Source organism: Acipenser ruthenus, chromosome 1, assembly GCF_902713425.1.
Source record: "Acipenser ruthenus chromosome 1, fAciRut3.2 maternal haplotype, whole genome shotgun sequence".
NCBI lineage: Eukaryota > Metazoa > Chordata > Actinopteri > Acipenseriformes > Acipenseridae > Acipenser > Acipenser ruthenus.
Genome location: NC_081189.1, coordinates 44012276 through 44134171, shown reverse-complemented (window position 1 = coordinate 44134171; position 121896 = coordinate 44012276). Strand labels below are relative to the sequence as shown.

Sequence of the window (121896 nt, the reverse complement as noted above, 5' to 3'; positions counted from 1 at the left end):
AGATCGCCGCGTAGTCTTCTTTGTTCAAGACTGAATAGATTCAATTATTTTAGCCTGTCTGCATACGACATGCCTTTTAAACCTGGGATAATTCTGGTTGCTCTTCTTTGCACTCTTTTTAGAGCAGCAATATCCTTTTTGTAACGAGGTGACCAGAACTAAACACAATATTCTAGGTGAGGTTGTACTAATGCATTGTAAAGTTTTAACATTACTTCCCTTGATTTAAATTCAACACTTCTCACAATATATCCATCCGAGCATTTTGTTGGCCTTTTTTATAGCTTCCCCACATTGTCTAGATGAAGACATTTCTGAGTCAACATAAACTCCTAGGTCTTTTTCATAGTTCCCTTCTTCAATTTCAGTATCTCCCATATGATATTTATAATGCACATTTTTTATTGCCTGCAATACTTTACACTTTTCTCTATTAATTGTCATTTGCCATGTGTCTGCCCAGTTCTGAATGCTGTCTAGATCATTTTGAATGACCTTTGCTGCTGCAACAGTGTTTGCCACTCCTCCTATTTTTGTGTTGTCTGCAAATTTAACAAGTTTGCTTACTATACCAGAATCTATGTCATTAATGTAGATTAGGAAGAGCAGAGGACCTAATACTGATCCCTGTGGTACACCACTGGTTACCTCACTCCATTTTGAGGTTTCTCCTCTAATTAGTACTTTCTGTTTTCTACATGTTAACCACTCCCTAATCCATGTGCATGCATTTCCTTGAATCCCTACTGCGTTCAGTTTGAGAATTAATCTTATATGCAGGACTTTGTCAAAAGCTTTCTGGAAATCTAAATAAACCATGCTTAAATGCTACATTTTTTGTAAGTGCTACATTTACAAAAAACAAACAAAAAAGTATAAATGGTCTTTATCACAGTTAATTAGAGACGTAATTTAACACTGTTATAAGGATAGTGTTGCAGTTTATTTTTTTAAATACTGACTACTGACTTTTAGTGGAGTTGGGTTGGGAAATGGCGATAGAACTGTGAAACAGCTATTGTTACTTAAAGATATATTCGAAAAGTTAAAGAAAGAAGAAAAAAAGACTAAGAGACTTTAAAGCTATCTGTTTAGCCATCTCCAATTACAAGGACTATCTGGTAATTATAAATCAAAGTCTCAATTACAGATATGTGTAGTTTAATAGCATATTAGAACTATATATCAGATGGATACAGTCACATCTCTTTCTTGTTAACTCTTTCAGTTAAACAGTACAACATATCTGGGATGGATTGTGTTCAAGTTTATACTCAAATATATTATTTTAATATATTTCAATATTTTGGAGGAGACACAAAATTCCTCAGAGTAAGGGCTTCCATGGGCAAATTGTCCACATTATACATTTCCTGTGGAGTGAGTAATGTGTCTGCATTTTGCCCACAATACTAAAAATATGCTTGCATATATTCAAATACCACATTATTACAGTGTTTGTTTTTTACAGCGTTCAGTTTAATCAATGTCACCTATTGAATTTGAAGTGGTAATGCACCAGGTCTGTCTTGAATTCCTCATTTCAAAAGAGCATGTGACACTGTGACATTTCACCCCTTCTTGTTTCTACCAGCTTTATAACTTGAGCATTTGATAAGGGGAATTTAGCTGGAGCTACCAAAACGCAGATACATGTATTGCAAACAGCATAAATAGATACAAACAGGTAAATACTAATTAATCTTAATAAAATAATGATAATAATAAAAGAAAACATTAAAATACAATCTATTTAATTTAACATAACCCTTATAAAAGTTACCCACACTACAAAACACAGCAAAGTGTAATAAAGTGTAGCAAAAGCATGGCAAAGCATAGGTAAGCATCACCTAAACTTTAAAAGGGAAGTAACAAGTCACAGAGGCTATTCTGCTTCCCCTATAAGGGTTTACAATGTGCCCCTGAGTGTTCTGTGCATATGTTCTACAATCACAGTCTGGTGCTGATTTCAGATGAAATGTCTTCAAAGGCAGGGTTAATTCTTCCAGGTGTATAATCATTTCTTCTCAAGTCTGCAATCAAAATAATAAACTGTGATACACTTGAATGAGAAACAAATTCAGTAACAAAAAATACTTAGAAGCTGGCTGTCTACTATATACATTAGAAATAATGCATGTCTTCACTTAAAACATATGTATTATACTACAAGATGCAAAAAGAGATCCCTTTGAAAAATTGAAATACGTTGTCTGAACTTTTATCTATGAAAGCATCTAAGGAAATGTAGATAGAAATCTAAGCCCATAAATGATCTTGTTTACTGTGACAATGGAATTAAAGAATAATCAAAGGAGCTAATTTTTTATTTTTATTTTTACAGGGGCATGGCAACAAACAATACCAGCCCTCACAGCTGCTATCCTGCCATCTCTCACACATATTAACCTTCACTTTTACAATGAGGTGAGGAATGGATTCTATTTTCATTTTGTGTCAGGAAAACAGTCTGGCAGTCATCTCAAACAGGTGCAACAGAATTTGACTAAACATAGGTCACTTGTTTAATTTAACAGGTACAGAACTGTTTTTAAATAACTCTTAATTCCTTCATGGTAGCTGGAGGTGACAATTGGAAGCAACGTATCATTTAGAATGACATGCTTCATTACAGCACTGACACCAGACTTGCCTGGCTATTGAAGGCTATCTATCTTGGGATACACTTGCCCAGCTTGATGAAAGTACATTCGTTATCAGATGTTATTCTGAATACAATGAATTAAGTTTACTGTGAACTACTGTTTCACTGCATTGACACCTAAATGGCTCATCTCTTACAGGTTACAGGAAACCAATTGTCTAGTTTTGTTTAAACTATACAGGCCATTTGCTATTTTATACTATTATACATGTGACTTAGTGACCTCCCAAGCATCATCTATAACTTGGAAAATAAATTGCATGCTGAATTGCTTCAGAATTCGATTTTTTTTTTTAATAATGACCTGAAGACCAAACTAACTACTTTGTAGTAGTGGACACATTGAAAATAAGGGATACACTGTCTTATATGCAAATAATATAACTTACTATTTAACATCCAAATTGTCAAAAGCAGAAACAACCTCTAGCTGGAGTTAAGTGAGTAAATATAAGAAAAGCAAGTGATTTACATGGGTTTGTGCCTGTGAAGTCATGGAAATAAGTGGGTTCACCAACATACCTGAAAGTTTAAGCTTTTTACAACAGGAGTTGCACTGATGTTTTTCAGTGAAATTTTTAATGGCATCTTCTCCTAGGTTAGCAGGTCCAAACGGCACATCTCGGGACCTGGTGAGATACACACTTTAATCGAATAGAGGATTTGAAATATATTATACAGATTTACAGAAGATAAGTCAATTTGTCAACCTGCCAGCAAATATTTAATTAAAAGAAAAGACATGTTCAGTATAATTTGTATAATAAAATTAAGCTAACACTCAACAACTTGCATCTCAATGAAATAGTGGCATTTCTACCTTTTATGTACTTCTGGGTTCACTAACTATCTACTATCTACTTTAAAATCAATTCCTAGGCAATTTAGATTTTTTTGTTATGCATTAATAATGCAGAGGCATTGTCATATATTAGACCGAATTTACTGTGGCTGTGTTTTTAACTTGCAAGAGAAAAGCCATTCACTATTTTAACCCTTCCAGTTTTACACTGGCTATGTAAACGTACTCTTTGTCTTCTGGTTTGATGACCGAAGGATCTGTAAGATTTTCACCAACACCTGAATAAAAGAAAGTAAACCTGAATTAAATAATTTCACACAGTTAAGTTTTAAGTAGGTGAAATCATCACCCAGTGTCTTCAGATTTCTGAAGTGAAGTGTTGACAGCCCTTTAAGAGTTTACCATAGTAAAGTCATAGCAAAGGACAATAAAGCATAATGAAGACATAATGAAAGCATTGTACAGCCCATAGAGCTATGGTAAAAAGTATTTTGTATAATAGACCTAAAGTTACGATATATGACGGTTGAGATATTCAGCAACAGGCTTTTATAGTAACAGTTATAACGTCAATAAATGAACCATGCAAATAGTATTGTGGTGAATTTTCCAACAGGGATGCAAAATTCAGTATATCAGAACGCCCCTCTCTGTGCTTGCTTAGGATAGCATGAGACAGTGCAACTGCGTATGGCTTCGCTTACTTAAAAACACCAGTAGAAGGGAAGTCTGACTTAGTAATTTCGCTTGGGGGGTCTATTGGGGGGGCTAAAATATGTTTTGTGGGCGCTCCACACCCCCTTGCCGCCGCCCCTGCCTGCCGCGGAAGGGACACAGTCACTGCTGGGTAGTTGCAGCCCTCAGAGCACTTAGCATAGGTGAATGTAAACAGCAATGGTTACTGGACTAAAAAATGTTTTATAAATCTTAACACAAGTTGCAGGACAACTATTGGACTGAAGACAAGAGGTAACTCTCTCCTAGCTCTCATTCATATATATATGGCATAGTTAAAATTAAACACTTTTGTATTTAATTAAACATGACCGGAAGCTTGTCTGTGCTCTGCCAACCAAGTAGAAGTAGGGGGAAAATATTTTTGTAACGCTGTGTCACAAAATAATTAACAGTTTGCTTACATTTATAGATATGGTATCATCACAAAATATAGAAGGCAGAGGTTACTTCATTCCCCAAACACTTTTCATTTGAGCTTAAATCCTCTAGCACCTGTTTTCACCATAAAACTGGAAAGCTGAAACATTAAGGTTTCTTTTTTTTTACCTACCGTAGAATTGCTTGCAGGCTCGATTCGCTATGGCATAATATTTTCTAAAATGTTATTTTATTACAAATAAACACCAAACAAAATATACATTAATAATACTTAATTAGTTTCATTACTTGTAAGTAACTTCAGATTTATTCATGTGAAGGGCTTTGCTGCAATTTTTATTGTGAAAGATGTTATATTAAAACTAAACATTATTATTATTATTATTATTATTATTATTATTATTATTATTATTATTATTATTATTATTATTATTATTATAAGATATTGAAAAAAGATTAATGGGGGCTTATTAACCTTTGGCCAGTAAAACCGGGTGCTAATATGAATAAGGGCGGACAGTCGAAACTGGGCACTATATCGACCATATACAGTATTATAGGCCCCAATTTAAACAATTTCCCAAACAGGGAAAATATGTATTTTTGAAATTATAATATGGTTTTATACAGTACAACACTGTTTATGTGAGAACCAGCTTATTGATGGGAGCATGTGATTGAAAGCAAGCACTGGAGGTATCTCTAGTGTAACACAAGAGATGTTAGTATTCATATGCATTTAACCACATAGATATAAGAACCTTGTAGATCAAGAACCAAAAGTTCTCCTCTAGTATATTCGTATGTCCAGTGGGAGAAAGCCAGCATTGTTTCTTCTAGCAAATGAATGGGGGTGATCTCTTCTCCGTTGTTGTTGTTGTATTTTCTAAACTCCCCATTCATGTTCTTTTCTATGGTCAGCCACTCATCAGCAGAGTGGCAGTAGAGCAGGTACACTTCCAGAAATCTGCAAGACAAACAGGACTAAAAATACTGTATAGCTCTGCTTTTCGACACATGTTGTATTCTTGTTCAATATAATATCCAGATGCAGGAGGACACATCTGAAACACACAGCTGATGTAAAAAAAAATGCCAAACTCTTGTATATAGTGAAGTTTTAATTGAATGTCACCCTGGAAAAGGGAAATAATAATTAAAACCACCCCTATGAAAATAAATAGTAAGTTGACAAAATACTTTAATTTTTTTTTTTGTATTTTAATACAGATGTACATGCTTAAAGGGTACATAAGGACCTTTTTATTTTATTGTGTTACATGCTCCACTAGCTGGCTGTTTCTAATATCAGAACTACATTTCCCATCATCCTCCTTCTCACTGGTAAATCCATCTCAGTTTCAGAGGCAGTGGAATGCAATTTAAAAGAAAAATTAAAACAATACACACACCTTAAACAGTTATAGCAACACATGGGGAAATGTAACACAATAAAATAAAAAAAGGTCCTTATGTACCCTATAATGAATTGTTTTGGGTTACAGAAACTCGTGAGGTTAAATGTATCATTTAAAATCACTGAGCACACACTCTTCGGCTTAAAGAATAAAAGGAGAGCCACTTGACAAGTCTTGAAAATATCTAATTCTTCACAAATCGCAACCTGAATACGAGTATGAGTAACAACTAAGATGTTTGAGAACAGATTACCTGGGAGTGTAAGAGATGGTATGGGGTTTCACTTGGTTGAATGTGTAGATGAGTTTTTGAGCAGCACGTTGCTGCTGGATTTCCTATAAAAATAAAGGTTACAAGGATAAACACACCCTACAGTATATATTACACAAAATGTAAAAATGCATTACACCTGTACTACCATCACAAAGTAGGAGCTTTCTGCAGATATTAGTTTTGCTCATTTCTGTTTCCTCTTTTTCATAAATTCAGGAAATGCCATTTATTTAGGTTTTAGATACCATTTCCATTATGTCTGGTAAAGACAAGTTTTACATAATGATATTATTATTATTATTATTATTATTATTATTATTATTATTATTATTATTATTATTATTATATTGGTCCCTAGTTTCTCATTGCCTCCATTTTATAATGGCATTTAAAATGTTTAAATGTACAGAAAAATGATACAGTAATCTTTCCCCAATCTATTGTTAGTATTGTAAATAATAATTAGATTCATAATCTCTTGTAAGAATAGAAAAGAGCTTTCTTACTCTCTCATCATTTATTATTATTCTAGTTGTTCTTTTTGATGGAATACAGTTTCTACAGTAGTTGTGCATGTTGCAGGAACGATTAACCCTGTTTTAGTGATGTTTGGCAGGACAGGTTCTTACCCTCAGGCATAGGTGAAGCACAGTCCCTTCCTTGAATATCTTCTGCCACGTCTTGACCACCTCTGGCAGAAAAGATTTGATGATGTAAACTTCCCCTGGCTTGAGCACATCTCCCTCAGACCAGGTGCAGGCCGCCTTCATGGCCTTCCGAAGACCGCCGCCCATTTCCTCGCGAGACAGGGGCTGGATCATAGCAGCAAGGCCATGCTGGGACCAGGAGGACACGCTCTTGTCCAGACTGGTGGGTGAGCTCTCCTCTAATCTGTAAATAGTCACCTCCTCTCCAGCTATAAAACAGTGGGAAGAAAATTAGAACAACCAAATCAATATCTATACTGATAACATTTTAACACTGTGCAGTGCTTTCTTGTTGTCATTTGTAATGCAAGTGTGGCTTCACTTTTACTCATTTGATGACACCTGAAACAAATGACTGTATATTATTAAGGAATGATGGGTTAGGGTGTTTCAGATAGTATACATTATTTACTGTTGATAAAATTAAATGAAGGAATCCGGGCAAAATATGGTAACCCAAATTTCATTTAAAATTGAGATTTTAAAAATAATAACAATATCAGTAACATGCTATCCCACAGTACTTTTGTAAGTCTTGTAGCAACAAAATGCTATCCCACACAAAGATGACTGATTTATGTTTTATCACTATGGGTTAGCATATTATTGTGTTGCACCCTTAAAAGAAACACTCACAAGTCAGTTTTCTACTCTTTGTTGCAACTTTATTTTGGTTTGATAAAACAAGGCATATCATTTCTTTACATCCAAACAGCATTTTTTTTCTATTCATGAGAGCTTTCTATGGAGCAGTGTCCCTTTCCGTGATGGTAAAGCTTTTGCTTTTTACCTATATTTTCTTTTCTTTCTTTCTTTTGCAATCTCTGTTAACACTTGCGTATGCTCTTTTGTACTCGACTTAATTAATTTATTAAAGGCACAGTGCTCCATTACAATGCATCTTTATATGTCGAACTCTAGTATAGCAAGTGCAACCAAACTAGCATAATATAAAGAATGCATGGAAGCTATTTTTGAACAATTTTAAGCATATTAACTTTTTTTTTTAACAAGAACAAACAAACAGAAAAAAACAGTATCTGAGTCTTTGGTCTATTCTACCATGAAGAAGCTACCAGTCATGTGTGGTGTCCCTGGGGAGCCCAAAACAGGTGTATCGCAGTTCCCACATTCACACTGTGCACTCTCTGGTTAGCAGGTCGGTAGGTAGGTTCCCCTTGGTGATCGTAGGTGTACAGCCACCGTGGTTGTCACGCTTGTGTGGACTGTCTGTTCCTCATGGGTTCGACTTTCTGCTCTTCTTCATTACTATCAGATTCTTCTGACTGATTGTAGTGATTCACATTTTATTCCTCTTCCTCAGGCTGAACATCTTCAGAGTGCTCCACCACCTGTTGTCTGAATGGCTGAAAAGTATTTTCCTCCATTCCAGGTTGGAATTCCTCTGCTTCGGGATCCAAATTGGTTCATTCTCTTGTAACAGTTCTAGGTGCTGTTATGAAGAAACCACAAGGTTCCTCATCAGAACTTTCAGAATTTTCATGGTCACTAGCACATGATTTGGTTCCAGAACTGAACTCCAAATTCGCTGATTTTAATACTTGTGTCCTTGTGCTGATGATTTTCTTAAGTTTTTGGACATGACTTTATAGGCTTCCTGTATAGAGGTCTTCCACTTCTATGTATAACTTTCATGGGACTACCTTTCCTTTTGTTCTTTTTTTGGAAAAATCAAGTGAATCAGTAACTTTGATTCTTGGCCAAAGAGCAGAAGAAATGGAGAAAAGCCAGTTGCCACATGGACTGTAGAATTATAGACATGGAGCACTTTATTGAGGAAATCCTTCCAGTTTGGCTTCTGGACTTCTTCCAGTGTCCGCAACATGCTCAGCAGTGTCCGATTGAAACATTCCGCTTGGTTTCCTTGGGGGTGATAGGGGGTTGTCCTTGAGTGAAGTATCCCACTGTATTCTTGTAGTTTTCTGAAGAGTTAATTTTCAAATTCCCTTCCCAGGTCATGATGGATCTCAGAATTAAGTCATCAAATATTTTCTGGGCAGCAGTCTTTCCAGATTTGTTTGGGGTTGCATAGGCCTGAACAAACTTAGTAAAAGGATCTACAATGACTAAGATATACTCATATCCACTATTGCTTCTTTCAAGGTGAAGGTAATCAGTTGAGATCATCTCGAAGGGTGCAGTGGTTACAGTACTCTGTTCTTGTTATTTGGTTTGGCTTCTTCTGTTTTCAACATCTACACACTCTAGTTATGTAGTGCTCAATTACTTCCCTCATTTTTGGCCAATAAAGCAACCATCCTATCAGCTCCCAAGTGTCCCATCTCCTCAATAAGTTGCTTGAAGACTACCATCTTATTCTTCTTAGGCATGACTAATTGAAGTCTTGATGTTGTTTTTCGACGAAGTATTCCACTCTCGTCCACTTGTAAACGAGGCCATTCTCTCAGCAGATGTCTTACTGGTGCAGGTTCTTTTAGCCTTTCTTTATTTCTCAGAGTGTTGTTCTGTAGGTTTAGGGTCAGCACTCTACTGATGACTGGGTCTTCGTTCTGTGCATCTCTGATGTCTTCTGCCATCAGTAGTTGGGCTGTAGTTGCACATCCACATACGGTTTCTACCAGAGTGGCAAAATCACACGACACAGCAGAGATCCAGTCAACCTCACCTCTTTGCTGAGCTTTAAGTGCTTCTCCCATTACAGCAAGGGTATTAGGTTGGCACTCTTGCATACACTCTGTCATCAGCTCTTCAATTTTTGTAGGCCTCCTTGATAAAAAGTCAGCATCTCTATTGACAGTTCCAGGACAGTACTTCAAGGTGGAGCGATAATCTGCTAGCTCTGTCAGCCAGCGATGACCTGTCGTGTTTAGCTTGGCTGGCTTCATTATATACATCAACAGGTTGTTGTTGCTATATGCTTTGAAGTGAGGAGCATAGAAGAGGTAGTCCTGAAAACATTCAGTGGTGGCCCATTTTAAAGCCAAGAATTCAAGCTTCCCTGAATGAAGTCTAGAATTATTTTCTGCCGGAGTCAAGGTTCGGTATCCGTAAGCAACAACTTGCAATACTCCCTCTTGCCTCTGAGACAGGACTGCTCCCAGGCCTTCTTCTGAAGCATCAACATGCAGCACAAATGGTTTTTCAAAATCAGGATACGCCATCACAGGTGGGCTCGTCAGAGCTTCCACTATCCTCTCTAATGTGTCCTGGTGCCTCTGTCCATTCTACTTGTTGGGATGGTAGTGGCTGGGATGATCGCTTGCCTTCTGTTTTCCCTCTTGAGCTCTTCCTCCTTACCCCTCCCCTGCTGGGATTTGATAAAAGCTCATAGAGGCTTAGCAACTCTTGAAATTTCTGGAATGTAACCTCTATAATAGCTCAGGAAGCCACTCAGCTTTCTCACTTCTCTTACAGTTGCAGGTTTTTCAGTTTTCAGTGCTTGGACAGCAGCAATGTCTCTTGGGTTTATGCTATATCCATATTCAGAGAAGACACGTAGCAAACTTCTTGTTTGAAAAAGTCACATTTTGTAGGTCTTAATTTTATTCCATAAAATGAACCCCTGGTGATTAGCCTTGCCTTGCTCTTGCACAGTAAACCAAGAGTTACCCACTAGATTTTCCAGGATTTATTGGATTCTAGGGATGGGATGACAATCAAGAAGTGTTTTCTGATTGAGCTGCCTGCAGTCTACACATAGACAAAGTCCACCATCCTTTTTTTCTGACACAAATGACTGGTGATGAATATGAGGAGTATGATATCTGAATCCACCCTCAATTGAGCAGGTCCTGGATATAGTTCTTAAGTTCCTGGTATAAAGGTCTCAAAATGGCATTGTATGTCTTTTTTGACGAGGATGCTGTCTTTAAGTTGAATCCCCAGGAATGCACCCGGTGTCCCAATCATCTTTAGCAAAGGCTTTGCACTCTTTTCTAAACATTTGGCAAATGATCTGCTGCTGCGCTGTTGAAAGATGACTGAGGTCTACTGGCGTGTCCGACAGCAGTGCTTCCTACTGCAGGGCTTCCCCTCAGTTTGTGTGAATGTAGTTGGCTCTGACTGGTGTGAGGTTTGCTTTTAAAGTGCTGGTATGATTTCTACAGGATGGGCAACAGCAATAGCTTATAACTGGCCTAACACTGTTCTATTCTGGAGCGTGTTGTCATTGTCTGTTGTATTTTCTGCTGTCAGTATAGCACACAAGTTGCTTTCTGGCAGAAGTTGGATAAGTTGTTCTTTAACTTCTAACCCTTGTGGACAAGCTTCTTCATTGGGTTCAAGCACCATCTAAATGCTCAACTGAAATGTTTACATTTAGGAATTATGACGTCACATCAACCCAGTCTCACTAGGAGTGCTCACACTTGCCATCAGGATTTCTTTGCTCACAATAAAAACAGCACCTTGTTCTAGCTGGTCTGCCAGTCCGCCTCCGGTTCTGCAATGGCTGGTTTGTGTCATTTAACCCTTTGCGGTCCTATGTCGGACCTGGTCCGACATTGCAATTTTTCCTTTCCGCTCCGTCATCAAAAAGACGTAAAAAACAGGTCTCTAGCCGAGAAAACGATTCAATGGCCGAGTGAGACCGATAGGAGCCGAGAGAAGCTGAAAAAAGGGGCGTATCTCATGAATACAGATAGCCCCGACACCACATAGATAACACGGACATAAACAAACAAGATAGCTGCTTCTGCATCCAGCGCTCAAAGAACATCACAGACATTTGCAGAGCTTTTTTTAGATGTTATAGTAATAAAATAATGACTTGGATCGCATTATTGAGGAGTTTGGTGATAAAACGAGTGATCAGGAGATGAATTTTGCAAAGTTACCGGGAAGTAGCACAACATTGACTTGATCAACTTTGTAGACTTCACCTTCAGTGACCCAAAATAAAGCAGCAATGTTGGTACCAGTACTCACCAAAAAGATGAATTGGAGTAAATGGTATAGTTTGTGAAAGTCTCATCAAGTTGTTTCTTTCAACAGCTGCAACAAAGACAGGTCAATTTTACTAAGTTGTAGATGTATAACTTTATTTCACCCTGGTAGAATACTTCTTGTCATATATTCCAAATAAATAATGTATCCGCTTTATGCTTGTCCAATGCTGATTATTTATTTGGAAAACTAGGAATTACTAAGACTGTATTTTACCATGGAAGCATTAGCCTATCCCTACTGGAAATGTACATGTTTTAATTGTGACATATTTTCAATAATTGCTATAATAATATATTTAAATGTGTTTTAATGTGTTTTAATCCATTTATGTATTTGAAATAAACCTTAAGAACTGTGCTTAAAATACATACTCAAGAACAGTCACATTAAAAACATATTAAAACATGATGAAGCATGTTAAAAAATGTATTAAACTCACGTTATGTTAAATCAATTATGAAAGTATATTTGAATTTCATTCAGGAGCTTACCTGTATTTTCATTAACATATTACATTGCAGTAGGCTACACAAATACTGAATACATTGAAACATCCAAACAAACACAAAACCTACTTAACAGGTATAATATATGATTTGTTTTTCACAGATACATGCAATAAGTGCATCAGACTATATTATGCTGCATTGTACATCTGATATAGACAATTTTGATTGACAGTTCCCACGTACTGTAGACATTGATGATACCCACATTTCTGCATTTCTAACTCTCAATATACATCTTCCAGTGAAAGTCCACAATTAATAAAACCTTACACAAAAAAATTTAAATAAATAACAAAACTGAAGTAGAGAAAGTAGCTTAGTAGTTTACACAATACCATTACCGTAAAACGAGTATACATGTAATAAGAAAAACACTTATCGAAGCTGACGAAGATAGCAGCCTATTAAAAATGGGATTTGCCCTAATAAAACACGACGAAAAGTCTTAAAGCGCTATTAGGTATAAAAATAGTCAAAAGACTTTTAAGACCATGCAAAGCATACCATACAAATAAATGAATAAAATAACACCTACAAGTGTTATTCTGTAACACCCGTGCAAGTTAATGAAAGACCCGGCTGCCACATAAACAAATGAGTAAGGTACTTTGAATGTGCAACTGTGTTTGTATATTAAAATTACTTTATGTCTGTGCAGCTGTGCAATAAATAGATATTGATGAACTTATGAATTCTTCTGCCATCTTATCGTATATATTACAAAATCCTCAAACAAATCTGCAAACCCATAACCCTCAAACAATATAACTAAAATCACTCCTAAAAAAAAACGTAGGTCACAACTATGCAATTGCATTTAAATTTGATTTAATTACCTTAAAAACACAGACAGCTGCATTCGTTACTCTATCAGAGCACTATAAAAAGAAGTGCGGTCTTTCTTGGAATTTTCGAATGAGCAAGCCATAAAACAAAGGACAAACAAGCCAAAATACAAAATAATGTGGGTGCTGTGTGAGTTCTATATAGAAAAAAGAATAGCTCTAAAATGCTGAATATAGTTACTTATTTCTAATTCATTCAGCAGTCCTCTCTGGAAAATCCTCACCATTCTTTCGACCAAAACCGGGTACTGCTTGAAGAGAACAAGTCTTTGAAAAAGGATATCTCACACCTTCAGCAGTTACTTCAATCTGTAAAAGCTAAATTGATTTTATAGATATTGTATGTTGTGGTCAATTTGTTTCGCTAATGCAAATATTTACGTGTGTCATTCCAGATCTTCCAATATGTATCTTAAGATTTGAGAAGGCTATTGAAAAACTCCAGGGTTTACTGTAAGTAAGGCCTATAATTGGGATATTACAAAACTACTTTAGAAATGTCACACTCCATGTCACACTCCCTATCCGAAGATGTGGTATGTGAACTGCTAAACTTTTCTATCATTTCTATACTGTCCTCTCAAATGTGCTTGCATATTTTTTGGATTTTTAATGTTCACTGTGTGGCTGCATTTGTTAATGATGAAGTTAGTTGTTATTTATTTTATTGCTTGATAAGCCTCGTAAGTTGCCGTCTGCTAAATGTCTGTAATGGTAATACCTGGGAAGTAGTTGGGAAAACTTAGAGTAACCCACTAACACTATCTGCATTACTGTGCGTGATGCTGGATACAGACTCTCAAATCTCAATTTTAAAAAAAAACGACTGAGACTGTGCACCCACACCGATTACAGGAAGCTAAAGAATGATTTAAGGGATGCCTTCTTTACAAAGGAGCAGCAAGCATCCCATTCGATGATCTTGGGCAGGAATGAGGAAAATGCCTAAACCTGCACTAAATCAGGATATCCTCAAAGCCATTACTTGTAGGTGTATAGCTTTTCAGATTTGTTTCTAGTGCTGTATATGTGTATTTACTACAACATTTTTTTTTTTTTGGACAGGTTATGTTTGTCAAAAGTTTCCAATGATCCCGGTGGCTGATATTCGTGGGATAATGCGAAATAAACTGAATAATGCAGCACATTCTAGAAGATAGTGTTTTTTTATTATTGTTAATTTAGAAAGTATTCCACAGAACTAGCAGCAGACACATGCTGGATTCTATAAGAATGTGAAAACAGTTGAATGTTTCGATCTTGCCGATCGGAATGTTGAACTGTCTGCATCGTGTTTTAATATTTTTTGAGCTAATGGATAGTGTGCGGGTAGGCCCATTACATCTTCTGAAGTCATCCTGGACCAATCAAGACTTTGACCCACCTGCTTATTGCAAATTACAAGCCTGGTGTTGATGGCTTTCTTCTGCCCAAGGGGGAATCCGCCATCAATACTGGGTTTATAATTTTAAATGTAGCCGATTGAAAAATGTTTTATGAATGGCAATGAATGAATGCTCAAGTTTTTGGAAATATTGAACGTGTAAATAAAACAATAAACAAAGACTAAGTTAATGTATTCATTCTGCCTTCCCTCAATCAGAATAGCCTTTTAATTTTCATAGTTCAATAAGATTCAGTATTGTTCCTTATCCTTTACCCACCAACCCTTTTTATTGTATTTTTAAACCATTTCCAAACACCCACCCAATACCATTCCTTTCCCATTTACAAACACATTAAGGATTTTTTATATGTGTGTTTGCTGATATAATTATTACAACTGTCAATAACTTAATACTTTGTCCAGGTTATTTTATATAGGCTACTAAAAAATAAATAAGTATGAAGGCATTGACACGTGTTATTATTATTATGGTCAGTCTGTTTATGAATATATGCGCTCTAATAATCAAAATACAGTTTTAAAATATCAATATTTATACTCCCCTGCTTTTCTCGGGACTGATCTGATCAGATGGATATATAGGAAGGTGGGAAGGGAGGCTCCTCTACTCCAGTCCACAGTTTTATTTTTCTACACAAACACAAGGAGTGCAGCAGTACTGTATGTCTGCTGCTAAATTGAAATATTTAGAATTTATCGATTGTCATCCGAGTGATCCAGTGTCATAAGTTTTCCCCCTTTGAACATTTTGGTAGTTAATTCACAATTTAAAAAATCCAAAGTCCAGAAGGATTGTATAATAAATTATGACTAATTATTAAAACATTATAAATGTTTAAAAAATTTTTTAAAAAAAAGTATTTTCATTCTTAAGTGATTAAGTAGATTGGACACCACTCCATAAAAATACTGACCCAGAAAGTGTACGATATGCATTTTTTTTTTAAAAAGTAGAAATAATAAAATAACAATCAGCAGTAAAAAAATAAAGGATTATCATCAATGGTAATGATAATAGACATAAGAGTACTGGTTTAAAATATTTAAAAATATTTAAAATGCTAAAAAGTAAAAATGGTAAAATAAGCCGTAGCTATAGTTAAGATCATATATTATTGTATTATTAACTACTACGCAGCGGCTGCCATAGTTACTCTATTATTATTATTATTATTATTATTATTATTTATTTCTTAGCAGACGCCCTTATCCAGGGCGACTTACAATCATAAGCAAAAACATTTCAAGCGTTACAATACAAGTAATACAATAAGAGCAAGAAATACAATAACTTTAGTTCAAGTAAAGTACAAGTTTGACAAACCACAATTCAATAATACAGGAGGTAATAGTGATAGTTACATCAGGATATGTTTAAATAGTGATAGTTACATCAGGATGTGATTAAATACAAAGTACTACAGGTCTATATTACTGTTTCATATTTTTCTGCCATAGTTACTCTATATTACTGTTTGATATTTTTGTTTTTCTTTATGGCTACTCATTGTTGGATTCACTGATATGTAACTTCCAGTAATTACTAATACGTTCCAATGTATATGTCTAACAACAAATATTGCACTCAGCGAATATATCGGGTTGAAAACAACGGGACTGAGTTTAGAGTTAGGAATCTGTCATCCATCTAACATACTTTATATAGCCTAACAAATGTGTCCCTTTTGTTTTTTTAACAATGGTACACAATTCATTGCTACAAGAGTTTGTTGCACTGGTGTCTGGAATGATTGGAATATAGTAATATAATAGACTCCTACGCAAGCCACTCACTGTGTATAATGTTATCATGCAGGCTGCACACAACTTATATTAGAATCAAATGCAAATAATTAATATAGCCACCCCCAGTGGACTTTAAAAGCTAAGTGAAATTAAAAGCTAACATAACAGCAACAGCTGGAGATGCAGTGGTCCGAACCACTATGACGTCACAGCGCTGAGTGGTCCGGACCACAGGCCACAGAATGCTACAATCCCTTCTCCTTTCCCATCTCAACAATGGGTTATACAAGTTATTTGAAATACCAGACCTGTGACGTTGTCCCTAATTAAAGCAGGTGGTCAGCTTCTAATCAATGTCCAAACAAACATTTTCTGATCTCTTGGTTTGTGGTGTAACAGGTAAGACGTTTGCTCATAATTGCTGGAGTTGTAGGTTTGAAAACAGGTAACAACTATAACAACTAAATAAAATATGATTTGACATAATATGTGTGTGCCTATATAGTAATAATGCTGGATAATTTAAAGATAACTTCAATGAAATGTGTTGTGGTTATTAGTGATACACTTTCTTATATACAATGTATATGACTTCTGTGCAATTATTTAAATATATTATAAATACAATTATTGCATCTTTATAATTTATTATCAATGTAATACAAGTATGTGATTACATTCTATTTAAATTGCACTGACATTTAGTTTTGAATATGCTTAAGTGTATATTTATATTGTGATCTCACTGAAATAAAAATACATCGGCATGTTGATACAATAGCAATTTTAATTGCATTACATTATATTTATATTGCATGGACATGCAATCTTATTGAAATCATAATACAATGATAGACTCTTACAATTGCAATTTCAGTGTAATGCAATTGCATTTAAGTTGTATTGACATTTGTTTTTAAATACATGTAGAACTGTATTACTATCGATAGTTTACTTAAATCAAAATACTTTGATAGGTTGATAATATTGTAATATCAATCTCATGCCAATATGTTTATATTGTAGTGATATTCTATTTTAAATATAAGTAGGAATATATTATTATTGTGATTACACTGGCATACATATACAGTTACAGGCTGATATAATACCAATATCAATGTGGTGCTAATATGTTGATCTCGTATTAACATTGTATTTACAATGCCTTTAGAAATGCATTCATATTGTGATGAATTGGCATTTTAATTGTCATAAAGGTATATTTGCAATATGTTATATACATGATTTAACATATTTCAAATGCATTAGCAGGCTAAGAATATTGTATTACAAATGTGGTGCCATTTTGTTTCAATTGTATTACTGAAGTAATTGTATATTACATGAAAATCACATTCAAAATTGCAATTCAAATGTGTACATTTCCAGTAGGAATACTCATAGGCAAGTAATGCAAATACTGTTGTCCACTTCATACTAAAACAGTAACACCTAACCTTCAGAAATCTGGATTTGTATCTTAATACTTCAGCGTTTACCTGAATAGTGATGGTTCAGGTCTTGAGAAGAGGCATTTATTCCTGAAAAGATAAATAACTATAATTTTTATTTTCTGTAATCTTATGAACCAACATAACATAAAAATAAAGTAAAGTAAACATTTTCCATTTATAACAGTTCTGCCACCTCAACGAAACATACTTTCGCATTACTGTCGGTCATTACCTGCTAGATAATTGACCATGGCGAAAGTGGTGCACTTACAAAAGACAAGGCTAGTTATCTACATGCAATGACCGCTGCAGAGTACAGTATATTAAATGTTATGTATGAGGACCTTTTTAAAATGTGTTTTTAAGTTATGTTTCTTGGCCGAGGTTTACAATGTGCAGTACATTGTAGTCAAAAATGTTTGACTACTAAGCATCATAAATTGATTGGTATGCAAAAAAGTGTTTAAAAGAATAAACAGACTCACCTTCAATCCCACTTGTACTTTGTTCCCTATGCACAACATAAATGAATAATAAAAACCAGTCACTAAAAAGACATGTGTTAAACTAAAGACATATTTTACTCTCTGTCATTTAACATTTCAGTGCTGTTTGCCATGCAAGAACATAGATGAGAATAAGCCTGAAAAGGAGGACTTGCTATTAGTGAGCATCTGACCAGTCGTAGTGTTGTTGACCATAACTGTTATACATGCTGGTGACAGAGAGAGGAAGAAGTCAGCTGCATACGAATATGACATCTAAAAGTCATCACTATAAACAGTAAACCAAAATCACACAGTATTGGCATAACATTTACTACTATCAGTATATGGTAAGAGAAAACCTGATGAAAAAGAGAACAGCAATCATAAATTACATGTATACAGTATCCAAATTAAGAAAATATTTAAAAGCAAGTAGTCTATTCATCACTTACGAGGATTTTCTGCTAAGATTGTTTTTCCTGCTGTACCATCCAGTACCATCAGTCTGCTCCTACAATATTTGCAAATAAAGAAATACAAAACATAACATATATATGTATGCAATAAGGTCCGACAGGGTGTCCATATACGTCCAATATATGGACACCTTGGGGTGTTGTACAGCACGGTGTTGTACAGCAAGGTGAAGCTGAGTGCCTGTAACCCCCGAGAAGAACATATATTCGATGTATACAGACACTCTGAAGGGCTTTATTGCATTTATAATCCAGGTCATGCAGTGCATTTGAAAAACAAAAAAAGCAGAAATCATTTTTAGGGCAATAAAATGTAGTTTTTTTTAAATTAAATATCCTTACGCCAATAAAGGGACCAAAAAAGTAGTGCCATTTATAACTTTGAACTACACACTAAATTAAGCTGAGTACATTCATTTAATTGAAACATGCAAAAAATAAGTACATATTTATTTTTCATGTGTTGAATAGTACATTGCCATTGAAAAAATCCACCAGGCAGTGTGAAACAGCAATGAATTATTCAGTAGGGAGATCCGCAATGTGGATGATTTAAATTGCAATTGAACAGACAAATTAATGATGATAATGAATTTGGCTGGACACCTTGTCCGTGGGTGCTGACAGCTATCCACAATATTGACAGACTAGCGAAAACATCATGTAGTGTAGTGCCACGCATAGGAAGTGGCTTGTAGGACCACCTCCCCACAAAGACAAAGCACGCTGCAAGGTGGTGGCAGGGGAGGAGGAGGCCAAACAAAAAGAAGCAACATGAATGCAACACACACAGAGTTTTATGGCGCTTGGATATGATGTGTTGATTAGTGAGCGGAATCTCCTTCCAGAAATACAACCGAGTTTTTTCTCTCAGTGCAAGACACTGTTGTTTCAGCAGAACGGAGGGACGTGAAGAAAAATAATAAATTCAATGCAGTCTTGGATTTTGTTAATTTTTCAAGGTCTGTGTCGGAGAGGGTTAGATACTGTGGAGAAGTGTATTATTTTGTTTTTCTGTAGCGTTTACAAATCACTAATAAGACATTATTTAAAGTGACGAAGTTGGAGTGAGTGTGTATATTGATAGATTCCCCAATTTTGTTTTCATTTAGACAGTGTTCTATTCCAACTCTGAGACTAATGTAGCTTGAAATTGTATATTCTTTTCCTTGGGCATTTATTATATTTCCTTAGAAATCCCTTAGTTTTTCATTAAGATTTTCTTAATATATGCATTTTCCACAGATTTTTTGGTATGTTTTTCCATTTTGCTATTTTCCAGTTGATTTAACTGTTCTTCATACAAATCTCCTTACTAATTTGGGGATTTTTTTGGGGTGGTTCAGTATCTTCTGTAACTGTACACAAAATGGTTAATGGTACCAGTACTGCAAATTATGTGAGGCAACGCAGGGATTTCTATGTGACAAGGCTCCAACTGTACATATCCTTACAATATACGGACAACTGAAACCTTGCTCAACTAACCACATTACTTGTTTCATGTTCCATTGCCAGCCCTGGATCATATATATATATATATATATATATATATATATATATATATATATATATATATATATATATCCATGCGTAGATGGCAATGGGGCAATAGTGCACATTTTCAGCATGATACCTGACATGGCAAACTTACAAATTCACAGGACTGCAGTGAGATCAAATTATTTTCTTGATTCTGAAGCTTCTGGTGTAGTAAACTAATGTGTTCTAAACCTGCAAATCAATGAATAGATTAATGAATGAAAGATACATTTGACAAAATATTAAACAGTTATAAAGAACATAATAATGAACATAACGTGTTGGGTTTAAATTAAATCAAACTTTCTTATTCTGTTTGTGATGGGGTGCAGCCTATTTTGTGGTGGTTTTGTGGTGGTTTTGTGGTTTTTGTATTGTTTAGAGTGAGTTTGGGGTGTGGTTCAGTGAGTTTGTGTGAGGAATGTGCCTGGGCTAATGAGGTGCGAATTGCCCAATTAGCCCAGGCACCTGTATAAAAGGGAGTGGTTGGGTATGTTAGTTGGTGAGTGTTTGTGAGAGTGAGAAGACCTGTATGAGAGAGTGAGTGGTTATTTTTGGTATAGTTTGTTTCGAGCCTGTGTTTGTCTTTTTTGGTTGGCCATTGTGCCTTTTGTTTTGTGTATTTTGTTTAATTAAAAGTCTTTTATTTTCCCTGCAGATCCTGACTCTGAGTCTCCTTACCCCGGTCAGTCTGCCACACTGTTATATGCTGTGAATTGTGTAGTGTCACCTTTAGAACCTCTTGCATAAGGAATATGAGCTAACCTCATATTTAGGCCCTGATTGATGCTCAACATTTATTCCACTAAAACAAATTCAAATGGGCTCTAACACTACATAAAAATGCTTGACAAACCACTTTCTGGAGTCTGAATAACATACATCCCCATTCTGGAAAGCATCATACCAGTCCTGTACAGAAATAGAAATGGAACTTGAACCTACAGCTGGGGGTGGGGTCAAGAGGAAATGGGTTCTGTAGACTTACTTAGTTGTTTGAAGCTGGATACAGTAAACCGGTTCCTATTCAACTCCTCACAGCAACTCTGGCTGGTTGTAGGTGCAGACTCAGAGCTCACATGAGAAGATCCATCAACAGTTGCCATCTGAATAAAAAAGAGGACAGGCAGGTAATGCAACATTTTCTGATACTAGTGTGAAAAAGCCAATTCAAGTATTTTTGTGTATGTAATTAACCCTTTTTTAACTTCATTATAAGGACACTTTTCAAGTATAAGGCATTATTAATTGTGTATGAATTCAAAGTGTAATTCTAAATTCTATAAATAATAGTGAGTAATGCTGTTCTCCAGAAAGCCACAAAAAGGCAGAATATACTTTATTGAAGTCCATGGGTAGGTGACAATAAACATAGAAACAATATACAAGCTATATGTTTTTACAGGTTATCTTTTGTTCAGCAGCCCAGAGCGGTAGTATTGCTTCACTTACTGGTATGTATAGCTCTGCAGTTTTCTTTTGTTGCTTTGTAGACTTTTGGTAACGACTCTGTGGTTTTCTTTTGAACCTCACAGTTTGGTAGAGTTCTGATGATTTTGCAAAATCTATAAAAAAAACCAAATATGTCTAAATTATCAAATGTACAGGTGACAATGGCATAACTGGTCTAATTCCCTATTACCTCTCTTTTGAAAAACTGTTTGAGCCTGTTGAAGGATTTTTGCCAGTTAACTGTTTTCCATGCACAAGACAACACAGTCAAATTAAGATGTACTGTAATTTTCATGAATTGGATACTTGTCTATCTAAAAATTCAACAACTGAGTATACTATATCAATACTTTTTTAACTTTAATATGAAGAGTCATGTCAGAAACCACAGATTGTTTCAGCACTACCCTTATAAGCATGGTAATGTGTAATAAAGCATAGTAAAAGCATGTTAAATCATAGGTAAGCTTTGTAAAAGCACATATAGGTATTGGTTTAAAGCATATTAAAAAACATGGTAAACTATGGTAAATGCATAGTATAACTATGGAAAAAGCATGGGGAAACAGCAAAATTACAGTGGTAAAATTTTATAAGCATAGAGTGCCCTTTTTACCTTTAATTTTGCTTGTTCTACTCAACTTGTCTTCTCTCAGTGACCTGACACTGTTGCTTCTGCAGCATGACCAGCTGTTCCTTCTCAAGGGGTTGATTAAGAACAGGGCAGAGCTTCGCCACCGCTTGGGCCCAGACTCTAAACTCTCAGTGCTGTTTCCAGAGCGGTCACAGTTGTAGGAGAAAGAATCAGACTCCCTGATCTGGACTTTTCTAAATTTGCTGCAGGTGCAGTTACAGTCTGTATTGTACTCTGAATGAATGCACATCCTCCCCTGCCTTCTTTGAACCTGATTGAATATTCCAGGTTCATTGCCCTCACTGAAAGCCAAGTTGACGTACCCACCAGAACTTCCTTCACTGTGAGTGTCTGACAGCAGGGACATATGACTGACCTCGGTGGAAGATTGAGGACTAAGCAGTTGCTTGTCAGCCCCATGGTTATACTTGTCCCGTTGCAGCTGAACCATGGAGTCCCAGCTTTTCCCATGATAGTCTACTGGGTCTTTGACAGAAGTGGATGATTTCTGAAAGATCAGCTGGGTAGGTGTGCTGCAAGTGCTTATCTCGGCCTGGGTACCACATCTAGTAGGTGTGTATGGGAGTGACACATTCATGCAGACTGCTTGGGACGGCACCAGCAGGAATTGACCACACCTCTGAGTAGACTGAGGGTCAGATAACACACTGGAAGTATCCATCTCTTTTTCCATTCCCAGCTGATGGCATTTGAGCTCTATGGCTGTTTGAGACTCCAATACCTCCTCTTCTTTATCTTCTGGATCATAGCACTGTGAAGGCTGCTGACTCTGTGCCAGGTTTCGAAGCAGGGAGGGTGGGCTGCTGTAGTAGTTGTACTTCTTTGTGATTTCTTCATGGAAGTTATCCACCAGCTTTGGGTTGCTCCAGCTGTGAGGCAGCTTTCTACAGGAGCCATGCTTCTTGTGGGCCAACAAGGCTTCTTCCACTTTCAAGTTGTCCACTGCAGACATGACCGTCAGAGTGTCGACAGTCAGGGCAGAGAGGTCCTGAAGATGCCCTAGCTGACTGTCCAGAGACTGCAAGGACTCCTTGATGAAGCAGACTTTCTCGGTGACCTCTTTTAACTGCATGAACATTTCTTCAGCTCTGTAACATTCAGAAAATGGAAACATATATAAAGTAAACAGACAACATGTTTTAAAACGTGTTCAGAGTTTATGAACCATTGAATGGTACTGGTCAGATATAATACTTCCATCCCTTATAAGGTGCAGCTGTCTTTTATACAATGCAAGTATTATAATATATATTTATACTTTATATTTGTAACAGTCTAGAAAACACACTGAGGGTGTGTGTACGCAACACCATTCTTCCAAGAACAAAAGAAGCACCAAGGTCAGAAACATGATCCCATTTTTCAACTCTGCAATATTTTAATTCATAAACACCTCTATGCTCTACATTTCAAAAACAGTTTTCATACTATTAATGGCTGGTCTTTACTGTTTTCATGAATCCTTTAGAAAACAAGAGCTTGGTCGTGAGCACCCGTATTGAAGATATGTTTATCCAAAGTACCTCTACAAAAAACAGTGATTTTGTTAGATATATAGTATGTAAAAGGATGTTATAATAATCAAATAGCTAGCCTAATATAAATGTACCAAAGTATTCATATTTTTAAAAATTGTTAAAAATGTAATAGCCTCATAATAGTAATGTGTTTTATGTATTAGAAGTCTATGTACATGTGTATAATGTATCTAAAATGTGGTCCTACTTGGGAATGTTTGTTTATAATAGTAGATAATTTTTCTTGTACAAAAGTTGCACCACAAATAAAAAATAAACAGCAAACCAAAAACTTCCTTTAAGATATACAGAGAGGACTGCAATCTAAATTGAGAGATCTGCTTTCCATTACATATAAATATCATGTTTTAAAATCAGCCTTCCAGTGAAAAAACAATGGATATTAAACACAAAAAACAATGTTTTACTTGACGGTAAGAGCTGACAATTCCTAAAAAGACGGGAAATTGTCAGGTAAGGCTGCCACTGCGCCCTTACCTGACCCATGTTTTGACAAGGCTTTCCAGCACACACTGCTTAACTGGTACAGTAGTTGGGTTCACGTCAGACAACGTGTAGTCATCAGTGGGTTGCTGGGGATTCAAAAGTTCTCTAAAACAGCCTAATACATATCCTTCAGAAGTTTAGAAGAGTAATTGTCATGAATGGATAAGAAATATCTATAAAGTTAATGGATTGATTGGTTGGAAAATGCTTGTGTAATTTGTCTCCTTTCAATGATCTCATTACTACTGAAACCCTAAAGGGACATGGTGTAAATTAAAAAGGGAGGTGACTATCTCTTGCACATGACTTACTATCTCGTGAGCACAAGGTATTATAGTAAGTCATGCACACGAGATAGTAGCCTCCCATTTAATTTTTAAGACCTTTAGGGGTTCTGTACATTAGTATACCACACATACATCAAATTTCTTTTCCAGCATATCAAACACCACAGTCCACCAAAAAAAGAAAGAAAAAAGCTGAAATAGTTATGACAGTTGTAAATATCTGTATACTTAGAAAAGTACACAATAAATAACTTGTCTCACTCCAGATGTGTTAATATTCCAACTATTCTAATTAGCTTTTTTAATTCACATATAATTCTATGACAACATGAAAACAACCATGGTTGTTCTGGTTTTAGACCTGAACTGACCTGGCCAGTGGTGACTACACATGTTGTCTAAAGTGAACCCACCTACTGTACCAGTTAAGCAGTGTGTCTTAACGTCAAGTGAAACGTAGTCTTTTGTGTTTAATAATATTGTAGCATCGGGTCAAACGAGAACAAGGACTGGGACTTTGTGTGTTCTGTGTTGAACTTGCGGGGGAATGGGATTATCGTTTCTGTGGGTAGGTCTGTTAATTTTTACTGTTGAAATGCTGTTATTTTATTGTTGTGTGTGTATGAGCTGTTGCTGCCTGTTATTTTTTGTGAATGTCTCTGCCGCCTGTTGTGTGTGTGTGTCGCCCCTGCGTGTGTGCTGTGATGTGTGAATGGTGGGGGGATTATGTAAATTAGTTACTGTAACCTCAGCCAGTGAGCATTAACCATGAGCCTACATAAACACAGCCTGCGCTCTGCAAAGGGTTGTTGTTGCTGGGGAGTGTAAAGGAGCTAAATCCATTTTCTGAAAGAGCAAATGTTAAACAGCACTTTTAAGAGCCAAAAATAATTCCTAGTAGTGTCTTCATTACCGCCGCTAAGAACCCACCACACGCCACCGCCACAATATGTTATTATGCTTCACACCAACATAACTCTGGGATTATGAAAGCAATAAGACTGGCTTATAAGAAACCATTAAAATAGGTCAATTTCATAGCATCACAGTACCCCATAATGGTTATACATAGCATTTACATAAAAAATACATGTTCTTAAATATTGAACATAAAATCGATAATGACTCAAAAATGTATATTTTGTATAAATCTAATATGAAAATATGATTGAGCCCACAAAAAAGCACCACTGCCTGAAACCTAGAAAAGATACATCACAGCAGCAATTCTACCAACTCCAGGGCTGGGAAGCTCAGAATCGCAAACATTACAAACCCTTTAGACAAGTCTCAACAAACTTGTAAGCAGCTTACTTCATTTTTTTTTAAAAAATGTTGTTTGCAACTTGATAAACATTTTTTCAACTTTTGGATAAAAATACTAGCACCAATTTATTAGGTTCCATTAGTTCTTCAACATTTTAATTTACATTTGAAACATCAGAGTACTGTGCCTAATGTGATCTTAAAGTATCTGGACACCCTACCTTTCTGTTGTAACTTTTATTCTTTCAGTATGGCTTGAATGGAGATTTTCATTCTTTTCATAAAAGTACTTTATCACACACTTTTCTTCAAAGTCATGCAGCTTCTTCAGTTCCTCTTTGCTCAAGTAAAGCTCTTTGCAGAAGAAAACAATATTACAGTGTGTTAAGATTAGCACGATAAATATAGTGAACTTATTTGTAGAAAAAATATGATATCAAAAAAGTCCCCAGTCATATTGTCAGAAGAAATATGCTAAACAGTGTATTTACACATCCATTACTGAACAACATACTTTAAGCTATAGTGTTCTGAAGATTGATTTGGGAATATAATTTAAAGAAAAGAATATTAATTTGATCATCTGTAGAAAATGACATTATGAACACCCCATTAGTTTTGATAAAAGAGGTTGTACTGTTCACCTTTACTTCAATACTAAATATAATAAAATCTTAAAGTAGTATTGTAATTAAATCAAAGACACTTTAACTTACTTAAACCAACATCATCTTTTTCTTGGTCGAGCTCGTTATTTGCTTGGTGTCGATACAGGTGGCTGATATATAGCGTTATATGACTTAAGATGATGAAGGGAGGAGGCAGCCAGGGCTTCTCGTGATAGGTCATGATGTAACGGTAGCGGTTATACTTCCACAGTTTGCTGGAGATTAACTTCATATCATTGTACACATTGCTGTCACATTAGAAAAAGGGGTTGTTAGCAAACAAATCACAAACTGCACATCTCAATACTATTTTGTTTTACATTATTTAAAGACTATTATATGTGCATTTTAACATGTTTTATATATTATTATACAACAACAAAAAACACACTAATTCAGAAAGGAGACACCCACCAATGGAATGAAATGAATGATTTATTGAATTAACAACTAAACATTCCCGTAAATGATTTGTTATTTGAATTTGGCCTTGCCCATATGGCCTTGCCCATTGGAGCTCAATAGCGGACCCTACGCTGGCAAAACTATAATCAACTAACTATATGAATTAGATGAAACTAAGCCAGTGGGCAGGACAGGTGGCTTGGACTTGAGGCCACCTTCCCCCTAGACAGGGCACGCTGCAAGGTGGAGGCAGGGGAGGAGTGGGACCAAACAAATGATGAACGATAAGGGCTGTAGATGGAAGTTGGTATATATATATATATATATATATATATATATATATATATATATATATATATATATTAGGGCTGTCAAGCAATTAAAAAACATTAATTGCTATTAATTTTGAGATTAAAAAAGAATCTCAGTTTATCTTGGTTTTAATTGCATATTTAATCGCTAATCATATATATATATATATATATATATATATATATATATATATATATATATATATATACAGACGTGCTCAAATTTGTTGGTACCCTTACAGCTCATTGAAATAATTGGATTATAGTGATATTTCAAACTAATTAGTTTCTTTAATTAGTATCACACATGTCTCCAATCTTGTAATCAGTCATTCAGCCTATTTAAATGGAGAAAAGTAGTCACTGTGCTGTTTGGTATCATTGTGTGCACCACACTGAACATGGACCAGAGAAAGCAAAGGAGAGAGTTGTCTGAGGAGATCAGAAAGAAAATAATAGACAAGCATGGTAAAGGTAAATGCTACAAGACCATCTCCAAGCAGCTTGATGTTCCTGTGACAACAGTTGCAAATATTATTAAGAAGTTTAAGGTCCATGGAACTGTAGCCAACCTCCCTGGGCATGGCCGCAAGAGGAAAATCGACCCCAGACTGAACAGAAGGATAGTGCGAATGGTAGAAAAAGAACCAAGGATAACTGCCAAAGAGATACAAGCTGAACTCCAAGGTGAAGGAACGTCAGTTTCTGATCGCACCATCTGTCGCTTTTTTGAGCGAAAGTGGGCTCCATGGAAGAAGACCCAGGAGGATTCCACTTTTGACAGAAAAACATAAAAAAGCCAGACTGGAATTTGCTAAAATGCATATTGACAAGCCACAATCCTTCTGGGAGACAGTCCTTTGGACAGATGAGTCAAAACTGGAGCTTTTTGGCAAGTCACATCAGCTCGATGTTCACAGATGAAAAAATGAAGCTTTCAAAGAAAAGAACACCATACCTACAGTGAAACATGGAGGAGGCTTGGTTATGTTTTGGGGCTGCTTTGCTGCGCCTGGCACAGGGTGCCTTGAATCTGTGCAGGGCACAATGAAATCTCAAGACTATCAAGGCATTCTGGAGTGAAACGTACTGCCCAGTGTCAGAAAGCTCTGTCTCAGTCACAGGTCATGGGTCCTCCAACAGGATAATGACCCAAAACACACAGCTAAAAGCACCCAAGAATGGATAAGAACAAAACACTGGACTATTCTGAAGTGGCCTTCTATGAGTCCTGATCTGAATCCTACCGAACATCTATGGAAAGAGCTGAAACTTGCAGTCTGGAGAAGGCACCCATCAAACCTGATTCAGCTGGAGCAGTTTGCACAGGAAGAGTGGGCCAAACTACCTTTTAACAGGTGCAGAAGTCTCAATGAGAGCTACAGAAAAAGTTTGATTGCAGTGATTGCCTCTAAAGGTTGTGCAACAAAATATTAGGTTAGCGGTCCCATCATTTTTGTCCATGCCATTTTCATTTGTTTTATTATTTACAATATTATGTTGAATAAAAAATCAAAAGCAAAGTCTGATTTCTATTAAATATGGAATAAACAATGGTGGATGCAAATTACTTTTGTCAGTTTCAAGTTATTTCAGAGAAAATTGTGCATTCTTCGTTTTTTGTGGAGGGGTACCAACAAATTTGAGCACGTCTGTATATATATATATTTTTTTTATTACTGAGGATGGTGGTTACCATCTGAAACCCTAATTCTTTACAAGTTTACTGAAGTATTCAGTACCATGGTTAAAGTATAACAAACTGTAGCAAAGAACAGTAACATAAAATCACAGATAAGTATGTCAAAATATTAAAAAAATAAATGTGGTTAACCATATGGAGCATGATAAATTCATGGTATATTACATGGTACCATACAAAAAAGGCTTATGCTGTTTGAAAATATGGTATAACTTACTTGAAGACAGCAATGAGCAGATTGACCAGTATGATGTATTGAACAAAGAGATACACTGCCTGCAGAAATGGGGTCAGAAAAGATCCAGGTGGGCAGTCTGTATCCTCTTCACAGGCTGTTAGAAACAAATTATCTTAGTACATTTTGGTCACCAGCCTCCAGCATAATTTATCTTAGGGTCTCTGAGCAAGAAAATCTATGACAAATTCAGTGAATCAGGGTGCTCAGCCTTAGTGGTCATTTTAATACTGGCCCCTAGAAATTACCCCTTGCTTAGGCTTGCTAAGAGGCAGTCCCAAAGGTAAACTATGGTTGTGACTTTATTAACCATGCCCAATATTCCTGAGTGCAGACACAGTAATAGATTAAGAACATATATAATGGGCTAATAAACAGACAAATGTACCGCATTTCTTCAAATTTAAGATGCACCTTTTTAACCAATTTTTTCTTCGAAAAAATGGCCTGCATCTTAAATTCGATTACAGTATAGTGATGCATGTACTAAAATTGCCAACAAAAGATGTGAGTGCTCGAGTACACAAACAGCAACGTGACTGACTGGCAGCAGAAGGGTTCTGTAGTAGTTATCTTGTGGAGAGGACGCTCTCCTCCTCGATATAAACAAAACAAGCTTTCGCTCAGCACACGCATGTGTAGCCATGACTGTGGTGCAGTAGTCTCCAACTGGAGCTGCTGCGTCAATCAGGTGTAGGCTCCCCAGGCACACCCCCCGGCCAATCAGGACCTCCCAATCAACTCAGCTCTGGGCAAGTCTTCCTGTTTACCACAGCAGCAGCGTTTCATTATTAAGCTCAGTTCTAATAACACGCTGTATTTTTCTACTTGCTAAGCAATACCATAGTTCACAAAAAGGGATAAAAACATGTGTGAGTAATCATAACTGAAAATGAGAAGCAGCACATAACTGTAATGCTCTGTGTGACAGCAGACTGCCTCCATACGTCATTTTTTTATGAGTAAATGCATCTTTGTAAATGCGTCTGTGATGGGGTGCAGCCTATTTTGTGGTGGTTCTGTGTTTTTTGTATTGTTTAGAGTGGATGTGAGTAAGTTTGGGGTGTGGTTCAGTGAATTTATGTGTGAGGAATGTGTGGAATGTGCCTGGGCTAATGAGGTGCGAATTGCCCAATTAGCCCAGGCACCTGTATAAAAGGGAGTGGTTGGGTATGTTAGGAGGAGAGTGTTTGTTAGTAGGGTGAGTGTTTGTAACTGAGAGAAGACGTGTGTTAGAGAGAGAGTGAGTGGGGTATTTTGGGGTTTGTTTAAAGCCTGTTTTGTGTTTGTCTTTTTGGTTGGCCATCGTGCCTTTTTATTTGTGTTTTGTTAATTAAAATATTTTGGTTTCACTGCACTTTCTGTCTCTGAGTCTTCCCTCTGCTGCTATCCTGCCACAGGTTGGTGTCAGAAGTGGGATAGCGCCCCCTGGAGACTCAGAGTGGAAGTGCAGTTTTTTTGTTTTGTTTAAAAGAGAGGATGAGGTGGAGGAAAATGGAGCTGGCCCAGGAGGAGGCAGATGACAGCTGGGAGCTATTTTTAAAAGGGCTCGCGGCAGAGTTGTGCCCCGGCTGTGGGGCATATGGACACACAGTGGCCATCTGCCCCACCCAGTATGAGGAGGAGGAGCTGCCGCTGCAACAGCCAGAGTGGGAGGAGCCCGAACGTCCACAGCCCGAGTGGGAGGAGCCCGAACGTCCACAGCCTGAGTGAGTGGGAGGAGCCCGAACGTCCACAGCCCGAGTGGGAGGAGCCCGAACATCCACAGCCCGAGTGGGAGGAGCCCGAACGTCCACAGCCCGAGAGGGAGGAGCCCGAACGTCCACAGCCCGAGAGGGAGGAGTCGGTGCGTCCACGGCCCGAGAGGGAGGAGTCGGTGCGTCCACGGCCCGAGAGGGAGGAGTCGGTGCGTCCACGGCCCGAGAGGGAGGAGTCGGTGCGTCCACGGCCCGAGAGGGAGGAGTCGGTGCGTCCACGGCCCGAGAGGGAGGAGTCGGTGCGTCCACGGCCCGAGAGGGAGGAGTCGGTGCGTCCACGGTCCGGAGGGGAGGAGCCAGTGCCTCCTGTGTCCGGAGGGGAGGAGCCAGTGCGTCCTGTGTCCGGAGGGGAGAAGCTGAAAGCCCAAACCCCTATTTTTTTTTGGGAGGGACGAGGGTGTGAAGCTCAGGCTCCACAGCAGCCGCTGTTTTTGCTGCTAAAGGGAGCCCAGCGGAGACGCCCGCCACCAGCCCTACCCCCGCTGTCGGAGGAGCCGGCAGCGCCACCAGCCCTACCCCCGCTGTCGGAGGAGCCGGCAGCGCCACCAGCCCTACCCCCGCTGTCGGAGGAGCCGGCAGCGCCACCAGCCCTACCCCCGCTGTCGGAGGAGCCAGCAGCACCACCGGAGGGAGACGAGCTGCTGTTCCCGCCGCCACCACCCGAGGGAGAGGAGCAGGAGCTGCCTCTGCCTCCACCACCACCCGAGGGAGAGGAGCAGGAGCTGCCTCTGCCTCCACCACCACCACCCGAGGGAGAGGAGCAGGAGCTGCCTCTGCCTCCACCACCACCACCCGAGGGAGAGGAGCAGGAGCTGCCTCTGCCTCCACCACCACCACCCGAGGGAGAGGAGCAGGAGCTGCCTCTGCCTCCACCACCACCACCCGAGGGAGAGGAGCAGGAGCTGCCTCTGCCTCCACCACCCGAGGGAGAGGAGCAGGAGCTGCCTCTGCCTCCACCACCACCACCCGAGGGAGAGGAGCAGGAGCTGCCTCTGCCTCCACCACCTGAGGGAGAGGAGCAGGAGCTGCCTCTGCCTCCACCACCACCTCCCGAGGGTCCGCTGCTGCTGCCGTCGCCTCCCGAGGGTCCGCTGCTGCTGCCGTCGCCTCCCGAGGGTCTGCTGCTGCTGCCGTCGCCTCCCGAGGGTCTGCTGCTGCTGCCGTCGCCTCCCGAGGGTCCGCTGCTGCTGCCGTCGCCTCCCGAGGGTCCGCTGCTGCTGCCGTCACCTCCCGAGGGTCCGCTGCTGCTGCCGTCGCCTGGGGTCGCCAGGGATCCTGCTTTGCCTGGGGTCGCCAGGGATCCTGCTTCGCCTGGGGTCGCCAGGGATCCTGCTTCGCCTGGGGTCGTTGAGGGTCCTGCTTCGCCTGGGGTCGCTACACTGTGGCCGGAGCCCCGCGGAGGGGAGCTGCCGGCCATGAAGAAAGGGGGGGAGATCAGGAGACCAGTTCCCCTCGCAGCAGTTTTGCTGCCGGAGATCGTGTGGTCGAAGCCCCACGGAGGGGAAATGTCGGCCATGAAGAAGGGGGGCGAGGTCAGGAGACCAGCTCCCCCAGCCGCACGTTTGCGGCAGGATAGTGTGTGACGGGAGCCCCGGAAGAGGGAGCTGCCGGCCACGAAGAATTGGGGGGTGCCGGACCTCCCACCATGGCCACCCCCATGGACACTGTGCTTCCCCCTCTTCCGGGACTTTGAGACTGAGGGGGGAGGTGGCCATTTAGGCCATGTTGTGCTGCACACAAGGAGGGGAGGTGTGTGATGGGGTGCAGCCTATTTTGTGGTGGTTCTGTGTTTTTTGTATTGTTTAGAGTGGATGTGAGTGAGTTTGGGGTGTGGTTCAGTGAATTTATGTGTGAGGAATGTGTGGAATGTGCCTGGGCTAATGAGGTGTGAATTGCCCAATTAGCCCAGGCACCTGTATAAAAGGGAGTGGTTGGGTATGTTAGGAGGAGAGTGTTTGTTAGTAGGGTGAGTGTTTGTAACTGAGAGAAGACGTGTGTTAGAGAGAGAGAGAGTGAGTGGGGTTTTTTTGGGTTTGTTTAAAGCCTGTTTTGTGTTTGTCTTTTTGGTTGGCCATCGTGCCTTTTTATTTGTGTTTTGTTAATTAAAATATTTTGGTTTCACTGCACTTTCTGTCTCTGAGTCTTCCCTCTGCTGCTATCCTGCCACAGCGTCTTAATTAGATTTTTTATTTTTTCCTCAAGTTGAGGAAAAAATAAAATTTGAGAGTGTCTTAAATTCGAAGGAATACGGTATATACAGTAGATTAAGCACAGAGGGTATGATGTATTCCTTTGAAACACAAAAAAGAAAATGTCATAGTTGTAAAAACAGTAAGCATCCATTAAACCTGACTAAAAGGCAGCTTTCTCATCTGACTTGCTTGTTAATGAATAGCAATATATGAATGTATGGTTTACACATGATTGCAGCGACTACATACCGTCAATTTCACCAGCATAGACTTCACCAAATATCATCCAGTATGGCTGGAATACAATATCTCGAGCCAGCTTCCATGAAGGGGACTCATCTGGTGAAAGAATAGCTTTTCTTGATACCCCAAAGCTAAGCAGTACAATGGCCATCAATATCACTATGTAAAACATGTTTGCAGTCTAAAAAAAAAAAAAAAAAAAAAAGATTATTTTTGGTTTTTGTAATTAAATTAGGTTTTATTTATAAAGCACTGTAACCTAAACGGTTCATAAACATGAATGGGTAGTGAATGCTCATTTATCGAATCCACTATATGTACCGGTATATGTTTGTGGATTAGAATTCAATTACTGTATTATTAATACTGTTAGAAGAATGCTGATAAGTTCAATATCTGTGTATTGACAGTCCACACCTGCTATCAAGAACACATATTTGTGCCTCACATGACAAAGCAAATGGAATCAATCTCTATTATGCACAGTAGTATATAAAAGTTGCAAATTCCAGTGCAAGGTTTTTTTCAGTAACAATGTGCAAAACAGAAAATCTGAGCGATTTGCAGGGTTTATATTAGGTGTTGGGTCTATAGATGCTTCTTGTCTTGATTAGCAATTTCTGGATAACAGACTTTTATGCAAATTTCCAACACAGAAGACAATAGAAATTTAACTAGTACTATTGTAGATTAAAGTCAACTTACACTATGATGGATAGCTGCGCCAATACTCACCATTTTTCCAATCATTGTCAGATATGGGCCTGCATGTTGGTTCACAGCAAACAAGTCCAGAAGTCGCACATACCAGAAAATAATATCCAGGCAGTAAATAATCCTCCCTGCTGTCTGCACAGGCTTATCTGTCCAGCGTAAACCAAACCCAATTGCAAACAGGACAATGGCTAAAGAATCTGTGAAGTTCCAGTACTCATTAAACCAAACTTTGATCTTCAGACTGAATTTTCCTGGCTCGGACATAAAGACCTTTATAAAAAAAGAATTAAGATCCTGATACCTATTGTTCTCAATATTGATGATAAAAAATCAAGAATTAAAAAAGTATGGTTGTTACAACAATAGCAACTTGATTGAGACTGAAAGTTAAATATACAATGCTTCTTTAATGTTAGTATATACAAGTTACAAACTTCAACTGTTGTTTCTAATGATAACAAACTTTATTCGAGTCCATCAGCTTGTAAATGAATTCTGCCATATGTATGTTTGTTCATGTTTTGAAGGGAATTCCGTGAAATGACTGAGGTACTTGTCACTGTTTTGAACTGACAATTCAGTATTATGGAATTACGAGTAGGGCTTCAGGTATTATGGTCATGTTGTCCCTATATTGAGAATAAAGTATGGTAGAAAATCAATGGTACAGTTTATGTGATGAACGGGGTGGAGCTTGTGCTATGCCTTGGCATACAGCACACAAAACTGGTTCTCTGGCTGAAAGCTTCATAGCAATCAATAATACAAATATAATTGTTGTTCTTAGCATATTATATATAGACGTGTGTGTTATATATCGGTTTAGGTAAAAGCTTAAAATGCCTGCCGATCTACCTTTAAACCTCAAATGTGAAATATTTGTCTTTGCTTTTGTTTCAATGTCATGCCACATTTTGAATGTAACAAAAATAATTGCCTTTTATTAAACTCTAGAGTTTATGCTATGTTTTAGGTGTCAATGTAAAGAAGAATTGAAATAAAAATGAAAATTAAAGTGAAAAGGTACTGGTTTCTTTATAGGTCCCCTGTGCATACAATTGTTGCAAGGGTAAGCAAAACGTTTTTAGTAGTAGGGCTTATGAGAATCAAACACGTGGCTTTTACATGTTAAAAGTACCTAATTAGCATAAAATGCACCTTTCACAGATTGTGTCTAACCTGTGACTAACAACTATGTGATACTATCTTTTTCATGGCAATACATAACAAGCTAGTTCTAAGCAGTTTCCAGATTGTACAAGGCACAATGTCCCATATACACCTTTCAGGTATGCTGACAAAAGTAGGCCAGAATGTTCTAGAAGCAACCCCAAGAAACTTGTTATATCAATATGGATATATTAAGATATATTTTTTATAAGAACTAGTAAATATTGGACATACAATTCTGGCCTATCACGGTTATTTTAGACACTGAAGGACATGTCCATAACATACCACTTTCAAGTATCAGAAAAGTGTTTTAATATTTAGACCCTTGATTTAAAACATGATGCTCCTTTAAAAAGGTTTTACATGTCACGAAAGAACACAGAAATAGTGCTCTATATAAATGTTTTCATTGAATAATAAAATGTTAAAGAAAGAGCAATATGCAGTAATCTTTGTGGTAAACGCTGAAAGCTTTGTTTACCTCCCGGACTTTCTCAATTGCTGTGGTAAAAATGTAGATAATGACCACCCACTCCAGGATTGTGGGCTGGGGTTCCATCTTCACAAGCACTGTGTAGGTAAACAACATCAGGAATACCAGATATGCAATCTGCAACAGACAAAACAGACACAGTTGTTGACTTTTCAAATAAATTAAGACATATTTGTCAAACACAAACATTTGTGCTACAGGGTAAATTGCTAGTTATATATTTAATGTAAGTTGCTAAGATAGCATGCCACAAACCATAGCACAAATGTAACAAAGAGCAGAATGAGGTTTATATTCACATCGAATATCTGAAAAGGAAAAAAGTGCTAAAATCACTGAATGAGATAAAATAGTCCATGTTAACAACAAAAATAGAAGTAGCAAGCTATTCCTGAAAAAAAAAAATCCACTTGACCCTGTCCTATTTTATTATGTCATGGGTTTACAACAAACTTATAAGTGCTGCGCCTGTGGGTGTAATTTTATGGTAATTAATGGTCACACACCATTAGGACTGTACCATTAATTAAACTTTCATTGCATTAAAATGGGATGATACTTGATACTTACTTATATAATCAAGGTCATCCAGGTTTACAACATATGAAACTAGAGAGTTCTACTTGTTTCTGATTTTTGGTTACCTCCGAGGATGGTTAAATGTAATTTTTTGTTAAATGTTTCCATCAAGATTCTGTCATACAGCACAGCTTTGTTAATGTGCTGTGTAAAGGTGGTGCCAATAGGCTATCAAAACTACTTCCATTGAAGTTTATTTTTTTAACTAAGTTCTTTCAATGTGTGTTTCAATGTGGCTACCTTTCCTCACTTAGCAATGCGACCATCAAGAGCTTCACTGTAATATGAATTGCAAGTTAAAACAAGTTATGTCTTGTAAAAGATGTACAGTTCTTAACTTAAAATCAATTACATTTTCAAAAAGAGGTTATAAATACTATAATTATAATAAGAAAAGTGCCTTTCTATTAACATATTTTCAAACACCGTGATCCAATGCTATGATCTTAAGGACTGTAAGATAAGGCTTTATTGATTGAGCTACACGGAGAGTTTGGCTTGCTACTGAGATTTCAGTGGTTTATCAGCGATGGACTGGAGGAGTGTTTATCTCGACATATATTGTATTTGTAATTAAAGTGTACACTACTTGGAAACGTGTATTTCCAAAATCTAGAAAAGTATAGTATGCTGACATCAAAATTCTAGAAAATTCTGGGTGCCAAAAGTTTTTGTAAACATAGTCATACTAGATATACAGGGTGTTACTCAAGTATACTCAAGTGACATGCTTTTATGTAAATGGAAATCAACTGTAAACCAATGGCATGCTTTTCTTGTAAAACAAACATGAAAGATTACACACTGTATGGAACCAGAACTTGACAATGGGTGCGTTGTAGAACTCATAGACCTTCCTTGTCCACAGAAGTTCTCTTTGCGTTGTACTGACTGAGAATTCTGGGCTTTCTTCATATTTATCTTGTCCCTTCTCAGCATCATACTCTTTCTTGAGGGCAAAAGACCAGAGCAAATGGTCAGTACATGGAATACTTAAACCGTTTTTTGGTCAACAAAATATTTTGAAAGAAACAATATTCTGTATTAACTTTCATTTACTTTCCAGGCTAATGTACCCATAGATAATAGCTTGCTGCAGTTGCAAGCCCAGTCAAATTAATTAAAAAAAAATATTTCAGTTATGAGTCTAGAAAAGTGTCATGATATCAAACTTTAAAAAACTAGTTAAAGATTTGTGGATATGACCCATCAAAGAAATAAGAAATAACAGGAAACAAGCACAAGCTAATTTATTTAAAAGTATGTGCTGTTTGGTTAATTATTATATTTAGGAATATCTTAAACAATAACGCTCTCTAACAAACCAAGAGTTGGCCTAGTCACTTTGAATAACACTAAATAAGCTGTTACCATAAGATCACAATATTGATAATGGGCTAGGAATGTGACTGCAATTCTGTTACAGCTACAGGGAACTCTTGACCCCCATAAAATATAATCAAAAAGGTCACAGAATGAACAATCTGCTTTGGGGGGGTTATGAAATACATTTTACTTTTATATTATGTAATTAAAAATCCAGACAAATAGAGTTAGTGATGAAAAATTAGTTTTAAGGGGAGCAAAGTGGAAGGGAGATATTTACCATTGGCGGCTTATCTTGGCTATTGTTGGGCCCGTGATCCCCATGATGCCAGGTGAACTGGAGGAACTCCTGGGACTGAGGAATGTGGGACATTTCAGCCTTGCTTTTGAACTCCAACATTAAAATGGTAGGAGGCAACATTATACTCAGGATAACCTAACAAAATACAGCAGAAGCAGGCACAATTGTTAGAATTTTGCCCCAAAAATGATCAGGATTGTTTGAAAGACAGCATTTGCCACCCTTGTCCCAGACCACATACATGTCCTTTATGGTATGTTTTGGAAAAGCATGTTAGTGCTCATACAATACTCCATGGCCAACATCCATAATGTTCTCAGGAGGAATGGTGACAGATACTAGATGCAATGTACATGTTAATATGTATAGTTGAGGTATAAGAGTAACTTCTTGTGAGCACTTTGGGACAGCAAAGTGAAGGACTAACACCTTGCTGAGCACAGTCATAAAGGAGTTTCTATTTTATTGCTGAGATAATAAAAGTTAAACATAATTTTGCTATGTATCCCAAATAAATGATCATGTATGATAATCTTATTTTCTAAAGTAAAAATGTGCAAGTACACCAGCACTAGACAAAACTAGCTAAAATCTTTATTTCTAACAAAATGGCAACATTTCACTGATGGCTTGTCACACCATGTTACCTTAAACCAGGAGTTTTTCCTCATGTTCAAGCGCCCCATCCACATGTCGGTGAGTAACATCTGGGTGCAGGTGTGAGAGACAAAGGGCCGCAGTCCTGAGGATACCGCTAGTTTCAAGCAAGTGGAGTTACTCCAGTTCTTCAGCTCATAGGTCAGAAGCTTCATGGCCATCCGCTCATTCTGTCTGAAGGCATTGTCTAAAAGGTCCACAGCCAGCTGCCCAAATTCTCTAGAAAAAAAAAAAAAAGTTGTTACTTTAACAAAAATATTTCACTACATTGATTACATTGAAAGTGGGCGAGTTCAAAAATACTATAAGTTATTTTAAAAAAAATGTTACTGGTGAGAAAATGTTTTTATACAAACACAATTTTTTTGACCTCATACACATTCACTTCTAAATCCAAATCCAAAGTTAAATAAAACTTTTACTTGCTTTTTCAAAAGTTAGTTAAATCATGGAAACTCATTGTATACTCAGTCGTTATAGTTCTGTGATATATAATGGGGTTAAAATGGAACCTACTTTGAGTAGGTCTTCAGCTCCTCTGAGGTATCATCCATCATGTTGCTCTGCTTTGCTTCATGGGCCATGGCCCTGTATAGCTTGCATGCCACCACAGCCTTTGCCATAGCCTCTTCCCCATGCTGCCAAAGGAACATAGCCATCTTCTGTCGCCTCATAAGCACTGCCCACACAAACAGGTCATTGTAGGGATAAGTGAACTCAGGAGAATCATGCTCCTCAGAAAAGTTCAGCTCCTCCTTGGACTTTTTTCTTGACTTGTGTAGGGAAACCAACTTTTCCTACCAGTACATGAAAACATAACAGCATTTAAATGCAAATTCAAAATACAGCAAAGCTATATAAAGCCGTATCCACACTGGACGCAAGCGACGTCGCTTTGAGAAAATTTTGCACTGCTAAAATAGAACCTGTTTCTTTTTTTTTCGTCGCACGACTGGTATGAAACTGACCAATCAGAAGCAAGGTTAACACCTTTGACACACGTCAAACACAAGCCTCAAAACACATCATGCCTCAAAACACATCACGCCTCAAAACAAGTTAATCATGGACGACGAAATGATTGCAAATTGAACAACTACAAAGACATCCAGAAGAAAGACAATGCCTGGGTGGCTTGCAGGTGGTGTATTTAGCAGCACTGAGACATTTTCTTTCCGATTATGCAAGTTGCATAAAAATAGGTTTATTAATAAGCAAAAATAAACCAGACCATACATGCTGTCTACATATCCAGCATTTAAATGAAAAATGTGCACTTTTGCTGGCTTTTAAAAATGACACAAAAAAGGTCCTGCATTCACACAACTTGAACATGTGATTTAATTTTAAGTTATGGATTTTTATGATAAATAATGTTTTGTTCACTAAATTGCTCTGTGGCACAAATCTGTGACAAGAAGAAAGTCTTTACATACGCCTAAAGTGAAGTTTTGTGGAGATTCACCAAACAAAACAAAAATATTATCGAGGTTCTACGTTGTAAAACAAAGCCAGCAATATGTTTGTATTCTATGTGACACATCCCAACATTATCAAGCTCAAACATAGTTTTGAAGATTATAAGCCATATTTATAAAGCATTTTCTGTCAAGTTCACCAGACTGTTTTAAAAGGAAAAACTAAATAAAAGTAAATAATAACACAAGGTAAGTGGTGATCTGCACATAATAATAATAATAATAATAATAATAATAATAATAATAATAATAATAATAATTTTACACTCTAAGATACTTTTGAAAGTTAATAAACAAAAAGGATCAAAGAAGGAATTTGTAAAGAAACAGAACTGAGATTGCAGTAAGTTGTACATATAAATGTATAACAATAAAATAATTTTGTTGAAAATATCAGTTCAACTACACTACTATTGTCCAGCTGTCTTCTGACAGCAGGAGATGTACCAGGCTTCAAATCAGACTATGACTGGCACCACGAAAAATAAAATAAAAAATACAACTACAACTGTACAATTACTACTACTAATAATAATAACAATAAAACTGTTGGATATATAGGGATGTTCAAAAACTCTGATTTATCGATTTTACAAGTCCAACCTTATTTTACAACGGAGTTCCCGGAGGTCAGGGTGGAAACCATTAATCAAAACAAGACCTGTTTTGTAATGGGACAGTATGTCCAATAGGAATGCACGGGCCGAGTCATGTATTTATTTCCAGTCTTTTGGATCGTTTCCTGTCTGGTGTGGATTGACATTCGACGACTTTGCTCGCGTCGCTCTGTCCAATGTGGATGCAGCTTAACATTGTAATGGATGAATGAACTGGATGGAAAAGGTTGTCCAGAAGCAAGAAAAAACAAGAAAATATTCACAGCCTTCATGTTCAGCCTACATATTTTTTTTTATTCAGCAGCCGAATACTTAAAGCCTCTAGTGTCATTAGCATTGGACCGTCATTAGAAAACCTTCACCATCAGCAGGAGTTGTAGAGATCAAGCTGTGTCAACCTACCACACTACCCTTCAGAGAGACGAAAGACAATATTACATAAGGAACACATATGGAAATGAATGTTAAAACCTTGCGTTTGTATGGTTGAGCCGTTCTGATGAACTGAGAATGTGGAGTGTTTTCTTCATTTTTCAGTTTGCTGTTGAGTTGACTGCTCCGATGAACTGAAAGGTGACTAAAGCTGCTTGTAAAACTTATAACACTGTGATGACCAACTCTCTGTTTACAAAAAGAGAAAAAGTGAACCTCTACTAAATTATTTAAGTTAGAATTCTGTCAATAAGAAAGCAACACAACCTTAAAATGGTACTGAATTACATTAAATCATAATTTTAGATATGGATAAACTGTCACATCAAAACACTGGGCAAAGACAGAGACATACTCATTCGTATGAATTTCTTTTTTCCACACTGTCATATTTAGCCAAAAACGAGTAATAGCTAACAAATTACACAATTCTCGTCGACCTTGATTATCTCATTGTTGATTAATTCAGTTTCTCGCTTTCATCTTTCCATTCTAATTCATTTACCTTTCTCTGTCTGTAGAGGCTGTTGTAGAGAAGTCTGAATTGTTTGCGTGCGTAGCTGCTCCGGTATGCTCCCCCAATCAAATATTCAATCACCAGTCCAACATCAATCAGTGTCACCTTGTAATCGGGAGGGAGGTTGCTCTACAGACACACAGGTTTGCTTTTTACTTTAACTCCACATTTCTTCAACATAAATAAGGCTCTTTCAATTTTTTTCTACTTTTTAAAATATATACAGTGGTTTGCAGAAGTATTCACCCCCCTGCAAAGTTTTCACATTTTGTGGGGCAACTGAGCGTACTCCACAACGCTTTCAAATTAGACTTTACATGTAAAATCTACACAAACTACTCCACATTGATAAAGTTAAAAAATGCATATATAATGAATATAAATAAGATTTACAGAGAAAAACAGATTAATCTCAGTTGCATAAGTATCAACCCCTTTGCTACTGCAGCCCTAAATCAGCTCAGGTGCAAATGATTTGTTTGAAAGGTCACAAAATTAATGAAATGGTTTCAGCCTGTGTGTACTCAAAGTGGTTTAACTTGTAAATAATTTCCCTCAGGTATATAAAGACCTTCAAGCTGCAACTCACATAGTGATCCAACAAAGCAACCATGAAGACCAAGGAGCTTTTGAAACAAGTCAGGGATAAAGTGGTAGAGAGGCACAGAGCAGGAGAAGGGTACAAGTGCTGATTATCCCTCTCAGCACAGTGAAGGCCATCATTAAGAAGTCGAAGATGCATCATACCACCCAGACACTACCCAGATCAGGTCGCCCTCCCAAACTGCGCAGCCAGGCAAGCAGGAAACTGGTTTGGGATGTCACTCTGAAGCCAACTATGACCTTGAGAGATCTGCAAAGTTCTGTGTCTGAGATGGGAGTCAGTGTTCACACATTAACAATAAGCCGGTCCCTACACAAAGCTGACCTGTATGGACGGATGGCAAGAAAGAAGCCATTACTCAAAAAGCCTCATCTTAAAGCACATATGGAGTTTGCAAAAAAAAAAGCATGTAGATGATACTGCAGACATGTGGAAAAAAGTTTTGTGATCAGACGAGACAAAAATTGAACTTTTCGGTCTAAATTCCAAGCATTACGTCTGGCGCAAGCCCAACACTGCACATCACCCAGTCAACACCATCCCAACTGTCTAGCATGGTGGTGGCAGCATCATGCTATGGGGATGCTTCTCTTCAGCAGGGACTGATAAGCTTGTCAGGATAAAGGGGAGAATAGATGGTGCAAAGTACAGGCGAATCCTTGAGGAAAACCTGTTTGAGTCAGCCAAGACTCTGAAACTGGGGAGGAAATTCACATTTCAGCAGGACAATGACCAGAAGCACAAAGCCAAAGCTACACTGGAGTGGTTGAACAAGAAGAGAATTAATGTTCTTGAGTGGCCCAGTCAAAGTCCTGACTTGAATCCAATTGAAAATTTATGGTGAGACTTGAAGATTGCAGTCCATCGACAATCCCCAAAAAACTTATCAGAACCGGAGCAATTTTCCTGTGAAGAATGGGCAAACATTTCATCATCCTACTGTGCAAAGTTAGTAAAGACCCATCCAGAAAGACTCAAAGCAGTAATTGCTGCAAAAGGTGCTTCTACCTTAACGGGCTGAATACTCGTGCAACCAGTAAATTTCATTTTGTGCATTTTCTTTGCAAGTTTTGCTGACATTTAACTTCCTCCTCATATAACAGTGTTCAGTTTAACCACTACAGCTTTGAATAAAAAAAAACTGAAAAACTGTGCATACATTATTGTAATTCAACAAAATGTGACATTATTTGTAGGGGGTGAATACTTCTGCGAACCACTGTGTGTGTGTGTATATATATATATATATATATATATATATACAGTGCCTTGCAAAAGTATTCGGCCCCCTTGAACTTTGCGACCTTTTGCCACATTTCAGGCTTCAAACATAAAGATATGAAACTGTAATTTTTTGTGAAGAATCAACAACAAGTGGGACACAATCATGAAGTGGAACGAAATTTATTGGATATTTCAAACTTTTTTAACAAATAAAAAACTGAAAAATTGGGCATGCAAAATTATTCAGCCCCTTTACTTTCAGTGCAGCAAACTCTCTCCAGAAGTTCAGTGAGGATCTCTGAATGATCCAATGTTGACCTAAATGACTAATGATGACAAATAGAATCCACCTGTATGTAATCAAGTCTCCGTATAAATGCACCTGCACTGTGATAGTCTCAGAGGTCCGTTTAAAGCGCAGAGAGCATCATGAAGAACAAGGAACACACCAGGCAGGTCCGAGATACTGTTGTGGAGAAGTTTAAAGCCGGATTTGGATACAAAAAGATTTCCCAAGCTTTAAACATCCCAAGGAGCACTGTGCAAGCGATAATATTGAAATGGAAGGAGTATCAGACCACTGCAAATCTACCAAGACCTGGCCGTCCCTCTAAACTTTCAGCTCATACAAGGAGAAGACTGATCAGAGATGCAGCCAAGAGGCCCATGATCACTCTGGATGAACTGCAGAGATCTACAGCTGAGGTGGGAGACTCTGTCCATAGGACAACAATCAGTCGTATACTGCACAAATCTGGCCTTTATGGAAGAGTGGCAAGAAGAAAGCCATTTCTTAAAGATATCCATAAAAAGTGTCGTTTACAGTTTGCCACAAGCCACCTGGGAGACACACCAAACATGTGGAAGAAGGTGCTCTGGTCAGATGAAACCAAAATCGAACTTTTTGGCAACAATGCAAAACGTTATGTTTGGCGTAAAAGCAACACAGCTCATCACCCTGAACACACCATCCCCACTGTCAAACATGGTGGTGGCAGCATCATGGTTTGGGCCTGCTTTTCTTCAGCAGGGACAGGGAAGATGGTTAAAATTGATGGGAAGATGGATGGAGCCAAATACAGGACCATTCTGGAAGAAAACCTGATGGAGTCTGCAAAAGACCTGAGACTGGGACGGAGATTTGTCTTCCAACAAGACAATGATCCAAAACATAAAGCAAAATCTACAATGGAATGGTTCACAAATAAACATATCCAGGTGTTAGAATGGCCAAGTCAAAGTCCAGACCTGAATCCAATCGAGAATCTGTGGAAAGAACTGAAAACTGCTGTTCACAAATGCTCTCCATCCAACCTCACTGAGCTCGAGCTGTTTTGCAAGGAGGAATGGGCAAAAATTTCAGTCTCTCGATGTGCAAAACTGATAGAGACATACCCCAAGCGACTTACAGCTGTAATCGCAGCAAAAGGTGGCGCTACAAAGTATTAACTTAAGGGGGCTGAATAATTTTGCACGCCCAATTTTTCAGTTTTTTATTTGTTAAAAAAGTTTGAAATATCCAATAAATTTCGTTCCACTTCATGATTGTGTCCCACTTCTTGTTGCTTCTTCACAAAAAATTACAGTTTCATATCTTTATGTTTGAAGCCTGAAATGTGGCAAAAGGTCACAAAGTTCAAGGGGGCCGAATACTTTCGCAAGGCACTGTATATATATATATATATATATATATATATATATATATATATACACACACAGTCACCTCCAAAATTATTGGCACCCTTGATAAAGATGAGCAAAAAAGACTTTATAAAATAAATAATATCAGTACTGAGCTATATTGTAATTTTCCAACATGTGGAATATATTTGACTTTATTAATGATTCAGTGGAATCAACCAAAATTACACATTTCTCAAATTATAAATTTATTTCCAAAAGAAATGAAGTGTCACAATTATTGGCACCCTTGTTTTCAGTACTTTGTGCCCCCCCCCCCCCCCCCCCCTTGCAAAGGATAAAGTATTTTTCTATAATTAATGAGTTTGGAGAACACATTGGAAGGGATCTTAGACCATTCCTCCTTACAGAATCTTTCCAGATCCTTGATATCCTTCGGTCTGCGCTTATGGACTGCCCTCTTCAATTGAAACCACAGGTTTTCAATGGGGTTCAAGTCCGAGACTGAGATGGCCATTGCAAAATGTTGATTTTGTGGTCAATTAACCATTTCTTTGTGGATTTTGATGTGTGCTTGGGGTCATTGTCTTGCTGGAAGATCCACTTGCGGCCAAGTTTCAGACTCCTGGCCGAGGCAACCAGGTTTTTGGCTAAAATGTCCTGGTACTGGGTAGAGTTCATGATGCCTTTGACCGTAACAAGGGCCCCAGGAGCAGTGGAAGCAAAACAGCCCCATAAAATCAAAAATCCACCACCATATTTTACAGTAGGTATGAGGTTCTTTTCTGCACACCCATCCTTCTTTCGATGCCAAACCCACCGTTGGTGTGTGTGGCCAAAGAGCTCTATTTTCGTCTCATCTGACCATAGCACCCAGTTCCAATCGAAGTGCCAATGTTGTTTAGCAAACTCAGGGCGCTTACGTTTGTTGGTTGCTGTCAATAAAGGCTTTTTTTCTGGCAACCCTTCCAAATAGCCTATTGGCATGGAGGTGATATCTAATTGTAGATTTGGAGACTTGGTGACCCCAAGATGCAACCAAATTCTGTAATTCTCCAACTGTGGCCCTTGGATTTCCCTTTGCCTCCCGAACCATCTGCCTCACTGAGCGTGGGGGCAAGATACACTTGCGTCCTCTACCAGGCAAGTTTACCACTGTTCCAGTGGTTTTGAACTTCTTAATTATTGCCCTAATAGTGGTAAGTGGTATATTTAGTTTTTTAGCTATTGTTTTGTACCCATTGCCTGATTTATGAAGGTCAACAACCATTTGTCTCTTTCCATTTGTGAGTTCTTTGCCTTTCCCCATGGTGATGGATGACAAATGGAGTTCATATGCGTGTTACCTCATTTTTATACCCCAGTGAAACAGGAAGCCGTGGAAGGCCACAATACAGTTCCTTAAAACTGAGATGAACTTAAAGAAGTAGAATGTTAATGCAGATTTAATGTATAAGAATCTTTAGGGGTGCCAATAATTCTGACACCTATCTTTTTCAGAATTTTTTTTTTATTACTTGTTAATAAAAAAAACATTTTCTCTGAGCAATTGTATTAGAATAAAAGAATATGGTTTTCCCATATATTTGAGCATAAAATATAGCTCATTACCTGTGTTGTTTATTTTATACAGTCTTTTTTGCTCATCTTTATCAAGGGTGCCAATAATTTTGGAGGTGACTGTATGTTTTTTTGTCACCATAACTTTTGAACATGTACTGTGTCATTACAGCACTCCAGGTCTCCATGATAACCTTCACCTTTCCCAGGAGGAAGAATATTTCTGCATAAACATTCTTCTTGCCAGTGGTGTAGTCAAGGGTATACACAGGTAAACGGGGTTACCCACTTTTAATTTGGGCAATATCACGTTTACACCCTTCTCATAGAAGGGATACAGAGTTTACTCATTTCTACTTTCCTGTGAGATGCAAGTCCTGGGTTAAAGACAAGATTTTTTTAACGGTGAGCATCTGTGTTGTGTTTCTGCAAGCGAGACTAACAGCTGAGAGCGCTCAGTCAGAACTCTGGCACGAGCAGGTAGGCGTGACCACTGGACTATGTGTTCTGTGATTGGCTGTTTGTGTTCTGTTTATGTTCTGTTAGGCACACTGGACCTGCAGGCCTTCACCCTAGCCCACGAAAGGACGCTCACAAAACTGTTCAGTGAAGTGCACCATCGGGTCTGTGACTGTTCACGTGAAGCGCACCTGAAAGGGGAAAGAACTGTATGGGGGACAGCACTCCAGATAAGGTTTTGGGTCTGGGAGTAACTTACCCTCTAATTTTAACACTGAGAGTAAAATGTGTTTTCAGGGGGTAAAATGTTACCTTGAAGTCATGAGTAATCTCGATAAATAATGTATAGTGCTGGCAAAAAAAGGATCTGCTTGCCTTGCATTAAGTGCTCCATATCGGCGTATTCCATGTAGCTTGGATCATTTGTAGCTCCCTTTCAATTTAAAAGACGACCACCAACAATACTTTTGGGATATGCCTGCCACAGGTAAGGTATTCACTGAGCTGCTGATAGGCCCCTCTGGGGAGTGGCGTCCTTGGTCCCGCCTTCCGAGGGAACAAATAGTCAATCCATTTAGCTCACTTCCTCTTTTGCTTCTCACTGTGGTAAGGTAAGGTACTAACCTGTCCAGCTGCTGTGATTGAGTCTGTATGAAAGAACTCTGCTGGAGTTTCCCTGCTTTTTAAAAAAAAATACTTCTGGAAGTTGAGTTGAAACACCTATGAAGACAGCCTTTTTGTTAGTCATCACTTCCACCAAGCAGGTCAGTGAGCTACAGGCTGTGCACAGATCCTGTATGTGAGTCTGGGACAACGGAAACAGGGTATTGTTACATATGAACCCCGCATTCCTCCATAAGGTGGTTACCACTTTCCACTTCAATCAGTTAATGGATCTAGAGGCTTTCCATCCCCCTCCTTTTTCTTCGGAGGAGTATCAAAGACTAAACTTCCTCTGCCCGGTTCAGGCATTGAGATGTTATGTTGACGGAACTAGAGCTCTGCGTCAGTCTGATTAACTCTTCATCTGTTATGGTGTAAGGACCCTGGGTCAAGCTCTCTCAAAGCAGTGGCTGTCTCACTGGATTATGGACACAGTTTCGACTGCATATACTAATGATGGCCTACCCCTACCTGGGCGGGTGGCCGCGCACTCTACCAGAAGAGTGTCTACATCATGGGCCCTCTTAGAGGAGCCTCATTGTCCGACATATGTATTGCGGCTAGCTAGGCTACCCCGCATACTTTCACCAGGTTCTACCGACTTAACCCTTTGCGGTCAATTTATTCAGCGCCTCTCTGGCACGTCAGGTCCAATTTTTTTCACAGTAAAACAGGTTTAAAAGGCACTGCAAGCCCACCCCTTGTTTGCTGTATTTTTCACATACCTCTTCATAGTTGTGCATACCGATAAATCATCTCTTGATCACTCATTTTATCACCAAACTCCGCAATAATGCGATCCAAGTAATTATTTTATTACTATAACATCTCAAAAAGCTCTGGAAATGTCTGTGATATTCTTTGAGCGCTGGATGCAGAAGCAGCTATCTTGTTTGTTTATGTCCGTGTTATCTCTGTGGTGCCGGGGCTATGTGTATTGCTCAGATCCGCCCCCACCTTTTTTTTTTTTTTTTGGCTTCTCTCGGCACCTATCGGTCATTGAATGGTTTTCTCATCTTTTTCCGGAGAAAAGACGACTAGAGACCTGTGTTTTACGTCTTTTTGATGGCCTACCCCCAGACTGGAAAGGGAAAATTGTAATGTTAGACCTGGTCCGACAAAGGACCGCAAAAGGTTAATGTGGTAGATCCATCTATGCCTTCATTAAGCACAAGGGTCCTTGAGATTGTACGCTTGCACTGCTAACCATGGTTCTGCGTTTTCGAGACGTCCCTCGTCTGCTGTCTCCGCTCACGCTTCCTCGCAACGGCTTTGGTCTACTTTTCCCAAAAGTATTGTTGGTGGTCATCTTCGAATTGAAGGGGAACGTTCGGTTACGGATGTAACCATGGCTCCCTGAAAGAGAAATGACCACCTACCTGTGAGGTCGCTTCGGTCGCGGGTTCGATGCAAAAGAGGAAGCGAGCTCCATCGAGTGACTATTTGTTCCCTCGGAAGGCGAGACCGAGGACGTCACTCCCCCGGAGGGGCCTATCGGCAGCTCTTACATAAAATGCTCAGTGAATACCTGACCTGTGGCAGGCATATCCCAAAAGTATTGTTGGTGGTCATCTTCTCTTTCAGGGAATCAGGGTTACAGCGCAATTTTCTTGTCGAGAAATATTGTTTTGGTAAAATGCGTTGTTGTTTTGGGCTAGTGTATAGTATGATATTGGTGCTCAAATAACATACTTAAATCTGTTCATTATAGCCTTGTTGGCTATATTGTTTCTGGCAGCTCTTTGGATTCTTGCCAAATCCACTCGCTGTGAGTCAACGTGTTCCGTGCCTCCTTCTCTGGTTGTGGTAACGTGTTTAATTAGTATTTGATGATTGTTATTTTTACTGTTTCATTATTTTAGTATTTCTTATTAAAGGTGTTTTTAGATATATTAAAATGATTGTATTGTATATTTGTAACCCGTTTTTCCTTTCTCCATGCAGTTTCAGTCTGGCGTTAAGTCTGTGACCACCACGTCCAATGTTTTTTTTACGTTTAAAGTATTGATTTGCTGATTTGTTTGATTTTATGATTTACTTTGTACCTTTTTTTATTCATTCTTGAGCGTTGTGGTTTTGCTGCTGCCTTATATTCTGTTTTATTCACTGTTTTCTGTTTTTTTATAAATATATATTTTGATGTATTGAGGTTGGCTGTAGATATTGTGGTGACTTAGTGATGTATTAATAAAGCCAGACTGTACTGCATTACTGTGTGTGTTGCATTCATTTTAACTGTACTTTGTAACTGCTGGGGTGTTTACGCTTCAACCTGTGTAGCTTCCAATTTTTCTTATTCTTACTGTGATTTTTTGTGTACAGTTTCCTAGTAACTGAAGCCATTGTATTCTGAGAGATGTAGTTGTTAGTGGAGGTTTTAGCGGAGGCAGACAAGCTGTGCAGCAAAATTGCTATGCGTATTTTTACGCATTACATTTAAATTTCTGCATATTTTTTAATGCGTAAAATCGGCAAGTATGCAACGTATCCGGACTGCTGATGGGGTGCTCTGGTTGGCTGAGGGCCAATAACAATGTATGTGTTCATGTTTATCTGTTCAATCTATCTGTTCAACTCCACCAAACAGCAGAGTTTACTCACTTTTTTATTTACCACTACACCACTGCTTCTTGCTGTGTCTGTGCTGCCATTAAAATCTCTTTAGGCTAAACATCACAGAACCAGACACAGACGCAAAATAATTGTGGAACCGTTTACTACAAAACAGGAGTGTTGCTTGGATGGAGTCCATATACACACAGGTTACTTATGGAGATCATTTAAGCTGAAAGGAAACCCATGATAACACAAAAGTAATACACACGTCTACTTCTGGGAAAAAAATGGTAAGAAATACTATTCTAAAAATGTTATCTATAATGCTAAATGGTATATATTTTATGGATAAAGTAGTGCATATCCAGTATCTGGAACTATACAAAACAATAAAAATGGTAAAAATATCGAAATTACATCCAGTACCAGTATGTCAAAGTTTTTCTTTACCTGTTTTACTTCTCGAACAAGGTGATGCAACAAATGGCTTGTTGGTCCTTGTCGCTGTACAGAAAAAAATAACACATGAAATGTATTTAATATTTTCAAATAAAAAAAAAAAGCATGTTTATCCCTGGCAAGGATGCCCTCGCTGTGTTTACGCCTATTATCTTGTCTACATTTTCATTAAACTAAGAGTATTACTGCATAGTTAAAGAAAACTATTGCAATGCACAATAACCCAAGTATTGTTTAATGTGAAATTTGCTTAATGCTATAAGAGACAGCCTACCATAACGTAATCACTTATAAATCAGAAAAATGAAGATTATACTCAGGAACTAATGGTAGAACCATTGTCTATAGAATCAGAACTGTAAATAAATGCAACCTAAAATTTGTAAAATGAACATGGAGTGTGTCATTATGTATTGTGGTAACGTTGTCAATAGTGTCATTATATATGGTGAAGATCAAGTTTACCGTGTTGTACAGCTCCTCCAGTCTGGAGATGGTGAGGAAGCGATGCATGCTGACCCCGTTCTCTATCAGCAGCTTGACAAAGTCCACCCGGTCCATAACCAGGGCATCCAGCAAGGCCTGCTCCAGAGATCCAACCTGAACCATGACAACCAAATAAACTCTTCAGTTTTACATAAATGGAACTGCTATCACAGTCTGCAACATAGACTATAGTAAATCAATGAAATATTTACATAACATTTTCCAATTTGTTACAGTATATGGTATTGGCAGTTCTTAATGGAGGCTAAAATAAAAATAAAAATGCAATGTTCCGAAAATGTCTTTGTGATCAACAGCAATGATTAAAGACCCAGCACTGAAATATATCAACAGGGCGGGCAGGAAGTGGTTAGGTGCCATGAAACAATATCAACTTTTAATATGTTTTATATGTTGTTTAATATCGGAATATTTCAAATTAATGTACAAAAACGAACGCACTCCAACACAATAAAAGGTAAAAATAAAAATAAAATAAGCTACTGCAACAACTAAAGAAAACTACCAACTACACAACACGTACCTTCAAGTGCTGCCCGTAGACCAATATATGTTTTTTTGCGATGTCCACTCTGTCCCAGGCTAATGTAATGCTTAGCTGATCAGAGGCTGAAGCATTTGTACCTATTAAAAAACATTCAATTATATCCATTATTATTATATTGTGAGACAGCCTTTGTGTCAATATGTCCATGTGTCAGTATATAAGCTGTACTTGTTGACAGAGAGGCTGTGATAATAATCAAGTTAAACAGTTACTTTGTCATGAATGAAGCACATAGCATTTAACCATGCTGCTAGCATATGTGTTCAGCTGTTGTAACAGTGCTTTCTTCACAGCATTAAAAGACTTGACCCGGGTTGAGCGAGACACAATGCATGATGGGCACTTGTAACAAGTAACAAACAGCCGCGCCTCTGTGAAGGCTTTACATCCTGCAAGGAACTTGCAAGCCCTTTTTGTTTATTTACGGTTTGTTGATTGAGAAACACCGTGAGTTAAATAGTGGCAGGGATCGCTGAACAGATAAAAGTGTGTTCATGTGAACATTGTTGCTTCCGTGGCTTTTTGTACACGCAGTGTGTACTTGCTTCTGTTACCCAGGTCGACAAGGTTGTACAAGCAGTGTGAAATCACATGACCCGGTCCAGGGTAGAGCATGTGGGAAGGGGCTTATGAGACGCCACTCGCCATTAACAACATTTCTTAATGCAGTATATTTGAAAGGACCTAAGTACTCCAATGGAGCACCTCATTAAAAAATAATAATATGAATTTAATTGTTTTTTATTTATTTGTCAAATTAAAAACCATTTTTAGTACTGTTTTAATACTAAGAATGTGTATATATATGAAACATTCCAATTGTATTATTTATTTTTTATTTATTTGGAAGACGCCTTTATCCAAGGCCACTTACAGGTGTTACAGTGCAGTACAGGGTTACAATGCAAGATTAATATTTAAATACAGTATGGAATACAGTAATTGCAAATTATACTAATAAAATACAATAAAAAATAGGATGCAACAAGTTATATCTACACTGACATATTAGTACAGTCAGCACTCATATATCCAACCCTATAACATTTCAGTGACGGTTAAACAAGTGTGACGCATATACACAAAAGATACAATGTCAAAAATATATAGCGCAAAGGCAGTGGCGTAGCCAGGATTAACTGGCATAGAGAGATTTGGTCCGGGGAGGTGTGTGTTTGGGGAGGGGGGGGGGGGGGGGGCGGGATGTGCTGGTGGTGATTCACCAAGATTTCATTTCGGAGGAGGTACTGGTGAATGATCGAGATCCATTTAGATGTACTGTTGTTGGTTTTATTGGTACAGTACTATATTTTCAACAGAAGAAGTCTTTTAATTCAGAACAATATGATTCTGAAAATACAATTTGCCAAAAAAGATGACTGTGGACACGTGGAGTGTAATACAGTACATACTTTTAAATCCAGTACATAATGGAACAGTATGTAAAATTCCATATTAATGACCCAACAGCAAAATTAAATCAACAGAACTGTGTACAGCGTAAAATGTAATGCAATTTAGCAACATAAATTAAAAAAAAGGTTTCCAGAATTAAAATAATATCCAAAGTCAGTATTCAAAATTGCAGAATATAGTGCTTGATAAGGCCCTAATATCACAGTTCACTTGCAAATGGAAATGGACAAAACCAACTAAAGAAAAAAAAATGCATCACAGTATCTAAAACTGTTTAATGATTAACTTTTACATTAACGTAGCTTGTCTCGTTCGCTTTGCTTTTGCTGCATTTTCGTCAGACTGATTTGTAACATTGAACAGATGTGCTTTGTTTCAAAAGAGTGGTGTGACGGATATCTGAGTTCTGACTGTAGTGTAATAGTGCAAGGATAGTGTATCAGCTGAGGATCCAGTAACGTGGTGCTTTAGTCAGGCAAGTCCAGGATGGGTAGATCAAGAGATCTACAAGAGCAGTCTAACTTGTGGGTCTTGTATATATATACAGTATATCAAACTTAATTGTATATATATATGAAACATCTATATATATATACAGTGCCTTGCGAAAGTATTCGGCCCCCTTGAACTTTGCGACCTTTTGCCACATTTCAGGCTTCAAACATAAAGATATGAAACTGTAATTTTTTGTGAAGAATCAACAACAAGTGGGACACAATCATGAAGTGGAACGAAATTTATTGGATATTTCAAACTTTTTTAACAAATAAAAAACTGAAAAATTGGGCGTGCAAAATTATTCAGCCCCTTTACTTTCAGTGCAGCAAACTCTCTCCAGAAGTTCAGTGAGGATCTCTGAATGATCCATTGTTGACCTAAATGGCTAATGATGATAAATAGAATCCACCTGTGTGTAATCAAGTCTCCGTATAAATGCACCTGCACTGTGATAGTCTCAGAGGTCCGTTTAAAGCGCAGAGAGCATCATGAAGAACAAGGAACACACCAGGCAGGTCCGAGATACTGTTGTGGAGAAGTTTAAAGCCGGATTTGGATACAAAAAGATTTCCCAAGCTTTAAACATCCCAAGGAGCACTGTGCAAGCGATAATATTGAAATGGAAGGAGTATCAGACCACTGCAAATCTACCAAGACCTGGCCGTCCCTCTAAACTTTCAGCTCATACAAGGAGAAGACTGATCAGAGATGCAGCCAAGAGGCCCATGATCACTCTGGATGAACTGCAGAGATCTACAGCTGAGGTGGGAGACTCTGTCCATAGGACAACAATCAGTCGTATACTGCACAAATCTGGCCTTTATGGAAGAGTGGCAAGAAGAAAGCCATTTCTTAAAGATATCCATAAAAAGTGTCGTTTACAGTTTGCCACAAGCCACCTGGGAGACACACCAAACATGTGGAAGAAGGTGCTCTGGTCAGATGAAACCAAAATCGAACTTTTTGGCAACAATGCAAAACGTTATGTTTGGCGTAAAAGCAACACAGCTCATCACCCTGAACACACCATCCCCACTGTCAAACATGGTGGTGGCAGCATCATGGTTTGGGCCTGCTTTTCTTCAGCAGGGACAGGGAAGATGGTTAAAATTGATGGGAAGATGGATGGAGCCAAATACAGGACCATTCTGGAAGAAAACCTGATGGAGTCTGCAAAAGACCTGAGACTGGGACGGAGATTTGTCTTCCAACAAGACAATGATCCAAAACATAAAGCAAAATCTACAATGGAATGGTTCACAAATAAACATATCCAGGTGTTAGAATGGCCAAGTCAAAGTCCAGACCTGAATCCAATCGAGAATCTGTGGAAAGAACTGAAAACTGCTGTTCACAAATGCTCTCCATCCAACCTCACTGAGCTCGAGCTGTTTTGCAAGGAGGAATGGGCAAAAATTTCAGTCTCTCGATGTGCAAAACTGATAGAGACATACCCCAAGCGACTTACAGCTGTAATCACAGCAAAAGGTGGCGCTACAAAGTATTAACTTAAGGGGGCTGAATAATTTTGCACGCCCAATTTTTCGGTTTTTTATTTGTTAAAAAAGTTTGAAATATCCAATAAATTTCGTTCCACTTCATGATTGTGTCCCACTTGTTGTTGATTCTTCACAAAAAATTACAGTTTCATATCTTTATGTTTGAAGCCTGAAATGTGGCAAAAGGTCGCAAAGTTCAAGGGGGCCGAATACTTTCGCAAGGCACTGTATATATATATATATATATATATATATATATATATATATATATATATATATATATAATGTATATACAGGGTAATTATAAAGTAAGTTTCAGTGGAGGCTCCTTAGAGGAGGCTGGGGAGAAAGTGCCTACTCAATTTCAAAGTGACGTTCAAAATTAAAATTAAATCCATGCAGGCTAGAGTTAGTTAGTGTACTGTGTTACAGTGAAATGTTGAACCTATACTTGATGCTATTGATGCTAGTAAAGCAATAGGATTTCACTTGTACTGTAGTTAAATGCATTACTGGGGAACCATATATATATATATCTCCAAGGAATTAGTGTTTACTCTTACTGTTTTGGTGTGTATGTTGAACTGTTACATCACGATGAGTTTTTATTTTCTGTACCATTAGTATTATTACTTATTAAACTGCTACTATATTTTAAACTACCTTGTTGTGGTTTCGGGTGTTTTGTGTGTTCATCGTAATTCCTCGATCTTATACACGTCATTAAATAAAAATGATTATGATGAGGTCTTAATTAATGTGAATGAATACTCAGATTATTTAATAGATAATTAATAGATTGTCTTTATTTAGTCGGTGATCTAATATGGTAATGGTCATATAGTATTCATTCAGGTTAATTAATACACTGAAACTATTGAATTAGTCAAATTAATGAACTGTTTAAATTAATTATTAAACACACTAACGTGATTAGCCCCACATACCACAAGTATATTTTTTTAAATAAATTGCAACAAAATGTGTACATTTTTTATATGAAATCAATTAATTCAGGTTTATTTTACCTGATGGATCTTTACTTTCATTGTCAACAGACTATGCTTTGACGCAGATTAATTTCGAATCCTGTTTATCGCCTCTTCGCAACCACCTTTAGATAGATTGTGGTCCAAATTAAAACAATAGAAATTATTACAGACATTTCAGTTATTATAAAGCATGTATCAGTGGCAGTATTGTTTGAACTACTGAAGCGCAGCTCCGTCCTGAATTTCAGAAATTCATCACTGGATTGGAATGTAAACAGACACATTCAAAACTAGTCCCGGTAAACTTGTTAATCCACTCATGCTATCCCACTTGAATGAGATAACAAAAAATGTATCCCACTTGATATATACACTACTGTGCAAAACTAGCAGAAAGCACAGTTGTCGTTGTCCATCAAATCAACAGTACAAAGGTCACTCTTGAAATCAGGACTTAAAGGATGTGTTGCAGTAAGAATACCTCTGTTAAGAAAAGGGAACAAGACTAAAAGGCTAAAATATGCACAACACAGAAATTGGGCTATGGAACAATGGTCAAAGGTGCTTTGGACTGTTGATGGATGTACAACGACACTTGTGCCTTATGCCAGTTCTGTTGTCAATTCAACAGTTGTCTTCTTTCTATTCCTTAAGGATATTGTCTTCAAGTATTGCTCATCCTTGTTAGACAGCTTTTTGGGTCTTCCAGACCTGGGTTTGTCAATTACAGATGATGTTTCTCTGTACTTGTTGATTATGCTTTGTATACCACACCTTGATGTGAGCTATGTTTCTCAATGTTTTTCCTTCTTTATGCAAGTCAAGGTTGTTATAATAGTAGAAAACACTAGTGGACGCTTTGAGTAAATTGTTGATGCTCATAATGCATCAGAGTAGAAAAATGCAACATGTCTAAGACTTTTGCACAGCAGTGTATATTTCAACATGTACTTATGAGGGAACAGACTTTTTAGATATGTAGAAAATGTTTTTCAAACTGTAATAGGACACTTCACCTTTAAAAAGATAACAGTACAAACCAGTACCTTTTAGTAGAGCTGTAAGTATTGCCACGTCTATATCTTGCTGATCTTCTGATTCTGCATCAAAAACGGTAATCTGTTTTGGAAAACACGCACTTCATTATGCACTGTGTATTATTTTGCCTTCTATATTATCCTGGTTACCTAATGGCAATATATAAAGTTAACGATTAGAGCACACACTGAAGAATGTATTCATTGTCTATCTCACTTAAATCATAGTGCTTTGGATAAATGTTCGAATTTGAGTATAGTCTTTATAAATGATTCCTACACTTCACAATAGTAATTTTGCTTTACCACACATTTCTATAATTTACCAGACTTTAACCATGCTTGCTAATGTTTTAATGTGATTCAATGTACTGTTATACGTTTCTCCAATGTCATATTACCTTTTATAAGGTGGTACACACTGATGATATTAGTATTTTGTATAACCTTACTGAAGTTTAGGAGGCAGTGCAATATGCCTTACCCTTTTTGTTCCTGCAGCTTTTAATGGTAACTGAATGAAGGGGTTGATTTGATCAACCTATACCTCACCAGAAAAAAGTGGGATTTTCTTTATATCATTATCCATCTGGATTACAGCAACCACTTACTGTATTTTTAACTGATACGTTTTTATTATTATTTTATTATTTTTACTTTCATTTGAATTTCTTGGAATGAGTTTTAATGGGTTCCATTATGACCTTGTCTTATTCTTTTTTTATGGTTTTATTGTAAAATGCCTTTCAGGGTGATCATTCATATTGAAATGAGCTATATTTAAGTTATTATAATTATGTTAGGTAGGTAAGTTGTTTCTTATTGAATTTATAGCACTACTGGTTTTGTAGCAATACTGGTATGGTTTACTTTCACAAAACTACCATCATAAATAGGGGCTTCTGAGGGTTTGGATTCTAATCCAGCAGAAAAGCATTATGCTTCCAATTGTTTGGAAGCACTTAAGTCTTGGGAACAAATTACTGTCCCCAGTTTCATAAATATGTAAATACATTTCACTTTTACTATTCCAATTAATTATTCTGTTAACTGTCTGTTTAGTAATTGAAAAGCTTTTGATTTGAGTCTGACTGAGAACTATAGAATTCTGTTTGATTGAGATCTAAGCCTAATTCAGATCCCAGGCCTCGCAGTGCTACTGAGATGCAAAATCACAGGTCTCCAGTGCAGGGTTTCAACACATTTAATTCACAGTGGAATACAATATGAAACAATACATATTATTTAAACATTGCTGAAGAGGATGCATAATCAGATGAGGCATGTTTTGTTTGCCAGAATACATTTTCTTGTCAAAATAGGGTTGTTATTTGAAATTAAAATTTATTACCAGAAATTATATACTGGGGAATATGCACCTTTAAAACTTTATTGTGGTATACTATGTTTAAAGCATTATACAGCATCATGTGTATGTTAACATATAAAATATTCAAAAGTTAGAAAATATTTTTTCAGTACTTACTGATTCCCTGTGCTCCATACATTCCATTACAGTTTTAAACAGGTGATCTGACTGTTTCTGTCCTAAGTTGAAAGTCTTCTGGATCATAAGCATTATCTCTCCTTCAACATCTGGATGAAGTGGCCTGAAAATGCAATCCACACAAATGGATCAATGAGATACTGTGATTAAATACAACCATATTTATATTATAGAATACTACAGAAATAAGAACAGCAAATATAATCCAACAGGAAAGGTTACCTTGTCTGTAATTACATTTGAATAACTGACACCTATAATGTTTAGTACCATAAATGAAGGTACTGGCAGTAGTAAATGTAAATGTAGTTTTTAAATGTAATTCACTCCACCTGTCTGGCAGATACAGAGCTGTGCGTTTATGATTTTTCCTAAATATATGTATTGATTATCCTGACAAAGAATGAGCCGCAGGGTTGCAAAAATAAAGGAGATATAATACCCTCATACCTAGAACTACCAGACCGGTCAAACTGATCATTTTTATTTTTTTATTTTGCTTATGTAGTACAGTATTCTATTTTATTATTTTTATTTATCAGTCAGGACTGTACCGGCGATGTACTGAACTGTGATTAGATCAGTCTGCAGCCCTTACATGAATGGCTTTTTGTAATCTAAGGTGTCTATTGTAATTCAATCTTTTGTAGTGTCTTATGTGTGTCATGTGAGCAGTTATCACCTTTTGTAACTCAGGTGTTTACTGTCTGTCATGTGAGCTGGTCTCTCCTGTAATCTAATCTATTTTTAGATTCACTGAGGTTACCATATGTCAGAAGTTACCCAAAGGAATTCAGTCTTCCAAGCATTACTGCTAGAAATGTGTTTTGTATTTTTATTACCTGTAACTTTTATTACTTGTATAATGTTATATATTATTTAATTTCTGTAAGTCGCTTTGGATAAAACATCTGATAAATAATAATAATAATAATAATAATAATAATAATAATAATAATAATAATAATAATCTGGAGAAAGTGAAAATGAGTTGCTAAAGACGAAAGACTGCTGAGTAATGCTTAGAGTTTCTACAGAATTTATCTGAAAGTGAATCTGCAGACAAAAAAGTTGTTGCCCAGATGCAAAACACAACATCTCTGATGAGAGCGTATTGAGTACTTTTCATTTATTGATAGATAAGCTATGGTTCACCACATACAATGCTGCACTGAAGCTGAAGCCCACCAACAACTAAATGATGATTCCTGGTCAATGTCCTCAGTCCAAATATTATTTGTTAGTTTAGAGTCCTATTTTTTATAGGCTATTCTCATCCTGATTGGTTGGAAATACAGTAATATAATTTGGTGTAAAGCCTAGTAAAGGTCTTTGTGTTTGTGTAGGGTTTTATTTCCTGGTTGTTTTTGATTAATCAAAAATAACAAGACTCATCAGAAACTTCTTACATTAGAAGGGTATTGATGGAGGGGGTGTTTTCTATAAATGCTCACCTGCCATCAGCTGTGTGTTTGTGTGCAAACGCCAGGAGGTCAGCAGCCCTGCCTGTCCCATCATAGACCACAACAGGCACTGGTGGAGTGTTCCTGACATACTCCCACATCAAAAGGATCACATTGGGGCCACCTTCAACTACCAGGCCAACCACTGGAACACCCTGACCCATTCCTATGCAAGAGAAACACAAACACAGACGTTCATTTTACAACATAAGCAAAGTGTCAGCTGTGGGACATATTCCTTGAATATGATAATAATACATGAACGTGTATTAGAAATGTAACTGGATTCATTAATGAAACTATGTCTTGGGAAACAGGGCAAACTGCTGTGTCTTGAGAAGGGGGCCTCTGGCTTGCAAAGATGCTGAACTATGTGACCTACTGATTAGAGGACCGGAGCCTGGACTGGATTAGACTGAGCAGACAGTTGAATTATGTACAGATAATTCACACGTGCAACAACAATCGTTTTGATGCAAGGAAGACATAAACTAGGGATGTCCCAGTGGAAAAGGACATTAAAACATCAAATGACTGTGAGTTTAAGAAAAGGAAAGATACACAAATGATCTCATGAAAGTGGCTATTTAGTAGAGTGAAAAAGACTATAAATATCCAAGCAAAACTAAACATTTTGCACTCCGCATCAAATGCTAAACAAGGTGCTGTCACTCTGCTAAGCAAAGCTGCAACTCCGGGACTCTGCCTAAAAACTGACCCAAGACGGGACTCTGCCTGAAATTGACCCAAGATGAGGAAGCAAGCTGCAAACGAGTCAATGACCGCAAGCAACGAGACTGAGGCCCAGCTGGCGGACTGCCGTAAAACTTATAGAGACTGTTATCAGACAAACCAGTCTAGGTCTGCTGTACACCTAAAACCACAGTATCCAAAAGAAACTGTGCCCTGCTACCTGCGTACATAAAAGAGTCAGCAAAGAGGACAGAGCAGACGGGTGCTGTTGTGGATCCTATACCGAGGACTGAAGACTTTGTTTCAGCTGTTTGTTGATTCTATCGAGAAATGAAAGTGTTGTTGCCGAGGTTGATCCAACGTGGGATTGAAGACTTTGTTGCTGAGAGGGCAGCCTTTTGTACTGGCACTTCAACTGATTGAGTTTCCAAACCAGCAGACCAAAGGTCTAAGCTTCAAGGAACCTTTGAGTATAATTCCAGTTGCACTTTCCTTTCATGGAACTAAATTAATTAATTGCAACACATTCACATATAATTTAACTGTTCATTATTTAGTTTGCACACTTTGCGTCTGAAATAACTTTTAATGAAACTTGATGAAGTAACTATAAGTAATCTACCTCATATTGTTGTATGAAGAATTTTTTTAAAAGTAAACTTGCCATATCCTTAATCTATATACCATTAATAAGCTTAATGTGATATATTCTAAGATTGTCTGCATCATCTCAGTTGAGGCTGTGCTCATATGTGTGTATGTGAGCAAGCTACTAGCCACGTCACAGCTTGCTTAAGCTGCTGCTTGTGTGTGAGGAGATAGGCAGTGTCATATTTCAATTGCCTGCTAGCCAGCATGAGTGCAGTGAGAGTTAGGATTTGTGTCTTGTGACTAGAGACTAAGAGATTTACTTTCTGACTGTTCTGATTTATGTTTAATATTTGTGTACTTAATAAAATATTACTGTTGATTAAATATTCCTTGTGTCTGCGCTTATATATGTGTTCATAGTAAATCCTCAATCTTTGTAACACGTCAATTAAATATTATTAATAAGAGAGCTAATCAACCCAGGTAAACATTAAATTATAAATTATTGAATTGTTCCTACACAGCCGATCTACCCATTAGCCACATCAACTCTGGAATCTGCATTTTTTGAAATGCTTTAGGCTTACGGTTCTAAAGCACTATGCTTAATGAGACACAGAGTGGAAGCAGATTCATGCATGAAACTGATAATCTACATGTTTTCAGTGATCTGTTGTACAAGGGAAGCACTATCCCACTTTCTACTTCCTTCCTTGAGGGTATTAAAAGAGCTGGTTATAATTACACAGTGACCAGCTTTGGAAAATATGCACTCTGCTTTGATAATTTGGAAAATGCTCAGCAGTTGTTTCCTATTTTGCAAAGTAGACAATGAAAAGTCTTCAATTCATTTCATACAAACTGGAGCTAAACTAGCCATAATGGATGCGTATTAATCAACAAAAGTACTTACTAGAGTGTATTTTATGAAGTCCTATGTACTTTTCCAGTTTCCTCCTCAACTTAATCTCATTCCCATACTTTCCAACTGTTCCATCATCGACCAATATGAAATGGGAGTGCATGCTATTGAGGCAGGTCAGCTTGCTGAGAGGATTGCCCAATGTCTGGTATGGACAGACTACCTGCACAGGATGAACATAACAGGTGCAGGGGCTGATTCAATCATATAGTCAGATACATGCTTTAATGTTAAATTCTGTTTTGTTTGTTTTACAAATATGTTAATTAATCAACCTACCACTTTGTTATTTATTAATAGTTGTATGACATTTATTGTTTGTTTTTATGTTCCTTTCTGACAGAGGAAAAATGAGGCCCATCATTTTTACTAATATGGTATGGCTCCCTACTGTATTCACACAAATGTAACTGCTTTGTTATAATATCTAAAAACACGAGAATACATTCCAGACCACATTTGAAAAAAAGAAAAAGCAACCAAAACTAGAATTTTGTGTATTACTTACATCTTTTCCTTTGAGGTCACTCTGGTTTTCAATCACTCCCCACGGGGTGATTCCTATTGTGCAGATCTTCTGTAAGTGCTGGGACCCGTAGGCCTTCAGTGCATCACCTACATGTCTTGATATACCTGTCAGATAATTATTTATTATAAATGGTAGCAAAACTGTTGTAATTACTGTACTAGTTACAGAGTCCAGGTTTACCTTTGTTAATGCCTTCTGTCACTATCCAGGCTCCGGTGGTTTGAGCAGCTTTAATCAACCCTTTCCCAAAGATCTGCTTTAACTTTGGGGAAAGCTCAAAGTTCTGATTGCCACCATGGACTGAGACCACCAGCTTTGGCAGCTCCATTTGCCATTCTTTTACCATAAGATGTAACAGCTGATCCAACTTGGTATCATAGGAAACTCGGATGTACTAAAAAGGAAAGGACAAAAAAAGGAAAGGACAAAATGTTCACAGTAATAAAAGATATTGTAAGAAAAGGAGTTAAAAAAGTTACCATATATATATAAGTTGTATATTATTTAAAATGTAAGTGATAGGTATAAATAGTGGCTTCACTGTTTATTAAAATTGTGATTTAATTTGTATTTTCAATGACCTTGTAAAGTATCAATCCTAAACATACAGGGCCGTATTCAAAACTGGGCTGGGCAGTATTTAACACATGATTTATAAAACTGCTGCCTGGTTATTTTACTGGACAGTAATTGTTTTAGATGTGATTTAACATCATAGATTGTTACCAGGGGCACCATTTTTGGGGGGGAGGCAATTCAGAAATGTGTCTAGCATTCTGGAAAAGGTGGATTGGGCTATCCCTCCAGACATTCCAACTGTTGTCTGAAACGACCCAGAGACTAAGTAATGCAGAGAACACAGCACTTTCACATGTGCTGGGATAGCAGTCCCTAGATTGACGTTAGGGTCTAGCTCATCCCTCAATTCAGCTATTTGGATGACCTGCGGAGTGAGACGATAACACTTTAGCACCGAATCCTCCGGCATCCCAAACAAAGTGACCCTGGGATTGAATATGCAGGGTCTTCTTCGTCTTGCCCTTCTCCTCCGAACGTGTTCCTGCCTCTCCTCAGCAACAGCCAAGTGTCACCACATCAGGAAGTGAACCACAGCAGCCACCCTGAAGCCAATGACTGGTCTCTGCAGGTGTGTGCTTTTATACAGCTCTTAGTTACTCGCTTCTACAATGGTTTACACCTTGCAAGAAGAGGTGGAAAGTTTTGGAGGGTCAGCAATTACCCTCCAAAAGGCAAAATCCTTACAACACATTATAATGTTTGTGCCCACTTAGTATCCAAATCCCAACCAATTCCATGGTCTTTTCTTCATTTGAATGCATTTCAATATCATTTTAATGGATTAATAATGGCAAAATGAAAATCTGATAGCGAGTGCAGAACGCCAAGTGGACACCATTCTTTACATACACCACATTTTTAGCGGCCGCTAAAATCAGACTGCGTGTATCCTTACATCTACCCCCTAATGTACTACAGTGAAAAATTACTGTTTTTCCATTACAGTATGTTAACTCCACTTGTAGACAATCCATTAAGTATAGAACTAAAGTGTAAAGCTTCCCCTTACTAAGCACTGACTGATATTCAAAGCAACTAAAATATACATAAACTTAAACTGAAGTTTTCTGCGATATTCTCAAATTAACATGCTTTTGCGATATTAATTTGTTCAGTGTGTTCGTAGAATTATGTTTTCGCTTATGAGTTGTAATGAATGCATTTGTACTGCAGGCTAGGTTTTGAGATGCACATGTGTTTTATATATAATGATCCTAGTGGCACTACATCATAAGGAAGTGTTGTGTGCTCTGACATCACCAGCAAGTGCAGAAGGTTGTGTTAAACAGAGTTTTACACAAACAACAGCATCTCCACAACCAGTCCAGCTTAAACTGAATTCATATCCTGTTACAAATGGTCGACGTTTCAACTGTGGTTGGTTTTTATTGTACCTCTTTATTGAATACTCAACTGTAGATGATTCAGTTTTTTTTTTCTCCATGCCGTCACTTTGCTACTCAAAGCACAGTTGGACCAGGAGAACAATTCAACAACAGAACATTCATTTAGCATGGTTTTAAGAAATGGAAAGATTTTAACAGTTTGTTAAAACAACATGCTCTCAATTCCAGGCATAAGACAACATTCATTGCATGGCAAGACTACATGAAATTAGGACCAGTCATTCGGCATGTGCTGCAGACCAACTCATTTCCAGTCGTCAGGCTGCCATAGCTGAAAATCACCAGCATATTGAAACACTCTTAAAGGGATCCATACTCTGTGCAAGAGAGGGTATTGCTTTTCGGGGGCATGATGAAACACATGACTCCAGCAATAAAGGAAATTTCATTGAAATTGTGGAACTGATTATTTAAGAACCACAGCGTTTTGAAGCTTGGTTTTAACTACACCGTTGCGCAGTGCAATAATGGGGCTTCTGTGCTGAGTGTGCATTTAACAGGACTGCACTGTCATGCTCACAGGATTAATATTGCCATTGCAGACAGATGTTTCAAAATCACCCAGTGTCAGGAAGTCTTTACATTTGCTCAGGAACGGTACATCTTCCTCAGCAGTAGTTACAAGCGCCATGAGCTGTTTGTCAAAGCACAGCAGGAGCTAGGCTAGAAGGTACTTGAGCTGGGTAGATTATGTGAAACTTGTTGGCCTTGCCGGTATGACTGCCTCCAAAAACTACAAGCAAGATATGGCACTATAGAGGAAACACTGGAAACCATTTCATTTCAGACAGCTGATGGACCATCAGCTAGTGCTGCAGAGGGCCTCTTGGCAAGGCTAAAGAGCTATTCCGTTCTGTTGAGGCTCTTGGTTTTGGAAGGAATATTCAACATTTTGAACAGTGCTTCAGAAGAACTGCAACTGAATTTATCAAGTGCCCTGGAATTAATAGCAAGCAGTAATCTTCCAGAAATGGGATCATCTGAAAGCAAATGGAAGGAGCTATGTGGTGATGCCGAAATCATGGCCAAGGGCCTTGAAATTACTATTCCTGGTCAGGCAGTGGCAACAGTTTACCTCAGCAATGCAAAAAGAGCAACGGCACGAAGAACTAACAAAACATCCTCCAAGCTGGCACAGTTTTTTGTTTCTGGCACACCGGGTCAGTCGTCTATACATAATGTTCCCAAGAACACTCAAGAATCTATAAAACCTGACTTCTACTATCCTGTTCTGGATAGAATTCTTACTGAGCTTGACAGACGATTCACCTCTAACTCTAGTTTGCTTTCTGCACTAACTGCTTCTAATCGAAACAGTGAGAATTTTCTTGAATATAACAAACTAAAGATAATTGCAGATCACTATGCATCAACAGGTACAATTTTGGCAGTCTTGATGCAGAAGAAGAAGTTGCCAAGTTGCACATTGCACCAAAAAATTCAGGAATGTTCTGAATGAATTACCAAGGGGTTATCAGTCTTTGATGTCAATTGTAGATCTTGTGTTGAGCTTCCAGTTTCTGCAGCATCAAATGAGAGGTACTTCTTCATGCTCAAGAGAGTTAAGGACTGCTTGAGATCTACAATGGCAGATGGGCGCTTAAGTGATTTTGTACTCTTGCCCTGTGAGTGTGACGCTGCAAAATTCCTGGATGTCAACAAGGCCATTAACAATTTTGCCAAGATGAGAGACCACGACGTTATTCATTATTTTAGCTGATATCAGGAGTTGTTTTGGTTTTCATTTATTTATTTTATTTATTTCCTTTTAAATAGTGTTGCACCTTAGCTGATTCCTAAGGAAAAATGCTCCAGCTCCAACATCTAAATAATATATTCAGCACTTCCACCTTAATCTCATGCCTGGGATTAATGAACTGTTTAATTCTCCTCTCCACAATTTGGGACATGATAAGAAGTTTACAAAAACAATCATTGCAGGGGTAAGTAGCTTTAAATTTTATAAAACTAAATTATTTATCTCTACTAAGAATAGTGCGCAATATATCAAACTGATGTATGTGTTAAGACACCAATATTGATACATCAAGGCTGTGGGTTCAGTAATATCTTACTATATTATCTCCTGTGTGTACTGAACTTATATAAGCTTAAAAATAAGGCTTTATTTGGTACTGGGTCAGCAGGCCACAGGTGCAGATTGCTTAGCTTTAAAAGTTTCCTGTTTGTCCTGTGTACATAATTTTGTTATTGTATGATTGTAAAACATATAGGAAATAATCACATCAAAAGCCCACGTAATAAATGGACTTTTAAGTATTTATCTGCAAAAAAAACCCCAAAGAGCTACCAGGGGCCTAATAATGTTACATTAACATTTTGAATTACATACCGCTTTGTCGTTTTCCATATACCTAACGAAAACCTGACAAATTAAAACAATATGGTATTATGTGTCAGCGATGGTTGCTATGCGATGTAATTGATCGTGCTCAGAGTATCAAGGCATAGGCAGCATTCATTCATTTTGATTGATAGTTCATCATTGTCCAGTAATTATATCAACATTACAGAATGGCACTGCATTCTATTGTTTGTATAATATAATACTATTGATATGATGAGTCAAAGGGAAATGTTGGTGGAAAAGGAAGAAATTAAAAAGAGCGAGACAACAAGGAGGGATTAACTTGCGGAAGAAACTATTAATATTGCTGATGCCCAGGTACAATTATGTATACATGCTATAAAGAAAAAGTACAATTTGTACCAGAATGCATAGCTGCTCTATAAAGTCTTTTTCACAGTGGATCGGTGGAAAATTATATTTAAATGAAGGTGGTACACTACAGAATTTAAATTATATTTAAATGAAGGTGGTACACTACAGTATTTAAATTATATTTAAATGAAGGTGGCACACTACAGTATTTAAATTATATTTAAATGAAGGTGGTACACTACAGAATTTAAATTATATTTAAATGAAGGTGGTACACTACAGTATTTATTAGATACACTCTAATTGAAATGTACTGTTATAATTACTGATTTAAAATGTTACAATGCTTCTGCATTTATATGGAATGAAATGATGGCAATGTTATAAATGGAAATCAGTGGATTTATTTTTCTGACTTATTTTCACTGTATGCAAATGTTGCTATTAGTTAGGCAAATGAATCGTACTTTTTGTGCATGAAAAGGGTCAAAACATACCTGCACATACGCTACTGGGGATAAGAGATTGAGCAATCTTTTGTTTATTGCGAGCTAACCCGACAAGCAAAAACATTAGATTTATTATTATTATTATTATTATTATTATTATTATTATTATTATTATTATTATCATTATTATTATTATTATTATGTATTTATTTCTAGCAGACGCCCTTATCCAGGGCGACTTACAATTGTTACAAAATATCACAGTACAAAGTATCACATTACAAGTTATCACAATATAAAATATCACACTACAGTGTATCATAACACAGATAAGAGCAGTTATGAAAGTACAATAAGATCAAATTTAAGTAAGAGCAAAGTAAAGAATACAGTAAGGTATAAGTAAGAGTAAGTTTGACTAAGAGCAGTTATAACTTATAGTAAATATTTGCTTATATGAGTAAAGTCCAGTAAGAACATGTAGTGTGATAAATAGATGAGAATGAGATTTCCCAATAAGAGCAAATACAAAAAAACATGAGTACGATTACCTATAAGAGTAAAGTCAGATGGAGTAATTGGTGAGGACTGGGCGAATTCTGCATATGTTGCTGAGGAAGAAGCAACAGGAGCGTGCCAGAGTCGAGATGTGCTGAGAGTTGGAGAGGAGGGAGAGAGGGTGGTGGATTCAAGAGGTGCGGGGGGGCAAGGGGGGTGGGAGAAAAGGATGAGATGGCTGACAGACAGGTAGAGATACGGGAGGAACAGTCGGATTCAGAGGTGGGAAAGGAGAGGAAGATATGGGCATCATCAGCATAGAAGTGATACGAGAAGCCTGTAAAAGTATTTTTTTTTTGTAATTATGTTGTACCGCTATTTGTTTAATGTAGCAGTAGTTATAATATGTAACTGTGAAATGTTTACTTCACTGGGATATCGAAAGCTGGCAGTGAAATTCAGTTAGCGTTGAGCCTTTACCACTGTAATAACACAAAAGTTTCAGTGAAAATGACGACCGTAATGTTGTACACTTTTTTACTATAAAATTAGACTTAGTGGAACAAAATTTTTGAGTTTGTTTAAACCAGTGCCGTGCTTAAAAAAATACTTACATTGCAAATTTGGTATAATTTATATTAAGAAAAAAATCGCGATCTCATTGTAAACTGGCCCAATTATTTGGAGGGTTTAGGTCGGCCAGGGTGTCCTCAGCTCACCGCTCACCAGCGACCCCTGTAGTCTGTCTGGGTGCCTGCAGACTGTAAGCTGCCTGGTGCTGAGTTGTCCTCCGATGCTGTAGCTCATGGTGAGTCTGCAGTGTGTAAAGAAGTGGTCGGCTGACGGCACACGCTTCGGAGGACAGCGTATGTTCGTCTTCGCCGCTCCCGAGTCAGCGCAGGGGTGGTAGCGGTGAGCCGAGCTTAAATAATAATTGGATATTCTAAATTGGGAGAAAATAATAAAAAAATAATTGGCGACTACTAAATTAAAAATAAATAAATAAATAAATAGTCATTGGATACAATTTGAGTTAAAATAACAGCCTACTTACATCGACGTTTTAAGTTGTTAATCTTCACTTCAGACAGACTTTGTTTGTTGTGTCAGGCGCTAGTTAAGAGTAAATTCAATATTATGAAACTATTTCTTATTTGTTTGTGAAAATGGAATAATCACCTTTTCTGTCCAAGAAATACAATTGGGAATTTAAAATATTAATGAAATTCGCCAAATATATGTGTTTTTATTAGGGGTTTTTAATCGATTAAAGATTAATTGATTAATCATGCCTGTGAGTGTTGATCGATTAAAAAAATCATTGAACGATTAATCTAGTCTACACACGTGCTGTAGCAAAAAGCAGCGAGTGAGAAAGAAATCTAGAAAGATGGTGGCAAACGGGTTACAGGGAGATATACCCAACATTTTGTTATAGTTGAGAACAGTGTTTTCCAGGTTATTATGGGGGCGCCAAGACCTGACTGGGAAATACTTTTTTTCTGACTTCCTTGCGATTGTAAAAGCTTGTGTTATTTCAGACCTATCATAGCTCAGCGCCTCTGTCGCCCAGCCCTCCTTCATTTGGAAGTGTAACAGTGGCTTGTTTTAATTACATTTTGTTCACAAATAAAATAAAATACAAATCTAGATTTAGATATAGTTTCTCTTTATAAATAGGGAGGGGGGCTTAGCTTTTAGTTTAAATTAACGGGATTTGCTTCATGCAGAATGTAGAAATCGAGCAAACGGGTGTGACATTTTATTAAACAAATCTTTAATACAATCTTAAATAAAATTATAATTAAAAAAATATGCTGGACAAACATTACAATTACTATTCATAATTGCATTAACATTATTTAAAGACTAGTCACAGGTATACTGTAATAACAACACTGTAATAATAATAATAGTAAAATCTGTTTCATTTACGGGGCTTTGCTGTGAAACAATTAAATGGGCTTTTAAATCCTCCATGTCCTTACTCTCTCATTTAAAAGTGGAATGAAGAACGAGTACACGAGAGCGCAGCATTTTAATAATTGAATAGTTTTTTGTAATGGAGTTAATGCAGTTACGAATAGTGATTGTAACAAGTTGCAAGATTTGCTCTTGGGTGCTTTCACGGTAGTACTATGAGTTTATCTTCTCATCTGTGTCGCAAGTAAGTTGATTTTTCTTTTAAACAATGTATTCTATTAGTTTAAATCTGTACCATGGCAGTACATTTACAGATATGACATACTCAGCTAACTAAATTAAACTAAAATAAATTACCTGTTAGTTTCAAGTTTATACGAAAAACAGGCCAACATATTCAACACAGTATTGGTTGTACGTAGTACCGCTGCTAATTTACAGTAACGCATGGCACAGTATTTTATGTATTATATTGAAAGACTTGCTTTGGCTAACTTCAGATTACATGCAAGTAAACATTTTTATTTATTGTCAAATTGTTAAGTTAAAGCTGCCTGTTAACTGTTAGGTGCCATGAATAAATGCTTGCAAAAAATAGCATTTATACCAAGTGTTACTTTTAGTTGTCTTTCACTACAATTGCATATTATAGCAAACGGGTGTGATTAATGGATTAATTAATCGTCCAGATGGGTTGATTAATTGATTAAAAGAAAATGCCAAGATTAAAACCCCTAGTTTTTATACCTACTATCAGAAAAAAAACCTTAAATCTCCCAATTTACTGATGTAACTAACTCCTCCCACGTTTTAAGTTTCAGACTTGTGGTAAGTGTCTGATTAATTTTCCCTGTTTATATCTGTTCTTTATCCCTATAAGACACTGCTAATGCCACCTCCTCAATATAACTCCACCTTCTCGACATGTTTTTTGTATAGTACAGGCAGTGGGAACACAAAACCAACACATATACTCTGTGGCACCTTAGTTACCCCACGGTTCAAATTATCAAATAGTAATTAAAATATCGTACAATTTTACAGACCTTAGTGAGCTGTAGTATATAGACTTACAGTGTTTTTTTATTATTATTATTATTATTATTATTTAAAATGTAAATTATGTTATGAAGGATTCAAAGGAAGACATAGGGCCTACCTGGGGATTGGATTTTAAGCAGGATTTTTTCTCTCCGGGGTGAAAAGTCGCCAGGTGTTTCCACATTGGAGAAGTTTTCTGATTGAATGCTAGTATTTTTTTTTTTGCCTATGATGCATTTTAATTTTTGGGGGGTATCGTCAATGAATGAAAAGTAACTCCAAACAGCTGACTTGCTCTTTTCCCTTGTTTTACTCCCTGTCGACATTTTTTACTAAACTATTGACGTTATTGTTGGACCAACATTGCACAGTTAAGTCAATAGCCAAAGAGCCCCTATCATATTATGCTTGAGGTGAGAAACCAACAATTTCAGTAAAGCCACCGTTACATGGCACTGTTGAGCAAGAAGTAACTGTTACAGGTACTTACAGATTCCTGCAAAAGAAACTGTAATAATAATACTGTAATAATAATTAGGGATGTGATTTTGTCATGGTAAAAATATGTAAAAATCAAGGCACAGACATGGCTAATAATTTCACGGAATGGTCACGGCTACAAAGATTTGAACTTAAATATATTTATTCATGTAATATATTAGTATTTGTGCAAATTAAATATATATTTAATATAGTTAATATGTACTTAATATGTTTTCTTTTAACACAGGATTTTAATCAAAAGTAAATACAGATTTTTTTTTTTTTTTTTAACAGTACCTTTTAAAAAATATCCATAACAGTAATGTGCTTACTTTTTACAAAGGACCTTGGTGTCCAATCTTTTTTTTTCTTTTTGGTAAATTAAGGATTTTACAATATCCTTTTCGTTAGTATATTTAAACACAGCTGTGATTTTGGTATTAAAAGATGTACATTAAAAGATTAAAAGGATCATTCCTCAGGGGAACGACTGCAAGAGCTGCAAATTGGGGTTCATGCCTCTGCAGAACTATAACCAGTCCTTTCTTTAGGTTTTGCACTATCAAGTGTATGCAGAGGTATATTTTCTGCACGAAAGGCTTCAGTTAACTTGAAGTTTGTTTCTCATTAAAGCTGCTCCCTCCGCTTTTATGAAACTGGTTGAGATATTGCTCTGCTAGTTGCTTAGAACTTAATTTTGCCACTTTTTTATAGTTATATGTAAGTATTCACCTTTATTTGACATTTGCTAACTGCTTTAACTTTGCACTGAAACCAATTCAAAAGAACTGCTCCTTTACAATTTTCATGCTGAGGGGAAACAAATGTCAAAATTCACGGGTCTGTGACAAAATCACATTCCTAATAATAATAATAATAATAATAATAATAATAATAATAATAATAATAATAATAACTCAGTGTAATATATTACATTTCAGTTAAATATTATGTGTAATATTCGATTTCCATAAGTTGGAATCGATCCTGGTGCTGGAGTCGACTATGATGCCAGAAACAGAATTGAATCCCAAACTTGAAAGAAACGGAATCGGGAATTGATTCTTTTGGGACTGACTCCCCGTCCATAGCTGGGCGCGAGTGAGAGGTCCCTACATTCACTCCCCAATATCTCACATTATTAAAATAAGACATACTTTTCAGTGCAGATCAGCTGTTAATCAATACAAGGTTCTGTGTTTGAAAAAATATAGTAGGAGATAGCTGATCGGGTTACTGCGGTTGGTACTGTAAAAAGAGAGATCATATACTGCCAGAAGCTTCTGGATCATGTTTCAAGATATCTCCCTCCTGTTGCTGTACAGTCTACACAAGCACACTGAAGCCTGGTATTTTCTTAGAGCAACAAATAGGCTGCAAACATGATTTATATGTTTTCTAACCAGTAAGTAACCTATCCTGTTCAGACGACTTAACAATTTAATTTAATGTATGCGGTACAAGTTTCAAAATACTTAAATTAAGTAATTATTGGCTAATTAAACATATTTATTATTAGCCTATTATTGGCTTAAATACATGCTTCTAAATGCAGAAGTTATGCTAGGAAATGATACTGTTAAGACACATCTCATTTTCCCCCTGTTCTGAGGCACGTGTTAATTATGATGCTGGTAAGGGTCAATTAAGAAAAATTGGTCTCTAAGGGCACATCATTCTAACGTCGTGATTAATGATGTTTTTTGCTGGTAACTGCATCACCCGATGAAATACTGTCGTGTTAAACACTATTACTGACACAATAAAGGAGACGGTAAGTTTTATTAATATGGGCCACAGTGATTTAAACTGATTGCTTACAGGACATACTCTTACAGCATAAATGGCATTGATACCCTAACAACACAGCAGCCAGATGAAACTAGAGAGCTGAAAACGAATTGTTTATTTAATTACTTCTGTAAAGGGTAATGGTCCTCATTTTATTAACTTTTTTCAGACAACTCCACACTAAAACGAAACTATTCTACTGTAATGGGTATAATGGCAGGGGAACTGAAGCTGGAGACAACCAAAAGCAATATATAAGTATAGTTCTACCAACCTTAGCGCGGTATGAATGAGCCCCATCTTGAAAATCAATGGTACCAAAAGCATCAGTCGGGCTGGTCTGGGTGTGTTTTTCGATGGACCATTCCTCTTCCTCGTTAGCCTGGGCAGACATGGAGACTGGGGAGCTGAAAACAAACCCAGAGTGGTCTCCAATAAGCTGGCCACAGCAGCACCTTCAGGTAGAAACAGTGAGAACCATTTTAGTGACCATCTTATTGCCACAATGAGTTGAGGTGAATTAGTTTTTTCATGGAAATAAGACCTAAACTAAACTTTAATGTTCAATAAAACTGATCCTAATAACTGCTGAGAGATCCCGTAAGAGGACCATTAAGTAGACAGCCATTTCTAGTAGCAGTTTGGCTAAATATTACAGGTACTGCTCTACAAGGTGAAATGGCAGACTCTCCTCATAGCCTCTATTGCAGTATAAAGCACATACAAATCCTGGTAAATCACAGATTGAACTGAGTTCAACAGTGTCTCTTTGAAGAATGTGGGGGAAAAAGTAGGTGTGTCAAACACCCTCAACCCACTAGGCAAGTTTAGTAAGTATTTATACAGAAAATCAAATCAAAGAGAAGCCCCTGTTAGAATCATAAGGAGATATACTTTCACTTTTTTCCCATCTAATTACAGATTATTTTTGATTGACATAGTAAATCTAAAGAAAGTTTATATGAAAATAAAGAAAAAAATAGTTAAAGAAAACTACATAGAAATCTATACATTTCAACTTAGTCATTTCTGGCTTAAACCAAACAACTACATCTGTATAGACTTACCTAAAATGTCCAAAATGAAAGTGTTTTCTTCTATATCAGTAATCAAAAAAACCCTACGTTGTTATCACCCCAGATTCTATCAGTACTGCGAAGCAACACCTCTGTTTTATTCAAGTAAAGCATCCCCTTTAGTTTTATCATCTTGTTGACTCTGCCTTGCAGTATTGAATTTCCTGCATATCTTACACAGTCTGCAGCAGTATTAAATGAAACTGTACCCACCATTCTTCTCAATGGACCCCATTGTATTCTCAGGCCTGCTACAGATATCAGAGAAGAGTAAAAAATTGCCGGCACCTTTTCTTAAATCTATGTAAATTCTTACCGGATTAGGTTCTGGCACACCTGGCATCCTGGAGAGCATCTGTTATACAAACAATGTTGTTAAGATAACCATATCGAATTGAAAAAAAATAAAATAAATAACATTAAATGTTTTATCAGCGGGGCTGCTGAATATATATATATATATATATATATATATATATATATATATATATATATATATATATATATATATATATATATTTTATCAAACCAGTGCTACATATTTTGCTAGCAGCCCACTGTATAGATTAAAAAGATGTAATTGCTATTGATGACTAGGTGATACTTATTAATCAGGAAATTATAAAATAAATATAATTGTACTACAATACTTTACACTTTGTACAGCTGATTTATTGTACTTGACTACTACAATATTACATATAACATTATTTAATATTATATGACAAGTAAAACAAAATTCATAAAGATTCCATTGACAGCACAGAAATAGCAGCATGTTGTCGAGTGACAGCGTTAAACTAAAATTCAGAAGCTTAAAACAAGGAAAGGCAAAAGCACTTGTCATACAATATCTATAACTACAAAATGCATTGAGTATACTTGAATGCAACTGTCTATGCAGCTAGTACAACATCCTCGATTTTATCCACTTGGAAGCATGTTATCTCGTTGTATATTCAATGCAGCCAGTAGATATTTCTTAATTAAAACACTTTCAATGATTTATAATTTCCATAATCTATGTATTTTACTCATTTTAAGACTGTTTTTAATCCCTCTCATGTTCTTGTTTTATGGCCCAGATCCTTTTATTTTAGTAATGGAAGCTGAATGTAGTAAACCCTACTGTCTGGTAATCGCCATGTTTGCTAGCTTATTTTTCCACTGAAAAACACAGGCACAATTACATTTTGGAATGTATAAATCATTTCTATAAATGCATGCTACCTGTGTGGATCTCTTGAGCTGGGTATTACTTTCACACATTCCCTTTTACAGAAGGTTCTTTCAATCCAGGATACTCTGGACTAAAACGATAAAAAAAAGCACACACACAAAAACAAACATATTACATTACCATCTGTACTATACATTTACCACATTACCATTTCCCTTCTGTCAAGTCTTTGAACTCTCTCAGGGTTAATCTGAAACAATGCATACACCTTCATGGACAAAATGCTTGCAATTTAGATAAAGACACAGATAATGCCCTCCCCCCACCGCCGCGCCCACCCCCATCCCCTTCATTTGTGTGATGTTGTTAGAAACTGTAATTCAAAGTCACAGTCTGCTTGCCAAGTTTCAAATAGTAATTAAAATGCTTGCCAAGTAATTGAAGGGACAAGTGTAACAATAACAACATGAAATTATAGAGCCCAAGTTCTATCTAACAGGCCAATATATTTAGCCATTCTAACTAACCATTCTTGGAAGTGTGATCCCTACAAGTGATACAAGTCATATGACTTGAGCTGGGCACAAGGGCACGGAAGTTATTAACTGTTTCAACACTAGAGACCTGTAAACAGGTCTAGGAAATATAACTACTCCCAACACTGCAGACTGCTCTAGTAGAGTAGGGAAGATGATAAGAAGATATGTATCTCTATACCCCTATTTCCAATGTAATATACTGAAACAATTGAATGAATTATCCTAAGGTAGTCATTCTGTAAAGTAACAGCTGGTTTCACACACATCATTTAGCATTAATCCTGGACAACTCATTGTTACCTTAGGTAAATTTATTCAAGATTAGTGCTAGTTGCGGTCTGTTAGTACTGAAAGAATTAATGCTAAAATCTGAGTATTTTATAACTGGAAAAAAAGTGTAACACTAAAATTGAGGGCTTTGTGTTTGTTCCTCCAAAGACCAATTCATTGTTTCCACTTACCTGCAAATAATCCAGTTGAAATTGGTACAGGTTAAGGTACATAAATTATCACTAAATGGCCAACATTTTTGTTAAAAACAATACATCTGTGACAAGATCTTGTGACCTTGTCATCAGTGTGTTTAACTCTGAGTTTCATAGCTGTGTTTAGCATCAGTGTGCCGAATTACCAGCGTTGATATCTAGCTGCTGGATTTTCTACTGATGCAATGAATTCCAATTTGTTTATTTTGTGACAGTGTGTAATAAACCTGGACGAATGAGGAGCATTACAAAGAAAACTCTTCACTGTGTAAACATCTAGTGGATCATGATAGCCTTTTAATCTCCAGATTAATTAATAGTCTAATGACATAGCCCCCTACCCCTCCCCACCTCAAAAAAAGTTTCATTTTCCATATGTATAGCATGTGTTTTCTGCTAATTATTCTGCATCTGCAACTTAAACATATAAATGCCAAAGTTTATGGTGCAACTTGTCACAATGCTAGAATTGCCAGTGCATGAAACACAGAGGACTACACCAACAGACATGATAAGCCTGTTTTTACAGTCAAACAAGCAACCACTTGGTCTTATCAACCAGTAAAACCCTAGAAAGTAAATGACAAAGGTTTTTTGAATATGAGTGGATTCATTCAAATTTGAGTGGATTAATTTAAGTTCCACTTTATTAAGCAGTGCGTGTTTTTATTTATTATTTTTATTTACTTGTTTATTTAACCAGTAGGTTAAGCAACCGCATTACTGTAATGGTTATGGTATACTTTCAAACTGTGTTGTACAGATTATTCTAGCATCTGAAAGTAATTACTTAACTCACAAGGTTATTATACTGCTATTTCCCATAAATCTCACTGAAACATCAAATCTGTAACACTTTAAATATGTAATGGATACCAAGGGAAAATATTGTGAGAGCCTGCAGCTTGAATCACCTCATAGATTAAAAAACTTGGTAGAATCTGTAGAATAATGGTCTAATATGTCTGTCACCTCTCCAGCTCTCCCCATCCAACACATTTTTTATGTGTCAAAATGCAGACAATCCATTTAATTACAAATTAAGATGTTTTAAGATATTTCATGGAATGTTTTTTGGGGTTTGTGTTGTTAACTTAAATTGCATCTCCTAATATGATTTTGGGAAATACATGAATGCCCTCCCTTTCCCATAAATAACTGCTGCTGTGACATTTCCTGTGCTTTTTGTTTTCGTCAAGCTGAAACTATACAGTCTGACACACCATTGTTTCAGGACAGACTATGACCTTTGGAATCGTTTCCTCTCAATTTTTTTAAACCACATTCTTTCATGTTAAAGTTTCACAGTCTCCTAATAAATTGATTTTTTTTTTCAAACACTTGGAAGAAAAATAAAATATTGTGTTTGTTCTTTCATTTCAGTGCATGTAAGACTTCATGTGTAATGCAACGTAAAACTCAATCCACATAAACACATTATAGGAAAAGCTAAAAGAAAACATGTCTGAACCGGTTCTACAATATATCAGCTCATGTTTATATTTGTGTAGTTTTAATGTTGTACACCAGAAAGCCTGTATTTCTTATATATATCAGGAGATCTACATTATTCGAGCAGAGACATATTATTATTATTGTTATTATTTATTTCTTAGCAGACGCCCTTACCCAGGGCAACTTATAGTTGTAAACAAAAATACATTTGCAGCAGCTTTAATAAAATAAATAGATTTGTAATGCACAGAATACAAGGAGGTGGAGGACAAACAGCTTCTGATAATTCAGCCTATCATATAGAAATACAATGATTATCCTCTACTCTCTTTAAAAGGTTTAGAGTCCTGATACACCCATAAATTACTCCCAGGTAAAGTTTTGAAAAGGAAAAACTAAAGTTAAAGATATTTAGAACAACATCAAAGAAAAAAGGTAGTAGTCTCTTGCTATTTTTCTTTCTTTAACTTCAAATGATATATTGTATTTATTGAAAAGGTAGCCTGTTATAATTTACTAGTAAAGTATGTTATCTCATTTTTACAGTAAACCAAAAAGTGTTATCATTCCCAAAGGCAACATTTATTTTGTCATTGGATAGAAAGTGCAGATTGTAGACAATCAAACCAAGGAGAATATTATGTTTGGGTAGCTAGGAAAAAAAATCTGAATTCTGAATATGATTGGGTCATGCAGTCAGCTTGGCCAGAGCTGGAACACAAATCAAATGCAGATCAATCTCCCCAATCACTGCCAGTTTACACTGACAAATAGTAAATGAATGTGTTAATCTCTTACCAGAGAGCTAAGTGTACAGCACCTTATATATTCTGCACTATGTCCTTGCCTGTTTTCTTTCATACAATCTCTCAAGTCCCTCACCACACAATACGTCTTCTTTTCTTACTTTTAAATTTCCATAAGAGATAACCTGCAGCTTTATAATTTTTATTTTACGGCATATTTATAACAACACTTTTAAAACATACAAAAATAACAACTAACCACAAAATAACAACAACAAAATAATCAAAGCATCTAAATATTAACTTGCTGCAACAACAAAAACAACTACATTTTTTAAAATCAGAATCTGGATTAATCACCCTAGAGATTCCGTAACAACTGTGCTGTTCACTCTTTTTTTTCTCTCTGGACTATGTTATGATGAAAAACAGAGATTTATGAGATTTAGGAATAATTACCTTCATTTGGACTCGTATTTGACAAAGTTTCCTTTTATGAGCAGTTGAATCATTGCAAAAATCCTCATTCTGTAAGGTACTTCCAGCTTCCAGTCTGTGGGCTAAGCTGAAACCCACTGCTTTATGTCACGGAGGAAGTGTTTGTGAAAGTGATTTCCTTCTCTCAATAAAAAACAAAAATCAAATCCTTGAACTCTCTCAGGGTTAATCTGAAACAATGCATACACCTTTATGGGCTAAATGCTTGCAATTGAGATAAAGACACAGATAATGCCCTCCCCCCACCGCCGCGCCCGCCCCCATCCCCTTCATTTGTGTGATGTTGTTAGAAACTGTGATTCAAAGTCACAGTCTGCTTGCCAAGTTTCTGGTAATTGAAAGGACAAGTGTAACAATAACAATATGAAATTAATAGAGCCCATGTTCTATTTAATAGGCCAATATATTTAGCCATTCTAACTAACCATTCTTGGAAGTGTGATCCCTACAAGTGATACAAGTCATATGACTTGAGCTGGGCACAAGGGCACGGAAGTTATTAACTGTTTCAACACTAGAGACCTGTAAACAGGTCTAGGAAATATAACTACTCCCAACACTGCAGACTACTCTAGTAGAGTAGGGAAGATGACTCGCAAAAAAAACAAAAACAGACTTGTAAACTAACTTGATATAATATGTATTTCTGTACAACTATTTTCATTATAATATACTGAAACAATTTAATGAATTATCCTAGGATAGGCTTTCTGTAAAGTTACGACTGGTTTCACAGGCTTCAATTAGTACAAATCCTGGACTACTCATTGTTACCTATTTATTCAAGATTAGTGCTAATTGGGGTATTGAACGAATTAATGCTAAAATCTGATTTTTTTATGATTGATAAAAAAGCATAACACTATAATGGATGGATTTGGGGTTGTTCCTCCAAAGACCATTGATTCATTGTTTCCACTTGCCTGGAAATAATCCAGTTGAAACTGGTACAGATTAAGGTACATACAATATTACTAACTTACAAACATTTTTGTAAAGACATTACATCTGAGACATGACCTTGTAACCTTGACATCAGTGTGTTTAACTCTTCCAGCTGTAAAATTGAGTTAAAATCTCAAACCAATGTTGCCAGCCCTTTAGGAGGAGATTTCTGTGTTTGTTTTGCAGTATCTGTATTCCTGGTGTACCCAAGAAATACTAGTGTTGTAACAACCTTTCAAATGTGTAATACACATAGAGGTAAAAGAATACAGAACTGCAGTGAAGCATAGTAAAAACATTCCAAAACACAAGGTAGAGTAGAAATAACGCTCATCAACCAAACCACATTGACCATTTATAAAGTTCACATATAGGTTCACATAAGTGCACCTTTTCAGAATTATAAAAAGTCACTTGTTTGGTCCATGTTCTGTAATTGTTTTATTAATATGGAGTAGAAGAAAGATGCTTCAGCTTTTAGAATGTACTTTGGCTATGCACCAAAGAGAACTATATATTATTGTGACAGAAAATTAGTTTTGGTTGTAAATCTCCCTCCTGACCTCTGAGGGCACTAAGCAGTAAAAGGGGAAGGCTTTGGACGGGCAGGCCTGACAGTTCTTTCCCTGGGCCGGGAAGTCGGTCAGTCTGGAAGAAGGCAAGACTGTTGCAGGAATGTATTGACCTGGAAGGGAAACGACGTAGCAGCTGCAGACAGTAGAGACAGCTGCACTTGTTTACCAAGGGGTCATGTGTGATAGCGTAAAGGGGACAGATGATCGTAAATCTTTTCCTTTGCTTGGTTCGGAGAAGCACGGAACTGGAAGGACCGGGGGAGAGTTCCCAATTGAATTGTATTTGTGAAAAGTGTTCATGAGTGTTTTGTTTGTTTTTGTCGCTGTTAGTAATTGTCTTTTGTTTGTAAATTCACTAGACGGCTAACACGTCTCCGGAGCTGTCGCCTTGGGCCAGCACTACCCGGAACAACACTGCACCACAGTCACTGTTAAATTGTTATCACCCACCACCAACACTACTGCACACACCCAGACTGGCGACCGTGTATTGTATTGTGGAGCGGATAACGTGTACTATTAGTTGGTCTGCAAACCATTTATCGTTTCCCTCCGAGCTTTACACATTGGTGTGTATTGCCGGAGGATTATTGTTTTGTCACCAGACCGGGACTTTTATAAATAAAAAGAAGCCCCTTTTCCAAACCGGATTACAGTTTCTTTGTGAGATTTTTTCTGCACTGCATCACCTCTGCACCTGTTTCTAATCAGCAGCCACTTTGCCACACGTGGTGTCAGACACAGGATACGGATCGCAATGCACTGGCGGAGCTGCTGCAGGCGCTGGATAGCAGATGGGACACAGAGGAGAGGAGAGAGGAGCGCTAATTGAAAGGGTAGGGCTCATTGAAAGGGTAAGGCTGGCACTTTCCACAGCACCAGCCCCTACCGCAACACCAGCAATGTCGGCACCAAAGGCTCGGGCGATGACGATGACGGCGGAGGATGACACAGAGGCGTACTTGGTGACGTTTGAGAGGATGACTACCACTGTGTCATGGCTGCGGGAGCTCTGGGCAAGCCAGCTGGGACCCTGCCTGATCGGGGAGGCTCAGGCAGCCTACCAGGCGATGAGCGACCTCAGTGCTGGCAGTTATGACCTGGTCAAGCTGGCCATTCTCCGCTGCCTCAACGAGACCCACCAGGTACGGTTCAGGGAGTACCGAAAAATCCCCGGAGACACTCCCCAGGGTGGTTGCAGAGCGGTTGTGTGAAAACATGGTACACTGGCTGACCCCCGAGAAGAAAACCAACTTGGAAATGGGGGAAGCAGTGGTGGTGGAGCAATTCCTTCATGCGTTCTGCACCGATACCCAAGCCTGAACACGGTGCCACAAACCCAGAAGCCGCCGTAAAACTGGCGGAGTACTACGAGTACTCCCTGGTCTCCGCCCGGACTGGGATACTGTCGGTTCCTGCGCCTCGCAGCAGCCGACCTCTACCTCTCTCTCCTCCAACACCATCTCCACCATCAGTCCCAGGACCCAGACCTCCGAGACCGCCGACCCAATGGGCCGCCTTGCCTCCTCTTCATGGAGATCAAGGTTGGCCCCCAGCTGGGGTAGAGGTGCTGCCCCTGCCCCGTTGCCATACCAGCAATGGGACAAATACCTAACCAATGTTCCCTCTGTCCCCCCAACGTGTTTTAGGTGTAACCAACCAGGACATCTGGCCAGGTCATGCCTCGCTGCCATGGAGTGTGACGTGGCCACGTGGAATTGGGCACCTGAGATAGGTAAGCGTGGGGAAAATGGTCGGGAGGGGCCTTGTATGATTGATGTGGTTTTAGGTAATGTGAAAACCCACGCATTAGTGGACACGGGATGTCAGCAAACCTTGATTAGAACAGCTCTCTTGGGCAGTGTGTCATGGCGGCCACGAGGTCAGGTGGCCATCTCCTGTATCCATGGAGATACGGCGGCATACCCCACCCTAAAAGTATATTTATCGGTAGGACCCATAAACCTGGTAGTAAGGGTGGCGGATTCAAACAATTAATGCAAATAATGGCAGTCTCAGCCGCACACGTAAACGTGGCAGAAGAAAAGAAAAGGGAACAAATTGGTGATGTGTCTCCTTTTCAAGCTGAAATGTTTTCTCCTATTTTCTGTCCTAGAAGAAGAGAGACGGACCGCAAAATGGGAGGGAGCATCCCTGAGACAAGGCTGGGGTCTGGTGGGAGCGTGCTTGAATGGTAACAAACGCCAGTCAAAAGGAGTCGAACGCAGTGTGACCGAGAGGGTGAGGTTACTGGGCCATCCAGGGCAGATGCTACTCTGGCCACTCTCAATATACTGGACATGTGGTGCTCAAGCGCGGACATAGTGTGGGGCCAACATAATGACCTGTCACTAGTGCACACTTGGGGGCAGGTCTGGTCTACTGAAGGTAAAGATGTTGATTGCGCTGGGGTGCTAGTATATCCACACTTCAGTATCAAGGGGCAATTACTGTATAGGGTCAATCTAGCCGTGGGCACAGGACAGCATGTAACACAATTATTGGTTCCCCCGTCTTGTCGGACCAAGGTCATGAGGCTGGCGCATGATATCCCTTTTGTGGTGCACCTCAGAGCTGACAAGACAATTGGCTCGATTCTATTGGGTAGGTCTTCATACTGATGTGTAGCCACATGCCCAGACTGCCAGCGAGTAGAGCCGGGTCGAGGGCGCCACGCCTCTTTGATTTCACTGCCGATTATTTCCACTCCTTTTGAAAGCATTGCAATGGACATAGTGAGCCCTTTGCTACCTTCTGACTCTGGGTATACGCATATATTAGTAGTGGTAGATTATGCAACGCAATATCCAGAGGCAGTTCCATTGAGGTCCAGTACTGCCGCTGCAATAGCCACCAAATTAGTACAGATTATGTCTAGAGTAGGGATCCCCAAAGAGATCTTGACTGATCATGGAACCAATTTTCTGTCTAACACATTACAGCAGGTATATAAAATATAAAAAATACATCCCATCAGGACGTCTGTTTATCATCCACAGATGGACGGTTTGATGGAATGCTTTAATCAGACTTTGAAGTTGATGCTGAGATGGTTTTTAATGCAAGAGCAAAAGCATTGGGCATCGCTTCTTCAGTACCTCCTTTTTGCAGTGAGAGAGGTGCCGCAGAGTTCGACAGGGTTCTCCCCCTTCGAGCTCTTGTTCAGCCAACAGCCTTGAGGCATCCTCGATCTGTTGAGAGAGGGGTGGGAGGAGCACAAGGGCTAGTCCAAAAATGTAGTGAAGCATGTGCTCCTACAAAGAGATCGCCTAGATTTGGTTGGTCGTTTGGCCCAGGACAACCTCAGATCGGCTCAGCACCGACAACAGCAGCATTACAACAAAAATTCACTAATTCGAACCTTTCGATCAGGAGAGAAGGTAATGCTGCTACTTCCCTCATCAGAATCGAAATTGTGTGCTAAATGGCAGGGGCCATATTATTATTATTATTATTATTTATTTCTTAGCAGACGCCCTTATCCAGGGCGACTTACAATTGTTACAAGATATCACATTATTTTTACATACAATTACCCATTTATACAGTTGGGTTTTTTTTTTACTGGAGCAATCTAGGTAAAGTACCTTGCTCAAGGGTACAGCAGCAGTGTCCCCTACCAGGGATTGAACCCACAACCCTCCGGTCAAGAGTCCAGAGCCCTAACCACTACTCCACACTGCTGCCCATATGAAGTGATTCAGGCTATAGGGAAGGTGAATTATGAAATTAGACAGCCCGATCGCCGCAATGAATGTGAAATTTATCATGTAAATTTACTAAAGCCCTGGCAGGCAAGGGAGGTCTTGTTTATAGCCCCAGGCAATATAAAGGATGATTTAGGCCCCTGTCCAGAGACTCCTAGCACAAAAACCATTTTGACGGCAACGGGAGCTGCGTAAGCTTATTGAGGAGTTCAGCAATGTTTTTTCTGACTTGCCCGGCAGAACTAACTTGGTTGAATATGACATTATCTCTCCCTCAGGTGTCACTGTGTGCGGGAGAGACCTTACCAGATCAAGGAAAGTCAACAAAGTGGTTTTCGCAAAGAGGTATGGGACATGCTCAAGCTTGGGGTGATTGAACCTTCCAGGAGTGAGTGGTGCAGTCCTATTGTCATAGTGGCCAAGAAAAATGGCACCAACCACTTCTGTGTAGATTTCAGGAAGGTAAACGCTATTGCCAAGTTCGATGCGTACCCTATGCCTCGGGTCGACTAACTTTTAGATAGACAAGGTTTATCTCCACTCCGGACCTGACAAAGGGATACTGGCAGATCCCCTTAACCCGCAGTTCTAGAGAGAAAACTGCATTTTCAACACCAGAAGGGCTGTTTCACTTGAAAACCATGCCATTTGGGCTACACGGTGCGCCCGCTGCTTTTCAGAGACTGATGTACCAGGTTTTATGCCCACATCATGAATATGCAGCAGCGTATATTGATGACGTGGTCATTTACAGCTCCACCTGGCGAGAGCATTTGGCTAGGATTGCAGCCGTCCTTCAGTCTCTAAGGGTAGCCCAGCTGACTTTTGCCAAAACAGAAACTCACTATTTGGGATTTTTAATGGGGAATGGAAGGGTGAGACCCGTGGTCACCAGAATCCAGGCTTTGGTTGACGCAGCGATCCCCAAAACCAAGACTCAGGTGAGGTCACCAATGGGATTAGCCGGTTATTACCGCTGCTTTATCCCCGAGTATGCCACAGTAGTTAACCCTTTAGTTGACCTCACCAAGAAGAGTGCTCCAAATTTAATTAAATGGTCAGCTGAGTGTCAGGGGGCGTTTAATACTATTAAGCATAGACTTTAAAAGGCTCCCACTCTTATCACACTGGATTTCACCAAGAGATTCATCCTTCACCCCGATGCGTTGGATGTGGGTTTGGGTGCTATCTTGTCTTAAAAGGTAGATGGAGTAGAACACCCGATACTGTATCTCAGCAAAAAGATGCTACCTCGGGAGCATAACTACTCTGTAGTCGAAAAGGAGTGTTTGGCCATTAAATGGGCTACTCACTCTTTACAATACTACCTGCTGGGACACTCATTTGATCTTGTCACAGACCATGCCCCACTCAAGTGGTTAAGCACAATGAAGGACAGCAATGCCCAGATAACTCTGTTGTATGTGGCGTTGCAACCCTTCATGTACCACATGGTAACTGTGTGGGGAAAGACCATCAAAATGCAGATTATTTTTCCTGGGATGAAGAAGGCGAGACTCTGTTGCAGGAATGTATTGACCCGGAAGGGAAACAACCTAGCAGCTGCAGACAGTAGAGACAGCTGCACTCGTTTACCAAGGGGTCATGCGTGATAGCATAAAGGGGACGGAGGATCGTAAATCTTTTCCTTCGCTTCCTTCTGATACTAATCAGGCTCCTGCTATTCTACACATATCCGAATATAGCTCAGCTCACCGTCATGATGGAAAAGTATCGATGTGTAAGTCAGTCCAGGTAATCCTCACAACCCAGGCTACAGCGTCGGTTCCAGTAGTAGCAGCCCCGACCCCAGCTCCGAAGATGATGGCGGAGGATGACCCAGATGCCTTTTTGATAGTGTTTGAGTGGGTTGCCACGGTGTCAAGATGGCCGAATGAGACTTGGGCTGCTCACTTGGCCCCCTGCTTGACGGGGGAGGCACAAGCAGCCTATCAGGGTCTTCCCGCGAAGGATGCCCAAGACTACAACAAAGTCAAGCTGGAGGTTCTCCACCATCTTAATATCACTCCGGAACATCACCGCCGGATGTTGAAGACTTATAAGAGATCAGAGGGTGTTAGTCCCCGGAGGGTTGCCCAGAAGTTATGGGACCATCTTACCCGCTGGACCAAACCCACAGAATAAACTGTACAGCAAGTTTTGGAGACAATAGTGGTGGACCAGTTGGCAACTGTTCTTGGGGGCGACACCCGGGAATGGATCCTGAGACACAACCCTGAATCCTTGGTCCAGGCAATAAAGCTGGCTGAAGCCTACAAGGATTCCCTGCCTGTGAAAGACAGCAAGGAGAGCAAGAGCAACCCTGGTACCATGAGGCCTACTGGTATAAAAGGTAAGACCAGTGGGCCCAACCCATCTCCGAAACCACGGACGGCGAAGTTGGCGCCCCAGTGGGTAAGACAAAAAAAACCCTAACCCACTGGTTTTGGGCCAGCGGGAGAATTCCAATCCTTCTCTCGCTCCTTCCCCACAGCCCTCTCTCCCCAGGTGCTTCCGCTGCGGAGAGCCAGGCCACATAGCTCGGGATTGTCCACTGATGGAGGTTGGGAGCCTGAGTACCTGCTGGAACGTGGAAGCGGGTAAGAAACCTGGGTTTGGCTGGGAGACCCCTTATTGCATTAATGTGCAGGTTGGAAATAGGAGTACCCTCACTTTACTGGACTCTGGGTGCACACGGGGAAACCAGACTACTCCCTACCACTAAAATTAAGATCACGACAGGTGACCAGATGGAGGACATTAGAGTCACTGTCACAGAGGTGTTACCATACCCAGTGTTGTCAGGTAGGGACTGGCCCCTCTTTGATATATTAATTAAACAAAAGGGAGAAGACGATTGGCGAGATCTTCCCCCTTCAATCTGACCTGTTTATTACCTGGTTCTGGCCCAGAAAAACACTTATGGGACTGTGGCAATGTGCCCCGTCCCTGTGTGCATTTGTGTGTTGCGTGCGTGTGTTAATGTCGGTGTATAGATTGGTACACGGGATATAAACGGGTCTGTGTTTCACGTGTGATTTAAAAAGGTAGATTTGTATTTAGGCACGAGGAGGGCACAAATCACTTCACGTGCTGGTTAAATGTAATATGTGAGCACGGGGTTGCACAGAATTAATTCACGTGCTGGGATTCAAGTGAATAATTAATTAGTAATTGAATCCCAGCACAACAGTATATATAGATGCACATTTTCATTCAGTCGGGGTTGGGTGTTCGAGAGTGGAGAACGGGTGAGAGAGAAGGAGAACGTAAAAGTAGTAAAGTGAAATCTAGAAGTGTTTGTACTCACCGTGTTTGTTTGTCTCTCTGTGCACCGTTTGTTAAGTGTTTCGTACGTTTTGTTTGTCTATTTATTTTGGCGCAAGTGCCGTGTCCAGTGTTTTTGTCTGTTGAAACCTTTTATTTTCTGTGCTGTTTTATTAAATGCTGAGCGCGATCACGCACCCAGCTTCACCAAACCAAATCTCTGTCTGTTTATTTCCTGCATCTGGTCTGACGCCACCCACTCCGGCCGTCTTTGTGACAGGGACTTATGGGAAAGAGATATTGATTTGGTCTGGGAACAACAGAACGATCCCACTCTAAAATGTGCCAGGGACCATGTCAGGTCCATTGAGGGGAAGGTGTTGGATGGTAGAGGGCCTGAGACATTTCTGCATTTTGTTGTAGTCAGGCACTTACTCTACCAAGTAACCCGGGCTGATGGGATCAGGGAACAGATTACCCAACTGGTTGTTCCTGTGGCTTTTCGGGCTGGGGTCATGCAACTCGCACATGACCTACCGTTTGCAGGCCACCTACCTGGCGACTCAGGAGCGAATCCTGGCCGGTTCTACTGGCCCGGGCTCTACACACAGGTGCGGAACTATGTAGCAGCATGTCCTGACTGCCAGTTAGTTGACCAAAACGTGTTCACCCCGCCGCTCTGGTACTACTACCTATTGTATCTACACCGTTTGAGCGTATTGGTGTAGATTTGATAGGATCTCTGGAAGGAAGTGACACTGGATACTGGTACTTCTTAGTCATGGTGGATTATGCTACCAGGTACCCAGAGGCTATTCCTTTACGCACAATGCACTCCCGTCCAATAGCTGAGGAATTGGCAAAGATCTTTTCGAGGGTGGAAATCCCAAAGGAGATCCTCACTGACCAGGACACTAGTTTTATGTCTGACTGTGTCCAGCAGCTGTGTAAACTGCTCAAAATTCATTCTATCAAAACCTCAGTTTATCACCCACAGACGGATTGCTTGGTAGAATGGTTTAATCAGACCTTAAAACAAATGTTGCGCCGCTTTGTACCTTCTTTTTGCAGTCCGAGAAGTTCCCCAATCCTCAACGGGATTCTCCCCGTTTGAGCTATTATATGGTCGGCAACCAAGTGGAATTTTGGATCTAGTGAAAGAAGGTTGGGAAGAAGCCTCAAAATCCTCCAAAAATGTAGTGAAATATGTATTATGCTTGAGACCGTTTGTAGTTGGTCCGTCAATTGGCTAAAGACAATCTCAGAGCGGCGCAACGAAGACAAAAGAATCACTACAAACAAAAAGCAAGAATTCACACCTTCCAACTAGGAGACAACGTGTTATTGTTGCTCCCCACAACGGAATCTAAGTTGTTTGCTAAGTGGAATGGTCCATTTGAGGTAATTAGAGCTATGGACTGGTAAATTATGAAATCTGACAGCCTGGGTGTCGAAAAGAAACCCAAATTTACCAAATTAACCGACTCAAACCCTGGGTAGAAAGGGAAACTCATTTTATTTCCTCAGAGAACATCAAGGAGGACTTTGGACCCTCAGGTGAGCCATTAGAGGCCGCTGAAGTTCCAATGGGGAAGCAACTGTCACCTGATCAGTGAGGGGGAACTAAGGCATCTTATTCAGCAGTTTGGTGATGTGTTTTCTAATGTGCCTGGTAGAACTCACATAATTAAACATGGAATCCTTACTCCTCCAGGTTCCAGAGTGAGGGTTTGGGCATACCAGGTCCCTGAGAGTCAGAGGGAGGCAGTTCAAACAGAGGTGGAAAGCATGCTTAGGCTTGGGGTGATTGAACCTTCTCGGAGTGAATGGTGCAGCCCGGATGTGCCGTCAAAAAAACAGACTGTTCGCTAAGGCTGTGGATTGACTTCTGAAGGGTGAATGCCATCTCAAAGTTTGATGCTTACCCTATGCCACGGGTCGATGGAACTCTTGGAGCGCCTGGGGCAGGCTAGCTTTATCTCTACTTTGGACCTCACCAAGTATATTGGCAAATTCCTTTGACGGAGGAGTCTAGGGAGAAAACGGCATTCATCACCCCCAACAGCCAATTTCGCACAATGCTGTTTGGTCTACACGGGGCCCCGGCGACTTTTAAGAGACTGATGGACAGGGTGTTACTTCCACATCGAGAATATGCTGCCGCATACACTACTGGTCAAAAGTTTTAGAACACCTCCATTTTTCCAGTTTTTATTGAAATTTACGCAGTTTAATGTCTCAATGTACTCTGAAATTAAAGCATAGAACAAATAAACAATTGGAGATAAAAAAGAAATCATAGAATCGTTTTGTTTAACAAAATTTAATCTAAATTTTTGACTCATCAAAGTAGCCACCTTTTGCAGATATAACAGCCGAACACACATGTGGCATTCTTTCTACAATGGTAATCAAATATTGTTCGGAAAGTTCTTCCTAACACTGTTGCAGAAGTTTCCACAAATGTGTTGCACTTGTAGTTTGCTTTGCTTTCACCCTTCTGTCCAGTTCATCCCAAACCAGCTCGATGGGGTTTAAGTCTGGAGACTGTGCTGGCCATTCCATGATTTGAAGCCTACCGTCTTGTTCTTTTCTTTTAAGGTAGTTCTGACATAGCCTGGAGGTATGTTTTGGGTCATTATCTTGCTGTAGGATGAACCCCTGACCAACTAGGCGTATACCAGAGGGTATTGCATGGCGCTGCAAAATGCTGTGGTAGCAGTTTTGGTTCAGGGTACCACTCACTCTGTGCAAGTCGCCGACTCTGGATCCAGCAAAAGAGCCCCAGACCATCACGCTTCCTCCTCCATGTTTGACAGTTGGTGTTACACACCGAGGAACCATCCTGTCGCCTACTCGACGGCGTACAAAAACCCTGTGTGATGAACCGAAGATTTCAAATTTTGATTCATCGGTCCATAAGACCTTCTTCCAGTCTTCAGTAGTCCACTGGCGGTGCTTCATGGCCCAGGCAAGCCTCTTTTTCTTATTTTGCCGTCTTAGCAATGGCTTACTTACTGCCAATCGACCTGTCAAACCTGCAGCTCAAAGTCTTCTCTTCACAGTTGAAACTGAGACTTGCTTACTTCGACCAGTCTTAAGCTTTGCTTGAAGTTGTTGTCCTGTGAGCCACCTATCACGCAAGCTGTTGACTCTCAGAAACTTGTCTTCTGATTCTGTTGTGGCTTTGGGTCTGCCAGACCTCATCCTGTCAGAGTTTCCTTCAGTTTCCAAGTACCTTTTGATGGTGTAGGAAACTGTACTAATCGAATCGACCATGAAGTTCCCAACAACGATCGCGTGACTGACGTTAGGGCGGAAGTGCAGTTACAACGGTTGCCATATTTGTTGGGTGCAGCAACCCAGGAACACGCTGGAACATTCTGTAATCGGCAGATGATTGAGCGCTGCTGATTGGGGGGGGGGGGGGGGGCGTTTTCTTGTGTATATACGGCCTGGGTTGTAATAGCTCGGGGTTGGTTTTGTTTTGAAAGAGAGAAGCACACTGTTTGCACAGGCACTTGTTAAGAGAGAACGTTGGTTAAAAAGGACGCTAACATTCTGTGTGGACTTCTTATAGAACAGATCCAGAGAGAGAGAGAGAGAGAGAGTGAGAGAGAGAGAGAGAGAGAGAGAGAAAACCCAGTGGGACGTTGACTCTTCCCATGAGGTGAAACCATCCAGGAAGCTTTAAAAACTGTAAAACAGTCTCCTTTTGTTTATTTTTAGATCCTTGGTTAGCGGTTCTTTTAAGTTTAAGACTCTTTAATTTAACCAAACTGAATACCTGTGTTGGTTGGAGGGGAGGATTTTTCATGGAATTATTTTGGTGATTTATGTAAAGAAAGTATGATTATTATTATTATTATTATTATTATTATTTATTTCTTAGCAGACGCCCTTATCCAGGGCGACTTACAATCGTAAGCAAATACATTAAGTGTTACAATACAAGTAATACAGTAAGAGCAAGAAATACAATAACTTTTGTTCAAGCAAAGTACAAGTGTGACAAACCACAATTCAATAATACAGCAGATAATAGTGATAGTTACATCAGGATGTGATTAAATACAAAACACTACACGTTAAACACTTGGCAGATTACAGTATTCTGAAGTACAGGATTAAATGCAGTAAAATAGGGGGCAGATAAGAGCACAATAAAGCACATTTAAATTAAGGGTGATAGTGTCACAGGATACAAACAGAGGAGTTCTACAGGTGCTGTTTGAAGAGGTGAGTCTTGAGGAGGCACCGGAATGTGGTCAGGGACTGGGCAGTCCTGACATCTGTAGGAAGGTCATTCCACCACTGCGGAGCAAGGGTGGAGAAAGAGCGGGCTCTGGAGGCAGGGGAGCGTAGCGGAGGTAGAGCCAGTCTTCTAGTGCAGGCGGAGCGGAGAGGTCGAGTGGGGGTGTAGGGAGAGATGAGGGTCTGGAGGTAGCTGGGTGCAGTCTGGTCAAGGCATCTGTAGGCTAGTACAAGAGTCTTGAACTGGATGCGAGCGGTGATCGGGAGCCAGTGGAGTGAGCGGAGTAGTGGAGTAGCGTGGGCGAAGCGAGGCAGAGAGAACACCAAGCAGGCAGCAGAGTTCTGGATGAATCTTTAAAGGAACTTTGAGTTATTCAAATAAGAAGAAGGAATTTATAGAGAAACGTGTGATCAAAAAGCCTGTGGAATTATGAAGATTTTGTGAAAGATAATAAATAGAAAATAATAGAACTTTCTAGAAACTCAATACTGCCTCAAGTGGTTTTATTCGGTAGCACACTCCCACAGTCTGTGACAATGTCCAATAGGAATGCATGGGCGGGGTCATGTATTTATTTCCAGTCTTTTTGATAGTTTCCAAGTCTCATCTGGTGTGGATTGACATTCTGTTTACTGATCAAAACACTTTGTATATCTCTTTACTAAAGAGTAGAGACTATACCTTGGAGTTTGCTGCAACACGCTGGGTCTGTGGGTAGGACTGAGCCTTGTCAATGACCCTGCACTGTTGCTTCAACCCTGCTTAAATACCTGTTCTTCCCATACAAGACTCAATCTAGCCAGTGTTTGTCTGCGTCTTCTCCATCCATCCATTTTTGTTGCAACTACGTTGTAAGTAGGCGTATGATTTTATATACCCTTATAACTAATTAGCAAATATACACAAATTATGTATTTAATATATTAACGGTGTTTGTGTAAGTTTCCACATTTTCTGCATAATTAATTTTAATATTTCAACAAAGTACCTGTGTTTGAAACCAAAACATCATGGGTTGTTTTTAATATATTTGTTCCACTGCTTAATTGATACAATAACGCACATTTGTGATTATTGAACACATAATCCTTTTGTTTAGCACATTAACAGTTACCCAGTTGGCTAAGACTAATATATATGGGTGTGTGAAAGGACATCAGTAGCCTAAGAAGCATAAGAAAAGCAGTAATGGGAATTGGTGAGTGCTGTCAGTTTTTGTACACATGCTACTTCTACCATTTCTAGAACAACTAATTCTCAACAATAATAGTAATAACTATTATTATTTTCTTCTTCTTGGCAGCATGAACCCTTTTAACTGCAAGTCTTTTGCATTCTAGACAGATGGGGGTAACCTTCTCTTCATCTCTGCCTAGCGCGTAAAGCCTCATGTAAACCCCTATGCATTATTTGAACGATATCCTTTATTGCACAGCATCTCTTTTCAGCGTGTTTGATGATTTTTAAATAAACCCTCCCGTTTATTATTAATGAGGTTGTTTGCATTTGGACAACTAAATTCTCTCTCTAAAATAAACTCTCATGTAAACGTGGAAGCAGAACTGTCATGACCAAAAAAGCGCTAGAGATCTGTTGTCACGCTTTTCAGTTTTTGCTTGTAAACTGCCCCAATGTAGCGACTGTGTGCTGATAGTTTTAACCACCTGTGTGTGGCAAGTTTGCCTGCGTGTATGGAGGAGCGAGACTTTTTGGCTTTTAACTTTTTGGGAGAGAAAGCTAATAAAAAGCTTTTTTTGCACCGCCGCTGGAAACCCAGCACACAGTCGCTACATTGTTGGCGACTATTTGCGACTCAGCGTTTATTATGTAAGATCACTAACATCTGCAATCATGAAAACTCTGCCTGCACACAACTTTATAGAAATGACATAAGAAAATTACAACATTCCAGCAACATCATTAAAGGTTGTGTCAGTGGGTAATAACAGTTTGTATTGTAATAATAACAAAAACTGTAAAATCCACTAAAGACAGCCCGGTAAATATCGGAATACAAGCGTGTTGTAAGTTCAGCTTGCAGCACAATAAAGAAACAAACATGGTTTTAAAATTAATAAAAGCAATGAGTATCATGCTTTATTAACACATATTTATTTATTTATTGTTCACCCTCAAAACCTGTACATTGGTAAGCATGGACAATTGATGAAAAATTAACCAGCAACGAATCTTCATTGCAAAACAACCGCATTAAACACTGTGTTACTGTAATATGAAAAATAAGTTTATACTGTTGGCCCACAACACACTAAAAATGATTCAAACTGTTTAATCAATACAAGTACCAGTTTTATCATAAAATCAAAGCAACAGTGACTAATTTGTTTCTATAACATGTACATTGATAAAAAAAAGAACGCTGGGAAAGGAGCAAAATACAAATATACATTGCAAGACTCAAATGCACGGAATACTGTTAACACGTAAAAAAAACACGTACAAATACACTAAAAGGCAACCCTGTTAATATCAGAAAAAAAGAATAATGTCATAAAAAAACTGCTACGTTTACCTTTTAAAATAAATTTAAATCAGTTTTCTTATCATTCATCCTGAGCCTCGGGGTCTCTTCATCGCTGTTGAAAAACAAATTGGTAAGCTCGCTGTACAGCCATGTGTGTGTATTGACTGGAACATTCAGTATGACGCGCATTATATTATTATTCACAACCCGGCGTTTAAAAGAGACCTGGCGTCTATTTACCATATTTCCCAGCAGCCCTGGCCCTTATTAGAGACCCGGTGAGTATTGGAGACCGGCAATTATTTGAAGTTTTACGGTATATATACACATACAGTGGTTTGCAGAAGTATACACCCCCCTGCAAAGTTTTTACATTTAGTTGGGACCTGAGCGTACTCCACGACGCTTTCAAATTAGACTTTACATGTAGAATCTACACAAACTACTCCACATTGATAAAGTTAAAAAATCCATATTGAATATAAATAAGTAAGATTTACAGAGAAAAACAGTTGCATAAGTATTCAACCCCTTTGCTACTGCAGCCCTAAATCAGCTCAGGTGCAAATGATTTGTTTGAAAGGTCACAAAATTAGTGAAATGGTTTCAGCCTTTGTGTACTCAAAGTGGTTTAACTTGTAGATCATTTCCCTCAGGTATATAAAGACTTTCAAGCTGCAACTCACATAGTGATCCAACAAAGCAACGATGAAGACCAATTAGCTTTCGGAACAAGTCAGGGATAAAGTGGTAGAGAGGTACAGAGTAGGAGAAGGGTACAAGAAAAATTCAAAGGCGCTGTAACAGGGGAGATCTGGACTGACTGTCTGGCACATCCGTATTACTGCAGGTAGAGGTCAGCAGTCTCGTGGGATCCGCATGTCGGTCATGGCGATGACACTGAGAGGTGGGGAAGAGGGTGTGTGTGCTTTCCCTCTCTCTGAGTGGCTGAGGGGCGGGCCTTGGGAGACTGCTCGGCCCATAAGATCTGGTTTGGTTGGGCGCTCAGGTGGCCGTGTTTGGGGAATACCCAGTGACACTGACGAAAGTTTTAAAATAAAACGAGGCAAAACTGGCTGAGAAAAACAGCCGGCCTTAAAATAATTGATCGGGAAAAGAAATAACAGAAATCACCACGTACCCGAGGGGACGTGCTTAGTTGTACGGGGAACTCCGGCCATCCCAGTGTATAGGTAATTGAGCGTAGGACGGAGGCCCGTTCTGACCGGCTTAGCGGCAGTGGGGGCACTACGTAAGCAGCACTTTTTGTTTGTAGTTTTATTACTGTGTTTTATTTTCCCTTTTTCTTTCACCTTTGGTTTTCATTTTTATTTGCGAGCACTTGTTGTGCCTATACCTGTATTGGTAAACGCCGTGATTCTGGTTACTGTTGTCAGTATCCAGAACACGGACAACAGCGCCATCTACTGCCTCAAATAAATCAGTACGCCTGAGCGGCGCTACAAATAAAGTACTGTCTCCTTGTGTCAGTGAATTGCCCACCACCCTTCCACAGGCGCTGATTATCCCTCTCAGCACAGTGAAGGCCATCATTAAGAAGTGGAAGGTGCATCATACCAACCAAACACTACCCAGATCAGGTCGCCCTCCCAAACTGAGCAGCCAGGTAAGCAGGAAACTGGTTTGGGATGTCACTCTGAAGCCAACAATGACCTTGAGAGATCTGCAATGTTCTGTGTCTGAGATGGGAGTCAGTGTTCGCACATCAACAGTAAGCCGGTCCCTACACAAAGCTGACCTGTATGGATGGGTGGCAAGAAAGAAGCCATTACTCAAAAAGCCTAATCTTAAATCACTTATGGAGTTTGCGAAAAAGCATGTAGATGATACTGCAGACATGTGGAAAAAGGTTTTGTTGTCTGACAAGACAAAAATTGAACTTTTCGGTCTAAATTCCAAGCGTTACGTCTGGCGCAAGCCCAACACTGCACATCACCCAGTCAACACCATCCCAACTGTCAAGCATGTTGGTGGCAGCATCATGTTATGGGGATGCTTCATTTCAGCAGGGACTGGGAAGCTTGTCAGGATAGAGGGGAGAATGGATGGTGCAAAGTACAGGCGAATCCTTGAGGAAAACCTGTTTGAGTCAGCCAAGACTCTGAAACTGGGGAGGAAATTCACATTTCAGCAGGACAATGACCCGAAGCACAAAGCCAAAGCCACACTGGAGTGGTTGAACAAGAAGAGAATTAATGATCTTGAATCCAATCGAAAATGTATGGCGAGACTTGAAGATTGCAGTCCATCGACGATCCCCAACAAACTTATCAGAACTGGAAAAATTTTCCCATGAAGAATGGGCAAACATTTTACCATCCTACTGTGCAAAGCTAGTAGAGACCTATCCAAAAAGACTCATAGCAGTAATTGCTGCAAAAGGTGCTTCTACCAAGTACTGAATTAAGGGGCTGAGTAATGCAACCAGTAAATTTCATTTTGTACATTTTCTTTGTAAGTTTTGCTGACATTTAACCTCATCCTCATATAACAGTGTTCAGTTTAACCACTACAGCTTTGAATAAAAAACGTTTGTTTGAAAAACTGTGCACACATTATTTGTAATTCAACAAAATGTGACATTATTGGTAGGGGGTGAATACTTCTGCAAATCACTGTATATATTAGGAATTTTAATTGATTAATGAATAATCACACTTCTGGACTTTGATCAAGTAAAAAAAAAACATTATGTAAAATGTACCCTCCATTAAAAAGAAAGATCAACAAATGTGTATGATTAAAAAAGCAAGGCAATTACAGGTATATAACAGGTTTTAAGATTGTTGTTCTTTTGTATCTGTAATAACATTGTTGTAATTGGACAACTTTGCATCGTGCCTGTTAATGCACTACTTTAGGTATGAGGTTTTCATGCATCAGCAGCCCCCAAGCATGCATATAAGAATTTAATGGCAGAACTGTGCCATGAGGATTTGTGTGGGTACAGTAATTTTATTAGAATAGATCCTGCCACATTTGATGAGTTGCTGGGGAAAGTGACGGGTAAAATCACTTATCAAGACACAAATATGAGAAGAACCATTCCAGCAGGTGAACGACTGGCACTGACACAATGTTTTTTAGCCACCGGTGAGTTTACAAAATTTGTATATCTCCAATATCATAATTAAAATAAATCGACCCTCACTCACGTTCATTCTTTTTATGGTGTTTTTTACCTTTGTATTTTCAGGAGAGTCGTACCAGAGTCTGGAGTATTTGTACAGGGTACCTGCACAAACCATTGGATATATTGTACCTGAAACTTGTAAAGTGATTTGTGAAGTGCTACAAGAAGAGTATTTTATGGTAAATTTGAAGGAGTATTATTCACTCGCCATTTCACTTAATTGACACTTTCTAATATTAAACTCTCTAAAAGTAATTTTACTTGAATCTCAAAATATAAATAGATTCAAATGTCTAATTGATTTTTAACTCTCTGGTCTTTGAAACACAGTAAATGTACATCTGGTAGGTCTACGTCAATGTGAAATTGATGCAATGAGCAGGTAATCTATATAATGCTAGAAACCTTATTACCAGTCACAAAACATTCATGCAGTGCTATGTTTACACCTGTTTTTTTGTTTCTGTTTTGTTTTTAAATAAGAAAACAAAACATTAATGTTACAAAGTATAAAAAAATTCAAGAGTTAATTTCACACGTACCTTGGTTGTTACTTTGTAGTTTGTAACATTAACTTTTCCTTTGCTAAAAAAAAAGCAGCAAATTTTTCTCAGTGAAGTGACACAAATATGATACATATAAACATGAGTTCCAAAAACATTTATTTTGTGCAATTTGTTTGTTACACACATCTGTTCCAATTAAATGGCTACACGTTGAAACAAATGCAAAATGGTCAAATCAATGTCATATTGTAAGTGAATCTGCATATAATGCACAGTTCACCGCCTACCTCTGTAAAGAGCTTTGTGATGGTGGTCCGCTATGAAAGGTGCTGTGCAGAAATCTCTCAACCCACTCCCTTACCTACTGAAACAGAAACTCTACCGTATGTGTTTGTGGCTGATGATGCTTTCAACATCATGAAGCCATATGGATTGCATGCTTTACCTGGCGAGAACCGCGTTGATAAAATAATTTTTAATTACCGATTGAGTAGAGCTAGCTGAATTGTGGAAAATGCATTTGGAATATTATCAAACCGTTTCCGTATTTTCATGCCCCCTATTGCTCTAGAATCAGAGAAAGTCGAACATAGTTGTGGCTGTCTGTGCACTGCACAATTTTCTGCGTTCTCAAAGTACAGGCATCATATTTATATGCCTACAGACCATTTGGATACTGAAGATACTGATGATACCCATAGCATTCTACCCGGGCACCGGCAACAGGGACCCACACCCCAAGGGTGGACGGGTCTGAGACCACAGGGCAGCAACAGGTCTTCAGCCCACACCCAGGAAGTCAGAAAACACTTCTACAGATATTTTAATTCCGATTCTGGCAAAAGTACCTTGGCAGGGCAGTGTAATATAATAGTTTAGATTTTTTCAAGGTCATACAAATTATATCCAAATATTAAAATATTAACTGAATCACATTACGTACAAATATATTTTCATCATATTTAATATAAATAAATAAAGATCTTGGTATTTATATGTTGGCCACTTTGCACTTCCTAACCCAATTCCTCTGCAGCGTGACCATGTTACTATAATCACCCTGTATATATTTGATATATATATATTTGTTGTTTGTTTATATAATCATTATTTGAATATCGCTGTATAAATTGATTGATGCATTATCTATTTCTGTGTTCTTATTAAATACCTCATTTGTATAATGTATTGCTCTTGTGCTGTTATCTGTTTTTCAAGTCTTTACCTTGAAATTATTAAGAAGTGCAAGAAATAAGTCAATCCTCTAGTCCCAAGTCACAAGGAGGCACCCCCCCGTCTTTTTTTTTTCATTTTGTATGATTTTGAAATCATGCCTTTCCTCGTGTAGAAAGGAAATGATACTGCTGATCCTTTAAAAAGTATAACAAAAAAGAATGCAACTGCTTCTATCATTTACAACTGTCTAGAAGCTATGTGTGTTAAAGAGTGTATTTTATTAAGGAAAACACAATTTTTATGTTAAATCTTGGCTTAAGAACAACACATTTGTGTTACATTCAACAGAATTTGTGTTGTACTTTAACACAGATGACGTTAACACACACTACGTTGTCGGACTAACACTATTAATTATAAAATCCTTTCCTTGATATTTAAAAAGAACAAAACTTAATGGGGAGAGAAGGGGTAATCTTGGGTAATATGATGAGCTACGTATACTCACCTCTAAGTTTGATGTTCCTGTTTTTGGTGTGACAAAGTTGTCAAGGAAGCTTAGCCTAGCCAGATAGCACCACTTGGGTTTGTTGTTTGTGTTCTCAAATTCTTTAACTTTTTGAAAACTTGGTCTTCTAACCCTAAAATATATATATAGGCTTGTGACGGAAATATAATGAGTTCTGGTTGTAAATCTCCCTCTCGACCTGTGAGGGTACTAAGTAGCGAAAGGGAAAGGCTTTGGACAGGTTGGCCTGACAGTTAATTCCCTGGGTCAGGAGGTCAGTCAGCCTGGAAAAAGACAAGCCTCCGTTGCAGGAACGTATTGACCTGGAAGGGAAACGAGGTAGCAGCTGCAGGCAATAGAGTCAACTGTAATCGTTTACCAAGGGGTCATGCATAATCGCATAAAAGGGGCCAGAGAATTGTAAATCTTTTCCTTCGCTTGGGTTTCAGAGAGACGAGGAAACTGGAAGGACCGGGAGATTTCCCCAAACTAAAAAACAGAGAAAGTGAGTGTTTTGTTTGTTTTGTCTGTTTAGTAACTGTCTGTGTTTTTGTTATATAGCACTAGATGGCTAAACACCAATCCGGAGCTGTCGCCAAGGGCCAGCACAAAACCGGATCACCACTGCACTACCGTCATGATTAACATTGTTATCAGCACTTGTTTCACCAATAGCACGTATTATATTGTACTCCACCACAAGCACTGAGAGCACTCACTTTGGACCTATGATCGTGTGTGTGTCTAATTGTGTGTGTTTCGTACTGTGCTTATTGTTTGCGGGACTGCAACCCTTTTTATCATTACTGTGCAATACACATTGTTGTGTATTGCCAACTCTTTATTATTTACCGGCTGGTCATCAGACCATTGGATTTTTAAGCATTAAACAAACCATTTCACCCGAACTTTGTTGTCTGTGTGTTCTTGGAATTACTGCATCCGCACCACACCTGCTATACACCTGCTACCAATTACCACTTTGCCACAAGGCTACTTTTAAAAGCTTTATGTGCATCACATGATTTTCAATATTTGCTTTCAATACATGATTGCTTAACATACATACACATAGATTATATGTTTGGTATGGCCTAGTAATTATTTTATTTAGAATACAACATTTAAAAAAAAAAAATTAATTAAAATAAGTACTTATAAGTATCCTAATTATGTCTGTAGTCTAGAAAAATAATATACTTAGCGGTAACTTTTTTTTTTTTAAATGTCATTTAAAAATATAATTTCTAATTTAACATATTGACCGGTTTAAACAGTTTGACCAAGCTGCACTTTTCACCTCTAAATATCAAAAACCCACCTGTCATGTTAATTTCGGCAGCAGTTTTCTCTATTGCCTTGCTCCTTACATTCCTATCATGGTATTCTTTTGTTTTGGTATTGTATAGGCACGGATGTTTTCATACAGGTCAATTAGTTTTTCAACTGACTCCCATTGCCACGTAACTATAGATACCATTTTACCCTGTCGTTATGAATGACTTTTATCATATGATATCAACCGCTTATTGATTATGAGTGACTTGTCGCCAAGAATAGAGAAGAGCTCTATTCACTGACGACTTGTCGCTCCTCACAGATGACAGACGATTTTTCATCATACACGATTTTGTCGTCGGCGATATGTTGGTCTGACAAAATCACCCTGTGTATGGTGGCCTTTAGGAGCCTTTAAATACCAATACCATTACCATTATAAGACAGAATAAGGCCATGTCCACACTACGTAACCGATCTCGAGAACCGTACTTGAAACCGCTCTAATTAATACAGCTCAAAGCGTCCACACTGAAGTACCGTTTCATGTATAGTCAGTCTTATTGCGTCCACACACCATTACAATAGTTCAGTTACAATTCCCATCAGCGCAACGAACCGTGGAAATTAATACAATAGTATCCCACCATGCCCTGTATTTTATTTTAAAATAATGTGTTATGCCACATATTGTATATGAAATATAACAAGTATTGTGGAAAAAGTAAATCCGAACACACACACGTAGGGCTTGAAGTTTTCTGGTTTTATTTTTAATCATTTTTAATCCCTTTAAACAAACTGAGCTGATTCTGTTTTATAATTAAACTCAGAAAACGCTGTTAATTACAAAACAATCTTTGTTTTTACCTTCATATCTTGCCTGAGCCTAATTCTGGTCCTCTTAATTTTATTTCAAACAGAGCTGACAAATTACGTAATTTGTTCATCCCTGATCCTACTTTTAACTCGCATTTCATTTTTGCAGTCGCCTAATTTAATGTTGTGTTTTTGTCATTTTCCCCACTAGTTTAACAGAGATGTCCTGACAGATTTTTTGAAGCATACAAATGAATACCTAGTGCGGAGTGTACACTGATAGCAAGTCCTTCAGGCGCCTGCTATGAGTATTTCGCCAAACATACCACAAAGCATTTTGGGATATTAGAGGATACACAAAAAAATGTAGTTTGGTATTACAGCGTCCACACTTGTGATAAACCGCACTACCTGATGCGATCTAATTAGAACCGGACTCGAGACTACCTCCTGAGGTGGTCTCGAGTCCGGTTCTCGAGTACGGTATTAAATGCTGCGTAGTGTGGACGCAAACCGTATTTAGCACCTTTAAGCCAGCTTAAATGCAACTAATACGGTTTAAAGGTATAGTGTGGACAGGGCCTTAGACTCTACAGGTACATTATGTAAAAAAAATAAAATAAATCTAACCTATGGAGATTGTTACTTGGTTACTCAGATGCATATTTAAAGGCAAAAGGGCAGCAGTGTGGAGTAGTGGTTAGGGCTCTGGACTCTTGACCGGAGGGTCGTGGGTTCAATCCCCGGTGGGTACACTGCTGCTGTACCCTTGAGCAAGGTACTTTACCTAGATTGCTCCAGTAAAAAACCCAACTGTATAAATGGGTAATTGTATGTAAAAATAATGTGGTATCTTGTAACAATTGTAAGTCGCCCTGGATAAGGGCGTCAGCTAAGAAATAAATAATAATAATAATAATAATAATGTTTTAGTCCATGGTAATCCAAATGATTAACATGACAATTACTTTGTATAAAGTATATTTTCTACAGACACCACGTTTTATGAGTTATAATGCCCCATTCAGTCCATGGCTAGAAGCAATAAGAAAATGGTTTGTGATCTGATTACCTGGCACTTCAAACTGGCTTAGAAATACAATACCTGAGGCTTTCTCTGTATAATAGTTAACCAATCTCTGCTCAGTGTACTATTTCTCACTGTTAAATTGGTTGTTCTTTAACTCAACCATATTTTATCACAAGTATATTTATTTTCAATACACATTGCTCAAGTAGTTGTAAAAACAATAATTAAAAACAAATACAAAAAATGATAACAGTAATAATACTGATTGTAGTGTATGTTATTATATGTTATTATCTTTAAGATTATCAGTATCATATTAGAGACAATAGGTACTGTACACGACAAAAAAACTAATAGTGACAAAAGATGGCAAATAAAGGTGTGAAATCCATTGGATGAGTATGGTTGACCATGTTTGCTTTGTCAAACACTGTGCAATACTTGATTACAATAAAGAACGTGATACACCTTGTGTGTTTCTGGCATCAGATGCCCAATACCATAATACCTAAGCTTTAATAAGCCTGTTTGCAAACTTCCAGGTTTGCAAAGCTGGACTTCACATATTTTGTGTGCAATGGTTTAGTCTACAACTAAAGACATCATATCACAGAACAGTACATGCAAACATTTTAAATGCATATGGCAATTGTTACTTTTACATGCTAGATTAGATTTGATTTGTTTGATTTGATTTATCTGATATAGAGTATAAATTACCACTTGGTAGTAATGGCTGATGTTTACTATTTATAACTACCATCTATTAGAATCAAGTATTTCATCCCATGCTTTCCATTTGGAAGTTTTACTTTGTAAAAATGTAGAAATGCTTTACTTTATTTCATTTTTAATTAGTGTGAGTAAACTGAAAGATATACAAATTCAACAATCAACAAGGTCATTTTGTTTGCTCCTTGACCAACTTCCTTTACCTTTGAGAGTTTCAATAAAATGTTTTATGCGAAAATAAGAAAAGCAAACTGCAATAAAAATAGATGACTAAAATGAATAAACAGAATATATTGTACAGATGTATATTTACAGAAGTTTGTCTCAGTACAAAACCAAAGGGTTTTGAATGGTATTCAAACTTATTGTTTCATACATAGTCATGACTGCTTCACAATTCACATTTAATTGTTGCTCAAACAAAACTAGTACATTATGTTTGATTGAAAATCACTGATGACTTCTACCTGAAAACATAAAATGGCATTTAAAGTATCAAAAGTTTCATCACCAGATACAGAGACCCTTAAAACAATGTGTAGCAGTCTTCAAAATAGAATTAACATTGTAAATTATGCTGCATCGGATGTCTACTACAGCTTTACACAGTTAATTAAACTTATAGTTTTACTCATACCAGTTTCCAGTGTACATGAAATAAGACATTACACATCACTTGAAATTTAAAGTAAAGAAACCGAACTTACATGTACCATCTTAGCAGCCAAAAGCCATAGACTGAGTCCTGGGGAAACTGTAGAAAAATGCTTTAAAATCGAACTCAAACATCCAACTTCTTTTAAAAGGTGAAGCCGGGGGGGGGTTCTGTGTGACGTTTTATTGTAACAGGTCTCCAGTATCACTTGGAGTTATTTGCACAGTTACTTAAACTGAAATGTACAACCTGCATCTGTATTAGTTATTCACAATTTCCACTTCCCACTGAACAGTAGCACTCCACCTACAGGAGTTCCAGAAACACATTCCAATAAGAACATTACTTGGCAGTCAGGACGGAACTGGTTTGACATGACAAGTCTGTATGAATTTTAAAAAGTTATATATACCATCCCTTAATGATGTGTCAAATCTTGTCCATTGTTAATGTACAGTAACTGACTTGAACCTACTGACTTGCATTGAAAGACAATTGCAAGTAATACATAGTATTAACTTAATGCTATGTACTGCAAATGTTTCAGAATGCCAGCTAATGTTTAATATACATGTACTTACATACATGTAAAAAACCCTAATTATATTAGGGCTGTCAAGTGTTTAAAAAAATGTATCGCAATTAATCTCACAATTAAAAATGTTAATCTTAGTTAATATTGATTTTAATCACCTTTAATTCATACAATTAACGCATCCATCTCATTCAAATGAGTTTCATTTCTGATGCTATTATTATTATTATTTTAAAGTTCATCTTATTACCTATAAGGCCTTACATGGTCTTGGACCTTCTTATCTTCAAGATCTGCTCATCCCATATGTCATTCCCTGAGATGGGAAAATGCTAATCTTCTGACAGTCCCTAAAATGTATTTGAACTCTGCCAGAGCCAGGAATTTTAGTTATAATGCCCCTCGTCATTGAAACTTGCTCCCAATTCATATTAGGAATGCTAGCATAATTAAATATTTTAATCCTGTTTGAAAACATATTTGTTTGGGTCTGTTTATTTGTAGCTGGATTATATATTAGACTTTTTTATATTTATTTTGTATGGTATGCTTGCATGAAGAGCGATATATAAGTGAAATGTGTATTGTATTGTCATTGTATTATTATTATTATTATTATTATTATTATTATTATTATTATTATTATTATTATTATTATCCAAAAAACAACCCAGCATAAAAAAAATGTTGTCCTATTTCTGTATTAATACTGTTGCCCCTTCTTTATAGTTTTATATTTATTTACACAGAATGATACAGAAAAACTCCAGCATGTCCTGTTACATGGTTTGAATCAACTGCTAAATCACAATGGGGTTAGTTTATTACTCCCCTTAATGTATTTCAAATTATACTGTATATTTTCTTATCAGTTTCCTGTAAAAGGGTATCCTTTACTGATGATTTTCATTGCCATTAAAAAAGTATTCTCTTTTATTAATAACTTAAAATTGTCTAAATAAAACAAAGCATTCATTGAGTAACGGTTATAGTCTTCTTAATTGTAAATACTATATATATATAAGTTATATTATACTTAGCTTGATTCATGGGCTTGCAGCGATCCCGAATTTCTAAAAGTGTACTTTGTCTAAACTGACGGGTTTCATTTGTTGCTATGTTGATGCTAGAAACTGTATTTTGAGAAGTGAAAGCGTGTTTAGCATGCAGGTTGTACTTCAGATTAGATGTAGCCTAATTTGTGATACTAAAACTCTTTAGTATAACTCTAAAAATGTTATAGTAGATACGTCAGAAAGTTTTATTTTAAATCAACTTCCCATTCACAAGTCCTTCACTTTTAGTACTTTGCTTCATAATACAGTTTTATGACTAACTTTCTATGCAAACAGCGACTGCACTCATTGCGTTGCATGTACTCGAGTATATCAAAATGGTGAGAAAAAGGAAAACTGCTGTGTACCAAGAAAAAAGAAAAGGATATTTCAGGTACTTAAAAAGGTAGAATAATTGATTACAAATCAATTATCAGGACGTTTTGGACTACAAGTCTTTCATCAGATCAATACAAAAAAACAGTGCTTTAAGAAGTTGAAAAAAACAAACAAGTAGTCTTTTAAACAAAATTCCAGAATATTGATGTTGATGATGATGATGATGATGATGATGACATCAGAATAGAATGTTCATTCCAAATGGCTCCAAAGTGCCTAGTTTGAAAATAAGTTCACATTCCTTTTGTTTCCTGACAGCATTAGTTCCATAACATTGAGCCATCCCACAAATTGTGATGTTTTCTATAGTGTGGTCATTTCTGTTAAAATGTCTGGTGACAGGAAAGGAAGAGGTGTTAATTCGTATACTTCTCAAATGTTCCACAAAGCAATCAGCCAAGCTTCGTTTTGTTTCACCAATATATAGCTTGTTACATTTGATGCAGCCAATGCAATATACTATTCCTTTACTAATGCAAGTAAAAGTATCATGGATAGTAAATGAGGATTTTGCTCCCTTAACTACTGTGTTGCTGTGAATGTATTTACAAGTTGCACAATGTGACCTATTGCATGGAAACGTACCCTTAAGACTGTCCAGAATGGGTCGAATGTTACTGCTCTCTTAGATTTTTGTCTCTTCTATATGACATTAGAGGAGGGTTATTGAAAATAGGAGTTGTAGAAGGATCATCTTGAAGAATGGTAAAATTTATATATATATATATATATATATATATATATATATATATATATATATATATATATATATATATATTGTAAAAGAGTGGTAGTGTGGTGTTGCTGGACACCAGTATTTTTCTTCACAGACTGGAGTGAACATGTCACTGATTCAGGTGAATACTTTTATTTACAATATTTACAACAAGACATTTATTCTCTTGCATTTATATGCCCTGTATGGGCCACTAACTATCTCACTTCTTCTCCCCTCTCTATGCTACGGCGAGCGTAAGTTGGACTCCCTCTGGTGGAGTGAGCCAGGAACACAGGTGAGTACAGGTTCGGCTCCCTCTGGTGAAGTGAGCCAGGAACACAGGTGAGTACAGGTTGGGCTCCCTCTGGTGGAGTGAGCCAGGAACACAGGTGAGTACAGGTTGGGCTCCCTCTGGTGGAGTGAGCCAGGAACACAGGTGAGTACAGGTTCGGCTCCCTCTGGAGGTTATCTCCTGTAACAGCACATCCTCTGTCCTAGGTTGCCTGAAAGACAGCAAGGAGCAGGCCACAAGGAACCAGCAATAATAAAGATTGATCTCACACCCCGATTCTGTGCTTGGCGGTTTTCTTCCAAATGTATATCCCTCTCTCTTAGAGTGGTACCGTTACTCCGGCAGCTTGTAATCCAACCTGTATGATCCAGGTTGGAACATTTATGAATTAGTCCTTAGGAATTCTGGCTGTGATTGGTTAAAACCTCACATGAACAAAAATAGATCCAACTATTTCCCCTGTTACGCTGCTTATGGTCAATAGTTTTTTTTTATTTTTTAAACGGCATCAAATTATGTCATCAAGCTGAGCGTCCTTCCGCTCCTCACATAACAAAGCAAAACAGAAAATGATTTACAAAATATACAACAAAGGTGCTGCAAACAATAAAATCGTCATAAAAACTTCATTTCAGTGTTTTCTGACTTCCTAAAATTCAAACAAATCCAACTCAAAGATGTAAATAAATACAACCTTCACAAACTCCACTGACTACTCTGAGAATTCTCTGCCAATAAATGCTCTTATTTCAGATTCACCTGTCTCACACCAGGAAGGATATGATGTAGCAAAAGGTCAGTTGGGATCTGGTATCTGTGGTGGCTTTTTGTATGCAGCATACAAACTTGTATTTTGTGCCAGATCAATGAAAAAACTGCCCCCAACCATTTTTAAAAACAGCTCTAACTCTGTGACTATGCTGGTCTTTGGATCTGACTGAGCACAATAAGGGTATATCATGGGTCTGAAAACATTAGATTTCCATTGTGGTGGTGGTTGGGCTTTTTCTCCTGCATGCTGCTTTCTTCCTTTTACTGGTTGTCGTATACAACTTTGCATCACTCTTCTTGTACCTCTCCCTCTCCATCTCCCTCGGACCTGAGGACCTAGTAATGATGTTAGCCCCTCATCTGAACTTCCACTGTCACTGTCCCAGTCACTCTCACTTTCTGATTGACTGGGATGATATGATGCATCACAGTCTGATTCCAAAGGACAATCCCGTGAAACACAATATACACAACTCTGCAATCACCAACAATATAAGCACTATTGAATATACCAAAAATATCAAGGCTCAGACATAACTACTAGTCTTTATTTTGTAAAACAAAAAGCAGCTTATTATGTGTCTTTTTTATTATTGAAATTGATATTACACCAAACAAACAGAATAATACATACATAACACAGAGCTCAAGCATAAAAACAAAACAACATACACCAAATATATATATATATATATATATATATATATATATATATATATATATATGTTACGTTGTTTTTAGCATATGATTCAATTTACTTACTTGAAACTCTTACTTGAATACTTACTAGTTAATCTAAATCCATGTCTAAAGCAGATGAGACTCGCATTCTTCATCAGAATGAATTTCTGAAACCATCTCTGCGGCAGTCTCCACGGGAAAAAAAATTATTCGTCTCTTAGGCGCATCCATCTTTGTTTTGGTATATTTAAAACACAGATAGCTTCAAAGAGTTAAAATGTGAACAACAACGTCATTTCCACTTCCAAGTCATAAGTGAATGCCTTCTGTGTATACGGAAGAGTGATTTGAGTATGTTGATGTGAAAATGATAATTGCAGTACCTAAAAAAAAACACAGGCGCTGGCTGGTGTTGTAGAAATTTAGAGGACAGGCGCTCACAGGCGTTCTGGGGTTTACAGGGTTAATGACCCTACTTTGATACACATGTGAAAAGCTGTAGGGAGTATTTTGTGGTGAAAAAGGACCCGTTATATCGAGTAATATAGAAAAATGAGGAAGTGATAGAGCAGCTCTTAATACCAAAGAAGTTCCAAAATCAGTTATTACAGTTAGCACATAATCATTTGAGGTGCCATTTGAGCGCTTTGCAATGGACATAGTGGGTCCTCTTAATAAATTGGCTAGCGGTCATGACTTCATACTTGTAGTACTTGATTATATACAGATACCCCAAAGCTGTTCCACTAAGTAACACAGCTTCCAAAACCATCACAAAATAATTGGTAACCATTTTCACTCAGGTAGGCATACCAAAGAAAAATTATCAGGCGCTGCAAGAGACGACAATACAGATCAGAAGCCTCAGGCTTTCCAAGTTTGTGTACTGTGGTAACCATGGAGACTACATGCCCGCGTTCCATACACCAGTGAGAAGAGAGAGGAGGTTACGCAGGTGTGAATATGTTACTTGACAGTCAAAATGAGTTCGCTTAAAAAATGACTTGATCAAAAGTTTGCGGGTTCTGCAGAATACAGTTCAAAATTTAAAACAGACTGGACAAATTCATGGCAATTCATTGTCCAAAGCCTTCTTTTTTTAAATGTACATTATGTCACCAGGAGCATTCCTGTGGCCACAAGGAGAAAAAAAAATGTCATTTGTCATCTGGAAAGTGAAATACACAGCACAAATAGTAAAGCAGTGTCTTCACAGCCACGAATTCCTTTTGTACCTGTGGTGAATCCCCTCACTGATAAAGTTGAGTATGTTTAGTAATTATGATTACTGTTGTCATTAATTTATTATTATTAAGTATTAACCCTATTCAGGGCATCTGGGTTTCCCAGCAGTAATTTGTTTGCTGATTTTTTTTTTTGTTAGTACAACAATGTATCGTTTAAATTTCATGAGTTTTTTTTTTTTGGGGGGGTTCATGGTTTTCTGTTTTCTGTACACTTTTCAATACCGTTAAAAATTAATTAATTTAGCTGATGCCTTTTTCCAAGGCAAAGGGATTATTAAAATACAGTATGTTACATATAAAAAGTTACACAGATAGAAACGGGTAATCCTTATATCACATAAAAAAATCAACTCACTTTGTATTATATTATTAACATACATGCTGGATACTATTTGAATGTCTTTTAATTGTCTGTTAATTTCACATTTTTATATTTAACTTTGATCAAATATTCAATTTTTTTTGTTTTTATATATTACACCTTGTTTATGTACACAATATAAATGTTTTTTGTTTCCCCAGGTGACACATGCAGAAGTGAAAGTTACAACTCTGCTTGCACAGCACAATATTCCTCTTGTGACTGCAGACCACCAGATTGCCCAACATTATGCATTTGCAAGAACCAAGTCAACATGTATGCTGAATGGTGACATTGCTCCCTATTTCCAAGAGTGTCTTGTGAGGCAAATGAAGATTTAAGCCTTTTCTCTTTCTTTTGATGGCTCTAATGACACAGGCTTAGAAAAAATGAATCCACTGACGTTGAGGGTTTTTGATATCCAGAAACATCTTGTGACAACACAGTTACTTGACTTATGCCTCACTACTGGCATTCATGCAGCAACTGCACAAGAAATATTTTTAAAAATTGATGAGAGAATGACATTACATAAGATACCATGGGATAACTGTGTTGGGTTTTCTGTAGACAATGCCAGTGCAATTAAGACACAGGTTCAAAGTGAGAATGCATGTGTGTATTTCATGGAATGTCCATGTCACATCATCCACAATACTGCTGCTGCTTCACAGTTTTCTAAAGTGTCAGGATTTTATGTTGAAGATTTATGAATTGATTGCTACTATTACTTTGACAAAATCACAAAACAAAAGTCATTCTTGGAGGAGTGCTGTAGTTTCTGTGATTGTGAGTGCAGACAGATTCTAAAGCATGTTCATACTAGATGGCTTAGCGTGGAAGTAGCTATTAACAGAGGCTAAGCTCTGCTTTCAGGGATCCTATGATAGAAGTGTATCTGTTGATCTACCAGGCTGTCCTCCCAGTGTTTAACACCACTAACACGTTTCTGCAGAAGGAAGATCCTTGTATTTACATGGTAGATGATGTGCTTTCAACTTGTGTGAGAAACCTGCTAGAAAGTTTACTCAAGTGCAAGTGATAAAAAATGCTGCCTCAATTACAGATGTAGACTTTGCTAATTCTGACAATCAGCTTCCAGACACGTCTCTGTTTGTAGGTTTGGTCACAAAACAGGTTATACAGAAGTTTGAAAAGCAAGGGGATATTAGTCATTCCATTACACAAGAGTAGATGTTAAAACTTCATGCTGATTTGAACTCGGCTCTCGCCAAGATAAGCACCAACTAAGACGTAGCTTTACAGTAAACTAATGTGATCCATCTGTGTCTCCATCCATTTGCGCTTCATTCCATATTATGATGTAGATATCCTTCTGTCTGGTGTTAATGGCTGAAGTGTAATGCTGGCTCCAAGGATCAGCTTATTGCCTCCCTAGCGCATCAGCACACACAACGGCTGTGATGCTGGCTCCGGGGATCAACCACAGTGCGGTCTCCCCAGCGCATTAGCATGACAATCGTCTGGATTGAGCTAAGTAGGGTACATCACTGGGGTCTTCAAGTGGGCACCTTCCATCCTCAGTGTTTCGTCGACTAGCCCACGACACCTCAAGAGGGCTCGACAGTGATTCTGGCGTCCCAGCATCACCCCCCTCCGTCCCCCACTCAAGTCAGTCCAGCTTACTTACTCGTACATCAGCGTTTCTTTCTTTCTATTGTGCTTGAGATCCCCAGCCAGAATCTTTCCGTCTCAACCACAGCCAGTTGCTGCTCCTCTCTGCTGCTTCAGATAAGTTCTTCACTGTGCGACGCAACTCTTGGTCACTGAATCCGACGTCTCTGAGAAACCGGGTTGTAGAATGTGCCACAAATCCTCGACAACCCACCTCCACTGGGTAAACCCGGACTCTCCATCCTCGCTGTTCCTCTTCAGTGGCTAGTTGAGCATACCGCAGTTTCTTCCTCTCATACGCCTCATCTACAGCATCCTCCCATGGAACTGTTAACTCTACCAGGTGAATAAGGCGTGCTGATCCAGACCACAAGACAATATCTGGTCAAAGGTTAGTGGTGGCAATCTCAGGTGGAAAAATAAGCCGTTGACCAACATCTGCCAGCATTTTCCAGTCTCTAGCAGCTTCCAGTTGTCCTGGGTGAGGATTGGTTTTAACACCTTTTCTTGGTGGTTGCTCTCCTGGGCAGAGGAATGTTATCTTTTATGTGTAATGTTTTGATGGAACAGGTGGCAACTTATTGGTCATGTTACGCTTGTCTTCCAGTGCTAAGGCCAAACATCGCAGCACCTGGTCATGGCGCCAAGTAAACCGTCCTTGGCTCAGAGCCACCTTACATCCTGTCAAAATGTGCCTTAATGTTGCAGGTGATGAACACAAAGGACATGAGGGATCCTCTCCTACCCATAGGTTTAGGTTCTGTGGTGATGGGAGAACATCATATGTTGACCTGATGAGGAAACTGATCCTGCTATGTTCCATTAACCATAGGTCTTGCCAGCCAATCTTGCGTTGTTCCATCTCATCCATTTTCCCTGCTTGGCCTGGGAAATGGCCTTTATACACAGCCAGAGCATTAAATAGTAGTGCAGCCAAGATAAACTACCATTGAATGATGAAGTGTTAAAGCATTTGTTAACTTTGATATTAGGGAAAACTGCACTTTTGACCAGGTTGAGTACTTTGTTGGCAGATACCAGCACATGTTCAGCCTTGCTCCATCTGAGATAGATAAGAGGAGTTTGTTGATTACCAGTTGATGCAGAAATCAGATATTCATCGGTGTGTATGGGATGAGGCAGCACTACTGACACATATAACACTACTGTGCAACACAGAATGGACACTGTATGGGCATATCTGAGCAATGTCAAAGTTCCCATTACTGTCCAGTGTTGCCAGGTTTGTCTTAGTTTTACCCCACTGCAATGCAGGAGAAGAGAGAGTGTTCAGTCTTGTTCAAAAGAGTAAGACACCATTCAGACCAAACCTTGGACTAGACAGGACACTGTCCTCAATTATCCAAGTGAAGTTGGCAAATCCTGAGCCATGTTTCAAGTTTGAGCCACCAAAAGAAGTTATAAACACAGCAAAGGCTGCCACATGGCAGTATAACAAAGCACATTAATAAAATGTGAAACAAATTAGGTATTAAAAGAATTGTGGAATCTTAGTCCTTTATCTAGGTTTATTAGCTTCAAATGAATTAAATTTAATTTAATTTAATTACTTTTATTTTTACATTCATTTAATGTATTGTTTGGTTGTGTTTTATTTTAATTATTTAATTTTAATTTATTTATTTTCTATTTATTTATTTTGGAATCTGATTGCTATTTTAGTTTGGTGTAAATGTAATATGAGCAATGCTATACACCCCAATTAATATTTTTACTGTAAAGTGTTTTTCAAATGGATGATCACTATGACAAGGTGAAATAGAAAATAAACATATTGTCGAATTGATAAAACTGTTTTTTTTATATATATTTCTCTTGTTCTGTCCACTGAGTGTGTGCCTAAACCAGGGGTTATAAACTCTGGTTCTCAGGGATCTCCAACCATCCAGGTTTTTGTTCCAACCAGCAAATAATTGTTTTTAAAAATCCACTGGTTTGCATTGCATATAGAATTCTCACATGCCCTTGACTTTAGTATGAATTAGGACATTTACCAGTAAGTGTTGAATGTCACCACGGACCAAAGATAAGAGTCCCTGTCTTAAGCAATGACATAACACAGCACCTGGAAAGTCACACTCTTTGGCCTTGAATCTCACTTTGGGACTGTAAATCTCACTCTTAAGAACAGCCAACCCTTGGCATCTCCGAGAAATGCATTTTGTAAGTAAGAACAACATTTATTTCATGTGTAATACCTACAAAAATATGAAATACAAATACATGCTATATTGTTTTTTTTTTTATTCATATAATTTCCATATTATCAATTTTGCACATTTAGAAATATGGGGGTTTGGTTTCACCTATTTCTTTCAGTTGCAATCCCCAAAAGGTAACAAGATTGCCTCCAGTGTTCATTGGAAATTAAATTTAACTCTGTTTTCACTATATCAATTATACAAATAGTATAATAAAAATTATTCTGAGATACCAACAATGAGGTTTCAACCCAGTTACTTTTAGAATAATACCCAAAGTGACTGTGTATAAACCTTTAAAAATTGTACAAATAAATGTTATAGGTAACAATGGTTTAGTACAGAGCAATACATTGAAGATTACAGTTACTATTTCATGACAGGAATGATCCACAAATATATCCTTGCAGACCTGAAAAGTGGTTTGCCACAAACTTCATAGTGACAATTAGTTGCATAATGAAGAGGGCAGGTGATTCAAACATCTATTTTAATGGTCTAAACACACCACACCCCTAAACTCTTTATGAATCCACTAACAAATACTTAACGCCTTTACAGCAGACCGAGGTGTGATAGAGCAGGTCTATGGCAGACATATCTAGCCTTTGTTAAGATCAATAAAATAGACTCCACATGTCACATACAACTGTAAATATAAAAAGACAGCAATCAGTGTCATGAAAAGAAAGGTCACCAAAACCTGTAATTGTAAAATACGGACAAACAGACAGATTCTGATACACTCAGTAACTTTTGGTAAAGAATGTTGCAACCAACCACAACTGGAGAAGCAATTTTCTAGACATGAGGTAAAAAAAAAAAAATTGTGACTGTGACAGGGTAGTGTCACGGCCGTGGATGTTATCGGCAGGGAGAGAGACTCAGAACACAGAAGCTGCAGTTTAAGCGCTGTTGCGCACGTTCCCAGGTACAGTACTAGACAAACAAAACACATTAACAAATAAAAAGGCACAAGGGCCAAAACAAAAAACTCACGGACATCATAAACAGGACTGCACACAGCAACACGCACCTTCACCAACATCGACATTACACCTGTCCACATGTTTTCTCCACACACACACACAAACCCACCTACAATATACATGTACGTGTATTAATCCTTAAATTGATTCCATTCATTGATTAAAGAAGAAAAGAAAAAAAGGGGGGGGGGGATTATTACTTTATAAATTGGGACAACAACCATAACATTATATTAATACCCTTAACCCTCTCAATATAATAAATACAGAAATAAATTAAAAAATACTTATAGCGTGTTTGTGTTGATGACTTAATACTACACTTTCGCTCATTTTGTTGTTGTCCTTTTATTTTGGTGTAGTGTAAGTCAATGCATTTCTTTAAAAAATAGAAATAGAAGCACAAATTTTCCCTTTCTCTTCCATCTCCTCCCCCTCCCTCAGTAGATACTCCTACTCCTAATACTAATTTGACACTGTAAGAAAAGCGATCAGTAGCGCATGACAATGCCAAAATGTATATGCAAGCATTTGAACAGAAATAACAGCCATATAAGAGAATAACCAAACAGTCCACGTCCTGTCAGATATTTGTTATTCCAATGCAGCAGTGCCACTGGAGTCCATGTCCTGTCACATACTCATTTAGAACTCGAAAAATGTGAGCACCAGTTGTATTTTGTGGCAGTTCTTCACAGCAAAGTACATCTTTGTGAAACACTCCTTCATGTGCATAGCGAACATAAACAATAAGAACTGCGGCACTGGAAATGTCCGTCAACTCATCCAATTGAATTGCAAACCAGCCTGACGCTTTCACTCTCTCTATCAATTGTGATTCAATATCTTTTTTTGGCAGCTGTATCACCCAAGACTTCACGACAGGCATCTATTATTGAAGGCATTATTAATTCTTCACCGATTGTAAATGGTGACTTGCATTTGGCTACGTGAAGGGCCAGCAGATGCTTTTAACATACCTTCATTTGTTGTTGTGGCGGCGTGCAGTAGTTTCTCTTGAGACTTCACTTCATCTCACTTCTGTTGGAAAAATTCGACTGGCTTTTCTTTTAAGTTTGGGTGTTTGGTTTCCAGGTGACAAATCATTTTTGAAGGTTTCATAGCTTTTTTGCTTAGAATCACACCACATACAACACACTGAGGATTTGAGCATTCTTCATCCCCGCTTAGAATAAACCCACACTTTATTTATGCATGTGGCAATGTACCCCACCCCTGTGTGTATTTTTGTGTTTTATGTTGTACGTAGTGTGTTAATGTTGGTGTATAGATATTGCTGCACGGGATATAAATGGGTGTAGCACAAGTTATTTAAAATGTATAATTGTATTTAGGCACAGGGATTGCACTTCACTTCACGTGCATTTAAAGTATTTCATATGTGAGCATGGGGTTGCACAGAATTAGTTCACGTGCTGGGATTCAAGTGAATAATTAATTAGTAATTGAATCCCGGCACAACAGTATATATAGATACACAAAGCACTCACTCTGGGTTGTGTGTTCAGTGAGTGGAGAACAGGTGTGGAGAGGAGAGAATTTAAAATGAAGTATAATAAAAGAATAATTTTTATTTTTGACTCACTGTGTTTGTTTGTCTGTTAGTCCACTGTTTGTTTAGTGTTAATCAGTTTTGTTTGTCTATTTGTTTTGGCCTCATGTGCCGTGTCCTGTTTTCTGTTTTGTTCAACCTTTTATTTTTGTTTGTTTATTAAACGTACTGAGCGCAGCAATTGCGTCTCAGTTTCACTGCAAGTGCTGCCTGTCTGTGTACTCCTTTCTGGTCTGACGTGACCACTAAAGCCAGCTTGTCACAATGCGCCATCATATTTTCTGTTGAAGGCCGAGCGTTTCCTCGTCTTTTCCAACCCTTCTTCCCTTTCACTGCAATCTCATCACATTCCTCATCTCGATTATGTTTCCCTGAACTTTTACTAATTCCGAAAAACCGATCCAAAGGCACTTGCTTTGACATATCTGATCAAATAAAAACAAATCTTTCACTTGCTCAATTTCTGTTGAAAGCTTGCATGCCAACGTTATGTTAAATAGAAAACCCGGAGCGGAGTTAATGGAGTGGAACGGAAGTTTACTATGAGCGGTGAGTGACTTTGTAAAATTCCGCTCACACTTATTAAATATAAATATTCAGTGTAAGTTTTTTTTTCTTATATATATTGTTTTACCTTAAAAAAAAAACATTTTTTTAATGAAATCTTACACGGACCGGCAAAGAGGCTGCCACGGACCGGCGCAGGTCCGCGCAGCAGTGTGGAGTAGTGGTTAGGGCTCTGGACTCTTGACCGGAGGGTCGTGGGTTCAATCCCCGGTGGGGACACTGCTGCTGTACCCTTGAGCAAGGTACTTTACCTAACTTGCTCCAGTAAAAAATCCAACAGTATAAATGGGTAATTGTATGTAAAAATAATGTGATATCTTGTAACAATTGTAAGTCGCCCTGGATAAGGTCGTCAGCTAAGAAATAAATAATAATAATAAAATAATAATAACCACTGCTCTAGATCATCGCTGTTCTCTTTGAATCTCTCATCTGATAAAGATATGATAAAGATCTATAGAGTGTTTCCAGCTCCGAAACACGGCTATCCAGGTTGTTTACCAAATGTTCCATTCCTGCAAAGCCTTTAGTCGAGTCGGAGAGACCAGAGTGCAATGATGCAATTTCGGATTGCATTTCTTGCCAGAGGGATAAAATGTCAGTTTTGGATTCTTGAGTTGTAGTAATTCTGCTTTTATCTCTTGACGGAAGGCTGCCATTTCTGTTTTAATTTCTTGAAAAAGCGTAGTGCGAGAAGCGACCAGTTCAGTTTGCAGCAACTGAAGAATAAGATTTGTTTCCTCCGAGCCCGAAAGGGCCCTGCTTTCTCTAGAGGTGTGGACAGGCCGCTCTGCATCCGAAATGTCATGTTTGGTCGGTGGAGCTTTCTTATTTTTCTGTTTGGACATTATTTGTGATGAGTGTGATCAGTAAGTTAAAACAAAACAAACAAAGAAATAAAAAGAGTATGAAACCAAGTATAGCAAGTTTTTCTTATGTGATAAATATCGGGAGCTGCTCTGGTCACGTCTACTCCATAACAAGCAGAAACGGAAGTCCATAACAAGCGGAAACAGAAGTCCTGGTTTCTGATTAAGTTTAATGTCCCTGGCATGTATGATGAAGCAGAAACTGTGCAAGTTGAGGCCACATTTTCCCAAGTTAGCTGGTACTTTGCAGACATTTTGGCAATCACTGTGCTGACAGAGCTAGTATCTGCAAAGGTATGAACGTGACATCAGCACAAAACAAGCTAGGCTTATTCACCTTGAAATCATATAAAGAAAAGAAAATGGACAGTCCAAGGCATCAATTGGAAATGATGGACATTTCCATCAATGCGTTTCGTAAGTTTATCAACTAAAGCATCATCATTTTCTTACAAAATTTTACTATTAAGATTGTCAACGTTAGGCAGTGTTTTAGCTGATGGACAATACTGTCATAAGAAGAACATAAGAACAAAAGAAAGTTTACAAACGAGAGGAGGCCATTCGGCCCATCTTGCTTGTTTGGTTGTTAGTAGCTTATTGATCCCAGAATCTCATCAAGCAGCTTCTTGAAGGATCCCAGGGTGTCAGCTTCAACAACATTACTGGGGAGTTGGTTCCAGACCCTCACAATTCTCTGTGTAAAAAAGTGCCTCCTATTTTCTGTTCTGAATGCCCCTTTATCTAATCTCCATTTGTGATCCCTGGTCCTTGTTTCTTTTTTTCAGGTCGAAAAAGTCCCCTGGGTCGACATTGTCAATACCTTTTAGAATTTGGAATGCTTGAACCAGATCACCGCCTAGTCTTCTTTGTTTAAGACTGAATAAATTCAATTATTTTAGACATATTCTTTAAGACATATTCTGAGTCAAGCTATTGTCAAACCCTTAACACTGTCAAATATTTTTTCTTTTAAAAGATCTATCCAGTTATATTTGAGGTTTTCCTTCGAATTTAAGGCACACTTTTTTTTAGCCTGTATGTTAAATTCGAGTACAGTACAGTGATGAGTGAATCCCCAATAAAAGATATGACTATCCGAGTACATAAACAGCAATGTGACTGACTGCCTATAAAAGACAAACAAAGACGTCACTGCCCGAATACACAAGCAGCAACGTGCATTACTGCTGAGAAAAGACGAACCAAAACTTTACTGCCCGATCTCAAATCATCCATGACTTACAGGCAGCCATTTTCAAAAAGCATCATTAGCTTCCTGAGGAATTCAAAGAGAAGCTTTTACAATTTCAGCGTTTCTAACAAACAGTTCCGGCTTGGACAGATCAGAAATACTGATCAGACCCCCATATTTTTCTACATGCCAAACAATACCGCAGTTAACAAATTGGGAGAAAAACAGGTGTAAGAAATCATGACTGGAAATGAGAAGCAGCACATAACTGTAATGCTCTGTGTGATAGCAGACGACCGCAAACTGCCTCCATATGCGTAAGTGAGGTTGTATCTTTGTAAATGCATATTTATTTGATGTTTCATTTTTTCTTCAAATTGATGGTGGAAAATTTGGACTGTGTCTTAAATTTGAAGGAATACAGTACTTTATTTTGATGGGTTGCTCTCTAACCATCTTTAGACATAATGTGAAGGCCCATTTCATATTAAATTGCTTTTTAAGGAAACGACATTCATCATATCAGTCAGTAGGCTCTTGTTTTAAGTATGCTATAGTATGCTAATCCACATACATTTTAAATAGTTTAATGCCACCAGCTGCAAAACCAGGTGCAGGCTAAACCTCACTGGAAAACAAGATGTGGCATCTCAGTTGGGCTTCTTTTGGGTAAATGATTCTAAAATCAAATATTTGTCTAATTAGTTTAACTTGTTATTTGGACCTACTGTTAGAGAAGGTTTCCAGATTGATATCTTGAGAGCTGGAGGTGGGTACAAGCAGTGACCTGTTTAATGTATACTGTATTTCTGATTGGAAACCATTACAAATCTCAGATTTGTTTTCCCTTAAAATTGAAATGTTATGCCTTAATATTATGCTTCCTAATTTCAAACATTGCTCCAGTGTTGGTGCTAGTGTTTAGAATCAAAATACATATGACTGCCCACCATATCAACAAATGTTTAGGTTTCTTCTATAAAAAAAAAGATCTGGAGTTTATTCAGTATGTGGACAATCTAGTTTAGGGTGAACTCTTGCATGGAGACTTGTGTTCAAATCCACACAATCACACAAAGAGGTATAGTTGAGGTACATGTATCTGTTTTTTATTTGCAGAGTCCATGTTCATGAGCGGGTGAGCCGTGCAGAGCGACAGTTCTGTACTTTTCCAGATCACCACCAGATGCTGCTTCCTAACCTGAACATAATAGACAGATGTATTGATCACAGTCAAGAAGTCCTGCAGGCCATTGTACTCAACTGCATTCACATGTTTGAGAATATGTAGTACGGAGAAGATGTAGGTAAAAGCATATTCCCTTCTGCTGGACAGCTAGAGCTTCCAAACTCCCCTGTTGCTGGGGAATGGGAAGAGATTCTCACTGCCTCAATAATGCAAATTCATACAGGAATTGTGTAAAATAATGCATACCCCCAGCTACAGGGATATTTTAAAGGTGCACATACTGTATGTACGCATGTCACACTTCTTACATATATCTAAATAACCATTTTTATAAGGTATTAAAAGTATCAGACTCTGGAGATATGAGAAGACACCCGTATGTCACTGTGGCAGGGCGGTAAGATGTATGTGTGTGTGTGTGTGTGTGTGTATATT

General features: G+C 38.2%; 1 protein-coding gene and 1 long non-coding RNA gene across 6 annotated transcripts; one reads left to right on the top strand and one right to left on the bottom strand.

Annotated features, from left to right (window-relative positions):
* Positions 1–916: 916 nt before the first annotated feature.
* On the bottom strand, positions 917–80268 carry trpm6 (transient receptor potential cation channel, subfamily M, member 6). Of its 2 annotated transcripts, XM_059025563.1 has the most exons (39): positions 80033–80268; positions 76399–76478; positions 75485–75523; positions 74367–74547; positions 63420–63633; positions 63219–63343; positions 62702–62873; positions 60496–60670; positions 59021–59144; positions 57544–57616; positions 52069–52169; positions 51504–51638; positions 51030–51083; positions 41861–42001; positions 41395–41544; positions 39345–39625; positions 38819–39047; positions 38151–38306; positions 37350–37493; positions 35954–36082; positions 34318–34569; positions 33589–33763; positions 29373–29487; positions 26786–26985; positions 26291–26423; positions 22454–23580; positions 21838–21950; positions 21374–21491; positions 20498–20577; positions 18820–18878; positions 18365–18390; positions 17925–17966; positions 11894–11959; positions 6908–7194; positions 6258–6340; positions 5348–5553; positions 3697–3748; positions 3191–3297; positions 917–2036 (listed from the first exon to the last, which is right to left on the bottom strand). In XM_059025563.1, exons 1-39 carry the CDS (start codon positions 80036–80038, stop codon positions 1954–1956), a joined length of 6033 nt encoding a protein of 2010 aa, XP_058881546.1. In that variant the 5' UTR covers positions 80039–80268; the 3' UTR covers positions 917–1953. The 2 variants fall into 2 exon arrangements, with proteins under 2 accessions (XP_058881546.1, XP_058881550.1); XM_059025567.1 differs by lacking the exons at positions 75485–75523; positions 76399–76478; positions 80033–80268 and adding an exon at positions 75160–75252 and having other exon boundaries at positions 918–2036.
* Positions 7079–22616, top strand: LOC131737306 (uncharacterized). 4 transcript variants are annotated; one of them, XR_009328921.1, is made up of 5 exons: positions 7079–7148; positions 21044–21070; positions 21446–21515; positions 21791–21839; positions 22494–22616. It is a non-coding gene; the product is annotated as an uncharacterized LOC131737306 (long non-coding RNA). The 4 variants fall into 4 exon arrangements; XR_009328923.1 differs by lacking the exon at positions 7079–7148 and adding an exon at positions 20770–20925; XR_009328919.1 differs by lacking the exon at positions 7079–7148 and adding an exon at positions 20770–20925 and having other exon boundaries at positions 21427–21515.
* Positions 80269–121896: the final 41628 nt, after the last annotated feature.

Coding starts and splice junctions, on each gene's coding strand:
- trpm6 (XM_059025563.1), bottom strand. Junction 21,492..21,837: donor CTGCAGAGCTATACATACCA/GTAAGTGAAGCA, acceptor TTTTTTATTCAG/ATGGCAACTGTTGATGGATC. Junction 6,341..6,907: donor TGCTTCACCTATGCCTGAGG/GTAAGAACCTGT, acceptor TTATTTTTATAG/GAAATCCAGCAGCAACGTGC.